Source organism: Haliotis rufescens, unplaced genomic scaffold, assembly GCF_023055435.1.
Source record: "Haliotis rufescens isolate VD_foot unplaced genomic scaffold, xgHalRufe1.0.p SCAF_9, whole genome shotgun sequence".
Classification (NCBI taxonomy): domain Eukaryota; kingdom Metazoa; phylum Mollusca; class Gastropoda; order Lepetellida; family Haliotidae; genus Haliotis; species Haliotis rufescens.
In genome coordinates this window covers 18,495,771-18,617,666 of record NW_025964383.1, presented here as the reverse complement: position 1 = coordinate 18,617,666, position 121,896 = coordinate 18,495,771, and the positions used below count along the sequence as shown (strand labels likewise).

Sequence of the window (121,896 nt, the reverse complement as noted above, 5' to 3'; positions counted from 1 at the left end):
TATATTTTTATGTAAAACATAAATAATAATTCAAATTCACAAATTCATTCCAGTATGTTTTAATAGCTGGTCATGTCCACCCCACCTTAGATAGTACAGCAAGGGCGGTCGGGTAGCCTAGTGGTTAAAGCGTTCGCTCGTCACGCCGAAGACCTGGGTTCGATTCCCGACATGGGTACAAAGTGTGAAGCCCATTTCTGGTGTCCCCCGCCGTGATATTGCTGGAATATTGATTAAAGCGGCGTAAAACCATACTCACTCACTCACTAGTACAGCAGTCTGAAAGGGAAGTAACTCTTTTCTCAAACCGCCTCCGTAGCCGAGTTGATAGAGCATCTGCCCGCAGAACTTAAGGTCGGGGGTTCGATCCCCTGTCCCCGCCATGCCAAAATACGTTAAAAGATGGACGTTGTTATTCTGACTTGAGCTCGACATAAAGGAGAGTAAACAAGGGGTTTTGCCGGTTCGGACTGAGTGGTATATTCATGTTAAACTGTGTTTGGTATCTCAGTCGGCTAGCATCATAAAACCGGCATTCGTGCGGGCAAGTACAATCAGCCGTCATCCTACAAGTCACCTTCCGATGCGGAGCAACAGCCTCCGTGGTCTAGTGGTAGAGCGTCCCCTCGGAGAGCGGAAGGTCCGGGGTTCGAGTCCCGGCCGCGTCATACTAAAGTCCAATTCTACCCCTGTTCTTCGCGGGTCAGCTTGATTGCGGCTAACTCTACCTCGACGGCGTGAAAAGTTTCTCAAAAAGTTTACTTGATTAGTTACAGGCCGCATCCTATAGCTGGAGTATTGCTGAGGACGGCATGAAACAAGAATTTAAAGAGCCTGTAAAATCAGAACATAACATTACAATATGTCAACCGACATGTTCCTAATGATAACTAGAATTATATTTTCTACTAAAACACAGTGTTAGTTTGGGTCTGTATTAGGTATGACCTTTACACGTGGTTAACAAAGACTCGACTACATGAAAGATCGACCCGTGAAGATCCGGGGTAGAATAGGTCTTCAGAAACCCATGCTTGCCGTAAAAGGCGACTATGCTTGTCGTAAGAGGCGACTAACGGGATCGGATGGTCAGGCTTGCTGACTTGGTTGATGCATGTCATCGATCCCAATTGCGTGGATCGATGCTCATGATGTCAATCACTGGACTGTCTGGTCCAGACTCGATTATTTACTAACCGCGGTCATATAGCTGGAATATTGCTGAGTGTGGCGTTAAACAACAAACAAACAAACAAACAAACAAACAAACAAAACATGAAAGATCAATCCCGGCAGTATGGCGTTGTGTCTTATGATTAGCGACGTGTGTGTAGGTCAGCACTTGGTCCGGGTCACAGACAATTCGCCACACGATGTCTACAGATCCTTACCACATACTTAAAACAAACGTATTAATAAAAGATACAATCTCGCATTTTGTCGAAACACTTACCTAAATGCGGATTTCGTTTATCCCGTGTAATTACTGGTCATTGTAATATCGCGGGGCTTTGTTCAACAGCTTCCATTCATTAACAACCCCAGTCAACCCCAGTAGGTGTCACGGCAATCTGTATTTGTAGTTATATATAAACTATTGGCACATAGCCAGATTAATATGGCATTAAGGTATACGCTCTGACAACCTCTCTCCCCTCTAACCCCCCGTCTCATTGTACACAACCCGCTATTCACGTCACAGGTTCTGAGAGGCTTTGTCTACCGCTTACAGTATTCAGTTTACCTGTGTGGCACTGTATGGAGCTCAGCGGTGAGGAGATAATGTATGAGAGAATTCAAGCAGTGTCTGGAGCTTAGGAGATCCGTTCACTGTTGGGAGCGTCTTGGTTGTTAATCCAGCATTGAGCGAGTCCTATTGGCCAGGCAGTGCGGAGCGAGATCACCTTGCTCAGATTATGTCGGTTAAGTGACGGACGGCCGTCGCGATATGGAAGGGCTGCGATAACTTGACTGACTCGCATTGATAGACGACGCCATTTTATTTCATATGGATTTAAAAGTATACACGCTAATGTTGTGAAGTTTGGATTGGAGAGGTTCACCTGTGTGACAGTCTGTGACAGGAGTAAGTGACCGTTATTGAAAGTGTGACACACTTAAAACGTCGGAATGTAGATGGTGACAGTGATTTTGTTCTGGTGATCTCAACATAGACTTGTTAACGCACTAACAACCCCTCGGATATTCTGTCGTACCCGTGAAGTCGTGAGTCAAGCATGGAGACGTACCTGCAACGAACGTACGGACACAAGAAACAGGCAACGGACCAACGGAACTTTCCTTTCTGGGACTACAGGTACTGTGTTTGCTTCATTGTCTCACTCGCGACGCTTGGTAGAAAGTTTGCATATTTTACGAAATCTACACTGGATAGGTACTTGAATTCAGTGGAACTAATAGAAATATATCACTTCCAGAAACTTGTAACGCACTTGTATTGATTTTAAGGATATTGCACGTATTGCTATTTATTTAGTCTACTAAAATACTGTCATTTCAATAATGAATCAGAGAGAGAGAGAGAGGGGGGGGGGGGGGAGAGATTGAGAGAGACATATACAATTAGAGAGAAAAACTGATCAATGTGTATGAAATAAGAGAGATGCAGATATGATTAGAGAGACAGGGAAAGACAGGCCGAAACCTAATTAGAGAGAGAGAGAGAGAGACAGAGAGGCAGGCAGACAAACAGACAGACAAAAACATATATTAATAAGTTAGAGAGAGAGACATATATACTAGTATTATTAGAGAGAGAGAGAGAGACAGAGAGAGAGAGAGAGATAGGTTGGTTTGATCCCTTTAGTCGCCTCTTACAACAAGCATAGTCGCCTTCTACGGCTGGCATGGGTATCTGAAGACCTATTCTACCCCGAATCTTCATGGGTAGCAGATATGTAATTAGAGAGATAGGGGAAATGAGAAATGCAATATGATATAACATGCCATCAAAACTCATCATAACTCATGTAATTTATAATATTGCCCTGTCATACACGAAACTTCCCCTCAAATATGATTTGCGGGGGCTACCATGTGAAGTTCAATATTGGCACGTTCAATAACTCGTCGTGCATACGTCGTACGCGAAATATTAATTTCAGCTGTCCCTAACAACAGAAATATACAAAGGTACAAAAACCATGATACCCATACGATGACACCGTTCACTATGTTTGTCGTTTCAGGACATGTATATATGAACTGGTATCTATCAACACCTGAAACAGACCGTGATGATCCGGGGTAGAATAGGTCTTCAGCAACCCATGCTTGCCGTAAAAGGCGACTATGCTTGTCGTAAAACACGACTCGGATGGTAGCGGGTTTTCAGGCTCGCTGACATTGTTGATGCATGTCATCGATCCCAATTGCGTGGATCAATGCTCATGATGTCAATCACTGGATTGTCTGGTCCAGACTCGATTATTTACAGACCGTCGTCATATAGCTGGAATATTGCTGAGTACGGCGTTACACAACAAACAACAAACAACAACAACTTTAACATGTTAATGTAATTGCATTTATACTAGTCAGGTCTTGAAAGAGATATCCTTTCTCCCACATGATAAACCAAGCGTGTTACGAGTAAAACTGAACTTCTCTACATATCCCTATCACAATTTGACCAGTATACGTAGCCAATATCAAAATCTAATATACATGCCCACGAGCAAACATAAAACGTGTTTATTACCTGGCTCTGATTACCTAGTTACGTAAGTGTTATTAATCTACAGTCCAACCCCGTTATCTCGGACCTAGCATGGCCATGTATACATGTGTTACAAGCTATACGTGATCGCGTAATAAGTTACATTACTTCTTCCTGGTTTTATGATCAAAATACTAAATCGGTACGATTTTTTAAAAATATAAAATAAATCGCTTGATGCACAACTGTTGATGGGTATCTTAGACACCTATTTTTTAAAAAGGTGCATTTGGGGTTTTTTCGTCACAAATTTACAACATTTCAAAAACGCTAGAGGTCATGTGGTTGCAAATTCATTTCTGACCTTATTCTTCACGGAATCAATATATTTGTACAAAACATGACCCAGTCTCAGATTATTTTTTACAAACTGTTGCAGGAATGAGTGATGCTTAAATAGACATAATCAAATTTTGTTTTCAAGTACAGTTACATCAAAAATAAACTCGGTATGCTTTCTTTTGTAATACATGTTATATTTGGGATAACACTTTCTCAGTAAAGTTGAGTCCCATCCAGGATTTGAACCCACATGGCAGAGTGAGCACCTAATCGCCAGCGCAAAAAAGGCATTGATCTAGCCCATACTTTCTTTTGACCTCAGTTCACAGGACCAACTACACAAGACGCGGATACGGAATATATAATTAATTGCCCAGCATATAGTACCTTTAAGTGGCATTTTAGTGGTTGTAGTATAACTGTAGACAGGGTGGATATGGGTGTCAACTATATATTCCCTAAAGGCGACGTTTGTTTGTAGTTTAACGCCGTACTCAGCAATATTCAAGCTGTATGACGGCGGTCTGTAAATAATCAAGTCTGGACCAGACAATCCAGTGATTGACATCATGAGCATCGATCCACGCAATTGGGATACGATGACATGCATCAACCAAGTCAGCGAGCCTGACCACCCGATCCCGTTAGTCGCCTCTTACGACAAGCATAGTCGCCTTTTACGGCAAGCATGGGTTGCTGAAGACCTATTCTACCCTTCACATGTCTCAATTCGACGTTTCGGTACAGTGGTAAGAAACTATTTCAAACAAGTGTCCATCAGATATATACTCTGCATATGTAATTAATCATACTAATTCGTATGTGTATTTAATTACACCAGAGGGTGCATGTAATCAGTCTCTTGTCTGACTGATGGACAGGTCGAATGTTGCGCTCGATGTACCTGTCACTCATGATTAAGAGCACGACGTGTAATGAACGGGAATCAAGGTCACAGATATACCAACGAAAATAACTAAAATATGTGCAAAGGGATGGAAATGGGTATGATGTCATTTGTCGAAAATGAACCAAAAACGTTAGGGATCATGAATATTTTTTGGGGATGCTGCTTGGAACATTATGATCCATAATATTATTGTTCAGTGGACATCGGGTTCGCACACAAAGCTACCCTCCCATTTTGAGGCCATCAAACGGTAAAAACGACGCATATTGTCGTGTCCGATTGCTTGGTTCGAACGTTTTGTGCGAACATTTTTGCGGTATTTGGTCTTTTGTGTGCAGCAAGTCAGTCACTGGATTGTCTGGTCCAAACTCGATTATTTACAGACCGCCGTCATATAGCTTGAATATTGCTGAGTGCGGCGTTAAACAAGAAACACGCATTGGACGCATCTTAGTTGGGGGTTTTTATTGGGCGTGTGCATATATATCATGTACATACATATGTATCGTGTCTATATCATACACATCAGTCATGTATGTTTGTTGTCCATCTGTGATGATTCTGAGACAAACACGTGTTTGGTACACCACGTGTTCCCGGGTCGATGTACATGTACTCTCGGATGTGTTAATTACCGTTGATGAGCATCTCGCCCCTCGGTAGATGTGGGTTTGTAAACAAAGTTTGTTTATCTGAACTCTCTCGGGACGCGGTACGTATCTGTAGACGTACTCGCTATACTGTGCCAAGTTTAGGTTCAATGCAGCATACAGGGACACTCTATGGTGTCTCTGTAATCGGGACACTCTAAATACAGGACAGTTATTGCTGCGATTGTTTGTATGCATGTCTGCTTCTTTGATGCTGTTTAAAGCCGCACTCCTTATATCCTGTTTCGTCTGGGGTTATATAGGGTGTAAAAAGTGCTGTCTGTTTGTTGTTTAACGTTGCACTCAGCAATATTCAAGTTATATGACGGCGGTCTGTAAATAATCGGGACCAGGCAATCCAGTGATTGATAGCAGGAGCATCGATCAACGCAATTGGGATCGATGACATGCATCAACCAAGTCAGCGAGCCTGACCACCCGATCCCGTAAGTCGCCTCTTTCGACGGGCACAGGTGAAGACCAATACCCAATAATAGTTCATAGATAATGGGAACGTCTAATGTAGAATGTACAAACAGTGAACTAAATGTTTATCTTAGTATCTGATGAAGCTGATGTATTCCGTTATCATCTTATAGTATTTTTTTGTTTAACGCCGCTCTGAGCAATATTCCATGTTCAATTTAAATGGAGTTGTTTGTTTCTATCAAAATTATAAGTTTTCAGAGATTTAGCGTTAGTCTATTGCAAAGATGTCACTACAGTGCACTAGAATTAAAGGCGTATTCGTGCACAGCGATAATCATTGAAAGTGGGGAGTTTCGGTTCGTAAATTGGCATATCATATAACTGGAATATTGCTGAGTGCGGCTTTAAATAACAAACAAACAAACCACAGCCGTGATAATATAATGTGTTATGTTATTGTGTTATTGTGTCGTGGTAATTTGACTTTTGATGTAAAACTTTGAGGAGATTTCCACATTTTAGATGCCATTCAACCTCTAGAGTCAAAATGACCTTTGACCACATCATATAAACAATTTAAAGGAATACGGAATTATGATATTTCTGTTTTCACATTTGACTGTATCCTTACAAATTTAACCTGAGACATTAAAAAATGAAAAAAAAATATGTCTGTGTGTCATCGTGTAACCAAAAGTATCCTGGTAAGAATTTGAAGGTCAGGTGGAAATTTAAAATTTTAGCATGGATATTTCGCGTCAAGCATCTAATATTCTCAGATTCCCTTATGTAAAGAGCTGTACTTCAACGCAGGATGTCGGCACTTCCCCGTCTCGCGACCCCCCCAACATTGCGTATTCGTCAACCGACCCCGGAATACCGATCGCTCGGCCAGGATGCATGTCGACAATTTGTTTACTTTCCCTGAAATACCTGTGATTTTATCCGTCAAGGCGAACTCGGTTTATTGAAGATTGAGCTCTATTCCTGGGTCAGGCCAATCGCTTAAATAATTGGGCAATACTCGACAACTGCCAATCGACCGTCAGATGTCGAGCCAAACAACGGCCCGATACCAATTTTATAGCGAGGATAAGCCTCCCGGGCAGTTGATTTTGAAGCCAAGCCACGACTGACGTAAATGTAACCAAGGCAAAAAGTTTGCCATGACCATGCGTTTAGGGAACACCAGCGTCTCAAGGTTATCGAGGATTATGACAAGTCTGTAGTTGGCAAACACACTGGTCAATAATGATTAACGACTAAACATAAATCGACTATCAAACCCCAACCCCCCAACCCCCTCCCAACCCCCGCTTTTCTTTATCTTTCCCTATATTTTAACCCTACCCAATTGTATTATCAACTTAAAAAAATACTTAGATTAATACAGGAAATACGTTAAAGGATAACAAAACAAAAATATGTAAAATGAATTAATTTTGTGATTTAAGATGATATTTTCAAAAGATGCATCTCGACTCCCCGCTAAATTCATATTGAGTGGTCATGTCAGCTTGTGTTATTTTCCGTATATTAACGATTAAAAGGTAAAACTCTTTTTTCACCTAATAACTTCTGTAATAATGTTGTTTGCGTACTACATCTGTTCAAAATCGTGAAAATGCAACGTTTTCACTTTTTGAAACACGACCCAACCCAACACGGGTTCAACGCCACACCATATCAATTTCAACTCACAATAGCAAAAACCAATAATGACAACCCGTCAATCATTATGTCGTTTACCTCACGCCCCAGCACGTGCGGTGATGACCCGGCACAGGCCACCTGCTCGTGTTCCACGTGGACCAGCTGACATCTACCCGTAACGTTACAAGCCGTGGACAAACGATTGGTTCAACATAATACATTATAGATGACGTATAATAGCGAGCTGTTCACCTCTTTAACCACGAAGACTATGATCTTTGAAGTTGTACATTTTCCTAAGCATGGGTTGCCTATTCACAAATATGTTCAACGCTTGGCGTCTGTGTGCAACATGTTTATAAGCGGCAATTCAAATGAATTGAAACGTTACTTAAAAAATGAAGTGCTTTTATCTTATCTTTGTAAACATTATCAAACATGTGTATTATATTCTCAGTACTTTGTTCAACATTTTATCAGACAGCTTGATGCTTGAGTTCTCTGCGGTTGTTCCCTCCACCAGTAGTGTAATCGGTGTTTATCAACCATTTGTAGTTCAAAATCGTCAGATATGTATGGACAGCGATTGAAGAACGTTGCGAGTGGCGGATAGCCTATCACAAAACTTTAATCCAACCTAGTTTAGTATCTAAACAACTTAAGATAATGTCAAAAGTGTAACAAGACAATATGGTGACTTCTCAGACAGCGGGTGAAGGTTATCTTACACATACCAGCCGTATCATTTCACTGTACGAGATACAAACACACTCCACACGCGGGATACGATGACGCTTTCGAACTGCTCGACACAAACTAGCACTTAAGTGTTTTTGATAGCACGCCTCTATCGTGAAGTGATATGAAGGAAGGTCCTTGACATCTCTCGCGCAACAGTAGCACAACAAAATACCCGTGAAGATCATGGGTAGAATAGGTCTTCAGCAACCCATGCTTGCCCTAAAATGCGAATATGCTGGTCGTAAGAGGCGACTAACGGGATCGGGTGGTTAGGCTCGCTGACTTGGTTGATGCATGTCATCGTATCACAATTGCGTAGATCGATGCTCATGATATCAAGCACTTGATTGTCTGGTCCAGACTCGATTATTTAAGACCGCCTTCATATAGTTAAAAATATTACTGAGTGCGGCGTTAATCAACAAACAACCAAAGGACAACAAAGACGTGATGAAACTAGAGCGACGTCTTCCTTGTGTCCTTCACACTAAAGCACAATTATTTATTCTCTTTGATGTCAAGCCCGGATCTTGGCATATTGGCAACTGGAATATCTCTCATTCAATGTAATCTTGTTAAATACAACTTAAGGATCGAGAGAAAACTTGACAGACGGAAAGAAAAATGTTCATGTATGACATAGGATGCAGTCAATTGCGAAGATTCACCAGAACATCTCGAATCATTTGATAGCGAGCCCTGGTGTTTGTGATCGGCTATGCAGAGGCATATGATTCAAGCAGTGTTGAGAACCTTGGTGCCGGGAGGGTAAGCCATGGGGTGCTGTTGTGACCTTGAATCATGTATGCACGCTTTGCATCCTGTACACACTTGATCGCATTTCCTGTTTCATCCTCAAGGTGTCATAGTCCTTGCTAAACGATGAAGTCACCACTTGATTGCACAAGGTTCCATCCTTACCCCGTTTGTGTTCAAATGTTCTGCCTCTCTGTGTTAGCGCATTTGAGACTGGTGCCTCCGTCTTCCTTTGCTGGTCGTAGGGGCGAACAAATGGATCGGGTGGCAAGGCTCGGTGATGTGGTTGATAGCGTGTCACCGTACCCCGACGGCGTGGATCGTTGTTAACGATATGAATAACTGGATTGTCTGGTCCAGATTCGATTACTTACAGACCGCCGTCATCAAGCTGAAATATTGCTGAGAGCGGCGTTAACAACAAACTTTTGTACCACTTCTACATAGATCCATCAGTCTTATCCAGTCAGGTTGCACTCTCTCTATTACCCCCTCGGAATGAATTATCAATATTTATCATCATCATCATCATCATCATCACCAGATGCGTTGTTCGTGAAGCAATCAGGACACCATCATGGTTTTGCTTCACATGCTTTATGCAATGCATCATCTATGTCATCATCATCATCATCATCATCATCATCATCATCAGATGCGTTGTTCGTGAAGCAACCAGGACAGTATCATGGTTTTGCGTCACATGCTTTATGCAATGCATCATCTATGTCACCATCATCACATACTTTAAGATGTTTGTTGATGAACTAATAATCAATCACTGGATTGTGTGGTCCAGACTCGATTACTTACAGACCGTCGCCATCTAGCTGGAATTTGGCTGCGAGCGGCGTTAAAACAAAGAACAAACTTTTGTCTGTACATTTTGCATCACTTCTACTTGTCTGTCGGGCGTTAAGCAACAAACGAACAATCTAATAATAACATTATGTTCTTGGGGAAGGCTGGTCGTTCAAGTATTCGCTCTTCACGCCGAAGGACCTTGTTGGATTCACCTCCTGACCCGGTACAATGTGTAGAGCTCATTGCTGTTGTCCACCGTCGTGATATTTTGGAATAATTCTAAAAGCTGGGTAAAACCGTTCTCACTTAGTTCCGTTCTGTATACGACCGCCTCCGTGGTCTAGTGGTAGAGCGTCCGCCCAGAGAGCGGAAGGTCCGGGGTTCGATCCTCGGCCGCGTCATACCAAAAGACGATAAAAGATGGTACTTGTTGTTACCCTGTCTGGCGCTCGGCATTTAGGGGCTAAAACAAGGACTGGTCGGCTCGGAGTCAGTATACTGTGACTGAGTGGGGTATTCATGTTAAACTGCGGAATGGTATCTCAGTGAGCTAGCACTATAAATCGGCATCAGTCCGGACTAGTACAAGCAGCCACACAATCACATACACGTACATGCACGTCGCTATATAAGTGCCATAATCTTGGACGCGACGTTAAACCCCATTTCACCTCACCTCAAATCCAACAGTGCGACACAAGCACATGCCTTGTTGGTTTGTTGTTTTACGCCGCACTCAGCAATATTCCAGCTATATGACGGCGGTCTGTAAATAATCGAGTCTGGACCAGACGATCCAGTGATTGACATCATGAGCATCGATCCACGCAATTGGGATACGATGACATGCATCAACCATCTAACCACCCGATACCGTTAGTCGCCTCTCACGACAAGCATATTCGCCTGTTACGGCAAGCATGGGTTGCTGAAGACCTATTCTACCCCTGGTCTTCACGGGTCACATGCCTTGTTAGTCACATGTGGAATTTGTGTTCATTTTCATTTCCTTACAGAACCTCGCTCGACCACACAGTAGGCCAAAGGTCATAAAAGAAGCTATGTTCCTTGTCTAACAAACACTCATAAACATTTAACCATCACTACATCAGAACAAATATTCGGAATGTTTGTGACCGTCATGACGCCGATTGTCTCTCCTTTCTCACATACACCCCCACCCCACACCTCCTCTCCCCCGCGCTGACCACCCACCTTCATGTTGACACACGGCTTTCTACCCAGCCACCACCCTCCAGTTCCTTTGTCCAACACTCACGGTGTCACCATAGTGACCTCGGGTCAGCGGTAGTCTGCTTTAACAATATTTACACAAACTTTATAAACATTCTTGCTCCATTTACAAAGTCCATTCGATAATCCATCGAGAAGGAATTCAGTTCCGGTGTGTAATGTGTTTATGATCAATGTCCACCTCGGTCCGACCACTATGGTCAATCTTGCCAGCTGGTCAGCCAAAGGCGGCCGTGTCACCATCGGGACGATGAGACAAAGCCGTTGTTTACCCATAACTCGAATGTTATGTCTATGTTAGCCTTGCTCCATGGCTGTGCTGTATAGCGAACCCACGGGTGTATTGTAATTCTATCCTTATAATAGGCAAGTCTAGATAAGTGGACAGTCTAAAGACGACAGTCTCTAATAGGGACGACTTGTTCTTCTTATTTATATAAACAAGAAATTATGTTTTAAACAAAAAATTATTGCCTTAGAGACTTGCGCAAGTCTATGTATATGTGTGCTTGGTGGCCTATGTGTTTGTCCCTATTGACTTCTCAGTCAGTACTTTGTGGTGTGGTGTTTGCTTGGCTGGAGCCAGAACACGGGCAATACCATATGTGAGATTATGCTATACGGACTGTTTGAGATATGGCTTGAAAGGTGTACGGATGTATGCTTAAAATATCCCTTAACGCTGTAGGTGTGACAATATCTTACCCCCATGCATGTATGGTATTTATATGACAAGAATACCAGCCACCGGTAGTCCGAATATCCTGTTTCTTCTGGGCTTATATATGCTGTAGAAAGTGTTGTTTGTTTGTTGTTTAACGCCGCACTCGGAAATATTCAATCTAAATAACAGCGGTCTGTAAACAATCGAGTCTGGCCCACATAGTCCAGTGATTGACATCGTGAGCACTGATCCACGCAATTGGGATACGATGACATGTATCAACCAAGTCAGCTAGCCTGGCCACCCGATCCCGTTAGTCGCATCTTACGACAAGCATAGTCGCCTTTTACAGCAAGCATGGGTTGCTGAAGACCTACTTAACCCTGTTCAGACCAATTCTAACCCGGATCTTCCCGGGTTGTAGAAAGTGTAGATGAACACATGTGGAATGTGTGAATAAACTCGGCTACGACCGGGGACACGTACCATTCTAATGTTACTTGTCATACACTACATGTAATTATCTTAGGCTATATTTATCACAGATTATAATCACATGTCACACTTTTAAAACTGCCACGAAGGTGCAGTTCCTCATTCATTGAAGCTGGATCTGGACCACGGCTTTATATAACTGAGGTCGTAGACTTAGATAATATGTTAACACCTTTTTATCTGTGTTGCCCGGTGAGAAGCGTAGTGTCATGTTCTCAATATTCTGTTGTTGCTTAATGTATACGAGCATTCAGTCTCATTATTCCTGACTGTATGCCACAAACGGCCCAGTTAATATTTATGTGCTGCAGAGTTGCGTCCCTTATCCGTACCAGGATCCGATAATCCTTGGTTCCTGGGTGTTCGGTTCCAGTCTATCGGTGCCATTTGTACAGACAGCATAGCTCTCCTCCATTGAAAACAGTATGATTATCAATCAAGTCATGCGCAGTAACTTGGTTGGTTGGTTGGTTGGTTGTTTAACGCCGCATATATTCCAGCTATATGACGGCGGTCTGTAAATAATCGAGTCTGGACCAGACAATCCAGTGATTAATATCATGAGCATCGATCCACGCAATTGGGATCGATGACATGCATCAACCAAGTCAGCGAGCCAGACCACCCGATCCCGTTAGTCGCCTTTTACGGCAAGCATGGGTTGCTGAAGACCTTTTCTACCCCGGAATCTTCACGGGTCCGCAGTAACTATACCAGCCTTTTTCTAAACAAATCGGCCTTTCTCACGAGAGTTCGACAAACATTAAGCTCCCTGCGCTTTCCAGCATAATTATATCATACCGAAACATGATTGCAAATGCGACATTGGTGCCATAAATTTGACAGTGCAACTTTACAAAAATGTTTTCATAATCACATTTTTATGTTGGTTTAAATCACGTCATTTATGTTTGAACATATAATCAGTATATTCAAACTAGATATCCACCGTGCCCATTTAGTTTTATTGGGACATTTTATATCTAAGACACAGCTCTGTTCAATAAGGCATGAGCCACTGGCACAGTCCAAGCCAGACACCATTATCACCTTAAATGGGATTAATCTTATCAGCCCTTTCTCACGTGTCGTCTTTAAATTGGGCAATTAAATTCAATAACCCTCCATGCCTGACTGACCCAAGTCGCGGGTCAAGTGTTCTAATGGTGTCATCACAACGAGGCGTCATGTTGAACACGATGTTCCCGCAGGGAGCGTCAGGTCTCGGTGCTCAGCGTGACGCTGCAAGGAGGAAGAACGTGTGTTGAAATGCCTATTAAGTCAATGATATGGTATAAACGTGTGGACATTATAAGCTCCGAACATGGTTGGGGCTGAGATACGGTCATGCACATGGCGTCTGTAATTATGATCGTATCGTAATCTCACGCCCCTGTGGGACCCGCTGAAGGGGATGGGTTGGAAATACAGGTATGCAAACTGGACTGTTATCTACGAAAGGAGAATTTGGTAATCGATGTTTGACACGTGACCTACTTTAAACAGGCCATTGTTGATTGGTGATTCGATTAAACGTAAACGTGGAAGTCATTATATGACGTCAACGTTCTCGCAACGTTGTTATAATTGTGTATATTGAAGTAAATGTTGTTTCATGTTTTAAGGTAGCTTGTTGATTATGTGTGGCTATTCCGTAAACAATTAGAGCCACGACACTCATTTCGTTAATTCAATCTGAATTAATTTAGAATGAATTCAAAATATACATTTTTATAACTGATTAACCACCAGAACGTAGACTAACATTCAGTCTCTGAAATCTTATATTACACAATATCCTTCTTGACTCTAAAAATCAAAAAGATTTCCCTATGCTGATTTCATAGAGGAAATTGTGGAATAGAGCTAGCTTGAGCTGGCTAGACTTGCTTTTGTATGCATTTCTAGCTATAGATTATTATATTTTTTTTAAAAATAAATATATGCCACGGTCATGGTGCAGGACTAACCAGAACGCTACATCCAGGAATCTGACGCCACCTCTGTCCTTTAGTCCGTTTCTTTCCTCTGCTAATCTGCTTTAATCCATAACTTAATTTATTCGTTGTCAAAGTTCAATAGGAGAATATACACGTCTGTAACTCAGCTACTCTGGTTTGAGAACACATCTGCTAGTCAGAGAGACACAGCTCGTCGATATCTACATAACAACCACCTGGTCGGTGTTCTATTCATTGTACGAAGCAGGGCTAACTCCTATAGGCGGGATATCCCGTTATCAGTGACGCCCGCCGGACAGTTATTACCTACCCGCATTATTACTTACCGTATATACTCTAACAAAGGCCTACTGGTATGAGGCGACTAACAGGATCGGTGGTCAGGCTCACTGACTTGGTTGATGCATGTCATCGTATCCTAATTGCGTAGATCAATGCTCATGATGACAGTCACTGAATTGTCCGGTCCCGACTTCAACATTTACAGACCGCCGTCATTTAGCTTGAATATTGCGGCGTTAAAAACAAACAAACGAACAAAATGAATTACAGGAACAAAGACAGGAAATTCAGTCCCCAAAACGGAAATGATTGATTTCAGATTACAATACCACATTCAATGTATGTTACACTTTCACATTTGGAATTTAATTTAAATCCATGTGCAATACCATTCGTCATCTTTCGCCCTTTTCCGTAACCCTCAAGACTTGCCCGAAGCTCACACGACTGCTTACGAATATTGCAATGCCGAAAAAATGTACATGCGCAGTAAGAGTGGTAATTCTGCAGTGTTTACATGTTTTCTACAACCCTTTTCATACCAATGTGACAATTGTCACACCAATGTGTCAAGTTCTGAATCAAGTAGTCATTACAGCTGGGTGAGGGAACAGTCAACAGTTAAAAATGTACAAACACAACCCACAAATCATTCTTTAAGTGTTGAGACATACCCCGACATGTTGACAGAGACTTCCAAGCGAATCCTACTTCAAGGTGATGAGCAATGTGGTGGTGAGTCAGAGCTTAGGAGTTAACTTTTAGGTGAGGTGGAGTGAAATAGGGTGCAAGCTTATTGCACTGATTTTACGTGTGTGTGTGTGTGTGTGCGTGCGTGCGTGCGTGCGTGCGTGCGTGCGTGCGTGCGTGCGTGTGTGTGACACCGGTTGATATAGTCGGGATTAATGCCGGTTTTATAGTGCTAACCCACGGAGATACCATGCCGCAGTTTGACATGGATACCCACTCAGACCTGTTCATTATAACATTAACTATACGATAATTAGATTTTATCTATTTATTTCAACTATAAATCCTCTGGCTGTTCGTTTGTTTAACGCCGCACTCAGCAATAGTCCAGCTATATGAAGGCAGTCTGGACCCGACAATCCAGTGATTGACATGATCATCGATCCACACAATTGGAATACAATGACATGCATCAAACAAGTCAGTAAGCCTGACCCCCCGATCCCGTTAGTCGCCTCTAGGGCTCTTACGACAAGGATAGTCGCCTCTTACGACAAGCGTTGCTGAAGACCTTTTCTACCCGGATCTTCACGAGTGAAATTGAAATTTTGTTGACCTGTTTCGCTGTACATTGCCAACCCCACACGTTGTAACTGTCCAACGAAAAAAATCTAAAACAACATGATGAAACAAAATATATATAGTTAATTTCAATCCCTTATAACTTGATAACCACCACGGGCGGCGCATGAGGTATATATACGTCCCGTGAAGATTCCGGACTGGAATAGGTCTTCACTGACTGACTGACTGAGTATGGTTTTACGCCGCTTTTAGCAATATTCCAGCAATATCACGGCGGGGGACACCAGAAATGGGCTTCACACATTGTACCCATGTCGGGAATCGAACCCGGGTCTTTGGCGTGACGAGCCAACGCTTTAACCACTAGGCTACCCGACCGCCCCGGAATAGGTCTTCAATAACTCATGCTTGTTTTAAGGGGCGACTAACGGGATCGGGTGGTCAGGCTCGCTACCTTGGTTGATGCAAGTCACAGCCTCTTTAGATATAAAGCCTCAGTGTTACTTGAGAACCTGATGCCCTTCGATTATCGCTTCTATTTAATTTCTCACAAGGATGCGTTGAGTACAGCTTTCTGCAGCCTTTAAAACTCATCTCACCAATACTTAATTGCTTTTTGTGACTATAAAGGTCACATAGCAGGATAATATTCGCCTATTTATCTTAATGTGAAGTTAATAAACAAAACAACTGTGTTTGAAATAACGTCTACTGAAACGATGAAGAACTCCCTTTCATCCAAAACAGACAAACGCCCCTTATTCGTGTCTTGTCATTTGCAAAACGATTATATATGAGAGGAGGAGACGATTATGCACAATTTAACATTACACCCATGTTATTAAAGCTAGATCATGCGAACGTGAATTGAAACCCTGTAAATTGATGAGGAAAAACACGGTTCACTTTCAACAACCACTTTCGTTTATCAAAGATAAATTACAACTATCGTCACGCCCGACGAATAGGTAAACTTTATGGCCCATTTCAAGATAATAATTATTGAATAGCAGTGTTTTATGATTCACTGTAAATTATAACCGTGTTTGTTTGGATGTTTGGCGAGTTCACAACGCTAGTGTTCACACGAGAAAAGCAAACAAATACTAGGCACTACCTGACTCACTACAAGTAGATAGTAGACATAAGCGTCATTACGGGGCATATACCTACGTAAACACCTGCCTCAGTCACGCCCACACAATAGCCCGTGCCGTCAGGCCTCAAACAACAAAACGGGATATCTACATGCGTTACCTGACCCGTGAAGATCCGTGATAGAATAGGTCTTCAGCAACCAATACTTGCTGTAAAAGGCGACAATGGTTGTAAAAGGCGAGTAACAGGATCGGATGGTCAAAAGCCAAAGATATCTATTGCATGTAAGGCCTCCGGCCCATATACAAGAGAGTTACAAATAAGAAGTTTACATATTTGGATACATACTCATGTTTAAAAAATTGTTTCTGAGGGGAATTGCATTTTTAACATATATAGCCAGTTTTAATATGACAGCATCATCGTTTGAAGAAACAAGAGAAATGAAAGCAGGTATTATAGCGTCCAGGATTTCATCCTGTGATATGGGTGATTCTAAAATAAGTTCGTCAACATCATTATAACATGAATATAACATGAAGAGGAAACATCATTAATATCGTCTAACACATTGCTGTCAGTGTTGAAAACAGTGTCATTTGAAAAAACTTTCATAAAATGTATAAGCCACTCAGCCTTTGAGATACTAACTTTTCTATTTGCCTGCTTTTTTAATGAACGTATTTGTTTCCAAAACTTAGATGGAGAATAGATAGTATCACTCAGTTTTTTAAGCCTAAACACAAGTCAGATTTATTTTTCCTACGACAGGTTTTATAGTGATTTCTCTTTTTGCAGTATATGTTTCTATTAGAGACAGTACGTCTACGTCTAGATGTTCTCAATGCATTCCGAGCATCCCGTCTAGCAATTTACATTCGTCACTTAATGGGGGCCTGCTCTGGCTCGCTGACTTGGTTGATGCATGTCATCGTATCCCAGTTGCGTGGATCGATGCTCATGTTGTCAATCACTGGAATGTCTGGCCCAGACTCGATTATTTACAGGCCGCCGTCATATAGCTGGAATATTGCTGCGTAAAACAACACACAAACAATCAAACACAAAACATGCGTTACTGCATGACGCGATCCTTATAGCGGCATAAAACATCATGCACTCACTGAAGCTGCATGTATACGCATTCCTATTAGTGTCTCCGACGCTTTCCTTCCCCGCCTTCAACTGTGTCAGCATAACCGTCGGAGACGTGATGAGATTCATTAAGTACGACAGCATATTGACCTTTTAAGTGCACGCTGTACTTGCGTGTCTGCCGCATCAGTGTCTGCAGGCACAGCTCATTACATCTTTCAAAACTCGAACCCTGTTCGTTAGATTATGTCTTTTATGTTTCAATGTATCAGTTAAGTTAATAATGTAGAAATAACACGTGAACAAAAATGTTATTTATCTATTTAAATTTCGAAAACCTGTTCGCCGAGTGCGGATTCACATCAATACAAAAACGTCTTAAATCTTTTGTCGTTATATAATTGTGCAGTTTATTGATAACTTTCTTAAGGAAATAATTTTGAGAAGATTACTTTCGGTGGTCAGTATTTACATCATAATAATCCAGCGCTACTGAAGCATTATGTGGCGACTGACCCAGGACTAGTTTAATCAATACGTCAATAGAATCAACGGACGCTCCACCGCTAATGGAGAAAGTTGACAGGGCGCCTATTGTATATTTGGGGGGGGGGGGGGGGGGGTAGTTCTCCTAATCCAAAAATACAGCGAAGGAAATGATTTTTGATTTGTTTCATCTCGACTGACTTCAGGTCTTTAGAAAAAGCTGACTTGGTGTCTCAGAATGCCTCAACTCGGAGCCTGAATGAATGACGCGAGTGAAGCGAGATATCGGGAAATAATTGATGACTGTCGACATTTTCTGAAAGAATGTCCCCGAGCAAAGCAGTAGTTTGTCAGATCGTTCGGTACATTTCTTACAAAGGTCGGAATCTTTGAGTTAAAGGCTCACACTCCGCTTTTAGCAATATTTCAGCAATATCACGGCGGGGGACACCAGAAATGGGCTTCACACATTGTACCCATGTGGGGAATCGAACCCGGGTTTCGGCGTGACGAGAGAACGCTTTCACCACTAGGCTACTCGACCGCTTCCTCAATCATAAGACCTCCTATAGCTGATGTATGAAATGTTTCCAGCACTCAGCACGATTTGTGCAGCTATACTGGACATGTCGCTATAGCTGGCCACTTTGACTTCAAGTTCTATGGGTCACGAGGGGCCCAGTAGGCTAAGGCGCCGCAATTCGTTGTGCAGAGTTGCGTCCCCTGCGTATACCCAGCTCACTCACTCACTACAGTTCTGGCAATGAAGATCCGGGGCAACCTATGCTTGCCGTAAAAGGTGACTATGCTTGTCGTAAGAGGCGACTAACGGGATCGGGTGGTCAGGCTCGCTGACTTGGTTGATACATGTCATCGTATTCCAATTGCGCGGATCGATGCTCATGATGTCAATCACTCGATTGTCTGGTCCAGACACGATTATTTATAGACCGCCGTCATATAGCTGGAATATTGCTGAGTGCGGCGTTAAACAACACACAAACAAATAAAAAAAACCACTACAGCTCTGTACTCAGCAAACAGAACCTTATTGGCTTCTGATTCCCTATACCTGTTTCACCCTAAACCCACTTGGTAGATTTACAATAATCCATGGATTAGGACTGGTTTTAAGGAAGTTTTACTGAAATACTAATCCGGACGCTAATCTAAATCCTACCAGCACCTAAAAGCCAGGTAATATGGTTGTCACCCACAACAACCGTAGGCAATAACATAACTTCTAAAAAATCATCGGTAGCTGTGATTCACAGGCCCTTCACATCGCTATCGGTCGCAACGTCGACCCATGCCAGCAAGACGTCAACGTTACTCGGTTTCATCATCGAACCATACCAGAAAAGACGTCCACATCGGAGGCTAGCTGTTGACAAACTACTGCTTTGCTCGGGGACATTCTTTCAGAAAATGTCGACAGTCATCAAGTATTTCCCGATATCTCGCTTCACTCGCGTCATTCATTCAGGCTCCGAGTTGAGGCATTCTGAGACACCAAGTCAGCTTTTTCTAAAGACCCGAAGTCAGTCGAGATGAAACAAATCAGAAATCATTTCCTTCGCTTTATTTTGGGAATAGGAGGTCAGATGTTGCTCTGGTTCACTGACCCTTGGCATTGAAGGCCTTATCAACTAGCCCTGTCTGTATGTAATGTACCAGCTTCATGTGTGAAGATGTTAGCTCCCCACAGTGTTCTAGACCCGTGAAGTTCATCTCACTCAGTCTGTCAATTTCAGAAAAATAGTTCCAGATCCTAAACTCCATTTTACGAGAATAAAAGAGCATTACAGTACATCTGAGCAGACATGGAAATGGATTCGTGAAGATCCGGGGTAGAATAGGTCTTTAGCAACCCATGCTTGCTGTAAAAGGTGACTATGCTTGTCGTAAGAGGCGACTAACGGGATCGGGTGGTCAGGCTCGCTGACTTGGTTGATACATGTCATCGATCCCAACTGCGTGGATCGATGCTCATAATGTCAATCACTGGATTGTCTGGTTCAGACTCAGTTATTTACAGACCGTCGTCATATAGCTGTAATATTGCTGAGTGTGGCGTTAGACATCAAACAATCAATCAAACAAAACAGTGTTCTAATATTCCAAGCTTACTGGAGAATGTGACGTAGAGGACGCTAGAGATTCCAGAGAAGTCCAAACAAGATGACAGCTCACTGTGCAAAGATGTCAGGTTAACCATCCCCCGCGTTATCTGTCTCAGCACGTGGTCCAGCGTCTGCTGGGAGGGACAGGAGTGTGTGGTCAGGGGAAATATTTGTTGAGATGACCACAAGAGTTACTGTGACAACACCACTGGTCACATGGCAGAGGGTCATGACCTCATCAAGGGTGAAGGTCGAAACACCTGTGCGTAATGTTTGTAAATACAGGCCCTTGGGCGTGTGAGATGTTACTGCGCTCTACACGGGTGACCCAAGGTATACGTTAGTGAGTGAGTGAGTATGGTTTTACGCCGCTTTTAGCAATATTCCAGCAATATCACGGCGGGTATACGTTAGTGGCAAACACGAGTTTAAAAAGTAAATACTTGCATCAGTACGGGTGTGTTTCTTTTTAAGTCAAGTTAACTCTGTCAGATTAAACCATGCTGAACTTGAGCTTAGCTCTTACAAAGTGCAGGCCTAGGCTCAACGTGGGCTAATCCGTGCTTAGCCTATGACGAACCCATGATCGGTATGGTGTAATTTCAGAATACTTAATTGGTGACGCCCAAGATCCACTTGGGGAATATGATCTTAGGTTAGTGAGGTGAGGTGGGTTTAAGATAACTGCACTGATATAGCGACGTGCATGCATGCGTGCGTGCGTGCGTGCGTGCGTGTGTGTGTGTGTGGCTGCTTGTACTAGTCCGGACTAATGCCGATTTTATAGTGCTAGCTCACTGAGATACCATGCCGCAGTTTAACATAAATACCCCACTCAGACACAGTATACTGACTCCGAGACGACCAGTCCTTGTTTAAGACCATTAATGCCGAGCACTAGACAGGGTAACAACAAGTACCAATTTTAAACGTCTTTTGGTATGACTTTTTAATGCACTAAGTCGTTGAGTGAGTCCTTGACCAAATATACCACCAATGTCACGAGAAAATAGACTTCAGACTTTTACCCTCGTGGGAATGGAACCCGTATCCTCAGTGTGAAGAGCGAACGCTTTAACCGCAAAGCTAAACGATTCCTTTCGAAGCGTCCTATAACGTAACGATGAATCCTTTCAATCTGTGGCGTTTTTGTTCAACATGAAGTCAAACAACTCTGTTTGTCTTACTGTCCAGTATTATTTCAGAACCAACCGACGAAATTTTAAAATCATCCTCTAGAATTTGATTTATCAGAATTCACGTCCTTTTATTCGTATTGCTCATGCATGGTATACATGGTATATCTCTTAAAAGAAATGCCAAGAAACACGTTATTGCCCGATCATAACATCGAGGTTCCGCGAGATTTCAGACCTGTTTACGGCACCACCCACGGTTTACGACATCGGTTCGCATTTATGACATTAATTTAACTTTACAATCATAATTAATTGCAGTCAATGTCAGTAAAGGCCGAACCCTTTTCCGGAAAGACGTAATCAAGATTTGTTTACCCTAGCAACGTCCCCAGCGACGCAGTTGAAAGGCGACAGCGGCACAAGAATGTAAATTGCTGGAGTAACTCCTTGTCGTCAAATAGTAATGTTGACTCAGACTTGACTCGTCCCGGGGTGTTGGGATCTCCTGAATGTGGAGTAGTGTTTGTGTTGTGTAATTACTTGCGTTGTAATATGCACTGAATACACGTGCCCCGTGGTTTGTTGACAGGACTGCGTGATTACCCCGATGCGACTTCCGAAATATTTGCTGAAAATAAAACAATTATGATGCTGTCTGTGATCAAAGTGAAGCCTAACATATTAATTTTACAAACGATAAATAAAGTCACAGTGCGAGTAACCATGTTCTCTGCTTGAAGTAAATAATTTTGTTTATTTGTAATTTTATTAAATGAAATATAGGAAGAAGATTCCGATTACTTAAAGGATTGTTAACATGTCCCAAAGTTGACTGTTACTGAATAGCTTGTCTGCACTTCCGGAACCACTTGTTGAGGCATTTTACCTCAAATTTCAATCGTAAACAACTTTCTGCATTTCCTTCTAACGGCAATCACGCAACTCGTATGTTTTCACTGGTAATGCAAAAGGACATCGATGCCTTAAAGTGATTTATTTACGAAGGTAGAATCAATGCCGTTAATTCAGGACAAGCGTAAGTGAGTGAGTGAGTTGGGTTTAGCGCCGCTTTTAACAGTATTCCAGTTATATCACGGCGTGTCAGCTTAATGTGGGAGGAAAGCCCGAAGTGATGCAGGTGTCGGGCGTTTACCACTTCGGTGAAACCCACGAGCACGGGTATGGTGCTGACAAACCTAGAAACATAATCGGGGCGAACCGGGATTCGAACCCACACTCATAGGTAACGGGGAAATAACAGTGCGTCTATGACGACGACACACACATGTATAATCAGCGTTATTCGTATACAGTGAAATCCCGTTTATCTGGACACCCCGTTAGTCTGAATACTCCGTTTGTCTGTATATCGCGTTAGTGTGGAAACCCCGTCAGTCTGGAAATCCCGTGAGTCTAGAAATCTCGTTCGTATCGAAAGCCCGTTTGTCTAGAAACTCCGTTTGTCTGGAAACCTCGTTCTCCGGGCCGTCACTGCCTCTATATAAATTCAAAGAGATCCATTTGATTTTAGTGAAAATATTACTTGGATACACGGAGTAAACCTGTATTCATGTCGTATGTTTCTAATGTAGTAATTGTACTGGAGTTGTAATTCTTATTGAGAATGCGAGTTGGCATTCGATATTGTGTGATAAGCCCGATGAAGAATCGTTTGAAGATTTTAAAGTAAGCCAAGTAATGTCTCGATGAATGATTTAAAAGAGTAACAAGCATAGAGGAACTAACCGTCTCTTGAAATTCTGGACGACCACTGCATCGAGTTTCCGTGCAGTGTGTTGAGAAGATCAGCAACCATGCAGAGTCCTTTGCTTGTATGAAGTCGACTGGCCTGAAAAGTAAAAAACAAGGCTTTTTGTTTGCTGCTCAGGACCAGTCGCTTCCCACTCGAAACCGTCAATGTGTGATTTTGAATCAAATGTAGATTATGCCATGAATTTTATGAGACTGTCCGACACATTGTCAGTGGATGCCCAGCTTTTGGCAAAAACACAGTATCTTAAAAGCGACATGGTGGATTGGCTCGATCCTTCTATTGCCCTCTTCGCAAAGCTTGCGGTTTTGACACAGAGGTCCATCCATGGTACGACCGAGAATATGTAGAGGGCGTCATGGAAAATGGAAAATACAAAATTCTTTGGAGTAGGCCCGTATACAGCCTCAGACCTATCCACGTTAACAAACCTGATCTTGTCCTTTTTCATAAATCCAATGAAATCATTGAGTTTTCTGCCCCCTTTGACACCAATGTGATTGACAAAGTCAGGAATAACATGGCAAATATGCGGACCTTGCTTTCGAAATGTCACGCTTGCATCCAAAGTACCAAGTTGTCCGACTCCCCATTGTTCTCGCTGGCTTAGGTTTGGTCCTCCCAATCTGCTGACTGACATTTGGAGAGTACCCGGGTTTGCTACCAGGCATACGTCCTTTCTGACAATCTAGGTAAGGCAGAAGACTGCAGTGTTTGGGAGTCACATTCTTCGAAAGGTTTTGGGTGGGTTTGACTAGGCAGCGCTTCCTGGGAGAAGTCGCTGTCTGGGCTGCATGTAAAGGAGGCAAGGGCCCTGAGCTGAAGATGAGCCTAACCAGCCTGACTGTACCAGGATCACCCAAACCCTCTTTTCTGCATTCATTTATTTTAATCTGTAAATAATAATCATTTTTATTTATACAATGCAACAATTCACAAAATAAATATGCCTTTGCAATCCTTATTTGAGCTGCACCATTCAAAAAGGCAATGAAGCTATTTCTACACATACCTCCTTATAAACTCCCCGTGACGCCATCCCATTTAATAGACAACATTTTGGTGACCCGTCAAAATGAAACCATATCCCAAACGTCAGTGCCAAATAGTTGTGTGATTATATTAAACGGATATCTATATATGATTTAGGGAAGACAAATATGTTTTTTGAATGTATAACAGGCTGCGCAATTTAACTGTTAATATCATGTACATAGAAGCTCACAGGGTATATGGATAAACCATAGTCGTTTGTGTGCACACGTTGTAGTCACAAAGAATGAAGATTATTTTTTCTGGAATTATTAATGTCAACACAACGTGCGAAATGCGCCCGTTCAGACATCAACCTTAGGCAAACGTGAGTTCACAAAGCCACAGAGTGTGTAATCAGGGTTGTCTGTGTATAGAGTTAACCATGAAAGGTGATGTTTCTCTGTGTTATCTATATTATGGGTATATATTGTCTCTGTCAAACTTCTACTAACCCCATCAACATTGAACTCGCCACCTCACGGGTCTTGTTCCTGTACTCAACTCCCAAAAGTATACACATAAATGCGCTTTAAACTACTCCCTGATTCCCAGCGGAGTAGACCCCAACAGAGTATACACGCCCTCCGCCCTCCGCCCTACGCCCTACACCCTACACCAAACACCCAGATTCCAACAAAATACACAACAACACCCTGTGCTCTACATCCTCCACCAATACCCCCAAAATATACACATCTAATCTCCGCCATTTGACCCTACACTCAAAGCCCGACAAAATACACATCGTCGCGTTTGGCACTACACCCTACTCCCCAACCCTAACAATGGAGTATACACATAGAGGCACTACGCTCTACACCCTACACCCTACACTCTACACTCTACACTCTACACCCTACACCCTACACCCTACACTCGACATCCTACACTCTACACCCTACACCCTACACTCTACACCCTACACTCTACACCCTACACCCTTCACCCTACACCCTACACCCTACACCCGAAGCCTAACACGATGCAAATCAATACTCTACGTTCTAGACCCGTGAAGATCCGGGGTAGAATAAATCTTCAGCAACCCATGCTTGTCGTAAGCGGCGAGTAACGGGATCGGGTGGTCAGGCTAGATGACTTGGTTGATGCATGTCATCGTATCCCAATTGCGTGGATCGATACTCATGAAGTCAATCACTGGATTGCCTGGTTCAGACTTGATTATTTGCAGACCGCCGTCATATAGCTGGAATAATGCTGAGAGCGGCGTTAAACAACAAACATCATCATCATCACCTCTACGTCCTAGCCTCACTTCCTCAATCCAACAAAACACACATCAACTCTCTACGTTATAAACCCAACATGCAAACCAAACAATATACATCTCCGCGATCTTATATTTGAACCCACCACCCAAACTCCAAACATAGTGTACACACCTCAGCACTCTCCCTTTAGGTCTTGGAAATGAATTTCTAATTTACACGGGGCGGCCGGGTAGCCTAGTGGTTAAAGCATTCGCTCGTCACGCTGAAGACCCGGGTTCGATTCCCGACATGGGTACAAAGTGTGAAGCCTATTTCAGGAATATATCATAAAGCGGCGTAAAACCATACTCACTCACTCTAATTAACACCTGAAATTATCAGGGTATTCGCTTTGTAATGTTGTCGGTTAACATATGCATTTCTCGAGCTGACTCAGGGGTGTTTGGGTAGCCTAGTGGTTAAAGCGTTCGCTCGTCATGCCGAAGACCTGGGTTCGATTCCAACATGGGTACAATGTGTGAAGCCCATTTCTGGTGTTCCTCGCCGTGATTTTGGTTGAATATTGCTAAAAGCGTCGTAAAGCCATACTCACTCACTCTATCTGACTCATAATCAATGTAACAATAATGGTAATGTTCTTTGAACTAACTATACTATACTCTTACGTTCGAATCTTTTAGCAGCTGTTTTAGATAGAGTCTTGTAGGAGATAAACAACACGATACAAAATGCCTTGCAAGACTGAACACCTCACCAGAAGTTGTGCCTAATATCAAGAGTCCTATTTTAAACACGTGTATTTCAGACTGAGATTGTGGAGTGAATATTTACAAATCAATCGAGCCATTTTTTTGCAGCTCTGTTTACAAACGTAAAATGTGTAGAGCTTCTAACTAATGCTCGGATGTGTGAAGGTTATATATATAACAACATAATCATATTGTAAATAATACCAGTTTAAGACCAAGTAGCTCTATGTCGTAGGAAGATGTTGCTTTGAAATAGTTACCCCTGACCCAGACTGTTACATACGTGTTTAACATGGGAAACATGCGTACTACACGTCATGATCCAAAATTCCCTTTCAAGTCAGGACTTCTAAATACTCCAGTCAACACAGGCAACGGCACACGTTTCTGCACTCGACTTTTCTGTTTGTCTATATTTATGTATGTCATTTTAAAACATAGTGCATATTTGTTGTACGATAGGGTTTATTAAGACGTCGATGTATTTTCAGAGTTAGCGTATAACACTAAGCTGCTTGCTTTAAGTCACAGGGCGTTGAAGTGCAGTTTGTATTTCTAGTTTGAACTAACAAAACCGTTTCTGTTTAACATATGTTCAACTAAGATGGGAAGATAATCCTTCATCATCTAAGGTATCTGCACGTTGCGATCTGTGTACAAGAACACGTCTTGGTTGTACGTGGTTTAGACAGGGCTCTGGCTACTTAAAGCCATTAGATTGGTTAGCGTTGCCACCTCTGTTGGACTTGTATGTCGCTGTGTGTGAACTGCCTAACGGTCTCCAAGTCCCCATGTGGACGGGAGATTTCACAAAGGGCAGCAAAGCCACAGATCTGGTTCTGCTAATTTTAAGAACAAACAGAGCTCCCTCACAAAAGTGTTTTTTTTGCCGTGTATGTAATCGTTGTTTGAGAAGTTTACACGTTCAACAATGGGTTTTACCAATGTGGTCGTCCCTGGGGTGGTGGTCTCTGGGGTGGTGGTGGGCGGGGTGATTATGGCAGTGGTGGTAAAGGGGGAACGGGGAATGTGGGCGGTGGTATGTGAGTTGGGGAAACTTTGAACAACAATAATAATATAATAAATAAATAATAATAATAATAATGCCAGGATCACCCAAACCCTCTTTGCTCCATTTTATATTTTAACCTGTAAATAATAATAATTATTATTATTATTATTATTATTATTTGTATTATTAGTATTTGTATTTGTATTATTATTATTATTATTATTATTATTAGTAGTAGTAGTAGTAGTAGTAGTAGTAGTAGTATACACAACACAATACATAACATGCTAAAATACACACACACACGCGCACACGCACACACACAAACACACATACGCACGCACTCACACACAAAAAGCATACACAGGCACATACCAAATGCACACACAGGTGTGCGTAATAAAATGCACGCGTGGTAACGTACATATCATTATACAAGCTCATGCACGCATTTACATACATGTACAAAACAACTTCCTGTGGGCATACCTTTTTACACACATATTGCCAAGGGTAGGAATGAGGTAGATTCAAGACTTAATTGGTATTTTTAGGATGAGCGTAATACGTGTATACGGCTACTATGATAAGTCTCGAAGACGTTTGGTTTGAAATATTCAATTCTATATTCAGTACATGAGGTTTCATCATTATGTACAGTAAATGAATTAAAGGCTATGTGACCAGTATTATAAGATGTTGATATATCATGTGTTGTGTTCGTGATCGATGTTTGTTTTATTTACTGCCGCACTCAGCAAAATTCCAGCTATATGACGTCAGTCTGTAAAAAATCAAGTCTGGACCAGACAATCCAGTGATTGACATCATGAGCATAGCTTGCGATACGATGACATGCATCAACCAAGTCAGCGAGCCTGACCACCCGATCCCGTTAGTCGCCTCTTTCGACAACCATAACGTGATCTATGAGATATATGTGTCATCCATGAGGTATATATGTGATCTGTGAGATATTTTGACATATGATATACTGATGGAAACGAATGAGGAAACAATGAAAGATATATATCGAAATAAGCTTCTCTGTCAGTATAACTGTAATAACGGACAAAATAAATTCAACACGTCAGAATCAAATGTTGAGATGTTTGTGTGCTTTGTTTTTCCAACGCGTATTTGGTAGACAGGGCTTGTAACCCACGAGAGCAAATTATTTTACTGCGTCTAAAACTAAGTGTTGCCTTATTCATATATATATATATATATATATATATATATATATATATATATATATATATATATATATACAGAGTGAGAGAGAGAGAGAGAGAGAGAGAGAGAGAGAGAGGGACATATAGATGGATAGATAGATAGATAGATAGATAGATAGATAGATAGATAGATATACGTGTGTGTGTAATGTGTCTGATATGTGTTATCTGTGAGGTCTATGTGTGCTTTTATTGATTCGTGTGGAATTAATTATACTAATTTCTCGGAGCTATCGGAAATATTCGAGTAATCCATTGTTCTAGACAACCGGTCAGTATACCTTTATGTCGAATAGGATTCTGCCGGAACCAGAAGGTTACATTTGAAACGTTTGAAACGATATACCAAGTGAATGAGATCGGCTTTATAAGTTTGGGCTATACTTTATATTGTATTATATTGTAAACGAACGGTTTCCCAAAATTGTGTCTGTCACTCATAAATTAGGTTTAACAAATACACCACAAAACAGCTGAAGTCAGCACAATTTCCACTGACCAATAGGACAGTATAGCATGGGTGGGAAGAGTCCGTCTACCCATACACAAAGCCCATGTGTGGCAAACAGTCGGTATGGCTTACATTGCTGTCAGAGTGATTGACAGGGTCATCAATAGCTGCCATGTACATGACAGGTGCTTGTATCTCCTCTGCCGTTCCTGCGTCAATGACAGGTCATGTTGTGGTTTATGGGGTATATATTTAGGTTCATGATTGGTGCTCTGACACTTGTAAAGGCAGCTTGGTGTATGTTTGAGAGCAGTACTTCAAACACAATTGAAACACATAGCGACCTGGGTATGATATAGGGACAGTTCCGAAATAAATGGAACTCTCTCAGAGAAAGTGTCAAAACCATGCTCTTTGTCTCAGATGGCAGGACAGAAAATATTAGGTTGTCGAGTATGACGAAAAATATGTCTTTGAAAACAACCTCTGATATGAGTGTGTATGAATTTACGCCGCTTTGAGCAATATTCCAGCAATATCACGGTGGGGGACACCAGAAAGTGGCTTCACACCGGGTGACACCGGTTTGTTAAATGTCTTCATGCTATTATCCGTGACATAATGATGACGTCATTGAACCAGTGAAGTGTTATTTGTATTTATTTCATGAGTGGAAACATACATCGTTATATCACTCCTTGATATCGTTCTTTGCTAAGTTCATGATAAGCCGGTCCAATCAGTTGTGCAATAACCGGCTTGTACTAGAATTGTCGACGCCATCCCCTTCAGGATCCGTCGAGTCCTGACAGGTATGCCTGATGACGATGTGTCTCAAGATCAAACGTTTTCCCACAATACTTGCAGATTGTTGAACAATTATCAGTAGTTCAATAAACAATTACCCTCGCTACCACATTTAATGTATTTTCAAATCATTTGAACGACCAAATTGGATTTCTACAAGTTTTTCTACAAGTAAACAAAAACGAAAAAAACCCTTTTCCATATTTGTACCAAACCTCTACTGAAAGCAGAATCCTTTGTACGATGCCGACTGTAATATCAGTATGTGTTTATGAATCACTATAAAATAATGATGTTACCAGGTTTTCGCGACAATGTGAGCGTATTCTGCTCTACCGGTGGCAACCGTTACATGCAGTGGGGACCTGTGAAGATCCGGGGTAGAATAGGTCTTCACAACCCATGTTTGCCATAAAGGCGACTATGTTTGTCGTAAAAGGCGACTAACGGGATCGGGTGGTCAGGCTCGCTGACTTGGTTGATACATGTCATCGATCCAATTGCGTGGATTGGTGTTCATGATGTCAATCACTGGATTGTCTGGTCCTTACTTGATTATTTACAGACTGCCGTCATATAGCTGGAATATTGCTGAGTGCGATGTTAAACAACAAACAAACAAACATGCAAAGACAGGCTAATTGTTCCCCTGAAAAAACGGGAACATATAGTACAAGTCCAAATAGGGAAGTGCATCAGACATCATTTTTGTCAAACGTGTGCACTGGCTATTGTAACCTCGATCAAACAACTATTGAGCACGAGTCGTATGACGCTCTTTGACATCCTCGTAGAAAGACCATGCTCCATTGTATCTCAAAAGTTGTGAAATGTAAACACGAAAGGCTGAAGCTGCTACAATAGAGTTCGACATGAGGGGAAAGTTGACAATTAGAAAGTCATCCCTCTTGGCATACAGTTTCTGGAGAGTTTTATGTCATTCTGAATCTTTATGCATAAGTCTAAATATAAAACAGACGAGGCGGCGTCACTGGCCTCCTTTATTTCTAGTTCAGGTGGGTAAATCAGTGGAATTGACTATTTGGCCGTTATTGAACGATATCAGATCATCGATTAGCAATTAGCAATTAGCAATTATTCGTCACAGCTACCGCCCAGAAGCGCATGAGATCATGAAATCTAAACAAGTTAATGTTTTCGGTTAATGAACCTACTAAGATTGATCCATGTATGTGATCATGATTGATTTCTTTCATTAGTGGGCCAAACATACATATTTCCTCCAATAGTCGCCCTGAAGCTAGATCAAGAATCCATGCGTCACTTAACCTTGCTGCTAAAATCGAGTTAACAAGGTGAAATGCGTCACATGTCATAAAACCACTCATGAGGATTACAATATTGAGCATTTAAAGATCAGTTGGAATTATGACAAAATCATTCACGTAAGATGCTCCCAAGTGAGCACAAGTCAAATCTCCTACATCAGATCCCCATGAGCAGGTCTAAGCGCACAGGGCACATCTGTCGGGTCGCGGATTAACGGATTAGCCGCTACGAATGCCCAGATTATTGCCTATTCATCCCTACGTTGTATGTTCGATTACTAATCTGTACCTGCCCCTGTGGAGATCTGGTGACAATGTGACGCAGTCACAGCTGACTTTAAACTGGATACATACCCATTATTACGGGGATCGTGCTGTGTTAGATCTCTCTGAGGCTAAATGTGTTTGCTGCTATTTGCGCCTGTGTTTGACGATATCGATGACTATGTATTACCGAGCTTAATGGCTCAATCTCCGTACTATTGTGTACCCGTACAAGCTGCAACCCGAGTTGTAGAACGATAAGTATTGACTGTCAGTTGATCGCTCGTGTATTGACGTTTAATAGTGAGTGAGTTTGGTTTTACGCCGCTTTTAGCAATAGTCCAGCAATATCACGGCGGGGGACACCAGAAATGGGCTTCACACATTGTACCCATGTCGGGATTCGAACCCGGGTCTTTGGCGTGACGAGCGAACGCTTTGACCACTAGGCTACCCGACCGCCCCTGACGTTTGATAAGTCATATAGGGAAAATATATCCTTTATCAAAACTCATCATATAGCCGCAATTACTTTGCATCTGTTAAACATAACTATATGGTTATACGCTTTGAATCAATACAGTCAATGAAAGGGTATATTTACTGTGCACCTTTTCAGATTGCTAAACGAAGCCGTTACTAACTGATTAACCATTACTAAAAGCCTCAAGGTTTTGAATGTATACTGATGGCGCAAAAAAGGGGAACGTATAGTACCGAGCAAAAGAAAGCATACACATGGAAAATGGATTTGACCAAACAATAATAAACGTTATCCAACGTAAGCCGAAAGAGTCGCCGAAACACAAACGTAAGGTCTAAAACACAACCATCACCCTTATCAAACACGTCACCATCGAATTATCATTTTTTATCCGTAGTCACCGTCAAACATGGTTGTATACTTTCTTTTGACCGGTAGTGTATGAAGCCTGGGTTTGTGTTTTGGACACCAAAGATGACCTGGTATTTTATGCCAATGTATTATTTTTCATTTAATTTATTAAAATTTGAGAACTGAAAAACAATAAATTAGATGAATACGGGACATAGCTCATGGAGGTATCATTCCTAGAAATGTTCTTGTATCATATTGCCAATATTTTTTTTCAAATTGTGTTTGCAATGTCATGTTTACTGCAACGACTGAGCTTTGTTTGTGTTTCTTAAGCCTAAAGCAAGTACAAATATACGGTCATATCGCTGTTGATGACACGATAGACATATTGACATCAATCATATGTCGCCAATTAACATTCACCTATGGCAAAAACACAAAATTTGCCCGGTTACCGCTTAGGGTTGACGACGCATGTTCTGGCGTTCTGATAGGATCTTTGACAAGACAAAGGACATTTGTCATCGGCTAATATAGATCTACTTCTGGCATGTCACTAAGGAAATTCTTGGCAATCCTAAAAGGGATATTATTGCACTTTTAACATGATCGCAGTGGTGAACAACGTTAAGCTAGTGTCTCGCAGACAAAGCGGCATTATTTCCTGTCGGTGAAATTATGTATATCAGGAATAACTGTTCAACCAGAAATCCTCCACGAGACATGCAAGGCTGTCATCGCACACTCATATCTCATAACTAATGTTCATGTCACACACAAAATCCCGTTCCGTTTGGTAAATACCCTTGTTTGCCTATCAGCGAACAGCATGCCACGTGAACAATCCCAAAACATTGTTTGAAGTCACAGCCTTTTGTTTGCTAACTACGGTGTAATATGTTAGACAAACAATCCTAAGTTGATGTTAGACGATATCCCTTGTTTTGTAATGCCCGTGTATAGATTCAGCGTCTTCGTGGTTAGAATTACCAGTGGGATGCGGCCTGTAACTAATCGAGTCGGACCAGACAATCCAGTGATTGACATTATGGGAAACCTTTCACGCCGTCGGGGTAGAGTGAGACACAATCAATCAAGTTGACCCGTGCAGATCCGGGGTAGAATTGGTCTTCAGCAACCCATACTTGTCATAAGAGGCGATAACGGTCTCGGGTAGACATCCTTCATAAAAGTATATGCATCAATACCCATAAAGATCCGGGGTAGAATAGGTCTTCAGCAATTCATTTTCCCCAAAAGGCGACTATGCTTGTCGTAAGAGGCGACTAACGGGATCGGGTGGTCAGGCTCGTAATTCACTCTTGGCTGGTGCATGTCATCGTATCCCAATTGCCTAGATCGATGCTCATGATGCATAGTCGCCTTTTACGGCAAGCATAGGTTGCTGAAGACCTTTAATTTTCTACCCCGGATCTTCACGGGCTGTTTGCAATGGTACAACCACACACGCACGCACGCACGCATGCACACACACACACACACACACACACAAAGGGACGTTACCCCGCGTTATCCATTCATCCAGACCCTTCATATCCAGATTAACGGGTATTCATGGTATATCAGGGAGGGATACCACTGTCAAATAGCGACAAAAATAATACCGGATTTACTGTAAAGAACTACCACAAATTGGTATGTGTGAACACTGAGATGAATGAACTAGTGATGGAGCGGGTTCATGTACTCTGAATGGATTACCGTAGTCGCGTGTTCAGTACAAACGGCGTTCCACAAACGACGTAAACTGGCCAATAAATACTGTGCGAAATTCCATTCAGTATTTCGAACAATTACCCAATATTGCCCAGACCCCACACTCACACTCTCTTGTGTAGAGCAACGGCTTATCGGTTTCAAGGAACGCGCAGCGAACAATGATCCTTTGTATTTCTATGTAGAGTTTCTTCCAAAATGGCGTGACTGAAATTCTTAACTGCCCTGCACGAGGCTGTAACACGAGACATGAGCGCTCCCTTGTGGTCGTAAAGCCTCCGTCACCAAACTGACTAGAAGCTATGCGGCAGAGGAAGGACATAGTTGTACTATGCCTGTTAAATCTGGTGCTAGGAAGTTGGATGAGTCTACAAATCAATCGCCTCTCAGGTATGTGCAGACAAGAATAGACCCAGGGGGACGTTCACACAGTTTTTCCTTTCAAATAAGAGGCGAGGTGGAATGGGGTTAACGTCGCGTTCAAGATCTTGCAGTTACATTGCGACGTGCATGCACATGAGAGAGAGAGAGAGAGAGAGAGAGAGAGAGAGAGAGAATTATAGAGAAAAACTGAGAAATGTGTATGAAATAAGAGAGAGGCAGAGAAAGACTGACCGATACATAATTAGAGAGAGAGAGAGAGAGAGACATATATATATAATTAGAGAGACAGAAACAGATTATCATATAATAAATAAGAGAGAGAGAGAGAGAGAGAGAGAGAGAGAGAGAGAGAGAGAGAGAGAGAAACATAAGGTAGTATTATTAGAGAGTGAGCCGGGGAGAGAGTGTCTGCTTGTAGTGGTTATAAATGATTACGCTTTGATCGATAAGTTTATATACTCGAAAACGTCATCTTAACAGATAGACGTTTGGTAGCTCTGTTGTCAACGTGTTTGCTTGTCATGGTGGTTCGTATGGTTTTAGTCCGCCTTTATGTCGCCCGACCAATGCAGACGTGACAGAACCAGTCAACCGAATTTATTTGTGGAAGAGGAATTTTCATGATGTTTCCACCTATCACAGTCATCGACTCTCAAATAAGTTCATTTGATACAAATAATATATTAGTTTTTCGTTCCGCACCTGATTGCGTATTTCAATGTGTACCATTAACTATTCCTTTGGTTGAGTGGCAAATGAAAGGTTTGATTTGAGCAGAAAATGCCACATCTTCCGAATTGAGATTAATCACAATATTCCACAATGCACTAAGATTATTCATCTGATACTGTCTCCGAAATTCCAAAATAACCAAAACCCGACTTTCACAAAAAACGAACCTAATTGTACATAGCTATAATACTGATTCGTGACAGTGATTTCGTTAATATTACACAAAGTCCCAGCGGCGACTTAACATCTATTCGCGCCGAGGTAATACAGGATTTGAAATGAATTGAACAATATACTTTTACAATCAGTAAAGCCAATGCCATTCCCACGGGTCTACGCTAAAGCCAGTGATTTCTCGACGTGGTGGCCAACTTCGGCGTCGCGTTTCCCCAACAACTTAATCAGACTTCCATAATATTTGTTTATAACAGCTTCCCGTATTGCTGCAGTAGTGTAGAGGTGCTATGACCTGCGACGATGACCACGGCAGTGTTTATGCCGGCGGTGCTGATCTTACCCCAGGGGCATGGTCAACACTTCGTTAATCCTTGGGTACACACGGCTTTAGATACGCCCTGCTTGGATTGTTTCCATGTGACACTCCCCTAACACTCCACCAGACCCAATAATAAATTAAAATCGAATCCAACTTAAGTCTACATTAGTTTTGGCAAGTCTAGTGTGAAAGTAAGCATTGTTCTGGGCTCCGTTTGAATTATTTTTTTCTTTTTAAGATATATATATTTTTTAAATAAAATTCTTTATTTAAAATAACTTTATTTCTGTGACTAATTGTTAGTGTAACACTCCTCTTTGAACAAAGAAATTACGTTTTCAATATAAAACGGTTTTTTATGTCATTGAAAAGTCTTAATATGTCTATTTAACCATCTCTAATCCCCATAACAGTTTGTAAAAAGTAATCTTTTTCTGGGTAAGAAATGAATTTGCAACCACATGACCCACTACCATGTTTGATATGTTGCACATGTGTGCAAAAATGTAAATTTATTGACTTTCAAAGATAAGATGACAAAGATACCCATCAGCTGTTGTGTATCATGCGGACTGTTTGTGTTTAATTCTTGGAGTACTGACTAAGAGCCAGTACAGTTCATTTTTTAAATATAACATCGCTAAGCTAGGATGTTTTCAATTGACAATCAAACAACATATGCAAAAAAGTCAACAGAGAGGTATAGTTTCTTTTGTCTTTTGTTTCTTTTATATACTGTTACGATTTGGTCAATAGCACATTCCGTTACATAACGCATTGCTCATAAACACATTGCGAAATACGCCTTTGTCATTTTACACGTAGTACAACTGACGTGTGCAGTTTAATTGCATTAACTTGGTTGGTTAGTTGTTTAACGCCGCACTCAGCAATATTCCAGCTATATGACGGCGGTCTGTAAATAATCGAGTCTGGACCAGAAAATCCAGCAATTAATATCATGAGACCTATTCTACCCCGGATTTTCACGGGTCTCTACATTTATGGAGTTGGACAGTTATAAAATAACAAATAGTACATAGCCTCGGATTACCGACACACATGTCACTTGTCACTGAAATTTATATTATATACTGAACAAAAGAAGTAAGGGATCATGATAATTTGGGGGGAATTTTTTCGTCGTGAAGACTGAGCCCAGAATTCAATAAAACTATTCTCAAAAATATTCATGTTTCCTAACTTTTTTAAACTTTTTTTTTCGAATATAAATATTGTACAATTTTGTTATCAATACAATGTAGATATGGATATCGAAACATAAAGAATATTAATATGCTATAAATAACGATGATAAAGAATGGTACAGCAATATCATCAACATCCTGTCTGTGTGGTGTTTGTCCTTTTGTACCACAGCTGTTATTCCCGGCAGAAATTCTGCCTTTTGTCGTTCTAACGTATCATGCAGACGCCAGGTCTTACACACAGCACTTTGTTATTTCATTGTTAAAATAAAAAAAGGTGTATTTATTATAAACTGGAATGATTATTGTATAAGTGACGTTTTTTCCATCAGAATTATGTTGTTGTGCAAACCTATCACAAGGCAATACACGTGGCACGGACTTCGAGTTCTAAACACAGGCAAGGGAACGAAATATAACCTAGTACACAACCACTATTTGGATAAAGAGAGTTTAATACTATACAAATAATTACTCTTGACTCGGTCAATATACGAAAACAAGGACCAGAGGGCCCGACCGTCGAAGGGGTTGGGTCCTAGGGTCTTTGTTTTCGTATACTGACCTCGTCAAGAGTAATCATTCGTTTTGTTATACCGAAATTCGCTTTAAGTTTATGAAGACTTTAAACCATCCCCTGTTTCATTAAAATAACTTAGCCGTGGAATGTTCGTACCAGACGCCATCTTGTTTTCTAGCAGACGAGTCTATATTTATCGCGTGACAGGTCAATGCTGATCATGTGACGAGTCAATATCCGTGGTCAGTGTCAGTGACATGATGTGGGGATCTGCATCGAAATGTAATGTTTTATACCGTGGTAGGGATTAACCAATGGAATTGCAAGATTCTTAATAGAGGTATAACAAAATTGTATCACAGCTCCAACTTAACAAAGACGGTCACGGTGTAATCGCTGTCATTGTTGTAATATTGTTGTAATATTGTTGTAATATTGTGCAAGCGAGGCAAGTTTATGCTGGGAATGTCAGGAACTTTAAGTAGGAAGTATGATCAAAACGTATGGCGTCTTCAGTAAAAGTTCTGATTCGTGAAAAGAAAACCTCGAACCGTCCCATCACCATCCCTGCACCATCCCCGTAACCCTACCTGCACCATCCCTGCTGCATCCCGGACACTTCTGCGCATCGACCCAGCACCGTCCCAGCAGCACCCCCACAACATCGCCGCAAATGCCCCACACCGTATCGGCATCACCCCCGCACCATACCCATAGCATCCCCGCACCGTACCCGCCCCAACCCCGCACCGTACCCGCCTCAACCCCGCACCATCCCCGCACCGTACCCGCCCCAACCCCGCACCGTACCCGCCTCAACCCCGCACCGTACCCGCCTCAACCCCGCACCGTACCCGCCTCAACCCCGCACCATCCCCGCACCGTACCCGCCCCAACCCCGCACCGTACCCGCCTCAACCCCGCACCGTACCCGCCTCAACCCCGCACCGTACCCGCCTCAACCCCGCACCGTACCCGCCTCAACCCCGCACCATCCCCGCACCGTACCCGCCCCAACCCCGCACCGTACCCGCCTCAACCCCGCACCGTACCCGCCTCAACCCCGCACCATCCCCGCACCGTACCCGCCCCAACCCCGCACCGTACCCGCCTCAACCCCGCACCGTACCCGCCTCAACCCCGCACCATCCCCACACCGTAGCTGCACCACCCCCAACCACCCGCAACATCCCCGCAACATCACTGTACCACTTTTGCTTCTCTAAAGTGTGATATCTCCTTTGTTTCAGGTCACGGAGGGGGAGTTTCTCCACGTCGACGTCATCCAGTGACGGTAAGTAACTTCATCATGACGTCAGGGCGATAGGATAGCCTAGTGATTAAAAAGTTCGCTTGTCACGCCAATGTTCCGAGTTTGATATGTGTGTGAGCGCAATGTTTGAAGCCGATTTCTCAAAAGTCCCGTTATGATATTGCTGGATCCTTTCAGACTGTGACATTATGCCATACTCACTCAGTCACCGTGACGTCATCAGCTTGTCTATCACACTTATCTACTTATATCAACCACGTGGTTAATGCGTTCCCTCGTCACGCGATAGGCCGGGTTCGATTCCCCACATGGGTACATTGTGTGAAGCCAATTTCTGGTGTCCCCCGCCGTGATACTGCTGGAATATTTCTAAAAGATGCGTAAAACCATACTCACTCACTCACTTGTAATCAGGATGAGATTAGATCCTCCCCAAGAACTTACTAAACTCAGGATCAGGTGAAAATAATTTACGACCTGATTGATGGCCTGTTATCGTACTCTGACGACGTGGATCATTGCTCATGCTTTCAACCATTGGTTTACCTGGTCCAGACTCGACTAAATGCAGGTTTCCATGTCAGATACGCTAAGGTGGCCTTGTGACATGTGCGTTTGCTCGTTAGAGTCCTGATGGGAACCTTGCCTTCTTGTCTTCTGTTGAGGGAACAATGAAGTATGGCTTTAACTCAACTCTCGGTTATAATATATTGGCCGTGAACTAAAAACAGCGTTGAAACCATTTTAGGCGAAATTTAATGTATTTTTTTAAGAATTGTCAAAACCAAGGGAATGTCTCATTTCAGGTTTTCTGTTGAAACATTTATAGACGCTCTACATGTATAACGTATTTGATATCACTAAGGAAAGAAACTATATACTATCCAAAACACGTTTTCACAGGTGATATCGCTTTGTTGAGATCAAGGGATATCTCTCAGGCGATATCTTCATCGGTTACCATGACATTGCAGCCGATTGTGATGTCATCGGTTACCACGACGTCACAAGGAAATGTCACTAATTTTATCTCTCTCAACTGAAGCTGATTAGTGGGGTCTGTGTCACCAAGCTGTCGCAGCGCTACGAGTGTCGAATGTCTGCGTTAAAGTATAGGAGTTGTGGTCGTCTTAGCGCTAAGATCGCTTTGTGGAACAGAGCCCTTTACTCTCAAGACACTAGTCACAAACTAAAGAAAGGTGGCAGAATAATTTTGATGATGAATAGAATATTACCCTCGTATCTTTTGATGCGTGCCGAAGATGAGACTCGCTATGTATCGGTAATTTTGTCATGTTGAATAAGGAAGTAAGCTGTCTTATGACAATTTGACTCCAGCAATCCATGCTTATCGTAAGACGATTGGGGGCGGTCGGGTAGCCTCGTGGTTAAAGCGTTCGCTCGTCACGCCGAGACCCGAGCTCGATTCCCAACATGGGTAAAATGTGTGAAGCCCATTTCTGGTGTCCCCCGCCGTGATATTGCTGGAATTTGCTAAAAGCGGCGTAAAACCATACTTACTCACCCACTCACTAAGACGATTGGGTGATCAGTGACTTGGTTGACTGCTTGTCATCGTAACCCGGCAACGTGGAGCGTCGCTCATATTATCAACCACTGGATTGTCTGTTCAGAGTCGATAATGCACAAACCTTTATCATATAGCTGGGATATTGCTGGCGGCGCTTTAAACAACAAACAAAACGACACAACACCTTAAAATAGCGCCTTCACACCACCCATTAGGTGATATTGATTCTCAGTGAGATGTTTCTATGTTTATCTTTCTTTTACGTTCAGGCCAGTAACATAAGTAAAGGCTTCTGTCATGATGGTCACTATTTGAATTGTGCAGGCGCCATCTCTAACAACTGTTGTTCCAATCTCTCGCCTCACAAGCCGTTAACCCGTCACCCCTCCCTGTGTGTGTCCCGTGTGTATTAGAGGCAAGGGCTGTCCCCGCCCACACGTGTTCATCCCTCTGTACTCCTCGTGGGGGACACACGTTGACTCGACGCCAACTCTTACCACAATAGACGAGCCACGTCGGTGTCATCACCAGCATCCTTGTGTACTCGTGTACTTATCTTCCTCTATCATCCTCCCCAGTGCGGGCGGTTGGTAGCCTTGTGGTTAAAGCGTTTGCTCGTTGCGCCGTTCAGGTTCGATTCCCACTTGAGTACAGTTTGTGAAGGCTATTTCTGATGTCGCCCGACGTGATATTGCTGGAATATTGCTAAAGCCGGCGTAAAACCTATTCACTCCATCCCTGATCCATATCATCAAGGGGGCACGGGTGGCCCAGTCGTCTAAGGCGCCGCGATTCGCTGTGCAGAGTTGCGTCCCGTGGGCACTCCAGAAACCTATGATTGTGGGTTCGAATCCCGGTTCGCCCCGATTATGTTTCTAGGTTTGTCAGCACCATACCCGTGCTCGTGGGTTTCACCGAAGTGGTAAACGTCTGAGACCTGCATCACTTCGGGCTTTCCTCCCATATTAAGCTGACACGCCGTGATATAACTGGAATACTGTTAAAAGCGGCGTTAAACCCAACTCACTCACTCATATCATCGATATCAGTACCTCCGGTTCATGTGTCTGTCAGGATCCGTGTGTCGTGAGTTCGAATCCTACACCCGCTCCGTGGTTCTTCAGCTCTACATCAAGGCTCTCGGGTTTGGTCAACGTGGTGAACGTCAGTGGCCTACGTCATTTTGTGCTTTCCCCTCATTTAAATGTTGGACCGTGAAATAAGTTGGGTACTGCTCAACGCATCGTCAAAATCACTCACTAACTTACTCTCTCACTCTCACTCACTCTATCACTCACTCAATCACTCATTCACGTCAAGCCAAAACACGTCAAAATATTGTATTTGTTGTTACCCCTCCTGGAGCTCGGCATTAACTGGATAAAACAAGATCTGCTGGGTATTCTGGCCAGTATACTGTGTCTGCGTGGATTATCCATTTTAAACTGTCGCATGGTATCTCAGTGGGCAAGCGCAATAAAACCGACATTAGTCCGGACTAGTACAAACAGGAACAAACACACGTGCATGCACGTCGCAATATAAGTGCGGTAATCTTGAACGCGACGTTTAACCCCATTTCACCTTACTTTAATACAACCGATATTCTGGATTGTCGCGAATCATTGCCTCGTCCTCATTTAGTGTAGGGCTATGTTCTGTCATACTTTGGCTATAAGCCTCCTTTGTTCCACAAATCTCAAACGAGGAGGCCTATTACTGTCTTCTCGCCGTTCCCGCCCTTCACTCCTCTGCTGTTGGCGAGTTTTAACGCCCTTAAACATTAACAGTAAACTGCTAATTTGGAAATTCCCTTTAAGCTGCTAAGTCAACTAACGAGCTCTCTGTAAATTGATTATTTTCAAAAGGCAAACACATCGTCTCGACACACGAAATTGAAGTTTGTTGAGATTAAGCCGCCTAGAGATTAAATATGCTGATAATCCCAACATGAAGCATCTCACACCCTGGACACACAGTGACGGAGAGGCCAGTGTCCGAGTGGACAGACTCACAGGCCGGACTTCGCTCAAGAGACCGCAGCATCACATATATAGTCAGGGCCACGGTTGTAGATTTATCCTGACTTTGTCCCCGCTATCCGTTGCTCAGTTCTTTGTTCCACGTTTCACATGTCCTGTTTTTCATGTCCTGTTTCAGGTTCTCGGTACCCTCTGACCCTGGTCCCCGTCGTTCGTTCCCTTTCTCATGTCCTGTTATCTTGTTCTTATCCTCTTACCCCCGTTCACCGTACCCTGTTCTGTTTCCCCTATGTCAAGAGCCTTGGACCCTGTTTTTCTTGTCCTGTGTTCCGTGTCCTGGTTCCTGTCCAATGTTCCCCGTTCCCCGTTCTATGGGGTTTTGTTACCTCCCCGGATCACCGGCATCTGGTTTGCTTATCCAGCTCCCCTGTATCATGTTCCCCATTCCCACGTCCTGTTCCCCCGTTCCACCGTTCCCCGTGCCTGTCATCAATTCCCCTATCCCCTGTGTTGTGTTCCCGCTCCTCGTGTTCCGTTCCCGATTTCCTCTTCTCCGTGTCCTGTTTGTGGTTTACTCGTGTCCTCGTGTCCTATTTTGCGTTCTCTCTTCCCGTGTCCTGTTCCCGTTCCTCGTGTCCTGTTCCCGGTTCCTCGTGTCCTGTTCCCAGTTCCCTGTTCCTGGTTCCTCGTGTCCTGTTCCCAGTTCCCTGTTCCTGGTTCCTCGTGTCCTGTTCCCAGTTCCCTGTTCCTGGTTCCTCGTGTCCTGTTCCCAGTTCCCTGTTCCTGGTTCCTCGTGTCCTGTTCCCAGTTCCCTGTTCCTGGTTCCTCGTGTCCTGTTCCCGTTCCTCGTGTCATGGTCCCGGTTCCTCGTGTCCTGGTCCTGGATCCCAGTTCCCTGTTCCTGGTCCCTCGTGTCCTGTTCCCGGTTCCTCGTGTCCTGTTCCCAGTTCCCTGTTCCTGGTTCCTCGTGTCCTGTTCCCGGTTCCTCGTGTCCTGTTCCCAGTTCCCTGTTCCTGGTTCCTCGTGCCCTGTTCCCGTTCCTCGTGTCCTGGTCCCGGTTCCTCGTGTCCTGGTCCTGGATCCCAGTGTCCTGTTCATGGTCCCTTGTGTCCTGTTCCCGGTTCCCCGATCCCTGGTCCTGGGTCCCAGTGTCCTGTTCCCGGTTCCCCGTGTCCTGGTCCCTGTTCCCTAATCCCCATGTTATCTTGCCTGTTCCCTGGCTTCATCAACTAGATTCCGTAGACCTTCATAGTTCGCCAGACAAATGCTGGGTGCTCGCTGTTCAATTGCCTTGAAAGATGAACTGTGTTCCCTTTTACCTCAGTATCCGATGAAGTAGGAATGAATCGTTACCGCTTATGACAGATTAAACTCGTTTGAGCAAATTGCTCTGAAAGCACCCAAACTTTCGATTTTGTCATGGATTGTGGCGTGTCGGATCGTCAGTACATGCTCGTTTCATAGAGATTCTGTAACATGTTTGAAGTAATACAGATAAACACTTTCACCCGCTGGTTCCCACCGATGATTTTGTTTGTTTGTTGTTTAACGCCGCACACAGCAATATTCCAGCTATTTGAAGGCGGTCAGTAAATAATTGAGCCTGGACCAGACACTCCAATGATTGATATCATGATCATCGATCAACGCAATTGGGATCGATGACATGCATCAACCAAGTCAGCGAGCCTGACCACCCGATCCCGTTAGTCGCCTCTTACAAGCATAGTCGCCTTTTACAGCAAGCATGGGCTGCTGAAGACTTATTCTACCCCGGATCTTCACGTGTTTCCCACCAATGATAACACCCCAATTCCAGGTGTTCGAATCCGGGTCTATTAGTCATTTTCTCTCAAAATGTTATTTGGTACCTGTGGTACAAATGGGACTCAACATACAATTTCGTTTTTTTTTCTTGATTTGGGCATGCTCTTAAATTATCCAAAAGTGAGTATGGTTAACGTCGCTTTTAGCAATATTCCAGCAAGATCACGGCGGGGGACACCAGAAATGGGCTCCACACATTGTACCAATATCAGGAATCGAACCCGGGTTTTACGGTTTTGACGACCGAACGCTTTAACCACTAAGCTACCCGACGGCCCAAATTCTCTCAAAAGATATATTTGGCTATGTAAACCTCTTTTACCCTAAAATGGCTGAACCTTGATACATATGTTTCTGCTTACGATGACATCACTGTTGGTTCAACTCTTTATGTGTTAGTGTCAGCTGCTTGTCTTCAATGGTTATGCCGAACACATTTGACAAACACTGCTGACAACAACCTGATGTAAGTATATGTTGATACTCAACATATCCAGGAGAATTACAGTGCCGTGGCACTATTTACGAACACGCTTATGCCGAACTGACAGATATAACGAACTACTTTTGGGTCCCGTCCATTTGCTGTATATAGGCTGTATATGTGTCTACAACGAACTACGGTTATAACGAACTAAAATTAATGGTCCCTTTTAGTTCGTTACAACCGTAGTTTACTGTAAGTGGTATTGTTAGCAAACCAACGGACAAAACTGTGCGAATTTTTGACCCGAGGTTGAAGCGGAATGAAAATATTGCTGTTTCTCGTTTCTTTGACGGAAGCTAAAACCTAAAGACCTATCGGACAGCTATGGTGTATGTTACCGTCTGAATTATTCAAATAAATAAAAACCAGTTCCATTTGCACAAGAAATATCTGCTAAACGCAGAGCCGATTGTACGATGCCGGCTATGTGTTCATGAATCAATAACAAATAGTGATGATACCAGGTGTTCGCGAAAAGGTCGGTGTATCCTCCCCCCACTTGCATGTGACACCCGTCACGAACACATGCAAAGGCAAGACAGGGTTCATTTGAAAATCCCACGGGAACAAAACTGCGTTTTGAAATTTCGTATTATTACATCTTAATCGTCATTCTCTCATATCATTTAGGGGAAATTATTATAATGAGTGAGTGAGTTGGGTTAAACGCCGCTTTTGACATTATTCCAGTTATATCGCTTAATGTGGGAGGAAAGCCCGAAGTGACGCAGCTCTCAGACGTTTACCACTTCGGTGAAACCCACGAGCACGAGTATGGTGCTAACAAACCTAGAAACATAATTCGGGCGAACCGGGATTCAAACCCACAATCATAGGTTCCTGGCGTGCCCAAGGGACGCAACTCTGCACAGCGAATCGCGGCGCCTTAGACGACTGGGCCACCCGTGCCCCCGAAATTATTATAATGCTTTTGAAGACCCTCTTTTATATTTTGATGCCAACAGTGTTCATAGACAATAAAAAACAACACAAAATTGAAACTGTTTCACTTCACGTTAGACGAACTAACCTGACTCGATAAAAAAACAAAGAAGCAAATATAAATTACTAAATATCAATGCTGCAACGATTCAGGGATCGTTGCTGACGGTATCACTGAGTGCGTAAGCCAGCTGATGATTACCCAGGCTGGTGCAAGATGCTAATGCCCTTGTGTACACTGGGAAAGGGATTTCTCATTTTGTTGTTGAGATAAACGACAGATAAGAGACAAACAGTCAGCGAACAAAGCAGCTTGTAGAACTAGGGAAGTCCCCTGCCTGATTGCACCAAGGAGAATTGTGATGTATCGCCGTCAACAAGTCATACAAGTCACCTTCCGATGCGGAGCTTGTGCCTCCGTGGTTTAGTGGTAGAGCGTCCGCCCGGAGAGCGAATGTCCGGGGTTCGATCCCCGGCCGCGTTATACCAAAAGATGTTAAAAGATTGTTATGGGTTACCCTGTCTGGCATTAAAGGGATAAAAGGGACTGGTTGGCTTGGAGTCAGTATTCTGTGTCTGAGTGGGGTATTCATGTTAAACTGCAGCATGGTATCTCAGTGAGCTAGCACTATAAATCGGCATCAGTCCGGACTAGCACAAACAGCCACACGCAGCAACACACACATACACACACACACACACACACACACACACACACACACACACACACACACACACACACACAGACACACACACACACACACACACGTGCATGCACGTCGCTATGTATATGCGATAATCTTGGACGCGACGTTAAACCCCATTTCACCTCACCTCACCGAAGCACCAGATTTGATGTGGTCGCCTCTTAAGCCATGCATGGGTTCGCGAAACCTATTTTCCACCCGGATCTTCACGTGAAGAATCTACCCAACGAATCCCCAGGGGTAACCGCGCTAGCTGTAAGACCTGATTAAAGGGGGGTCGGGTAGTGTTACTATAAAGTTGCTGAACGTCTACAATTACTCGACGGCATGCATCAACCATAGTTTTCTGGTACTGATTCCACTATATACATCCCTGATACAGTTGTATGAGTGCTGGGTGCGATGTAAAACAACATTTACACACCCTCGCGTCCTTGTCGGCTCTCATCCATCGAACATTTCGTTCTGTCTCCCCGTTTCTCTTTGTTCCAAGCTTTACATATAATAATTTATCTTCATGTAATCGCCATATAAATATATGTGTCTCAATCTTTCCACACCAATCTTCATTGTATCGTCAAATTTCTATGTCCTAATCTCTCTCTGCTTAAGCATTTCATCACATTTGTATGTCCAAATCTCTCCATGCTTAACCATCTCGTCAAATTTGTATGTTCAAATCTCTATCTGCTAAACCATTTCATCGCAGTTATATGTCCAAATCTTTCTATGCTTAACCATTTCATCCCAATAGTTTGTCCAATACTCTGGGGTCCTGTCATCTGAGTATAATGTTCTCACACCCACACCTTCCTCCCATCTTCCTTGTTCCGCCGTCATCAACATCCGACTTCCTCACCGCATGGTTGACACGTACAACAAACGCCGTCAGTTTGTGCAAATTGGCTCTGGCCACATTAGCGCTGTACATGGGAGCACATTGATTGTACGAGGGGATCTTGAAAGGGAAGTCACGACCTAAGAGGACTAACACTTTAGTGCTGTGTCGGAATCAATGAGGCAATCAACATTCTTTAACGTGTTTGTATTTTGTGCCATTGATTACCCAGACCAATTGACGCCCTGAAGGCACATTCCACTGCCCAGGTTATCCATCGATATCCCAGAACCTGTAAATAACCTGAATGTCTTTTAAAATGGTAAACCTCGTCTTAAAATGACGTATGTAATAATGCTTTATTCGTTTTTCCTTAATTATTCGTTTAAGATGCGTTTCTTTTAATATGCGTAATCCAAAAGCTCACTTCCTAAAATCTCGGGTTAGAATCACCGTCTTGCAATGAATGCCGCATTAATTTATGATATACGCATTATTTTGACATGAATTTCTGTTTTTAAGTGAATATGCATGATCAAATAAGATCATTTCCTGATCTCCTTTGCAATTGGACCCGTGAAGATTCCGGGGTAGAATAGGTCTTCAGCAACCCATGCTTGCCGTAAAAGGTGACTATGCTTGTCGTAAAAGGCGACTAACGGGATCGGGTGGTCAGGCTCGCTGACTTGGTTGATGCATGTCATCGATCCCAATTGCGTAGATCAATGCTCATGATATTAATCACTGGATTGTCTGGTCCAGACTCGATTATTTACAGACCGCCGTCATATAGCTGGAATATTGCTGAGTACGGCGTTAAACAACAAACCAACCAACCAACCAACAACCTTTGCAATTGACGTATTAGAATACCTGCGTCATTGGTTTAGCATTAATGCTGTTTTAGTTTGCACTTCTTGTAAAAGTAATTGTGGGGTAAATGCGTGTGTGGTGGGAGACAGCTCCCTCACATCCTGTATTGAAGTTGTCGTGTGTTTGTTTGTTGCGTAACGCCGCATTCCAGCTATATGAGGGGGGTCTGTAGCGGACAAACCAGTGACACGGGGTACAATGACCCCCGTTCAACCAAGTCACCGAGCCGGACCACCCAATTTATTAAGTCGCCTCGTACAACAAGCATAGCTTGCAGGAGACCAATTCTAACCCGGAAACAATACTAGACAAACTTGACGTATTACAATAATTGCGGCATGGAATTATCCTATGATTACTATTTTAGGATTCGTTTATTTTAAAAAGTTATTTTGGGAGTGCAAAGGCGTGATCAAACGAGATCTCTTCCTGCTTGCCAGATAAACACCTCCCCGACACGTTCATCTGTTGTAACGGTAAACCCATGCATGACTTCAATGTTGCCCATGCTGAAAATCACGTTTGTCTTTAATTGACTTGATATATCCCGATAGTGACCGTATTTTGGGAGGCAAACTATTTTTGTAACGTCAGCCAAATAAAATTTTGTGTTAATTCAAAAGTTCCTATTGCCCGCTCTTGTGAAATCCCGTGTAAACCCACTATGGGTCGATATATCGAATTTCTTTTTAGGGTCAACATTTTTTGTTAAAAGTACAATTCAAATTTTAAGAATAAAATTTCATGTAAATTCACAAGTTCCTATTGACCGCTCTTGTCAAAACCCGTCTTAACCCACTATGGGTCGATATATCGAATTTCTTTTTAGGGTCAACATTTTATTGTTAAAAGTTCAAATTTAAAGAATAAAATTTCCTGTTATATTAAATCTGTTCCATATTCAACTTTAGGAGAGTAATACTGTTTAATAATTCATAATTAATTATGAAAAAGAGCGGGTCTTCAAGCGCGTACTTGAACTTAGGTATAAGCGACACTTGACCTAACCATTCATAGTATTTATTAAGTTAATGTTTATCCCCTAAGTAGATACGCATGTACAGTGATGGACGTATATTTAACGTAAACATAGTATGCAATCGAATACTTGTTAACACAGTACTCCTTTTAAAGATAGAGCAAGTTTATTTTATAACCTTTCTTTATAAGGTGAAATACTTCCTATTTTGAAGACATTGTAAGAATGGCTGATGTCAGTCAACAGATGGGTAAGTGAATATGGTTTTACGCCCATATTCAAGTTATATCATGGCGTGGAAACATCAGAAGTCTATTTTAGTGACTCCGCCGATCTAATGCTGGAATATTGCTAAAAGCGGCGTAAAACTATACCAAGTCACTTCAGGTGATGTGGGGTTTAACGTCGCGTCCAATGTTATTGCACTTATATAGCGACGTGCATGTACGTGTGTGTGTTTGTGTGACTGCTTGTACTAGTCCGGACTGATGCCGATTTATAGTGCTAGCTCACTGAGATACCATGCCGAAGTTTAACATAAATACCCAACTCAGACACAGTATACTGACTCCGAGCCGAACCAGTCCTTGTTTTATCCCCTTAAACCGTGTCGTTATTACGAGGACCTCGATATCAACCACTAGTGTGTCCAGATCTGATAATAGTCATAAAACTTGAATATAACTGACTGCTGTCTCTCACTAGCTGTTGCACCTTGTGTCACGTTTTCAACGATGTATTTCTGTTTGCAGGTAGCAGCGTGTCCTCAATGAGCTCAAGCAGGTCAGACGCTGAGAGTGAAAGTGTCAGCCTATCTGGTTCCGATTCGGACTCTCTGCTCCAGAACGACCCCACCAAGCTGACGGTCCAGTTCTATGCGGACACCCATGAGGTCATTCCCCTGCTTGACCTCTACCAGCCGGTCCTAGGATGGATAGACTCGGACCTTCAGCTCTTCAAAATCAGAGAAAGAAGTTCCAATACTGATCGTGAGGAAACACTTTCGGAGCATGTGTCCAGCCTCGCTATCATTGTGTTCCTGCACGAAGAAGGTATGCTTGGCTGCGAACGGATACAATCAGCCAGACGACATTTTGAAAAACCGCCATGGAAATTTCATCATTCCGAGCAACTCGTGAAGGGAAAGATAAACCCGTATCCCTACAATTCACAAGAATTTTACTACACTTCGTCCGATCTGCCATTGTGGGCGGTGAGGCAAGTGCATTATGGGAAAGAGCACATCCGGTTGGTTGTGTACGCGAGTGATGAAAACTGGGATGATATGCTTGATTTCTATAAACTCATTCTCGGAGCTGACCCTGAGCTGTCAAGATCAGACTTCTGTCTCTTCACGATCCATGCCCAGATACACTACAATGTTCAGTTCGCCCTGAAGCGTCTACCGGCCACCACGTCTCCAAAGATCCTTCAGTCCGTCACCCTGCAGTTCAAAGTGGCGGAAGTCGGACATATCGTTCCCCTCTTTCCCAACATCTGTCGGCCCTTGTGTGACAACCGTTGGGAGACGACGGACCACGATGGCAACTCCATCGTGCTGGAGGTGACAGGTTCATCACCCAATACGTCATTGGACAAGTCCTTCTCAAGGTTGACCCCCCTGGACTCTTCTTTAGACAGGTCACATGGTCAGATGAGCCTCAGTTCCTCATCCAGGAGCAGTGTCTGCAGCAACAAAGAGATGCAACAGGAAAGGACACTCAGCTGTTCCTCTTTCAAAGAACAGGTCCAGGGGAACAGTTTCAAAGAAGCGGAACTGAGGAATTGTTCTTCGTTCAAGGAACGGGATCCACGGAACTCGTTCAAGGACGGGGAACAGATAAGCTCCTTCAAAGAAAGGGAACCGAGGAATTGTTCTTCATTCAAGGAACGGGATCCACGGAACTCGTTCAAGGACGGGGAACCAAGGAACTGTTCTTTCAAGGAACGAGATCAACGGGCCTGTTCCTCCTTCAAGGAGCAGGAACATAGACACAATGATTTGAATAACTCAAAGCAAAGCAAGACACGTAGGTGTCCATCTCTTGCTGAAAATAAAAACTCTCAAAGCGACAAACAACACCCTGTGATCCAGAAGGACCATCCACATTCCCGTGGTGTGTATACAGACAATTCCCAACCATACAACTCACCTGCTTATTATATAGACGCCCAGGCAGGTCACCTACAGACTGAGTCACAGGGTTTCTACGTATGACCGCTGGATGGTCTTATCAACCAACCCCTCTTGACAATTCTCTCGAATTATGTTGAAGAGTACCAGAGAGATTCTGGCCACAACCCTTCGAGTGGCTAAAACAGAACCAGGAAGGCTGATTGAAGTCTTTTTATAACGTTGGACACGTCAATAACAAATCTCCAGGAAGAACAAAAACGGTCTGAATTATATAGGGTCGTTTTGGGACTTGGGAGATTTCAAAAGCTAAATGTCCAGAAAAGATACAACTGCTACAGAAGAGAACCTTGATCTTCTTATCACAGAAGAGTGTGTTTGTTGTAATGACACCCTTGGACGCTCACATATTTGACATTGTGGTAACTGTTATAGAGACGCACATTCCATGCCTTATACAAACTACAGAACATGGACGATGGGGAAAATCGAGGAAAAGGACATGTATTTCTGTGACACGTTGGAGGCATCGTGTGAAAACGAGTAATAAAAGACGACAATGATCCTAAACACGTCTATCTTGCCAGACAATGAAACGACATTTGGTCGCTTGAAACATGGACACGAAACTGGAGCGTTCAAACAGGGGAACAGGACCTAGACAATAAAGTGCTTCATCATTCACAGCGGAGGCATCCTGCGTCTTGGTCGCACCCTCGATGTGACCTTTTGCTTCCGGGTCACATTCTCGATATGGACATTCTCCATCCGGGTCACAGATTCGTGGAGTCTGTTATGCGCACAACCAGGAAGGGATATAACTTGGGGTTAGATACCGTTACCTCATCCCATGTTGATATGTAAATAAACAACTGCGTTTTTCATATGTAACGTTGTGTATAGCCATCATCGTCACACATATATTTATATTACACGTTCCTGTGACGAAACCAATATTCAGTCTGTGTTCTTACTTGTAGATCCTATTTGGGGAAACTCTTTCGTCACATAGTGACCTACGATCTGTGCATTTGCGATGATCTGAAACGCAGTGTCATATTTGGTATTGATACTTTCACGAAATAATATTTCGGATTAAGTCTAATTTATACACATTTGTTAATGTCACTGAAACCCAGACTACTATGAGTTCATATAAATTATGCCTACAGATGTATTTGTTTCTCAGTTTACAAATCATAAAACTATTATGAATGCATTTTAAAACACTGTTCTTTACGGTTAGACACGCATGCGTACTTCAGCATGAAGACAGTAAGTGTTATTTATGTCGATTGTGACAGAGGAATCTACGTTATATTGATGCTTTTTTGTTTTTGTATTGTTATAAATTGTGTATTTAACGTCATATTTGTGTGAAATACTCTAAGATATTCAACAGAGGGTGTGTAGAGACTGACCTAGATTGAAACAGTGACATTAATGCGTCATTTTATATTCATCAGTGGGAAATTAAATTAGGTAGACCGGACACTGTGCAGAGGCTTGTCCCTTTGCTACTAGGTTCAGTAACTTCCGGGTTCTTGCGTGGATCGATGCTCATGATGTCAATCACTGGATTGTCTGGTCCAGACTCGATTATTTACAGACCGCCGTCATATAGCTGGAATATTGCTGAGTGCGGCGTTAAAAGACAAACAAACAAACAACTTCCGGGTTCGATCCAATTCGGATCTTGGTCCCAAGTATAGGCGTTACAGCCGTAACAGAATATACACAATGTATTTTATTAGGGACGTAAACAAGACTTGAACTTTGTGTCTGTCTATGGTGTACACTGAAACCTGTTTATCCAGAAGGCGTCATTCCCAGTAAACACAAATGTCCGGATTATGGAGTCAATAAGACATACACGTTAACAGTGATAGTCCGGATTAACCGGGTTTCCAGATTACCGGGGTTTCATTGTGAAGTTGTCACTGTAGCGATGTACCATTCACGTCAGTACTTACTAAACCAACTATATCACAAATACAACCATTTCCTATAGGTTTGTTCACGGGAATAGGAACTTCCGATTTACGTAATGAAATTTTACGGGGTATTCTCCCAGTGACCACTCCCTGTTAAAAAAAGAGAATGGCAAAGAATGAAATCAGACAAGAGTGAGCACCCCGATCGTATATATATATATTCAATTTGTCATATTTCAGTGAAAATACCAATGCAGTCGGGAATAACCCATGATACGCACAACAGGTTTGTGACGTCATGAATACCTGAACGATAAATGTCGTACTGTAGGATATATGGGAGGTTCAAGGTGGGGTTATAGTAGCGATTTCGAAAGGGAAAGCATATTGAATCAGTATCACAATACAATTCCTGATTGCATTGATGTGATCTACGATTGCATTTTATTCCTGTTATTTTTGTATAAACTGATGGTGACTAAATTGAAACAAGTAAAAAACGGTTGTTCGATGGTAATGTATTTGATACGGGTGGCATAGTTGTGTTTTGGAAGTTTGCAGTATTTCGGCGACTGTTATCAGCCTAGCATTGTTTTGATAACTTTTGTAATAGTTTGGTCAAATCCAATTTTCAAGCGTATACTTAATTTCGCCAGGCAGTTTATATAAAGTAGATGGTTGGTTGATCCCAAATATACAAAGTTTAAACATTTATTTCTGAAGTTCAGATTCCCGTGGTTATTGTTAAGTTCCAGATACAGTATTCGTGACAACTGTCTCAGACAGGCTTAGAGGTAGACCCTAGATGACCACATATTCAGTTGGATATCAGAATGTACATGGCTTTTATTCAGTAAAACTCATGCAACAAGCTCTAAGTATGAGATGTTTCTAGGTACGTAGCATGTTGGATTATTTGAATTATTGTATTGATGTGTTCAACCTTACGCCAGAAATCAAACTCTTAGTCAGGTGTCCAGGACTATTTAACCTAACCCCTAGTCCCATTTTCATGTTATTCCAACTACCAAACGCCCAAAGTCAAATCAATTCATAGAAAATCTACACGTGTAAGAAAATCGGCATCCCTTAGCTTTTTATCTTTAACTTATATTTCTTTTTAAATTTTACACACAACGACTTAGTTCTGAATCTTTCCTGTAAGATAAAAATTAGAAAGGGATAATGCATTATATTTTTCTTCTTTGCGTCATTCCAATAAATTTGGATACATAATCTCGGATGAACGTTATACTGTATTTCAAGCGTGTAGGGTTAATATTATATCAGGTTATATGAATATTCCCTTTTTTGGCAGAAGTATAAATGTCGCCCTTCTTTGTAGCGCATTCTCGTTTCTTTACATCAAAAAATAAGTGTTGAGTTTAGAAATGCAATTATCCCCTGAGGTGGCGTCAAAGGAACTTTCACTATATTGACGTATAACGTCGGAGTTGAATTAGGTGAAGGTCACCTCTCGGTCCACTGACCGTAAGCTCGGACAACCATTGAAACGTGATGCTAAATACGGTATTTGTTAGCATATACCCCAGCGGACAAACGAAACGGTGATCATTTTTTATCATATCATAAGGTTTGGGGTGAAAAACGCAAAACTTGATTTTATGTTTTTTTAAAGGTATTATCTGCACTAAAGGTAAATTGGGTTGAAGATGGGCTCGTCTTTTTATTTCTTTTTGTTTAATATTCGAGTTTTCAAATTATCGCCACGTTTACACTTTTCTTTGTTGTTTAAAAACTCTCTTTTTTTAAATTACTGCTTATTTTCAATGTCAACCTTAGATGTACAACAGTTCAAGAAAACATGAACTTGACTTCCTTTTTGCCCAAATACACACATAAACATAGGGTGAGTATCACAACAAATGTTTATTTGTTTACTCATTTGTCAGATACACCAATCTCTGAAGCTATTATATTTCTATCATCAACGTTATTATTTTGACATTCATAACTGTATTTGATCACAGTGACTTTGTTCGCTGGAATACACTGCTATCTGAGCATAAGCTCAAAATGAAGTTGTTGACAATATTGTTGTATTTTACACACAAAAAACTGTTCCTCACGACAAATGCCTTCTAGAATTAACATGTTACATACAATGACGCGGATGACGGGGGTACCCAACAAAAGAATGTTGACAACGCGTCAGTGTAAACCTCGACTTGAAACATTTTGTGTCTGTCAGCTTAACATGTACATTCGAACTGGAAGCGTCAACACTATTGACGTGTTTCCCATGTGTCTGTGAGTCACTGTGGCCCTGTCTTTGTCTGCCGTTCCCTGTGTTGTGGTCAGTAATAAATTCATTTGCATACATATTTGGTGTTTATTGCGTATTTCATTTAAAACGCTGGTGACAGGGTAACCTCCCAAAACCCCTACATCCCATTTCCCCTAGCTACAGCTTAAGAAAACAAAGTTCACGGTCCATGGCACTGCTAATCCCTAGTCTGTTACCTATTTCATACAATGGAACAACCCAAGAAACACGAATAGATTGAGATAAATATGGATCCAATCCATGACTCGCCTCGATAATGATACTTGTTTTTTTCAACACTGCATCCGCCCTGGCTTTCATCAGTGTGATAAAATAATGTCCACGGTCTGCGGTATTGGATTGTCCCTCGACATTATTGTGACGTGCTGTTATATTTCTGAAATGTTTTTTGTTCAAAGCGGCGGAACAACACATCCAGTTGCTCACTTGAAGAGTTTTTAACTTGAACGGGCGCTGGGCTAACCGTGTGGTTAATCCATTCGCTCGTCACGCCGAAGACCCGGGTTTCATTCCCGACATGGGTACAATGTGTGAAGCCTATTTCTTGTGTCCCCCGCTGTGATACTGCTGGAATATTGCTAAAAGCGGTTAAAAACATTTTCACACACACTTATAACTTAACACAACACATTTCTCGTAACACATCAATGAGACAAAACGTTACATCGTTCCAACAAATACAAAAGTTATTTTGAATAATATATAATAATGCATAGCAATGCGTGATATTATTTGGCTTTGACACAGGATCTTGTGAGTAATCCAGTCCAGTACAGGCATTTAAACCAGAGGTCGATAGCATGCACAACGATGACTGGATAAAAACACATTGTAATGTTTTTTGAGACACGGGAGGCGCCGCAATTCGCTGTGCAGAGTTGCGTCCCTTGGACACGCTAGAAACCTATGATTTTGGCATTCGTCACCACTCGCCCCTTTCCGTAACCAGCTAATCGGCTTGTCCCGGAATAACACGACTTGGTCACGAATGATGATTTTGGGTTCGAATTCCGGTTCTCCTCGATAATGTCTCTAAGTTTGTCATACCCGTGCACGTGGATTTTACCAGTGGTAAACGTCTGAGGCCTGCATCACTTCGGGCATATTAAGCTGACACGCCGCGATATAGCTGGAATACTGTTACAAGCGACGTTAAACTCAACTCACTCACTGTAATACTAGTATTTCATTTGCGATGTTGATAAAATGTACATGCTTTAAAAATAGTTACCCATTTTTTTAAGATAATGTCTTCCAAAATAGAATTCGACCTCGGAAACGTCGGCCAAATCCACGTTACGGACCAAATATATCAAGTTGCGAGCGCATATTCGAATTTCCAGAAATCACGTCATGATAGAATAATGTTTTATCGTGAAATAAACAACGCTTTGTTTTTTATTGTTCTTTGCGATTTATCGCGTAGCTTTCTGGTATTCGAAATATAAGACAGTGATAAGTGTTGTCCAAGAATGTATTAAATGTTTATAAACATCCAGTGATGTCATCCTATTGTTCCCCAATCGGTCCGGATTAAATATCATAAACGGGGATTTTATAATATCCCGATTATAAAATATTAAAATATTTACAACTTTCGATGATATTGTAACATGTAAAAGTCCCTCGCTAGAGACTTATTTTGAAGACAATGCAGACAACGAAATGATGTACAATCAAATGACAAATGTTTCCTGTGTATTTCAAAGTATTGAAGTTGCATATCTGTAGGCAAGTGAGTAGGCCACTAGACATCAGGGGGCGGTTAAACCAACATGCTTTTGAGAATGTTTTTTAAAAGTCCCCGCACGCCAGGAGAGACATTTTACGCCCGTTTCTTGTGGTTCGTGGAAAGTATGTTTGAAACAGGCTTTGGTTGTGTTTCAGTTGCGTTATCGTGCTGAGCGTTCATGACATTATGAGAACTTGCACATGTTTAAGGCACTCGTGGGTGCAGCAAATTGTGTCTGGTTTCATTATCTTGCGACCGCCTCCGTGGTCTTGTGGTAGAGCGTCCGCCCGGAGAGCGAAGGGTCCGGGGTTCGATCCCCGGCCCCGTCACACCAAAAGACGTTAAAAGATGGTACTTGTTGTTACCCTGTCTGGCGCTCGGCATTAAGGGGCTAAAACAAGGACTGGTCGGCTCGGAGTCAGTATAGTGTGTCTGAGTGGGGTATTCATGTTAAACTGCGGCATGGTATCTCAGTGGGCTATCGCTATAAATCGGCATCAGTCCAGACTAGTACATGACACACACGTACATGCACCTCGCTATATAAGTGCAATAATCTTGGACGCGACGTTAAACCCAATTTCACCTTCACCTCATTATCTTGCATATATATATATATATATATATATATATATATCATACAACCATACTGAACCAAGCAACACAAAAATAAAAATTGATTTAGGAGTGTATTCACAAGTACAAAAGTATTTTGAACCAATTAAAATTGTTCAGGATGACAAATAGCCATGTAACGTCCAACCCACACAGCAGTACAGTTGCAAGCAGTAACGTCAAAGTGAACCACCCACTGGTATCAAGACGTATAAAGTATAGTATGGCAACCTCCTAGTCCTAGGTTTGCTTCATGGTGGCATTCCAAACATAAATGTGATTAATAATACATCTAGCCATGCAGATCCCTATATCCATATGTTGTGGTGAGTTGTTTTAATTGTTGTTTCAATAAATTGTTTGTGTGGTATATTTAAATGATATATCATGGGGATAGTCCTTTTTGGAATTTTGGTTCAAATCTTTATTACATAACAGGAGCCATTTTGAACCAAACATATAGAATACACATTACCAGTGTAAATGATCACCTTTCGTAAATATTCACAAAATGTTATGTACAAAGCATTCAAGCTGCCATGGATTTACCCAGGCCCGTTTAAAAGTTACAGTAAACTACGGTTATAACGAACTCAAAGGGACTACTATTTTTAGTTCGTTATAACCGTAGTTCGTTATAAGCATATATACAGCATAACTATGGCAAATAGTCGGGACTAAAAAGTTAGTTCGTTATATCCGTCAGTTCATTATAAGAGTGTTCGTTATAACCGTAGTTTACTGTACTTCATTTAGGTATCACAGTTGAGAATGTTAAATGGCTGATATCTCAAAATGATGCCATCGTGTTTGGTTCTATATGGCGTCATGGTATCCAGTTATTACCTACATTCAGCACAGGAACTCGTTAGGCAATTTGTGTAATCTGCGACCGCGGGACAGAGGAAATATAGAGACGTCTCGAAGACTGTACCGAGACATAAATTGCTGTAACTACCGAGTTCATGTGCACTCGACATGCGTTATCTCCTTGTGCGTTCATGAGTGTCAGTGAGAAGATGACGTCCAAGGATAAATGGGAAAATCTGCATGCCTCATCCCTGCTTCCTTTTGGATAAGCTGTATCCGCCACTGCAGCGTGAAAGCGGCGTGTGTTTGCGAACAGGTAGTGGCGAAGAAGCGATGACGCGGAAGTCCCCTAAAGATTTATTTGTTGAAGTTTTATAAATATCTGCGCACACACACAACCCACCCCACACCATCCCCTCCCCCCACCATCAACACACACACCCCACCACCATCCCCCTCCCTCACCCCACAATTTCCCCCTCCCCCACCCCACCCTCAAAACTTTGACTTTCAGAAGAGGGCTTAGGGCTGTATCATACTTTACAACAATTTTACTTACTATAAATATGTTCATGCCCCCCCCCCCCCCCCCCCCCCGCCCTCCTCCCCAACCCCTGTACATGTATCCTTATTTCATGCATCCTACCCACCCTCCATAATAAAGGACCAGAACCTACATAATGTTCAAGATGAGACAATTCTTAGAATCTTTGTGAATACCGCACCTGGGTCCGGCTCCTCAAAGCGATCGCAGCCCTAAGACAGTCTTAGCTATTACTTCTATGGTAAAATGTGCTAGTAAAGATCACCTTAGTTCTACGTTCGCTTTGTTGATCGGGCCCCTGAATTCTCACGGTAGGCCAATTTAATTCAGCTTGTTATTAGAAGGAACTTGAAATATTACCATTGAGGGGAGAATAATCTTCACGAGTAAATTAAAGGTACTGAGGAGAATTGTAACTAAACGAAATCGGTAAATAGGATCATGTTAATGTTCAAGCAAAGGTTATAACATAAAAAAATACATTGTAAAATATGGCTTATTAATTTGTAAGCATCGCGTTTTGAGAGATTGAATATGTCTATGTTTGCGTTGACTGCATGAATTGTCCTGTGATTGTTCTCAAATGTGGCTCAAATGTGGCTCAAATGGCCACATGTAATTATAAACACCGGTTTGCTTTTACTGTCTCCTTTACTGAGATGAATGTGAAGTCTTCACGTGTGTGACCAACGGTTCGACATAAACATAAGACGATATCAAACAGGCTTCAGCGACAGAATTATTAAAAGATTTTACGAAACTTCACTCAACTTTAGCCAACAAGTATGACTTCAATTAATGTTTTTGGCGCTCGTTTTGTTTGTTCGTTGTTAAACACCTGACTTAGCGATATTTCAGCAGTATGACGGCGGTCTGCTAAATATAAATTGATGAAAAAAAAGATGAGGGTCGTCCGATCGGTGTGAATTTGCGATTACTACAGAATTCAAAGGATGTGTGGCAATACATTTTGTGCAGAAATCTTGTGCAGTATTAGGCTTGTTGTATATTCATGACGGCTACGAGATAATTCACAACATATAATACGGAGACACCAGAACTTCGCGTGGAATTGGAAGGAAGTATTCTTCATGTACAAAATGAACTCAGGTTTATTCCCAAGCATAACATAACTAATATTCTATAGGTTAACCCCCCCCCCCCCCCCCCCACCCCCCCCACCCCCCCACCCCCCCACCCCCCACCCCCCACCCCATTAGAGCTACAATCGTATTCATAATTAAGATATATTCCGATTTCAGTTAGTAATCCCTAAATCACGTAATTATCTTTATTTATTCCATGATTTTCTTCAGTCAAATACTCTACTGGACGTCCACAGTGACTACCTGAGGAAGAGGGCGGTCGTCGACGTGAAGACGCGAAAGGTGAAGAGATGGGAGGAGTGTGCCAACAGATTCATCTCCACCAACTGCGAGCAGCTCTACATCCGGGCACCCTGGACTACGCCGTCATCCACCTTGTCCCACTCCATCATCATCCAGGAGGAGACGATCGACATGGCCAAGGTGGCCAAGTTCTACGATGCCGTGGAGAACTGTGATGAATGACCTTGTGACCTCGGAGATGTCACATGATGTCTAAATGGCAGTCACGACAGGAGACAAACAATAAACCGTTTGTCAGTAAGTACACGATGTCATAAAACAGACTTTGGTCAAATGTCAAATGGTCAAATCTTCGTTTTAACGTTTATTCACGTACTTGTTACCTAGGTGAATGATTTGTTGGGGTTTTTTTGTGTAACGCCGCACTCAGCAATAGTCCAGCCATATGACGGCAGTCTTTAAATAATCTTTTGAGTCTAGACCAGACAATCCAGTGATTGGCATCATGGGCACCGATCTACAGGATACGATGACATGTATCAACCAAGTCAGCGAGCCTGACCACCCGATCCTGTGTGTCGCCTCTTACGACAAGCATAGTCGCCTTTTACGGCAAACATGAATTGCAGGGGCCCCGTTCCACAAAGCGATCGTAGCGTTAAGGCGATCGTAACTCCCATACTTTAACATAGACTTACGATAGTCGTACGGCTACGATCGCTTTGTGGAATGGGGCTCAGTGGTGACCTATTCTACCGCGAATCTTCACGGGTACCTGGGTGAATGAATACATGTCTACTGGTGAAGCTAACTTCCCGCGCTGTTCTCTGTCCATCTTAAGCATGTAGATTATAGAGTCTTCTTGCACTGTGTGACAGTTAAACAAACGTCATGTTTTATATTTTCAGATACAGAAACGGCGAAGAAACGCAGCTTTGAAACCAAGAAAACAACATGAACAGAAGCCAAGAAGTCACAGGTCATTTCTCAAACAGGTTCCTGGAATTGTCTGTCACGTGACTAGCTTCCTGAGTGACTGTTACTACTGGTTGGAGTAGATGCGTTGTCATGTATACAGAACAGTATATAAAGCCTATTTTCTTAGAAGTGTTTGTATATACACTTATAAAAATTATTGTAAATAGTTGCATAGTATCATCTTGTAAATATCACAAAAATTCGTTCAAATATATTGTCATTGGAAAACAAAATTAAAAATCGTATTGTGTATGTACTGTTCAGCTGGTGGTGTAAATAGATGCAGCATTTCATGTGTACATATAGACGTCTGAGACCTGCATCACTTCAGGCTTTCCTCCCACATTAAGCTGACACGCCGTGATATAACTGGAATACTGTTAAAAGCGGCGTTAAACTCACTCACTCACTGTGTACATATAGCCGTCACACAGAATAAAACCCAGTCTCAAAACATACATAAAGTCAGTGTTGTGGTGTTTCCTTAACCATTATGATGTGCGATGTGGAAGTTACGAGATGGACGTAACAACAGTCACTCCTCCGAGATGCGCTGAAAACGGAGATGCTAGACCACGGCCTCCCATGTTGTGTCCTGTCCCGGATGGTGTCCAGCATATATATTGAGTAGCCTGTTGGGGGACATGGGAAAACTGAAATATTATATTTACAGCACTAGGAATTACGGTGCATAGCACAGAGACAATTTTACCATTTTGCCTAAGTGATCAGCAGATCAGGGAGTCTACATCATTTTATAATCTCCCTGAGCAGATTGAAGGCATCTTTTTATGTACTGGTGGCACAACAAAAGAAATCATAAATCAATATATAATCCACGAAAAGGCCCCATGCCATTTTTTTTACACATCTGCTGTCTGTGATCGATCTGCGATCCAGAGGAGGATCTTAAATCAGCTGGACAGAATGTCAGATTGATGCTACAACATCAAAGTAGTCTGCTACTCCATCGTCAGTAACAGCAACAAGTGCGTTGCGATGACCTAATCGACGTGGTGTCGTACTATATAGCGTCGACCCGTGAAGATCCAGATAGAATAGGTCTTCAGCAACCCATGCTTGCTGTAAAAGGCGACTATGCTTGTCGTAAGAGGAGACTAATGGGATCGGGTGGTCAGCCTCGCTGACTTGGTTGATGCATGTCATCGATCCCAATCGCGTGGATCGATGCTCATGATGTCAGTCACTGGTTTGTCTGATCCAGTCTCGATTATTTACAGACCCCCGTTATGTAGCTGGAATATTACCGAGTGCGGCGTTAAACAACAAACAAACAAACAAACTATATACCGTCAGCCCACGTGCACGTGCACGGGGTGTGGAGACGGGGAGAGATGTGCATGATTGATGTCTGTGTAACACTTCCTCTGTCATGTTCCCAGACGGTCCGCCCTTACAAGGTTGCAGGATTAATCATTCTTAAAAGATAGATGTATGTAGTTGAAGGTGTTTTAATTTAATGGGTGATTTTAATGGTGAAAAGTGTGTTAAAGGCTTATTTGATGTTCGGAGTTGAAGTTGTTTTACACGGAAGCGAGTTTAGTTTACCATATCACCTCGGTTTGTTTTTTCGTTTTGATTGGATAACGAGATTTTTGTCACACCGGATCTACATTTTTCATTCAAAAAAAAAATCACCAGATGCATTTGGTTTTACAACTACAAGGCAGACCTGAAGGAATCTCGTGAAAGCGAGAGACATTTAAACTTTATTAAACCAAACAAGCTCGTCACACGCATCATCAAATTCGCTTTGCATTTTATATTAGTTATGCATAGAGCTATAGCCATGTGCAAAGTACGACTACCGATAGGTCGAGGGTCCCTATAAGAAGGACGCAGCCGACCACTTTCGCGACTTTCAATTTGATTTAACGTAGAAGGTTAAGCGTGGTGAAATGAAGTCGGTTTAAACTATTTGGACTGATATCTGGAAGTAATATGTATGCTCCGGTTGTGACATTGCTTCCGAATAAACGAAAATACACGACTGCACGACCAGGGCCTACTTGAACAAAGCGATCTTAGCGCTAAGATGATTGTAACTCCCATACGTTAACATAGGCTTACGATAGTCTTAGCGCTAAGATCGCTTTGTGCAAGTGGGCCCTTATCACTCAAAGTGAACAGTACCGATACACCACATTCGAAAACTCCGTGGAAGTGTGCCTGAGTTGTGTTTTTGTGGCCCAAACATCCCAAATATGAATATAGCATTCCTAATTGATCTCTAACGTAAAACGCTGTGAGTAGATCTTATTCCGATGGTGACCTTGGCCTTCGTTCGAAGCTGTCACTGACAAGACTTGAGTTTGTTGATTTTCACGTCTTCAGTACAGGGTCTTACAGTAAACATAAACGTCTTTGGCGAGCACTCTGATTTCCCTCTTCCAAAATGGTACAGAGAGGATATAAATTCCGCTGATAGATCAAGGAAACCGAACCATTTTGATTACACGGCCGGGATCCCGTGAAGGAACGAGTGTCCGAGATTCAAAGCGCAACGCTAATTGACTTTTTAAGTTTCCTGACAGTTTTCATGCGTACTAACGACAATACATTCTTAAAAAAAGATCTTGAGCGTTGATGCTGTCATGTTTGCACACACAACGGCAAGAACACGTTGTTAATACGTATGCATAGAAATGTCAGCAATGCCCATATTTGGGCATATATCAATATTCATGCACAACCAGATTTGCAACCGGTTTCAGTTTGGTCTGTTCACGAACTAAAGCTGTTATGTATTTACACTTAAATATGTACTTCACGTGGGTAATAAATAAAATACCACACTCATTCTCGTTAGATACCATTTTTACGAAACTTGTAAACTTTCTATGGCGTCTGACCTCGCTTTCGCTCGGTCAGATACCACAAAAAATCCACTCGTTTCGTAAAAATGGTATCTAACTAAAATGAGTGTAGTATTCTCTATGTATATGTATAATACATCACTCGAACATATGACAGCCGTTAAAAGCATATAAGAACGGCATCTCGGGCACCCCTAAAGGAAACTTAGCATGTTTTGCAAAGCTTTCGTTCTACTACGCACATCACCATTATGACGTCATAGCGCTCATTGTGACGCAAAAGATATGACATCACAGATGTATTTCGCAAAGCGCCAAGTGCCAAGTTCTCTGTTGTCCTAATAGCCCCCATGGTGCCTGGACGTCAGTCAGCCTGCAGACCTCTCAGTGCCGCACTGTGATGACGTCGCGGTTTCAAAAACATATCCATTGTATCAAAAGTGTTTCTTCAAACAGTGTAACCAAATTGTATAGTATGCAACTCGCGATCGAGTTGATTGTCTTTCCAACAGTATCTAAAGTCAACAAATCCAAAAGATCTATGCACTGCCTCGCCATCGATAAAAGTGCTGGTAGTATAAGTTTAAAATCTTACAACACAGGAGGGTTCAAGGGGGGTACACCTTAATTTTCAAATATAATTGAAGTTAATTGCAAGTTCATTCTATTTCTTGAAAAATATATTCTGTAAGACAACACAGCGGGTTTCAATGGGGTACCCCCTAACCCCCTTTTAATTGTAAATGTAAAATATGGGGATAAATCGCATTCATGAACGCACATTCCTACATTCATAATTGTACACCTTTTAACTCCGACATGAGAAGTATCGTACTCTTTGTTTGTCTGTTAATGCAAAAATCAGTAATATTCAAAATAAGTTTAATTTAGTTTAATATATATACCCTCCCACATGCACATTGTGCAAATCATCCCATATCTTGCAAAGTCATGATTGTACACTCCTATGTATTTAAATCCTGACTATCAGAATTTTTCTCTGTTATTCATAAACATGCGTACGACATATAATCTTACTTTTATTAACTCTCGCAAAAAGCATAACACACACATCCTGAGATTTTATATACACTATACGAATCTGTACGAATTAATACAATATATCCCCTTCCAGAAGTGACATAACATTTTTAAGAAATATTAATTAGAGAATAATTTGGTTACCTTTTTCTCTTGCTTTTTTTAAAGAGTGAGTGAGTGAGTATGGTTTTACGCCGCTTTTAGCTTTATTCCAGCTATATCACGGCGGGGGACACCAGTAATGGGCTTCACACATTGTTGCCATGTCAGGAATCGAACCCGGGTCTGATTTCAACATGGTCGTAATCACAGCCATGTTGAATTTGTGATTTGCATCCACAATCACTCACCAAACATACCCTGATATATATACACCCTTACGTAAACATAATCACCATGCACACATGTTGCGTGTGTGTGAATCCTTTGCAAATACCTCTTGTAAAGACTTTCACTCCGGCAACAAACATATAAATGACGTCCTAAGTATTCATACATATACATATCTGTCCACAAAAACACCCAATCATTTTTGCATGTGGCATTGCTACCCCATAACCGTCATACACCTGAAGCGCTTTCGTCCCCTTTCACCCTACCACTCTCAACGCCCCGGGGCTCTCCGGGTTAGAATAGGTCCCCAGTTACCTATGGTGGTCGTACAGTCGACTTAGTGGATCGGGTGGTCAGACTCGAATACTTGGTTCATTGCGTGTCATCGTACTCCTACGGCGTGATCACAACATCGATCACTGGGTTGTCTGGTCCAGACTCGATTATGTACAGGCCGCCGCCATATAGCTTGAATATTGCTGAGTGTTACGTTAAACGACAAACAATCAGTCAGCAATCAATAAAGTCTGAACGGAAGGCCAACATCAACTAACAATCTATCTGTAAACGTCTTTTAGCCTTTACGCATCAATAATAGATAAAAGCGACAAAAACCTTTCCATATTCATAAAAAATCGAAAAGGGGAAACAAGCTGGAGTTACGGAAAAGGAGATAGGTTTAATAATCAGTTTTATAACAATATATACAAACATACTGCCACATGCACAAAGCTCTGTAGCTCAGCTGTGTTTTCTGGAATATTTTCAAAATAATAAAACTATTTATAAACAATAATAAAAATGCCAAAAATATTGCGCCCTGTACGCATAACAATTATAAACGGACGCAAACAATATCCATTGGACACACAGGAATATGGATGTCGGAATGATTAAATTGAAACTATAAGTTTGATTTGTATGACATATCTGTTCTGTTAAGAAATACTATCAATGTTCGGACATTCCATGTCAGTGTCTATACTCAGTCAATAAATGTCGTTTCAAACAAGAAAATCCCTTTCTGAAGGAAGCAAAAGCCCTCACACATAATTTGTATGTTTTTTGCTGTTGGTACAGCGGTCATTAAGCTGGTACCCGAATATATTCCCGAGACCCCCAAAATTCATGGACTAACTGACATCATTTTGTATGTCAGTTAAGTGAGGGACTTGGTTTTAAAGCCGCTTGAACAGTATTACAGTTACATCACGGCGTGTCAGCTCAGTGGGGGATGAAAACCCAAAGTGATGCAGGTCTCACACATTTACCACACTGGTGAAACCCACGAGCAGGGTGCTGAGAAACATCGAAACATAATCGGTGTGGACCGGGATTCAAACCCACGAGCATAGGGACTAATTGCGGCGCCTTTGATGACTGGGCCATCCGAATGTGATAAAGTTTGTTTGTTGTTTAACGCCGCATATTCCAGCTATATGACGGCGGTCTGTAAATAACCGAGTCTGGACCAGACAATCCAGTGATTGACATCACGGACATCGATCTACGCAATTAGGATAGATGGACAGATATTCTTTATTTCCTCCAATTGAATGACGAGTACAACATGCAGAGATAATTATGTTACATGATTAACATGGATTGGGGGTATATTTAAGTATGTTCATAAACATACAAGTTTTGAGCAGGTATTCCCATTTCCTTATAAAGTGGTTGACATTAATGATTACTTCGGACCACACATCTCTTTCTAATTACGTAATATATTCTTTTGGAAAATCCACCAAGTAAAAACGCAAGAATAACATCATCTTTCTCCCAAAAAAACATTAACATCCAAGAATACCACATATGGTGTTGAAGAGTAATGCATATTGATCGGACAAGACATAAACACGTGCTTTACATTATTACTGCCAACATGTTTACAATAACATTCTCCAGAAACAATTTCAGCTGAACGATAGAATACAAATCTTGCAATATTACTTAACAGGACATAATTCTCCACTGCTGGCTTCCAAAGATAGTGTTCATTAATTGATGTCTTGAATTAAGATGAAGAGAAAATACATCATCTCGATGAGATTTAATAGCATCATTTACGGCCTTGGACCAGCATTTCTTAATAATGAATTGACAATTTCTGACATAGTTAACAAGTATAGGTTATACTTCTGTACAAGTTGAAGCATATCATATATCGGATATCTTCTACTGCATACATACTACATAGCATGTTAAACTATCTGTACACATAAATTGACCCAGGCGAGCTAGAAACATTGCTTTAAACAAACAGTTATACTTTGCCTTACATAACTTTCTTAAGAAGTAGAGTGCTCTTCAATCTATCATAGATAATGTAATACAATAAACTACGTTTATAACGAACATGCTTCTAACGAACTTCCGGATATAACGAACAGTTTCTTGGTGCGCCTGTGGTCACTGATCGTTCTATTTTACAAAATTAACGTTGGACAGCTTCAAGCATCTCATATTCTTTAAGGGGAAGTTTACCCATACGCTGCATCCATAGAGGCCACATGACAAGATTACCCTCTCCCAGATACGTGCTGCAGATATAGGATACAGACCACCAAAATTTAGCCCATTGTTATGATAAGCGTTGACGAGTGCACGAAACTTTTCACATGCTAATTTTGTACGTTCAAGTGATGATTTATCAGTACTAAGATATAACCTGCATATTTAATGGATTTCCTTTGTGGAACATACATATCGCCAATTGATACATTTATTATTTGAACCTTATTGTCTGAGCATAGAACTGCACACTTGCTTACATTATGCCACTTATAAACATAGTAAGTGAGTATGGTTTACGCCGCTTTTAGCATTATTCCAGCAATATTACGGCGGGGGACACCGGAAAATGGGCTTCACACATTGTACCCATGTGGGGAATCGAACCAGGGTCTTCGGCGTGACGAGCCAACGCTTTAACCACTACGCTACCCCACCGCCCACTTATGAGCATAGTTTTGAACGACATCAAGTAGATTTTGCAGGACTTTATTAGAGATATTCGGCAAAGAAGTGTCGTCAGCAAGACGTGGAACCAGAATTTGAGTTTCCAAGTTCATATAGGAAGTCATTAATAAATAACGTGAAAAGCCAGGCGGACATTACTCTGCCTTGACCTACTTCTTGATTCATGACATCGATCTAAGCAGTTGGGATACGACGACATGCATCAGCCAAGTCAGCGAGCCTGACCACCCGATCCCGTTAGTCGCCTCTTACGACAAACATAGTCGCCATTAACGGCAAGCATGGGTTGCTGAAGACCTATTCTACCCCGGATCTATACGGGTTGTACCCATGTTGGGAATCGAACTCGGGCGTTCGGCGTAAAGCTTTAACCACCACAAGTCTACAACACCACCAGCACCCACCCCTCCCTTACCCCCATATCCTCTGAACCATTGGATTCTTGAAACTGGAATGTAGTGATGAACCCAGCAATTTGGACTCTTTAAAATTGAGCGGGCGGTTGTTGTTTGGAGGGTAGATATTTCTTCATTCTTCAGCTACTGATGCAAAACCAGATATTTTTCTTAAATAATACTAAGAGCCTAAATAGTTAAGCTTTATAATGTTATAAAGCGTTATTTTGGCAGACAATATCGTTTTACCTAAAAGTTTGAAGCTTGCTCATTCTTTTCAATCATTTTCTGGGTAAATTTATAATTTCTTTGATAAAATCCAAGTTTGAGCATTTTGATCAAACCCATATATGCTAAAAACTAATGCAACAATCAAACAACGATATCGAGTCGACTCATAAACGACAATTTCCACACTGGGTCGTCCAGTTACACGATTTCAAAGTGTGAGCGCTTGTTGTGTCACGTAGTTGCTACACGCTGTGCTGCATTCCACATATATACTGAGGACCAAAGGAAACGATACATCTCAGTTGATTTTATCATAAATAATCTTTGATTTTCAATTACAAATATCTTAAGCTAGCGATATCATACCCAACAAAATTATACTGGCACTTTGCCAGCACTAAAAAAATACCCTCAACATAGTTTCATTTTTTAAGATATGATTTGATTTAGAACTCTTAAAAATTAAAAACAGTTATTCGCATAATACACAACTACTGATGGGTACCTTAAATATCTTATCTTGAAAATAAAAAAAATTGCTCTTTTCGGTATAAATTAATAACATTTCAAACATGTTAGGGGTCATGTGGCTGCAAGTTCTTTTCCTACCCAATATATTTTTTCCCAAAATCACCTAGTCACAGATCACTTTTCACAAACTGTTTCAGGAATGAGTGATGGTTAAATAGACATATTTTACAAAAAATGTTTAACTTTTCATTACATAAAAAACAATCTCGGCATACTTTCTTTTGACCCTTAGTTAATATCTTTTTTGCTCGTGTGGTACTTTATACATATTGTTCATAATTCTTTAATATTTTTTTAATCATAATCATCATGATGATTAAAATGCATCAAAATGTTAAGGCGCTTGGCAACTCACATTCGACTTTCCACTGTCTTATATCACCATTCTATTGTGGTGAATACCGCTCAAACATTACCATTTATTAGTAAAATTCATGTGCGAAATTTGGAACGAGCAAAATCCAAGCCATATTACAAAGAGGGGCGTCAAAATCAGCTCTTTTTGGTGTACCCGTGTGGTGAATTGGTGTAACGAGTCAACGCTTTAACCTCGCTAGAAAAACTCTACCGCCAATGTCTTTGTCGGTTAAGATTATTTATATAAACAAATGTCAACTCAGGTTAGAAGTGTTGTATATTTCACGCAGGTGTTCACCAGAATAGTCACGTGATGTCGTGGTTACGAGTTTAGCCAATAGGGAAACACTTCCGGTGCACGAGATTTTCCTGCGCGTCATCAAGACTCTATGAATCGAAGCAGACGACACTTACTTTATCATATGCTCCGGTGCATGTTAATTTAATTTCAACAAGCCGTTTAGTATTCATTTAAAATCGCGATTACAATGGGCTTCGACCCCTATTTCTCATGTTTATATTATTCGCGCGCTACTTTGAACGTTTTTTTTTTTAAACTTTGGTCTGTCATGTGCATTATGAAGACTTTTCAAGAAGAAACATTTTTCAGCGTTATTTCCTGCCCTGTCGTATGTTTTCACTCTGGAGAGGACGTTGAACAAAACGACAAGGTAAGTGCAGCAATATGTAATTAAACAATCTGTTGGTTAACATATAATTATGTAAACGAATAATCGTTGTGGCTGTAACGATTCGCAAATGTGATGTTATATTCGATACAAAACAGCACCAGGGCACAAGGCCGGTAAGAACGTTTCTCAGTCACTGTGTATGTGCTTGCGTGTGTGTGTGTGTGGAGGGGTTGGGGGTGATTTCCCCATGTCTTCAATGAGTGAAGCATATTATTTAATGTAATATTACAGCATGTACATAAAACATATTGATTCTTATTTCTGTTTCGCAGCAAATACTCTGTATGTATGCATAAGTTGTTGGACAATGTGCGGAGGCGTTGGACAAAATTCTCCTTGTGAAATTTTATTGAAAAGAATAATTCGGTGTGTGTATAGTGTGCACGCGCGGGTTCGGATCCCGATATGGGTACAATGTGTGAAGCCCAATTTTGCTGTCCCCCGCCGTGATATTGCTGGAATATTGCTAAAAGCGGCATTCGCTTTCTAAAAAAGACGGATAAATGATATACCACTTGTTCGTTATAACGGCAAGGAAACTGTTTTCTATTGTTTGCATTACTGGTGTTGTCTGGAGAAACCACGTTCGCTTCTGTGACGAACATCCGGCTCTGTGCCCAAATTGGGTAAAATGTGTGAAACCCATCCTTGGTCTTCCAGTCGTAATGCGGTTGAAATATAATTATTATTGTGTAATTGGTTAAGTTGAAAACACCAACGACATACGTGTAAGAACATAAATGACCGTTTTAACCATTCACCGCAGCTCTATCTTGTCCAGCTCCGCTATAAAAGGTGCAGTAACATCAATACATGCTGTTTTCGTTATGAAACCTAAAAACTGTTGGTTTAATATCAATAAAACTTGGTATTAATTGCAATAAAAACGAGTTTTAGCTCCGTCGATTAAGCAGTCCTACTCCGACGAGGGTAGTTGTTTGGTCCGCTGTAAGCAACCGCAAACCTAGTACCAGAGTCTAAATAGGCAGGGTGAGGTTAGGTGTCACTTTTTCCTTCGGAATTTTTATCAACAAATTTTCACAACTTGGTTGAAGCATGTCATCGATCCCAATTGCGTACCATATTTGTCCCGACAAATAAAATAGTTAAAAATATATTTGCCTGATTTGATTTTGGTTGGGTTTGGTATGGTGTGACAGAATATGTACATGATTCATTTAAACATAAAATGTTTTTGTTATAACAAAATGTCTAGTGTTTCAATATTTCTACTGGTCTATATGCACTAACTTGCCATCGATAAAAGTGCCGGTATTGTAAGGTTCCAACTACATTAATCGTAATATAGAAGCACCCGAATGTGGCAAGTAAAGCCAAGTAAGCGCCCTTTTTTGGAATCTTATTGTCCAATAATTCGTATTAATGGAAGTACATATCCTGACGTATATAGACATATGACATTTATGTCGCAGTACACATTAATTGAGAAATTTCCGTGATAAATACTTACTGGTCACCGACCAGTTATATTTTTCATGTTATTTCTGACATATTCCGTGTACAAAGTTGACTGTACCCATAACTTTTATTTTTGTTAAACTCTGAGCAAATGCGCTCATTTCTGTCCGTGGAATTAGATTTCTGTTATAACAGCTGCGATAGGGAATCAAAACAGTTGAAATAGAACTTTTCCGTCGACTCATTGTCTTAAAAGAACGTGTCACGTGATCACACGCACTGCTTTTGTTATACAAATTGCATTTTTTAGTATCTCGGGTATCGCAATCAATTTTTAGTCCATCAAAATGAATGCGAAATGCTATTATAAATGTGTCGTCTGTAAACTGACAAAAACCAATATTCCCCAATTCGATCTACTTTATCAGTAGCATCAAACAAACATGGCGGATTGGTGTCCCGTATAATGCATGTTTACCCAAATAGGCTTCAGAATTGTATTTTGGGGAAGAAACGACAGAACTGAAAATGCATCATCGTGTTGTTTGGTTTATATTTTCGCGTGAAATACTCACGTGACACATCCCGCGAGTCTTTTCTAAAGTTGTATTTCAGCAAGGGGATTATGGTGTTTCTTTTCTAATCATTTCCTCACAAGCGTCCACTTTATAAATTATTTTCGGATAAATATTTCTCTTTTCTAATGAAAACGAGCAAAAGAAAATGAGATGCGATCACGTGCGCGCTATAACGGGGAGCTAGCGATAATTGGTCCTCGGTGATAACTGGTCATGAAATTGTCAGTGTTTCTTACATCAAAACAAAATTGACGGAAGTTGTCGTGATTAGTTCGTACGCAGACTGTCAAAGAGAGAATGTTACAAGAGAATGTTACAATACGAATGACAGTTTGGAATGTTTATTTGGAAGAAATCCCGGTTACGTCCATGTAGGTTTCAGTGTCCGTGCTCTTTCATTAGTGATAAAAACTTCGGGGTAATTGACATCGAACATTTTCAAAGGACAAAATGTGAAAGATCGCTAAACAGCCCTAACAATACTCAAATTGGCATCGCTCAATATCTGACATCATTTTTATTTCTTAATAATTAACAAGATTATAACGCACTTCCACCCAAGAGTAAGTACATGTGGATTCAATCAAAATCGTTGAAACGTATTCATGGGAAGCTAATCTATTCAACAAGCCTATTTTCGATCACTCGTAACTGTTTGTCATATTGCTTCGTTGTGCAATCACACAGACCGCTCAATTATACTTCGGGTGTTATGATGTGTTGTTGATGGTTTAATCTATTTTATAAAAAAAGCTTGAAACGAGATGTAATTGGACAATTTTAATACTTGAATTTGAAAGCTCAAGAAGCATAGAGTAGACTAAATTGAATACAGGCAACGATAACTTGCACAGGTGAAAGAAGGCAATGTTATTGTTTTTGCTGTACAATTATAAGTAATATCCACATGACGTAAAAGAGGAAATTACGAAAATATGAATTACTTCGATTGAAGTACAGTTCATGTGCTCAAAACTCTGAACAAATTTGTTTCACAATAACCACTAGAAAACATACATCTCTCGTTTCAGCATGTATTTCGCACTTGGCTGCCTCGCGTAGACCTTTGCTCAAAATATTACTTGTATGGTCAGTCCTTGAAAGACCACTTTTTCTTTCATATTGTTTTATAAATACGACTTTAGAAGTGTATATTACACCTAGGTATGTAGATGCACATTCAAACACAGTCGTGATAGTTTATTTCCAGTACAGTTTTCCATTTCATCCCATTCTACAAAAGGAAAAGTTTGAAATAGATAATGATCGGTGGTGAATGAAAGTAATAGAATTATTTGTCATATATTTTTGGTATTGAACTTAGAAAATATAACTAACACAGTCCTTAATATAAATGGTTTTCAGTTATTATGTCTTTCCTTTTTTTCTTTTCGCTTAGCTAAACCCCAACTTGGAGGGAACATGCAGAATTTAAAATTGTTAAAAAAGAACCACAAGACAAGATTTTTATTTACAAATTCTATTTCTTACTAAGGTCGGGTGGTCAGGCTCGCTGACTTGGTTGATGCATGTTATCGATCCCAAATGCATGGATCGATTCTAATGATGTCAATCACTGGATTGTCTGGTCGTACAGACCGCCGTCATATAGATGGAATATTGCTCAGTGCGGCGTTAAACAACAAACAAACAAAATCTTACTAAGGATGCAAAGCAAGGTAATTATTTCAAAATATGTATGACACTTATCGAAGTATTTGATAATTTATAGAATGCACAGTGAAAAAAACAAATGAAAATTATTTAAAACATCAAAACGAAATCACAGTTAGTATACACTGAAATCATTTTGTCCTTCAGAAATCGATTATGAATTTATCAATATATTCCGTGTAAATTTAATTATATTTACTGGTTATAAATTGAACAACGCAAGATTCTAGAGATTATTAGAGGCTAAAATATTAAAAGGTTGTTTTATATTGGATTTTGACAGCCTTCTCACTGTAAAACATTCCTTTCCTTAACTCAACTATATGCACATTATTTTTTTTGGACTTTAAGGCCTTCAAAAACAGATATGAAAGGCACATATGTCAACATAATATAATTAGAAAACGGCCCCAAATATTCTAACAGTGTTAGTCTGGTGATAAACGGTCTCATTCACTCGTGCTTCGCCGTGGTAATCTTCACATTCGTGGTGTATTAGTCTACTTTCTTCGTTCTGTCAAAGAGAATAATATTATTATTAGGAAACTGAAACCACGTGTATCCACTATACGACCACAACATTAGATCAGCTGTTTAACGTGACGTCACCCACGTCACAACACGCGAGGTCAAATCACGACAGACGCAGACGACAAAATCACAGCAGCAGGAAAACACCGACCGTCTATTTAGCCTACACAAATAAAATTTCAGATTGTAACGTCATTGAAAGCGTCTACTCACTGATGACTTTTCTCATACGTTAATCGAGAGTACAGAATGTTGGAATTACGAGCTGTCGTCCTATGATAATATATTGCATTTTCTGAGGAGATTTATAATGTGTATGTGATGATGTATATACGTACATAATTGATTATCAATTATATTGTACAATCACAACATGTACCACGACTCACGGAAAATACTATTTCAGCAAACCAATCATAGCGCCATTATCACAGTTTCAATGAAAGGAAAAACAAATCGAAATCGAACTTTACAGCACATCGTATCCATAAGCGGTTAACCCAAATGCAAATAGAGTTATTGCTGTCATCATTTTAGAAGTTATGTCGATGTATTCAATAGTTGTTTTATGTTTGTATTGCGACAGAAACGGGGGCCGATCGCGAGCTACCACATGTGGGGACTTCTGTCTGCGTTTCATGCTACGAGGTAAGCAGGTAAATCTTGTCAGGCCTTCACCAACAAAGCTACCAACGACAATAACCTTGAAAGCTTCGTATGTTGGAATTTCAACCGGTCTACACTCTAAATCTATTAATTCTAATATTGAACACTGGACGCGTCCACACGTACTGCCGCAGAATACTAATGTTTTATTCCCGACAGCACGTGTTCTATTGCTGAACGCCTGTGATCTGTTGTAGAACGCTCGTGTTCTCTTCTGGGAGAAGTCCATGCACATTAGCAGAGATAATGTGCTGAATATTGTTAGACAGATTTAAATTCGACCATAATTGTGTTTTCGGAATATTATTTTAGAGAAGAAGAGTGGCTGATAGATGGGTAAGTCAAACAGAAATGTTTATAAGAAAGGGGATAGTTTGAGTTTGATGAAAAATATATAGTTAATAAACACGGCATACTTTGTGTTAATAATAACTCATATGTAGTCAAACTAAATATAACAAGAAACGTCATTGAAATACAGCTCATTGGTAATACATGGAAATAACTTGCCAGCATTACGGAACATTTACGTGTATCAGAACACTGGTATTCTGTTAGCTAAATTTACCTGGAGCATTTACCGTATTCGACGTAATAAGCGCCCAGGGCGCTCACAAAATTAGAAATAGGGGGCTCTTATTAGATTATTATTTTGGTGAAAAAGATAAAAAGTTAAAAGATAAATTTCGTGGTTGATGCTGACAGCCTGAAGTGTTTATATACGACAGATATATTTTTCCAGAATTTAATTGCCCAGAATTGAGGGTGCATATTACACACAAGTGCGTATTATACACGAATAAATAGGTCTTGTGTACATTGATCAATCGGAAGGGGTGCTAACTGGGATTGTTCACTAGCCAATATATTAGCAAATATCGCCGTGGGCGCTTATTAGAGCGGCGCGCTTATTACGTCGAATACGGTATGTGTACGGTCTATATATGCTGAACACATGCGTTCTCTCAACCGTGTTCCATTAACAGAACATTGGGGTTCTCTTTTTCTAATTAGCATTCAAAGCTGCCCATGCCCTGTGAACCACATCCGTTATGTGAGAAAACTGACGTGACGTCGCATTTATTTGGCGCTACAGTTTCCTATCATCTGGGGGGTATCTGTGGTAAGTATCCATCTAGTAATACTTTTGTTTCATATTTAATCCTTACCTAAAATTGTGCAATATTTCGGCGATAAAATCATGTGCTGATCACATACGAAGTAAAACCTGCCCCATATTCCTTGCCATTTAAACCATCATTTCTGTCATGGTTCCACAGGCATTTTCGCAAATTGTGAATTGAAATCCTTAACCCAAATGCAAATAGAGTTATTGCTGTCATCATTTTAGAAGTTATGTCGATGTATTCAATAGTTGTTTTATGTTTGTATTGCGACAGAAACGGGGGCCGATCGCGAGCTACCACATGTGGGGACTTCTGTCTGCGTTTCATGCTACGAGGTAAGCAGGTAAATCTTGTCAGGCCACAGGCATTTTTCGCAAATTGTGAATTGAAATCCTTATCAAATTTGCACATGTGACATGAAGTTTTTCGAAATGATGTTCAAGTAACATGAATATCTCTATTTCAGGTTCTATATGAATCCAGACTAAGTTCATCAGAACGTGCGATGCGGGCTACATGCAACAAATCTCTGAAAATCTAAATTTGTGATCCGAGGTCATGATCAGCATGCATCGAAAATGCATCGAAATCAGCAGAGTAGTGTAAGTATGTAATGAACAAAAAGAACTAAACCTACACAGGACATGCTTTTGGGTATTTTATGTGACAAGTTTAGAGAAACAGTCTCATGTTGTTGTTTTTTGTGTCTAACACAGGGTGCTTTGCAGATAATCAGTACAATGGAAATTATTGAACACAACACACATCTACGCAAAGGAGGAAAAGAAACAAGGGTTTTGCAGATCAATTAAGAAGGTACTTGTGTATATTTTGCTCTAGTCTTTATCCAAGTAAGTTACTTTGTCAGTCAAATTACATTTTCGGCAAAACATTTTGCAACCTGTAAATAATGAAACAAATGTGATTGTCACGGTATTCTTGCGTTTACTCACGAACATTTGTTAGAATAATGTTTAATGTAATATGTAAGAATTTGATAAATATATGACTATGACAAAATAAATGTTTGGGGTTGTAGGATGTTGCGGAATCATATTTGACATGAAGTTTCCTGAAGCATGCAATGGTCATGTCGGTGTTTCGAAGTAGAACACTTAGGTTTAAAATGCCCAGGACATGGTGCCGTTCCTTTCGTCCAAGACAGTCAGCAGGGAGCCAAGTAAACAATGCAACAATTCCTTTCTCATTTTAAAACAAGTATTTGTTTGCGAAACCAAACTTACGTAGACGGCTCATGTTTTGTCCTAAAAGTGGAAAAAATATCTCAAAAGTATGAACATCTCAGAAATGAGAGCTTTTAATAGTATTATTCTATCAAACTAGTCAGATGGTTTGACGTTGGCCTATCAAAGAAAAATCCTTATGAAATGTAAGAAAAATGATTTATGACACTGAAGATTTCAAGCACTAAACCTAAGGTTTTTCAAGGAAAGACAAATGTATGTTTTTAATTGCAAATATGGTAATTGGGAATTCTTGTTTCATGAAGGCAAGGGCACTTTTATACACACCAACTGAGGAACTTGTGACACACCAGCTGATGAAGTTTGATACTGTTTGATACAATGGAAAAACAGGTTCGCAGCAGTACACATAAGGTGACATAAAGGGGGGGGGGGGGGGGGTAATCATGTATTTCTGTTCACTCCACCAAGACGGCTGGGAAACATAGAACATGATAAGGACCTATACTGACAGGATATTCAGAAACCAATCACATGATCAAGGATGTCAGAGGATGTCAGATCCAAAGCTGGTGGTGATCTGCATTTATTTTCAATTTTTGTACTCCACAGACTGACAGACGAAACCCTGTTGGTCACATTTCACGATGGTTCATGTTCCTTTAGGGGACATGCATGAGCGTCACAGTCACACACCTGAGCATACTGCAACAAACCTGGAAAGTCCAGCCACACTAATTACACATTATTTTATTGGTGAGAACCCTGAGAAAATACACAAGGTAGGATATATTTCCATGTGCTTTTCTCCAACAGAACAGAACTGCAAGAATTGTCAATGTACCTATATGTGCCCTATTCCCTTTTTAAAATAAAATATTCTCTTATAAGTATAAGTATGTGGCTAACGCACCAGCTGGGCCACCCTGATTCTTGTGATCATACAAAAAAAAATCTCATGTACTGTTACAAGAAACTAATGTATCGTTTTCATATTACAATTATATTTAAGAATATATTTTTTTGGGGAAAAAAACACTTCATACAGAAGATTAATGTCCACATGAGATGTGTATGTATATGTTCATAAGGGTCGTATCTATTTCTTTATTTTTTGAGGAATACGAAACTTAAATAATGACATCAAATTCACATAATTGATGTTCAGGTGAAAGATAATAATTGTTGAATATAATTTGTTTTAACTAAAGATAATAATTGAAGTTAAATCAGTTACACTGTGCTGATGCATTGACCATGCATATTTAGTGTCCATACACATAATAATTATGGAACAAAAGAGCTGCTAAATATAAAACTATAACTTAATATTTTAGAAGCTGTGAACAGCTTTTAAAAATTAAATATTAATAAATCTATCATCAATACGCAATCATGGCGGTCTCTATATTGATGGAATAAATTTTAAAATCCTCCGTGAAATTGTTCTAAAATCATGTTACAGTCGATGAATGTATTATAAAAGGAAAAATTCTTTAACTATCCCACATTTAATGAGAAACTAACACTGAAAGTATGCATGTAGTATGTTATTGATATATACATCACGCACTTGCGTATATCCTATCATGAATGCTATTTAGAATCGCGTTTTGTCACGTCTATTTTCGCGCGCCTGTTGTGGAGGGTGATCATTGCCGATTGACGATATCTATAGACGTATTGACTTGGACACAATTATTACAGTGAAAACGAAATCGTCAGCGTGAACATAGCAGATACATGAATCATATCCCTTTATATTCAACGTAACATCGAATGGTGATCCTTATATATCAACACGGGGTAGAATAGGTCTTCAGCAACCCATGCTTGCCGTAAAAGGCGACTGTGCTTGTCGTAAGAGGCGACAAACGGGATCGGGTGGTCAGGCTCGCTGACTTGGTTGATGCATGTCATCGGTCCCAATTGCGTGGATCTATGCACATGATGTCAATCACTGGATTGTCTGGTCCAGACTCGATTATTTACAGACCGCCGTCATATAGCTGGAATATTGCTGAGTGCGGCGTAAAACAACAAACAAACAAACAAACTATATATCAACAAAAGTTCAAATAAAAGATACGGAGGAACTTGCATGTGGCGTGTTGATTCATCTTCTACCGTTTCCGGGTCACGGGAGCATGCAAGGTAAAACGAATTGAAAAATACGCCAATTATATCGTGAAAATCACTTTGTTATTTCACATTAGTGGTGATTACTGATAATATGTAGCGATTTGTGATTAGCAGCAGACTACCCCTGTCTGTGACATCACATCCGGTGACCTTTTGCACTTATTGCTGTCAGATTTCATGATCTTTATTTTCGTTTTTCTCTCGTCATATTCAACGGAAAATGACAAATCGTCAACTTTCGCCAAGGCATATATATCAAGGCAATGTAAACTTTGTTGATACTAAAATAGCAATAAGTTATGCTCCTGCTTCCTGGTATGAAGAGTTGTGACGCACCACGTCATATAAGGAGTTCGTCTCTAATGTTTCAGCTCCAGTTGTGACACGCCACTTCGTAAATGAGTTCGTCTCTAATGTTTCAGCTTCAGTTGTGACGCGGCAAGTAACTTTTTAGATCTAGTTCAGACGTGCATAATCCTTTTTTAATGAGTTGGTCTTTCAATGTTTCAGAACATTTGAGAAGCGCCACTTCCTGGTATAATGAGATGGTTTCTTATTTTTCAGCTCCAGTTGTGACGTGCCACTTCATATAATGAGGTTATCTAAAATGATTAAGCTCCAGTTGTGACGCACCCCTTCATATAATGAGGTTATGTCAAATGTTCTGCTCCAGTTGTGATTCACCACTTCATAAAATGAGTTGGTCTCTAATGTTTCAGCTGCAGTTGTGGCGCACCACTTCATATAATGAGTTGGTCTTTAGTGTTTCAGCTCCAGTAGTCATGTGCCACTTCATATAATGAGTTGGTCTCTAATGTTTCAGCTCCAGATGTGACGAGTAACTTCATATAATGAGGTGATCTCTAATGTTTCAGCTCCAACTGTGACACGGCACTTCATAAAATGAGTTGATCTCTCATGTTTCAGCTGCAGTTATGACGCACCACTTCATATAATGAGTTGGTCTCGAATGTTTCAGCTTCAGTTGTGACACGGCACTTCATATAATGAAATTATCTGTAATGTTTCAGCTCCAATTGTGACGCACCACTTCATATAATGAGTTGGTCTCTAATGTTTCAGCTCCAGTTGTGACACGCCACTTCATATCATGAGTTGGTCTCTATTGTTTTAGCTCCAGTTGTGACGCGCCACTTCATATAATGAGTTGATCTTTAATGTTTCAGCTCTAGTTGTGATACGCCACTCCCTATACTGAGTTGGTCTCTTATGTTTCAGCTCCAATTGTGACGAGTAACTTCATACAATGAGTTGGTCTCTATTGTTTTAGCTCCAGTTGTGACGCGCCACTTCATATAATGAGTTGATCTTTAATGTTTCAGCTCTAGTTGTGATACGCCACTCCCTATACTGAGTTGGTCTCTTATGTTTCAGCTCCAATTGTGACGAGTAACTTCATACAATGAGTTGGTTTCTAACGTTTCAGCTACAGTTGTGACGCACCACTTCATATAATGAGGTGATATCTAATGTTTCAGCTCCAGTTGTGACGTCCTACTTCATATAATCAGTTGGTCTCTAATGTTTCAGCTGCAGCTGTTACGTGTCACTTCCAACTATTATGAGCTGCTTTTTTATGATTCATATCCAGTTGAGTCGCATCACTTAGACAAAGCAGATGTTTTTTCCAGACAGAATCATTGTTTCAGTAGTATGGTTTAAACTCGGCGCTACTTCAAGTCCATATGGTGTCTGTAGCCACGATGACTTTGACTGAATGTAAACTTGTCCTACAATTGTAGGTTATACCTAGACGACCAAGGTGCCTGGACATGGGTTATACATTGCAACTGTCCGTGGTCACGTGGGCTCCATTCTGAGAAAGCCATGTTTTGCTGGACTTTCTCTGTGAAGAATGCGGTCAGTAGATATAGGGGTGTATTTTGCTTGTCCGAATGTTCCGAGTAGTGGAGAAAGTATAACCTTCCGCATTCATGGTGAAGTGTAAGAATGAGTTGCGGGTGCTGTCCACGCCCAATGATACCCCAGTTACCGTAGAAAGGCAGTTGTAGTGTCAGCTGAGGTCGTCTGGAAGTCTGATCTCTATAGCACATATACTGATAGATATTAAAAAGCTCTCAGCTTCGGGTTCAAATAAAGACATACATTGACTCCGTTTGGCCATTATTTAACACAATAGTCAGTGCAAAGATTTCGTGTTATGGACACCTGTTCTGCATACCAATTCAAATAATGATGTGATCTCTAATGTTTCAGCTCCAGTTGTGACACGCCACTTCATACAATAAGTTGGTCTCTAAAGTTTCAGCTCCAGTTGTGATGTACCACTCCATATAATGAGCTGGTCTCTAATGTTTCAGCTCCAGTTGTGACACGCCATTCCATATAATGAGTTGTTCTCTAATGTTTCAGCTCCAATTGTGACGAGTAACTTCATATCATGAGGTGATCTCTAATGTTTCAGCTCCAATTGTGACATGGCACTTCATATAATGACTTGGTCTCTCATGTTTCAGCTCCATTTGTGAAGCGCCACTTCATATAATGATGTGATCTCTAATGTTTCAGCTCCAGTTGTGACACGGCACTTCATATAACCACTTGGTCTCTAATATTTAAGCTCCAATTTTGACGAGTAACTTCATATAATGAGTTGGTCTCTAATGTTTCAGCTCCAGTTGTGACACGCCACTTCATACAATAAGTTGGTCTCTAAAGTTTCAGCTCCAGTTGTGACGTACCACTCCATATAATGAGCTGGTCTCTAATGTTTCAGCTCCAGTTGTGACACGCCATTCCATATAATGAGTTGTTCTCTAATGTTTCAGCACCAACTGTGACGAGTAACTTCATATAATGAGGTGATCTCTAATGTTTCAGCTCCAATTGTGACACGGCACTTCATATAATGACTTGGTCTCTCATGTTTCAGCTCCATTTGTGAAACGCCACTTCATATAATGATGTGATCTCTAATGTTTCAGCTCCAGTTGTGACACGGCACTTCATATAACCACTTGGTCTCTAATGTTTCAGCTCCAATTTTGACCCGTCACTTCATATAATGAGTTGGTCTCTAATGTTTCAGCTCCAGTTGTGACACGCCACTTCATACAATAAGTTGGTCTCTAAAGTTTCAGCTCCAGTTGTGACGTACCACTCCATATAATGAGATGATCTCTAAAGTTTCAGCTCCAGTTGTGACGTACCACTCCATATAATGAGGTGATCTCTAATGTTTCAGCTCCAGTTGTGATGTGCTGCTCCATATAATTAGTTGGTCTCTAATGTTTCAGCTCCAGCTGTTACGTGTCACTTCCAACTATTATGAGCTGATTTTTTTTATGATTCATATCCAGTTGAGACGCATCACTTAGACGAAGCAGATTATTTTTCCAGGACAGAATCATTGTTTCAGTAGTATGATTTAAACTAGGCGCTACTTCAAGTCCATATAGTGTCTGTAGCCACGATGACTTTGACTGAATGTAAACTTGTCCTACAATTGTAGGTTATACCTAGACGACCAAGGTGCCTGGACATGGGTTATACATTGCAACTGTCCGTGGTCACGTGGGCTCCATTCTGAGAAAGCCATGTTTTGCTGGACTTTCTCTGTGAAGAATGCGGTCAGTAGATATAGGGGTGTATTTTGCTTGTCCGAATGTTCCGAGTAGTGGAGAAAGTATAACCTTCCGCATTCATGGTGAAGTGTAAGAATGATTTGCGGGTGCTGTCCACGCCCAATGATACCCCAGTTACCGTAGAAAGGCAGTTGTAGTGTCAGCTGAGGTCGTCTGGAAGTCTGATCTCTAAAGCACATATACTGATAGATATTAAAAAGCTCTCAGCTTCGGGTTCAAATAAAGACATACATTGACTCCGTTTGGCCATTATTTAACACAATAGTCAGTGCGAAGATTTCGTGTTATGGTCACATGTTCTGCATACCCATTCAAATAATGAGGTGATCTCTAATGTTTCAGCTCCAGTTGTGATGTGCCACTTCATGTAATGAGTTGGTCTCTAATGTTTCAGCTCCACTTGTGACACGCCATTCCATTTAATGACTTGTTCTCTAATGTTTCAGCTCCAATTTTGACGAGTAACTTCATATAATGAGTTGTTCTCCAATATTTCAGCTCCAATTGTGACACGGCACTTCATATAATGACTTGGTCTCTCATGTTTCAGCTCCAGTTGTGAAGCACAACTTCATATAATGATGTGATCTCTAATGTTTCAGCTCCAGTTGTGACACGGCACTTCATATAACCACTTGGTCTGTAATGTTTCAGGTCCAATTCTGACGAGTAACTTCATATAATGAGTTGGTCTGTAATGTTTCAGCTCCACTTGTGAAGCGCCACTTCATATATTGATGTGATCTCAAATGTTTCAGCTCCAATTGTGACGAGTAACTTCATATAATGATGTGATCTGTAATGTTTCAGCTCCAATTGTGACACGGCACTTCATATAATGACTTGGTCTCTCATGTTTCAGCTCCACTTGTGATGAGCAACTTCATATAATGAGGTTGTCCCTTATGTTTCAGCTGCAGCCGTGACGCGTCACTTCCAACTATTATGAGCTGATTTTTTTATGATTCATATCCAGTTGAGACGCATCACTTAGACGAAGCAGATTATTTTTCCAGACAGAATCATTGTTTCAATATTATGGTTTAAACTCGGCGCTACTTCAAGTCCATATGGTGTCTGTAGCCACGATGACTTTGACTGAATGTAAACTTGTCCTACAATTGTAGGTTATACCTAGACGACCAAGGTGCCTGGACATGGGTTATACATTGCAACTGTCCGTGGTCACGTGGGCTCCATTCTGAGAAAGCCATGTTTTGCTGGACTTTCTCTGTGAAGAATGCGGTCAGTAGATATAGGGGTGTATTTTGCTTGTCCGAATGTTCCGAGTAGTGGAGAAAGTATAACCTTCCGCATTCATGGTGAAGTGTAAGAATGAGTTGCGGGTGCTGTCCACGCCCAATGATACCCCAGTTACCGTAGAAAGGCAGTTGTAGTGTCAGCTGAGGTCGTCTGGAAGTCTGATCTCTATAGCACATATACTGATAGATATTAAAAAGCTCTCAGCTTCGGGTTCAAATGAAGTGATACATTGACTCCGTTTGGCCATTATTTAACACAATAGTCAGTACAAAGATTTCGTGTAATGGACACCTGTTCTGCATACCCATTCAAATAATGAGGTGATCTCTAATATTTCAGCTCCAATTTTGACGAGTAACTTCATATAATGAGTTGGTCTCTAATGTTTCAGCTCCAGTTGTGACACGCCACTTCATACAATAAGTTGGTCTCTAACGTTTCAGCTCCAGTTGTGACGTACCACTCCATATAATGAGCTGGTCTCTAATGTTTCAGCTCCAGTTGTGACGTGCCACTCCATAAAATGAGTTGTTCTCTAATGTTTCAGTTCCAACTGTGACGATTAACTTCATATAATGAGGTGATCTCTAATGTTTCAGCTCCAATTGTGACACGGCACTTCATATAATGACTTGGTCTCTCATGTTTCAGCTCCATTTGTGAAGCGCCACTTCATATAATGATGTGATCTCTAATGTTTCAGCGCCAGTTGTGACACGGCACTTCATATAACCACTTGGTCTCTAATGTTTCAGCTCCAATTTTGACCCGTCACTTCATATAATGAGTTGGTCTCTAATGTTTCAGCTCCAGTTGTGACACGCCACTTCATACAATAAGTTGGTCTCTAAAGTTTCTGCTCCAGTTGTGACGCACCACTCCATATAATGAGATGATCTCTAATGTTTCAGATGCAGTTGTGACGTACCACTTTATATAATGAGGTGATCTCTAATGTTTCTGCTCCAATTTTGACTAGTAACTTCATATAATGACTTCGTCTCTAATGTTTCAGATGTAGTTGTGACGTACCACTTCATATAATGATGTGATCTCTAATGTTTCAGCTCCAGTTGTGATGTACTACTCCATATAATTAGTTGGTCTCTAATGTTTCAGCTCCAGCTGTTACGTGTCACTTCCAACTATTATGAGCTGATTTTTTTTATGATTCATATCCAGTTGAGACGCATCACTTAGACGAAGCAGATTATTTTTCCAGGACAGAATCATTGTTTCAGTAGTATGATTTAAACTAGGCGCTACTTCAAGTCCATATAGTGTCTGTAGCCACGATGACTTTGACTGAATGTAAACTTGTCCTACAATTGTAGGTTATACCTAGACGACCAAGGTGCCTGGACATGGGTTATACATTGCAACTGTCCGTGGTCACGTGGGCTCCATTCTGAGAAAGCCATGTTTTGCTGGACTTTCTCTGTGAAGAATGCGGTCAGTAGATATAGGGGTGTATTTTGCTTGTCCGAATGTTCCGAGTAGTGGAGAAAGTATAACCTTCCGCATTCATGGTGAAGTGTAAGGATGAGTTGCGGGTGCTGTCCACGCCCAATGATACCCCAGTTACCATAGAAAGGCAGTTGTAGTGTCAGCTGAGGTCGTCTGGAAGTCTGATCTCTATAGCACATATACTGATAGATATTAAAAAGCTCTCAGCTTCGGGTTCAAATAAAGACATACATTGACTCCGTTTGGCCATTATTTAACACAACAGTCAGTGCAAAGATTTCGTGGTTTGGACACCTGTCCTGCATACCAATTCAAATAATGAGGTGATCTCTAATGTTTCAGCTCCAGTTGTGATGTGCCACTTCATACAATAAGTTGGTCTCTAAAGTTTCAGCTCCAGTTGTGATGTACCACTCCATATAATGAGCTGGTCTCTAATGTTTCAGCTCCAGTTGTGACACGCCATTCCATATAATGAGTTGTTCTCTAATATTTCAGCTCCAATTGTGACGAGTAACTTCATATAATGAGGTGATCTCTAATGTTTCAGCTCCAATTGTGACATGGCACTTCACATAATGACTTGGTCTCTCATGTTACAGCTCCATTTGTGAAGCGCCACTTCATATAATGATGTGATCTCTAATGTTTCAGCTCCAGTTGTGACACGGCACTTCATATAACCACTTGGTCTCTAATATTTCAGCTCCAATTTTGACGAGTAACTTCATATAATGAGTTGGTCTCTAATGTTTCAGCTCCAGTTGTGACACGCCACTTCATACAATAAGTTGGTCTCTAAAGTTTCAGCTCCAGTTGTGACGTACCACTCCATATAATGAGCTGGTCTCTAATGTTTCAGCTCCAGTTGTGACACGCCGTTCCATATAATGAGTTCTCTAATGTTTCAGCACCAACTGTGACGAGTAACTTCATATAATGAGGTGATCTCTAATGTTTCAGCTCCAATTGTGACACGGCACTTCATATAATGACTTGGTCTCTCATGTTTCAGCTCCATTTGTGAAACGCCACTTCATATAATGATGTGATCTCTAATGTTTCAGCTCCAGTTGTGACACGGCACTTCATACAATAAGTTGGTCTCTAAAGTTTCTGCTCCAGTTGTGACGCACCACTCCATATAATGAGATGATCTCTAATGTTTCAGATGCAGTTGTGACGTACCACTTCATATAATGAGGTGATCTCTAATGTTTCTGCTCCAATTTTGATGAGTAACTTCATATAATGACTTCGTCTCTAATGTTTCAGATGCAGTTGTGACGTACCACTTCATACAATGAGGTGATCTCTAATGTTTCAGCTCCAGTTGTGATGTGCTGCTCCATATAATTAGTTGGTCTCTAATGTTTCAGCTCCAGCTGTTACATGTCACTTCCAACTATTATGAGCTGATTTTTTTTATGATTCATATCCAGTTGAGACGCATCACTTAGACGAAGCAGATTATTTTTCCAGGACAGAATCATTGTTTCAGTAGTATGATTTAAACTCGGCGCTACTTCAAGTCCATATAGTGTCTGTAGCCACGATGACTTTGACTGAATGTAAACTTGTCCTACAATTGTAGGTTATACCTAGACGACCAAGGTGCCTGGACATGGGTTATACATTGCAACTGTCCGTGGTCACGTGGGCTCCATTCTGAGAAAGCCATGTTTTGCTGGACTTTCTCTGTGAAGAATGCGGTCAGTAGATATAGGGGTGTATTTTGCTTGTCCGAATGTTCCGAGTAGTGGAGAAAGTATAACCTTCCGCATTCATGGTGAAGTGTAAGAATGAGTTGCGGGTGCTGTCCACGCCCAATGATACCCCAGTTACCGTAGAAAGGCAGTTGTAGTGTCAGCTGAGGTCGTCTGGAAGTCTGATCTCTATAGCACATATACTGATAGATATTAAAAAGCTCTCAGCTTCGGGTTCAAATAAAGACATACATTGACTCCGTTTGGCCATTATTTAACACAATAGTCAGTGCGAAGATTTCGTGTTATGGTCACATGTTCTGCATACCCATTCAAATAATGAGGTGATCTCTAATGTTTCAGCTCCAGTTGTGATGTGCCACTTCATGTAATGAGTTGGTCTCTAATGTTTCAGCTCCACTTGTGACACGCCATTCCATATAATGACTTGTTCTCTAATGTTTCAGCTCCAATTTTGACGAGTAACTTCATATAATGAGTTGTTCTCCAATATTTCAGCTCCAATTGTGACATGGCACTTCATATAATGACTTGGTCTCTCATGTTTCAGCTCCAGTTGTGAAGCACAACTTCATATAATGATGTGATCTCTAATGTTTCAGCTCCAGTTGTGACACGGCACTTCATATAACCACTTGGTCTGTAATGTTTCAGCTCCAATTCTGACGAGTAACTTCATATAATGAGTTGGTCTGTAATGTTTCAGCTCCACTTGTGAAGCGCCACTTCATATATTGATGTGATCTCAAATGTTTCAGCTCCAATTGTGACGAGTAACTTCATATAATGATGTGATCTGTAATGTTTCAGCTCCAATTGTGACACGGCACTTCATATAATGACTTGATCTCTCATGTTTCAGCTCCACTTGTGACGAGCAACTTCATATAATGAGGTTGTCCCTTATGTTTCAGCTGCAGCCGTGACGCGTCACTTCCAACTATTATGAGCTGATTTTTTTATGATTCATATCCAGTTGAGACGCATCACTTAGACGAAGCAGATTATTTTTCCAGACAGAATCATTGTTTCAATATTATGGTTTAAACTCGGCGCTACTTCAAGTCCATATAGTGTCTGTAGCCACGATGACTTTGACTGAATGTAAACTTGTCCTACAATTGTAGGTTATACCTAGACGACCAAGGTGCCTGGACATGGGTTATACATTGCAACTGTCCGTGGTCACGTGGGCTCCATTCTGAGAAAGCCATGTTTTGCTGGACTTTCTCTGTGAAGAATGCGGTCAGTAGATATAGGGGTGTATTTTGCTTGTCCGAATGTTCCGAGTAGTGGAGAAAGTATAACCTTCCGCATTCATGGTGAAGTGTAAGAATGAGTTGCGGGTGCTGTCCACGCCCAATGATACCCCAGTTACCGTAGAAAGGCAGTTGTAGTGTCAGCTGAGGTCGTCTGGAAGTCTGATCTCTATAGCACATATACTGATGGATATTAAAAAGCTCTCAGCTTCGGGTTCAAATGAAGGGATACATTGACTCCGTTTGGCCATTATTTAACACAATAGTCAGTGCGAAGATTTCGTGTTATGGTCACATGTTCTGCATACCCATTCAAATAATGAGGTGATCTCTAATGTTTCAGCTCCAGTTGTGATGTGCCACTTCATGTAATGAGTTGGTCTCTAATGTTTCAGCTCCACTTGTGACGCCATTCCATATAATGACTTGTTCTCTAATGTTTCAGCTCCAATTTTGACGAGTAACTTCATATAATCAGGTGATCTCTAATATTTCAGCTCCAATTGTGACACGGCACTTCATATAATGACTTGGTCTCTCATGTTTCAGCTCCAGTTGTGAAGCACAACTTCATATAATGATGTTATCTCTAATGTTTCAGCTCCAGTTGTGACACGGCACTTCATATAACCACTTGGTCTGTAATGTTTCAGCTCCAATTCTGACGAGTTACTTCATATAATGAGTTGGTCTGTAATGTTTCAGCTCCACTTGTGAAGCGCCACTTTATATATTGATGTGATCTCAAATGTTTCCGCTCCAATTGTGACGAGTAACTTCATATAATGATGTGATCTGTAATGTTTCAGCTCCAATTGTGACACGGCACTTCATATAATGACTTGGTCTCTCATGTTTCAGCTCCACTTGTGACGAGCAACTTCATATAATGAGGTTGTCCCTTATGTTTCAGCTGCAGCCGTGACGCGTCACTTCCAACTATTATGAGCTGATTTTTTTTATGATTCATATCCAGTTGAGACGCATCACTTAGACGAAGCAGATTATTTTTCCAGACAGAATCATTGTTTCAATATTATGGTTTAAACTCGGCGCTACTTCAAGTCCATATGGTGTCTGTAGCCACGATGACTGACTGAATGTAAACTTGTCCTACAATTGTAGGTTATACCTAGACGACCAAGGTGCCTGGACATGGGTTATACATTGCAACTGTCCGTGGTCACGTGGGCTCCATTCTGAGAAAGCCATGTTTTGCTGGACTTTCTCTGTGAAGAATGCGGTCAGTAGATATAGGGGTGTATTTTGCTTGTCCGAATGTTCCGAGTAGTGGAGAAAGTATAACCTTCCGCATTCATGGTGAAGTGTAAGAATGAGTTGCGGGTGCTGTCCACGCCCAATGATACCCCAGTTACCGTAGAAAGGCAGTTGTAGTGTCAGCTGAGGTCGTCTGGAAGTCTGATCTCTATAGCACATATACTGATGGATATTAAAAAGCTCTCAGCTTCGGGTTCAAATGAAGGGATACATTGACTCCGTTTGGCCATTATTTAACACAATAGTCAGTGCGAAGATTTCGTGTTATGGTCACATGTTCTGCATACCCATTCAAATAATGAGGTGATCTCTAATGTTTCAGCTCCAGTTGTGATGTGCCACTTCATGTAATGAGTTGGTCTCTAATGTTTCAGCTCCACTTGTGACGCCATTCCATATAATGACTTGTTCTCTAATGTTTCAGCTCCAATTTTGACGAGTAACTTCATATAATCAGGTGATCTCTAATATTTCAGCTCCAATTGTGACACGGCACTTCATATAATGACTTGGTCTCTCATGTTTCAGCTCCAGTTGTGAAGCACAACTTCATATAATGATGTTATCTCTAATGTTTCAGCTCCAGTTGTGACACGGCACTTCATATAACCACTTGGTCTGTAATGTTTCAGCTCCAATTCTGACGAGTTACTTCATATAATGAGTTGGTCTGTAATGTTTCAGCTCCACTTGTGAAGCGCCACTTTATATATTGATGTGATCTCAAATGTTTCCGCTCCAATTGTGACGAGTAACTTCATATAATGATGTGATCTGTAATGTTTCAGCTCCAATTGTGACACGGCACTTCATATAATGACTTGGTCTCTCATGTTTCAGCTCCACTTGTGACGAGCAACTTCATATAATGAGGTTGTCCCTTATGTTTCAGCTGCAGCCGTGACGCGTCACTTCCAACTATTATGAGCTGATTTTTTTTATGATTCATATCCAGTTGAGACGCATCACTTAGACGAAGCAGATTATTTTTCCAGACAGAATCATTGTTTCAATATTATGGTTTAAACTCGGCGCTACTTCAAGTCCATATGGTGTCTGTAGCCACGATGACTGACTGAATGTAAACTTGTCCTACAATTGTAGGTTATACCTAGACGACCAAGGTGCCTGGACATGGGTTATACATTGCAACTGTCCGTGGTCACGTGGGCTCCATTCTGAGAAAGCCATGTTTTGCTGGACTTTCTCTGTGAAGAATGCGGTCAGTAGATATAGGGGTGTATTTTGCTTGTCCGAATGTTCCGAGTAGTGGAGAAAGTATAACCTTCCGCATTCATGGTGAAGTGTAAGAATGAGTTGCGGGTGCTGTCCACGCCCAATGATACCCCAGTTACCGTAGAAAGGCAGTTGTAGTGTCAGCTGAGGTCGTCTGGAAGTCTGATCTCTATAGCACATATACTGATAGATATTAAAAAGCTCTTAGCTTCGGGTTTAAATAAAGACATACATTGACTCCGTTTGGCCATTATTTAACACAATAGTCAGTGCGAAGATTTCGTGTTATGGACACCTGTTCTGCATACCCATTCAAATAATGAGGTGATCTCTAATGTTTCAGCTCCAGTTGTGATGTGCCACTTCATGTAATGAGTTGGTCTCTAATGTTTCAGCTCCAGATGTGACACGCCACTTCATACAATAAGTTGGTCTCTAATGTTTCAGCTCCAATTGTGACGCACCACTTCATATATACTGAGTTATTCTCTAATGTTTCAGCTCCAGTTGTGACGCGCCACTTCATATAAGTAGATGATCTCTAATGTTTTAGCTCCATTTGTTACGCGCAACTTCATCTAATGAGATGGTCTCTAAAGCTCCGGTTGTTGCGCACCACTTCATATAGGTATGTAATGTCTCCGCCCCAGACTCCTGAAGATCCGGTGTAGAATAGGTCCTTAAGCAACCTATGCTTGCCATAAAAGAGGACTATGCTTGTCGCAAGAGGCGACTTACGGGATAGGTTGGTCAGGCTCGCTGACTTGGATGATGCATGTCATCGTATCCCAATTGCGTGGATCGATGCTCATTATGTCAATCACTGGATTGGCAGGTCCAGACTCGATTATTTACAGGCCGCCGTCATATAGCTGGAATATTGCTGAGTTCGGCGTTAAACAACAAACAAACAAAACTGTAACGCGCCACTTCATTTAATCAGTTGGTCTAGTGTTGTCTCTCCAGTTGGTCTCCAATGTTTCGCTCCTGTTGTGATGCGCAACTTCATATAGTTAGTTGCTCTCTAATAAGGATAGAATTGCTATACACCTATGGACTTATCATTCTGTACAGCCTTTATAATTAAGGGGAATATTCTCTACAACTTGGTACACAAGAAGTCCTAGTCAAACGGCGCTGACGGAGAGGTTTAGGGGAAGGTTCCTATGTGCTGTGTGCCGGGAGCCACTAGAAAGTGCCAGTCAGTGTGAACCCAGGGGAGAGCTGGGTTACATAGACTGGCGGCAAGTCTCATATAGCTAAAATAATGCTGAGTGCGGCGTTAAACAACAAACAAACAAATATGTATCAATAATCATCATTTGTCGCCATGCTCTTGGTGTCTTCTAGCGTAAGAGTGAGTGAGTGAGTACGGCTTCACACATTGTACCCATCTAGCGTAAGGGCCAGTGCAGAACCATTAACTGGGATGCTGAGAACACCACAACCCATGTATGACAATTTGGAAATTCCATTTGCCTCCAACGTTTGGGAGAATTACCCCGTCGTATCTGCATCACGCATTCATGCAAGAGGCTTTTGACCTTCAGTGTGTACAGTGTAGTACAGTGGAATATCTGCTTTGGACTTCATTGCGTCATTGTTTTTACATCCAGGCGAAATGAACGTCTTACTTGTTTTGGGCCGAAAGTGAGTCTGATTTAGACAGAGGCCTGTATTAGGAATATTATAACAGAGGACAGCAAATGTAAATAGAAGCACGATTCAAAGAAGTATTATTATGAATCATAGTATATTCGGCACAATTGATATCGCCTTGTATTACAAATGCTGGTTAGTCAAAGTCCTGTCTCGACAGATTGCACTGTGCATGGTAATATTTTATGTGTGAAGGAAACGTCCATAATAGCAGTAAGGTAGTCCAGTGTCACGTCACGCTGAAACGGCCGAGTTCGATTCCTTACATCTGGCTAATGTTTCGTATGAAGCCCATTCCTGCAGTCACCCGCCGCCGGGGTATAGCCGTAACATTGGTTGAAGCATATAACACCGTACCCGTGCATTTAGTGCACACACAGAACTCAAACTATGAGGTACATAATAACTAAGACATATATTTGATAACAAACACTTACAATATATCCATTGTAATTAAAAAGGTGTGTTGGGTACACCTGCTTCAAGTAGCCACGGCACCAGCAAATATTAACACACTCGGGGTACTGTGATGTGCAATCAACCAAGCCACCGAGGCAGACCACCCAATCCAAGTACGTCGCCTCTTACGACAAGCACAGGCTACTTGAGGCAACGCCTACTTCGGACTCCCCATAGGGTGACATCAACATTTAAGGCCATTAATACATTTTTGTTTGTTTTTCAACGCCGCATTCAGCAATATTCTTAATGACCACGGGTCTGAAAATAATCGAGTCTGCATCAGACAATCCTGTGATTGACATCATGAGCATCGATCAGGCAAATGGGATACGATGACATGCATCCCGTTAGTCGCCTTTTACTACAAGCATGGGTTGTTGAAGACCAGTACTTAAATTATGTGAAGGATCACTGGAAAACAACAGAGATAAACATGCCGGCCATTGTAAAAGTTCAAATAAACTACTACTCTGTTGTAGATGCCAAACAAGAACCTTTAGTATTTCCTGTCAGCTAACTTTGACATGGCAAAGAATGTATGCTGAATCACGCTGCATGCATATATGTTAGGTACATGTATATCAACATGTTAGAAATGAATTGTATCAATTTAACTTCTTTTTCATCTGCTTTGTCCAACTCTGGAAAGTAAAATGTCAATTTGGAAATGAAATATGACGCTTGTGCGTACTAACTGGCGTAAATAGTCAAAATGATATCAAACTTTTATATTTTATTACCCATATGGGCGACTTTTTCATCTGCTTTGTCCAACTCTGGAAAGTAAAATGTCACTTTGGAAATGAAATATGACGCTTGTGCGTACTAACTGGCGTAAATAGTCAAAATGATTTCAACCTATTATGTTTTATTACCCATATGGCCGACGATATGATGTGTAATATCTTTTTGATATTTTGCACAGTGTGCAATTAGTGATTATCGAAGCTGATTGGTCATTTAAACAAAGATCAATTTTCATTTGACAACGGGACTATTCTCTCATTCCATTCATTCACAAATCACGCCATTCATTCAAATGTTTTACAATCTCACTGATTCGAGATTTTTTTACAAGAAACATAGTTTCATATCAACAACATGATTTCTCTTCTCTTTTTTCATTTATTTCACGTGATTTTCATTTTACTGTAAAACCCAAAACTACGTCTGTGTTGTTTGTAAACAAACATGGATGACCATATGACACCTGTAAAAAGTAAATTACCTCGTTAAAGCGGACGGAGATCTGACTGACATGAAGAGTAATTAGTATAATTCAACCTCTGAACACATTCAATTTCTTTGTTGTAAAAACTGCATATGGCCAGATTGAAGTTCCAAGATTCAGATTGCGAGTGTTGCCACCAAGTCCGGGTTTGCGTCTGTGTGCGACTTGCTGTTTGACGAATTTTTCGACCACCAGAATCCAAAAACCGGACTAAGTACAGACAGGTTTGCTTTTGTGAACGACGATGACATCGTTAAGAATCTTAACTGCAAGTGAAAATGAAAACACAAAGAAAAAGACTAAACTTCGGAATGAAAACAAACTCATTTAGCATCAACTTTAAGACATTTCGAAAGGCTATATAAAGATCTAGATAATTTCGTAGAATTGTGTAATGTGTGAAGAAATAAGAACGTTGTGACACTTTTTTAAATACAATGTATACGTTTTTGTAACCGCGACGTCAGCACAGTGCGGCACTGAGCGGTGTGCAGGCTGAGGGTTAAATGACACAGGAAAGGTGGAACTAAACATTATTCTTTTCAAATTTATAATTTTGGCACGCAAATCAGACGCTTCAGAATTCGAACTGTCTACTATGAAGGGGATCAAGGGTATCACAGAGCGTCACCTTAGCTACATGATTACCAACATCTGCTCGCGAAATCGATGCACTTTGCTGAACTCGGAGAGGTTTTGAAATAAAAACAAAAATAATTAAAAATACAAGGAAAAGGAAACTTACCCCGACAAGCTGATCCTGTGTCCAATATTAAAATAAATAAACTTCGTGAATGTTGATAGCTTGGCACCAAGTCTACCGTGTTAGTCTATCAACAGCTATTTGACCATTATGAATCAAAATATCAACAAACTGCTGTCATCTACTAGGGCTGAAGGGGTCGTTGTCGGCACAGGTACTACTACAGAAATGTACCCGGGTACGTTTCTGTATACAGAAATGTAATAACAACACAGTGAAAAACCTACGAAGACAACCCGGTTATCTGGATATATTTCTTTGGCCCCAGAGACATGTTACATAGTAAATTTGACTTCTTAAGTACAATAGCAGTCACTATGGTTCTAAAGGCAATACTGACTAAGCCGTTACTACTCAAATGAGCAATTACCAGGCATGTGCGAATTGCCCTGTTAATCTCTAACTCAGAATAGGTACAATGTGTGAAGCCCATTTCTGGTGTCCCCCGCCGTGATAATGCTGGAATATTGCTAAAAGCGGCGTGAAGCCATACTCACTCACTCACTCACTCACTCACTCACTCACTCTAACTCATGACTTGACATTGAATTAATACATTTTGTAGGGGACAATGAGTCGGTCGGCCACATTAGGATTTTATGGGTGATTCAATTCGTATGGTTGGAAGAGTAACTTCCCTTTAGAAAGTCAACGTCGCAAAGCATAACTTGAACAATGTTTCTTTAATTCTCGAAATGATCACTAAGGAAATAGATTAAAGTACAAAGAGAAGAACTATAGAATGCAAATGTCGCACAACAGCCATTGTTATTGTTAACCATGAACCTTACTTCTCTAGGGCAGGTAAACCAGTCTAGTACAGAACATATCTCCCTCTTATGATCATTGTCGAATAACATAACCATGTTTATAGTAAGAATTTACAGTTAAATATTTATGTATTTCGTATGTACGCATATCATTATACATATGTGAGACAAAGATAAAGTTTCTTTAAAAGTTTGGTTGCATGTTTTCAAAGATTACTCATCCCAATGCCCCCATGTAATTTTCTCAAACACATAACAAATATGGCACGACGCCTGGTGCAATCAGTGGAAACATGCAGATATTGAGAAAATTTAAGTTTCATATAACCATGAACTATATTTCCCTGAAAGAGTTACCTCCCAAATGTTAAGCATGTTGTATGTTTAGTCCTGTAGTCTGACACGTCAATTATTCACGCTGTCCTACCTTATCTCCTTTCCATCATTGTCCCGGACAAACGTGAACGTTTTTACAGTTATTTTTGTTATAAAAAAATATTCTCACATATATATTTGTAATTCATATGCTCACATAGCCTTATACATGTGTGAGACAAAGATAAAGTTTCTTTTAAGAGTTTGTTTACATCTTTCCAACGTTTGGGGGCATGGGTGGTCCAGTCGTCTAGGGCGCCGCGATTCGCTGTGCAGAGTTGCGTCCCTTGGGCACGCCAGAAACCTATGATTGTGGGATCGAATCCCGGTTCGCCCCGATTATGTTTCTAGGTTTGTCAGTACAGTACCCGTGCTCGTAGGTGTCACCGAAGTGGTAAACGTCTGAGACCTGCATCAATTCGGGCTTTCCTCCCACATTAAGCTTACACGCCGTGATATAACTGGATTACAGTTAAACCCAACTCACTCACTCACTCACTCACTCACTTTCCAATGTTTACTCATCCCCCATATAATGTTCTCCCTCCGATCATATTCCGCAAAAAAACACAAACGTTTTAGTGTAATATTGTAAGTTAGGTTTGTTTTAAAGAATATTCTCATAATTATTTATCTATTCCGTATGTAAACATACCATTAAACATATGTGAGTCAAAGTTATAGTTTATTTTTCAAATTTAAATTTTGTTTACATCTTACATCTTACATCTAATCCCCATGTCCCCAGGCCTCCATGTAATTTTCTCAAAGCTGACGCCCTGCAATAATGTGTCACGAGGTCGGATTTGTCGGTTAGATGATTCAACAGAGGTGATGTCCAGTATCTTGGGACCTGCCTGCTCATGGCAAAATATTAACGTTGTTTGCCGTAATGAACACATGCACAGCTGAATGTGACCTTGTATTTCCCTGGGGGCGGTCGAGTAGCCAAGAGGTTAAAGTGTTCGCTTGTCACGCCGAACACCCGGGTTCGATTCCCGACATGGGTTGCTGAAGGCCTATTCTACCCCGGATCTTCACGGGTCGTAGGTCTGGGTAAGTTTGTAGGTTTGTTGATGATGGTTATAGCTTTATAAGACGTTTACGCTTGGTATGCCATAACCTGAACCGTGTTAATACCTTTGGTTTCTTTTGTTGTTAATAAAAAAAATGTACTTCACAGAGGATCTGTGGGTGGAAAAAGGGATGGAGTTTGGATGACTCCAAGTGCTAACAAAACTTATCCTTTGGATCGAGAAATTCCAAGAAGTACCCTGTATGAGTTGGTATATACAGTCGCACTCAAGTCGCATGTAGGTGCTCACACTACAGCCAACTGGTTTGTAGTGATCGAGTTCATGGAGTTCTCATATGATGTTTGTATTTTCATATTACCTCATTCCTCTGTTACACCCGGGCCTCCAATTAGGCTCTGTCCCAAAATTGACCGCCTCTGTGTTCTAGTGATAGAGCCGAAGGTCCAGGGTTCGATCCCCTGCCGCGTCATACCAAATGACGTTAAAAGATGGTACTTGTTGTCAACCTGTCTGGCGCTCGGCATTTTAATGGGCTAAAACCAGTGCTGGTCGGCTCGGACTCAGTATACTGTGCCTGAGTGGGGTATTCATGTTAATCTGCCGCATGGTATCTCAGTGGGCCAGCACTATAAATCGGCATCAGTCAGTATATAGAGTGAGTGAGGTTTTACGCCGCTTTTAGCAATATTCAAAAATATCACAGCAGGGGACACCAGAAATAGGCTTCACACATTGTACCCATGACATTGTGGTGATGTGATGTGAGATGGGATTTAACGTCGCGTCCAAGATTATTGCACTTGTATAGCGACGTGCCAACATGTGTGTGTGTGTGTGTGTGTGTGTGTGTGCGTGTGTGTGTGTGTGTGCGTGCGCGCGCGTGAGGCTGTTTGTACTAGTCAGGACTGATTTATAGTGCTAGCCGACTGAGATACCATGCCGCAGTTTAACATGGATACCCCACTCACTAGTCAGACACAGTGTACTGTCTCCGATCCGACCAGTCCTTGTTTTAGCCCCTTAATGCCGAGTGCCAGACAGGGTAACGACAAGTACCATCTTTTAACGTCTATTGGTATGACGCGGCCGGGGATCGAACCCCGGACCTTCCGCTCTCCGGGCGGAAGCTTTACCACTAGACTACGGGTGTAGTCTCGTACCCATGTGGGGAATCGAACCCGGGTCTTCGGGTCGACGAGCGAACGCTTTAACCACAGGGCTACCCGACCGCCCAGAGAATGTGAAGAAGAGACCAATAGAGTTTGTGGATTCATTGGGTTTTGTGTATGGAATTCGTGCATTTTGAGAATCAACATGGTCTTATACGGAAGTCAACACCGTGGCAGCTACATCACATCGGTCTGTAACCATGGTAACTAATCGAGCCTGAGCAGCCTGTGGTCGATAGAGGAAGCAATCCTTTGTCTATTAGCCTCAGTGGGGGCCTTGTCGATTCGTGCAGAGTTGCGTCCCTTGGGCACGCCAGAAGCCTATGCTTGTGGGTTCGAATCCCGGTTCCCTCCGATTATGTTTCTAGGTTTGTAAGCACCATACCCGTGCTCGTGAGTTCACCGAAGTGGTAAACGTCTGAGACCTGCATCACTTCGGGCTTTCCTCCCACGTTAAGCTGACACGCCGTGATATAACTGGAATACTGTTAAAAGCGGCGTTAAACCCAACTCACTCACTAACTATTAGCCTCAGCAGCCATTGTGACCAACAGTTACACATTTTAGCAATTGTGGATATGTGCGACAGGTAAATAAGTGCGATGTCGTCCGTCCTGCTACCGGCTTGATCGACAGGTGTGACGCCCTTTACCTCCAGCTATGCGCTAAGTAGGTCAAATACTTCCGGGTCTAAGGCCTGACGTTATGTGAGCGCACAGCGAGTTTACGGAACATGAAATCCATATATGCTCAATAGTACTCATGAAAAAAAGGTCTTGAATCGCATCGCTTTTAATGTTTCTATAATGATTAGTGAATGTTGTGACAAACTACATGCTGAAACCTTAAAATAATTGTTGAATTAAAGTTTATTTTTATGGGGCAGCGAATCTTGAGTTGTTACCGGATTACCTCCCTTTGATTATCACATGATCAACAAAAATGGCGACATTGAAGCTCTGGAGGACGTCCGTGATGACCCGGTTCAGTGTTTTAGTTTTCTGTGGTAAGTTGGTTTCAAGTTAGAATGTTTACATAACACTACGAAAATTGATACTCTGTGAATTTTTCATTTATATCCTACTATCGACGAAGATATCCCTGCTGAACAAACTGGACAATTTTACTCGATTGGCCAGCCGTCACAAAATCTGCACACATGATCACAAGGATATGACCATGTCACTGTTATTGACTTGGATCACACGGGCATGTAGTGACTAGTATGCCTAACTATGTCGAATAGTTTCATCAAACACGATGTGTAAATTTGTAAGTGCCCATTTCATTTAGAATACGGCACATTTATCTATCTTTTTAGCATTTTAGTGTTTTTGGATAATATCTGTTTCCTTGAGATATTTGTTTTTGTTAACATACAGATATAAGAATACAAGGTTTTTGAAATTCCTTCCAGAATGATCTTACATATGGTCATTTGATATAACTACATACCTTCTGTGATCTATCAGTATCCTGTTGTAAAATTGTATACTGATTATAATATTAATGTACATATTCATCTGTGCAAAGGATCCATGTACTGTTGGAAGATATAACATAGGAATCCTGTGAGAGTCAATAATTTGTGGTATATATAATAGTATGGGTTTTATACATACAAGAAGTTCTATGTACATGATGTACCAGGTCACCACATAGTGGTAGGTTATGCAGTGTTGAATCCCCGTAGCATCTTACCTAAACTGAACTAACTCTAGACATTCCTCTCTGTTCTCGAGTTCAATCTGAACCCTGATCATGCTGATCATGCTGATTAGGTCATAAATATTAACAGTATTTAATGAGCGAGTGAGTATGGTTTTATGCCGCTTTTAGCAATATTCCAGCAATATCACGGCTTGGGACACAGTAATGGGCTTCACACATTGTAACCATGTCGGGGATCGAACTAGGGTCTTCAGCGTGAAGAACGAACGCTTTAACCACTAGACTACCCGACTGCCCCAGTATGTAATGAGGAGTTCAATCAGGCCACAAAGTTAAAAAAAATTCAAAGGAGCTACTTGGCTCCTAAATCTTTTTTTCAAGGAGCCAAATAGAATTTCAAGGAGCCAAGGCAAAATGTAAGGAGCCAAAAGTAATGACTTGTAATTTAACTGAGCTTCTGCATAACAAAACACACAAAAATCCATTAGTTTGAATAATCAGTTTTATATCATGAACAACGACTGTTGTTGAAGCTTTTGAGTTTTTCAGACAAACAAGCTTTAGAACATTGTGTCAGTAACATCATCTGACAGTTTACCGGTGCCAGTTGCAGGTTTTGGTTCATCGAACGTGTCGACAGACGATGAAACTTCCGTGTCAGCTTCGCCATTCAAAGCATTCCGTATTTTCTTGAGTATACTGCACATTATCTTCAAAAAAAACCTACAGCTGTGTAGAAGGGGGTGCGCATTATACACGAAATAATGAGTTTTGATGTTTTTCCCCCATGGAAAGACATTACCGTGAGCACGTAACACCGGAAATACCATGTCAACAAATCCATACTGAAGTACGCAAATTAATCATGTAATTACACTGTCTGACTATAAAAAGTGTTCTTTGTATATCTGGACTTATGTTTGTAACTTATTTCATTAATTTTATTCAAAATTACTTTTAATATTGTTTTAATTAATTTCGGCGAGATCGTGTGTGAAGCGATTGGAAGATCGCACAACTCACCGTTATTGACAGAAACCACGGTCAGATTACCGCTATTGACGCCTTGGAAACGAACTTTAGTTGACAGAGAATGGATACATATGTCATAAATGCCATACTTTGACTCGTTAAAAGTCATATTTGTTTTTGTTGGACGATTCTATGTCAACACGTAATTCTCGCGATCATGCGATCACATGCGCGGGAGCCTTGACGGTGACTGGTCAGACTGGTTCCATGTAAAACCATGCTTCGCTTAGGGTTATTATTATTTCAAATATGTTTAGTAAAAGCTGCATCTAAATTAACAAGATATTGGAATATATTATTCCTGATAAAAAAATAGTTTCTGGTACAATTTTTTCTGATCCTTGCATTAAAACCCTGTAAAGTTATATCACTGGGTGTGTCTTGACTGAATCACCGTTAAATTCCAAGAAAATGTGTGTACAGCTGATTGCTGTGTCCGGCTTAGTTTACGAGAAGATACACATGGTATATCCTGGATATAAATCAATGCCTAGCAGAACAAAAAATACAATTTAAACGGTAAATCAACATGTCTGGTGATTTTTTCTCTCAAATCTCGAATTTGTACTGACCAAGTTTCTCATCACCCGTTCGTTTGCCAGACTTCGCTAAAGGGGTAGATATATCTACAGTGTAATTTTTTTTCTGCGCTTGGAAGATCTTTTCAAATTTTTTCCCCAAAAAAATTCTGAATCCGCTAGAGAGGGGTGCGCACTATACTTAAGAAAATACGGTATACATCATTTGCCGATTGACAACGATTTGTTGTTGTTTTGACTTGCGCAAATATGGAAAAATACTTCGTGTTTTTGAACGGCGAAACGACCGCCACAGCTGTCACCTGGGCGGATGTCGTACAGCGCATGCGTGGGTACTAAACTCTTAACATCGTTAGTTCATTACTTAAGAACGGAAAGTGCTTCCTTCATTCCAGGTATGGAGCTTCATATCGAAAGCGAAAACAGTACACATGGCAGTGATCTAGTCGATGTTATTATGCTCTGATATCGATTTTTTTCACTGAAGCTACCGCTCTTATATTAAAAACGATCTTTTTTAATATCTAATGACAAGAGATATTTAGTCGCCAAACTTAATTAAAGACAAGGAGCCAGTTGGCGACTGACAAGAAAATACCAGTCGCAAAATACAAAACTAGATCGCCATGGCGACCAATTTAGTCGCAACTTTGTGGCCTGTCAATGAGCATGATCAGGGTGGCTGGCAATCCGTGTACGATGGGGAATCCATCCGATCCATAAACAGTTGGGAGTAACATCTTCCAATTAATGGAAGTTCAGTGATTATCATTTCAGACACATGTATTTCATGACTACATGGTAATTATCATTTGGAATTGGCATCGGTCTCTATATCACCGTGTTGATATACGTCACCAAAATGTTCATCTCAGTGTTAGAAATTAATGGGTGTACTGCATGTCTTACAGGTATACCAGAGCAGTGGTAGAAATTGGCACTAGTCCTGTAGTCCTAGCCAAGCTGCCCAATAGTTAAGGTATCCTAAGGACTTGTAGAAATTTGCAATTTAGGGGGGGTTTGCTATATTTTATTATTATAAGGACTAGTGCACCAAAACTGTCAGTTTCTATCGCTGCAGAGAAAAAAACCTAACATGTTTAAAAAATAAAGAAATGTGTATGTTATGTGTCTATTTTTCTCTCTAAAATATCGACTAGCGGAATTATGAGTAGATTTTGCACACTAAATCTATTTGGTCGAAAATAAGTCAACTCAGCATGCTCAGAAAACGATGCTGTGCAATCCACTAATCCATTAGCACTAATCATGCTGATCCATTGCTACCAATTATGCTGATGTTCCTGTGTTTCAGCTGTGTTGAGTGTGAGTCTGGCTGCCCAGGAGCTGGTGATCACACATGCCCCGAGTTATGTGACATTCCAACACCAAGCAGACCAGCTCCACACCAGTCAGGTGCCTAAAGTCCTTGCTCACACACTTGGGCTGAAGACAGAATCTGTAAGTATAGGAACAGTTGACATGTGGCGTGTAACACACAGGAACAACATGCTTTAACTATGTTAACATGGATGCAAATTCACTATTTACGAGTCATTATGTCTGTGTTAAAGGTATCCCAAGGGCTAGTAGAATTGTATGTGCAGGGATTTATTTCTGACAGGTGTAAACGACAGCTCAATGCTCACTCATGCTCCATTTTCAAGCTCGACCATATGGCTTTTAAACATGTTTATTTTAACATGACTTTGAAAATTTATGTCCAGTTGTGTCATGTTGACAAAGAAACGCTGATAGCCCAAGTTGGTTAATATGTGAAAATTACTCGTATCCAAGAGATGTCAGATAAGTGTTATGTTGTGTGAACCGTCGCTCATGAACGCATCACATGTGACGTCACTGATCTATGGCTCGAGATGCACTATTTGTCTCTTGCAGGATTAGTGTGTAAAGTTTGGAAATCATGTGTAGCATATCGTGATAAGAATAAAGAACCTCTGTGGTAACCATGGTAACACTTGACTGATTTTTAGTTTTGTCATTAAGCGGAAATATCTCTTCTTTAGCATGTTTAGGTACATACTTCTCTATGTGTTTCTATGGTTCACATTTCTTTTGATGGTGAGTATATATAAAGAGACCACCTTTGTGGTGTAGTTGACATAGCCTTTGCCTGGGGAGTTGAAAGTCGGTGGTTTGATTCACGGTCCTGTCATACCAAAAGATGTTAAAAGATGGTACTTGTTGTTACCCTGTCTGACGCTCGGCATTTAGGGGCTAAAACAAGAACTGGTCCACTCGGAGCCAGTATACAGTGTCTGAGTGGGGTATTCGTGTTAAACTGGGGCATGGTATGTCAGTGGCCTAGCACTATAAACGTGATAAAAGTGACATTGGTCTGGACTAGTGCAAGCAGCCACAAAAAACACGTGCACACAGACGCACATTCATGCGTGCACGTCATTATAAGCGAAATAATGTTGAACGCGACATTAAACCCTGTTTCACCTCACCAATAATATACAGGTTACGAGCAAAGTTATATACAGGTTACGGGGCGGTCGGGTAGCCTAGTGGTTAAAGCGTTTGCTCGTCACATTGAAGACCCGGGTTCGAATCCCGACATGGGTAGAATGTGTGAAGCCCATTTCTGGTGTCCCCCGCCGTGATATTGCTGGAATATTGCTTAAAGCGGCGTAAAACCAAACTCACTCACTATATACAGGTTACAAGGAAAGTTCCTGCAATGCCTATGGTGCAGGCTCTTGGTAACAATATCTGATACATGACTTATTATTTCTGTTTCAGGACCTCGGATGGAAGGGGCTGGTACAGGGCTCAATGTTTAAGAGGCCCAAGGCCAATGTTCTCATGACAATTGTAACCCATCCCGATCAGCCACTGCCTCTCAAGAAACTGGCCAAGTTCCCAGTCGATGATGTAAGTGAAGAATTCATAATTCATAAGTCATAATTGTTTGTACAGCCCATTCAAACCTACATATAGCTAGAAAGCATGTGTTTAGTCTGTAGTCTCAGTCGCAGCAGTTTACCATGCTAAGTTGCCTCCCTTATTTAGGCCAGGATTCACAGATTGAATTTCCCAATTCTCCCTGTCACATTATGATGCCTATATTCATGAGTAATATTGAGTATTCAACCTGGATCACTTAAGAATTTTCTTCCCGTTATCCAACAGGTGACACTAATGATACAGGTGTTATGCCTCAACTTTGTTATTCACAAGATTGTTTCACCCTTGAACATATTCACAACTGGAAGTGTTATAGCCAATTCCAACTGCAATATTCTGGGTTAGAATAAGTCCCCAGTAACCATTGCAACCTACGCTGTCACAGGGACGGAAATTGGCACCAGCCCGCCAACCCTGACTGATTTTGTTAATGTTAAGGTATCCTAAGGGCTAGTAGAATTTTAAACATGTTGGAGGTGTGCTATTGCTATGTGTTATCACCATTCGGACCTGTAGATGTTCTTATGAGGAGAAGAATGGTTCGGTAGGCCAGACTCGATGACTTGCTTGATTGCATGGCATCGTACTCTGTTGCTCATAAAATCAAACGGGGCGGTCGGGTAGCCTTGTGGTTAAAGCGTTCGCTCGCCACGCCGAAGACCCGAGTTCGATTCCCGACATGGGTACAATGTGTGAAGCCAATTCCTGGTGTCCATGGTGTCCCCCGCCGTGATATTGCTGGAATATTGCTAAAAGCGGCGTAAAACCATACTCACTCATAAAATCAAACAATGTCTGGTCCAGACTCGATTATTTACCATGTTTACAGACTGTCATCATGTCACTGGAGCACAGTATTAAAGAACAAACAGCTTTTTGTATCCAACTTTGTTTACCTGTAAAAAAAAACCTGGTGAACAGATTCCATGCGTTGTACATGTTGTGTAACTGAAAGGTTTTATTGTGTCGTCCCTGAGTGGCCTGTATATTCACCTCGCTACCTCTGTTGCAGGATGTTGCCTTCCCGGACGTGGAGGGTGTGATGAACTCCTTGCAGGGAATGTTCCTGGACCAGAGCCCTCTCATGCTGGATCTACACGCAGACAACAATGTAAGACCTGTGTTCCATTTTATGGGTTTGTTTGGGTTGGCCCATTGTACAGTCAAGTCTCATTATCCGACACTTTTTCATCCGACAATTGGCTTTATCCGACACAAATGATGGGAACCGATTAAATCAGTGCTATTTGGACCTGTTAATTTGCCCGTTTTGCACTCCAACTCCGACACACCTAATTTGCAAGGAATTGATGAAATCAGTCTTGTTAATCTGACACAGTGATCAGCGTACTCTGTGGTCATCTGCCCGCAAGTACACAGTCCCGTGTTTTGATGCGAGACGAGTCGGCGAATGGCTGCATATTTAAACGACTGCAGAGATAAACTTGCTTAACAATAAACAATAACTGCTTTAGATAAACAAAACATGATTAATCACATGCCTTGATTACCTCAATCTCATTAAAATCGGATACAAGTTCTCGCTAATTTTAAGCGCTGTATGGTCCTGTACAATCTTTGTTTGGACTGTCACGTTTTTTCACATAAGTGGCCCACAACTCTTATATGGAGGATGTACGCTAATAATAGATACTGCGGATTACTCCAGCTTGGAGTGAATGAGGGGGTCTTGTTTTACAATGCTTTTAGCAATATTCCTGAAATATCACAACAGGGGACACAAGAAATGGGCTTCACTCATTGTACCCATGTGGGGAATCGAACCTGGGTCTTTGCGGTGACAAGCAAACACTTTAACCAAGGAGGCGTAAATCAAAGCCTCCGAGATTGGCTGCTCATGACACGTCTCTTTAGAATGGTCACATACAGGAATTGTCGTTATTTGAAATACCAGCTGAAGAGTATTCAACTTCCTCTCAGTTCCGCAACTTATGGTATCAACCTGCACATATCTGCAGATTGATATCATCTGAAAGTAATACCTGAGCCATAGATGCCACAGTTTACCTCACAGTTTGACTTAGAGATTTAGCTTAACCAGAAGCAAGACATGGCAGCTTATATCCATAAACTTTAGGATTGGAGTCCGATTGGATGCAAAAGAGTTTGGACGTTGAATAACTAAAACTTGATAAATCGAAACATGGAAGTAAGATTTATCTGTTAAGAAATGCAACCAGTGTCAGAGTTTCCTTACTCCATCAAGTGGGGGCACAGGGCACAAGTGAATCCTGGTTTGCCCCAATTATGTTTCTAGGTTTGTCAGCACCATACCCGTGCCCGTGGTTTTCACCGAAGTGGTAAACCTCTGAGACCTGCATCACTTCGGGCTTTCCTCCCACATTAAGCTGACCTGCCATGATATACCTGGAATACTGTTAAAAGCAGCGTTGAACCCAACTCACTCACTACTCTATCAATTTTTGAAGGAAGGAAATCTATAATAAGCATAAATCATTACAGTCCCATGCATGAGTCTAGTAAGCTCAGCTAATAAAAGTCCATATGATAACACTAAAATGTACTGATAGCGATGTTCGTCATGTTCGTGCTAGGAGACTCAACAGTGTTGAACAGTCAGATACTTTTTACATTTTTATGTCTTTGACCAAGTAGGCACAAATGTTGAGATTTTACACAGAAAAAGATTATACTGAGTCCTTTGGGACGAACAATAATATCCATTGTACCTACAGTGCATTTAGAGCAGTTACGGGTGTCTGTTATATCATCCATCAATCATTACCCTGTCCACATGGTCATGGCTTTTAAGTAATTATCAAAATGTACAGCACACTACAGCATTCATTACTTTACAGGAATGCATATGGCTTGCAAGGTAAAACCCTGTAGAAATCCATGGAATACTGTTCTGTAGCCACATCTTTCCCTGATGCATGCATTGATTGTATCGTGTTCCTTTCCAAAATAGATGTTTGACTTGAAGACCGAAGAGCAGCTGTTCAGGAAGTTGCCAAATTCCATCCGCAAACTCAGTGACCGTCTCCTAGACGCAGACTCCATCATCCATAAACTGCCGTCTGGCTCATTGAACATGACCTTGAAATCTGACCTGTCCTTGATGAGTGAGATGCAGATGATTGCTGATGTTATGAAGACTGTGAGTGTTGCCTCATCCTTTCTCACATATTGCTATCTTTGGTGTATTATGTTGGGTGGTTTTGGTTGGGAATGGAGCATGAATTTGCTGTGCAGGTGCATCCTTTGTCTGAATTCATCAGATCCTTGAAGATCCAGGGTAGAATAGGTCTTCAGGAACCCATTCTGGCCGTAAAAGGCGACTATGCATGTCATAAGAGGCAACAAACGGGTTCAGGTGGTCAGGCTTGCTGACATGGTTGATGCATGTTATTGTATTCCAATTGTGTGGATTGATGCTCATGATGTCATTGACTGGAATTTCTGGTCCAGACTCAATTATGTACAGACCGCTGTCAATACAGCTGGAATATTGCTGAGTGCGGCGTTAAACAACAAACAAACTATCATATCACTGTTTGTGGGTTTTACACACCGCACTGCACAACACCGCACTGCACAACACCGCACTGCACAACACCGCACAACCAGACCTACAGATCAGCTGCGTATTTGCGTAAAATACCCCCCAAAAATATTCAAAACCCAATTACTTTCAACATGTTCAATTAACTTGCCTACAGAAAGGCATGCATGAAATGAAAAACTCAAATGGATAAAAACGTCCCGCGTAAATTCCCAATGAAGCTTTTTTAGGATGTGTACAAAGGAGCTAATTTCCGAAACACAATTACAAGTTTATTTACTTTCCGGGTCAAGCCTGTTTTTAGAATAGTTATATACATCTAAAACATTATCTCATATTTTTTTAAATTTTAAGATGTTCACTAATTTTGGGAAATACCCTATAGAGTGATGAGTAGATGAGTAGATGAGTGAAAAAATATTGGTGAACCAATGAAAAATGTAATAACCCAATTAAATAGAAACTTGAGTAAATACTCAATTGCTCAAAAAGTTATCTGGAGCTCCCACAACACCACACACCACCAGAACAGAACAGGCCCTGTGGCTTTTAGTGGAGTTACTTGTGTCAGTGAGGTTTCACAGTAGTTAAGTCTAGTCCTGACCTGACTCTCTTTGACTCGGCAGATGACTGAGAATCCCAGCATGGTGAAGAACAAGACCCCAGACCTGTTCTCCTTCACAATCTACGGCCTCCGCAATGTGGCAGATAAACACGGACCCAAGTCAGAACAGACCAAGGATGCCACCAAGATGGTCTCAGACTTCGTAGATCACGTACGTATACTCATGTTAACACTAGTCTGTCTATTTAAGAAATAAACGACGAGTGGGTGTTGTTTATCGTACAATAAAACACTGCAGGGTGAATAAACCATGGGGGGCATTTTAATAACATATACTGTCTTCGACGTAATAAGAGCTCCTCTCTAATAAGCGCCCACCGCGAAATTTGCTAATATATTGGCTAGTGAACAATCCCAATTAGCACCCCTTCCAATCAATGTACACAAGACTTATTTATTCGTGTGTTATATGCAGTATTATGCATCCTTAATCATTAAATTCTGGAAAATATATCTGTCGTGTTAAATACGCACAGACTTTTCTTTTGTATCCTTTCAGGCTGTCAGCATAAACCAAGAAATTTACAATCTTTCAACTCAGTTTTTTTTTTCACCAAAATTATATTATAATAAGAGAACCCTATTTCTAATTTGAGAGCGCCCTGGGCGCTTATTATGTTGAATACGGTTATGGTGATATGGTGTAGAAAACAAAATAGTATGACTGGTCTCTTTATCGATGGCATTAAGCACATGTTCTATCAGGCTAATGTTCATCAGAGAGATTTAAGATGGATGTGCCTGAACTGTGAAATATTTACCACCATTTGCTGTGTGAGTTCTAGTTTCCATGACAACAGTTGCCTGCTTGTGTTCCAGGTGACCGACCACTTCAAGTCGCTGTACAAGGACAATGTTGTGGTGGAGGTGTTGAGTGCGGCGCCACAGAAGGGGCACGTCCGGAAGGTCCGCAGCCTCATGGCTACAACCCCCGCCCCTAGTGTAAGTCATCAGCACAGCACCCCTTAAATGTTGTTCAGTGCTTGTCAAGATCAGGGGTAGAATAGATCTTCAGCAACCCACGCTTGCCGTAAAAGGTGACTATGCTTGTCGTAAGAGGGACCAACGGGATTGGGTGGTCAGGCTCGCTGACTTGGTTGATGCATGTCATCATATCCCTATTGCAGAGATGGATGCTCATGGTGTGAATCACTGGATTGTCTGGTCCAGACTTGATTTTTTACAGGCTGTCGTCATGTACAACAAACTGGACAACAAACACTGACACAATAAAAGACATTTCTGACTTCCTAAAAAATATGTACAAAATTATGATAACCTTATATGGGGTCTGCAGCCTTGTCCATCTGAAAATTTATGTCAAAGCATGGGGATTCCAGGACAAAATAAGCCCTCAGTACCCAGGGCCATGTTTTCTGCTCACAGGCCAATATCCAGCTACAAATCTGCAGCACATGTCACTAAACCTGCCCAGAATGGAATAAGAATTTTTTAAGTTAATGGTAATATTTATGACAAATATGATGGCTTGGTCAAGGTCACTTGTATTTCACTGAGTGAGTGAGTGAGTGAGTATGGTTTTACGCCGCTTTTAGCAATATTCCAGCAATATCACGGCGGGGGACACCAGAAATGGGCTTCACACATTGTACCCATGTCGGGAATGGAACCCGGGTCTTCGGCGTGACGAGCGAACGCTTGAACCACTAGGCTATCCGACCGCCCCTGTATTTCACTGATGACTGAACCAGTAAAGAGGAGGGGCGGTGGGGTAGCCTAGTGGTTAAAGCGTTCACTCACCACATCGAAGACCCGGGTTCGATTCCCCACATGGGTACAATGTATGAAGCCCTTTTCTTGTGTCCCCTGCTGTGATATTGCTGGAATATTACTATAAGTGGTGTAAAACCATACTCACTCACTCACTCACTCACTCACTCACTCACTCACTCACTCACTCACTCACTCAGTTAAGAGGAAGTGGATTGTTGCACACGTGTGTGTGGCACCACACAAAAAAAATCCCTAGGACAGTCCTCATGCTGTCAACCTCTGGTTTTTGAGGTCAGAGCTAAACAATTTCACATGCTGTCCTGATCAGCCAGTGATATGGCTCACTTTCAGTAACTACACACACCTTTACACAAGTATGCCTTGTGTCATGAATAGCAGATAAAAATATTTCACAAACTTACCGCAGAATGTTTGTGACTTTGTTTTGATTTATCTCTAAGAGTTGTCAGGAGTCGATGGTTCTGTCAATCGGAACAGGGACAGCCCATTCGTCTGAGGTTCCACAATTCGCTGTGCAGATTTGCATCCCTTAGGCATTCCAGAAACCTATGGTTGTGGTTTTTATTTTTGGTTCGTCCCGATTATTTTTCTAGGTTTGTCAGCACCATACCCATGCTTGTGGCTTTTGTTGGCGTGATAAGGCGACGCGATTCGCTGTGCAGAGTTGCGTCCCTTGGGCACGCCAGAAACCTATGATTGTGGGTTCGAATCTGGGTTCGCCCCGATTATGTTTCTAGGTTTGTCAGCACCATACCCGTGCTCGTGGGTTTCACCAAGGTGGTAAACGTCTGAGACCTGCATCACTTCGGGCTTTCCTCCCATATCAAGCTGACAGGCCGTGATATAACTGGAATACTGTTAAAAGCGGCACTGAACTTTTCTCACTCACTCACTCACTCACGCACTCACTCACTCACTTACTCACTCAAACGGAGCATGGGCAACACGTCTAAGATGTGACAGCCTGCTTTGCGGAGTTGTCTCCCTTGGCTGCAGGTTCAAAATGTCGTGAGTTAGGTCACAGACTTTGACCCGAGCCCTTTCAGAGTCCTAGTCTGGCTTATGGACTTGCACAGTTTTAATATTCCTCTATGGTACTACCTGGTCATGCTGGGCTTCTCACAGAAAGCTGCTCCACCTGAAAATTACAGCAACTTTCTAACAGATAATACGTTACATGAAATAGGGTTTAACATCACATTCGAGATGATTGTATTTATGCAGAGACTGGAAATCATGTACGTGTGTCTGTGTGCTTGTACTAATCTGGACTAATGCCAGTTATATAGTGCTAGACCACTGAGGTACCATGCCACTGGACCTGTGAATACCCGGGAGAGAATAGGTCTTCAGCAACCCATGCTTGCCGTAAAAGGCGACTATGCTTGTCGTAAAAGGGAGACTAACAGGATCGCTGACTTGGTTGATGCATGTCATCCATCCCAATTGCGTGGATTTCTGGTTTCAGTAGAGTAGAGTGATTTATGTGGCATTGTGTATTCATAGCTTTCGGCCATGAGAGCCTTGCCAATTTACACTTGTCAGAGGGGTACACTAAGTATGTTACCTAGACTACCAGTTGTCAGACTTTCATATTTGTGGAAACCTGAGTGGGTTAGATCGCTGACGATTAGATGCCTCACTCTGGGCGTGTGGATTCGAATACCGGATGAGACTCAAACTAAAAAGGTACTAGAATCTGCACTCTTCTGAGAAAGTGTTATCCCAAATATAACAATTTGTTATATGTGGACTATGTTTAGCTGAATTTACTCGACCAAACAAAATTTCTCTAGACTCAGGCTCTGGACTGCTGGCTTAAGTCACAGACTGTGTAAATCCATACTCACTTGCACATTTTGCAGCCATCTTCCCGAGGCAAGGGAGTAAACTGACTTAAAAGTCCAGTTTCCAGTTTCCACCCTTGCCGAACTAGGCTGGAATTCCTGGGCTTGATCGTAGCGCCACCAGTGGTTATTCCGAGTTATAACCCTTCTAAACCTTTCCTATGGAGGGGGCACGGGTGGCCCAGTCGTTTAAGGCACCGCGATTTGCTGTGTAGAGTTGCGTCCCTTGGGCACGCCAGAAACCTATGATCGTGGGTTCGAATCCCAGTTCGCCCCAATTATGTTTCTAGGTTTGTCAGCACCATATCCGTGCTCGTGGGTTTCACCGAAGTGGTAAACGTCTTGAGACCTGCATCACTTCGGGCTTTCCTCCCACATTAAGCTCACACGCCGCGATATAACTGGAATACTGGTAAAATCGGCGTTAAACCCAACTCACTCACTCACTCACTCACTTTCCTATGGACCAATCAGATTCCACCTTTCGTATCAAGACTTATCTGATCGATAATCAAGTTCTATATTGTGATAAAACGAGTCTTACATCGTGAAGTGCATCAAATCACGTGAGCTCCTTGATTAAAATCATGAAAAGATTTGGAAAATATCTGTTGACAACGAGTTTGTGGTGCACATGCTTTGCAAATCCTGCAGTCAACCGAAATCAGCACGACAGTTTACGAACCTGATTTCGATTTCGTTGCGCGATTTTGATTGGACTATGCATAGACTCGTTAGCCCAGCCAAAATGTAACTCCATAATACCATCCTAGTTCGGCAAGGGTGGAAATTGGACTTTTATAGTCAGTTAACTCACTTGCCTCGGGAAGATGTTTGTCAGCAGAATGATGCACAAACTCTCTCACAATATTAACCCAATCTGAAACAGTGGAATCTCTACACTAGAAAAACTGTTGGGTCCTTGCCAGGATGCTTGACATTTATTTAGCATTTGATTACCAGATACATTTACTGGTAATCCGTTGTCATTCTAGATAGACAATTTAACAGGTTAACATAAACAAGCCGAGGGTGTGTCACTGCTGACTGGCAGCAGATGGGCAGCAAAACACACACGTTGAGAATTAGGATTTTACCCAAATCTGCATTTAGGGAGTTGTTTGTCATGTTCTTTTAAACATGTCTTTACAAAACTGTATGCGATTGATTAACGTCAGTATATGTATGCGATAAGATGACATGTTGTTTGTGTTAAAAATGATGGAATCCCATGAAATAGATAATCACTTTTGGCTCAGTTCCTTGAATTGTGATTAACATGATTATTGAGGCAGGGAGTTATCCAGGATTCGAAACTAAGAGCCAGGCAGATTGGGACGTTGTTATTTAGTTCAAAACTGTTATACTTTCATAGTTCTTGTTTTCTTAATTCAAGGGGTATCTTAATCTTGTGTTCAATGCAATAATGTAAAATAAGACCATTTCCTCCTAATTGGCCCTGTTTTCATTCAAATACAAGTGACCTTGACCAAGCCGTCACATTATCACATTCCAGGGTAGAATAAGTCTTCAGCAACCCATGCTTGCCGTAAAAGGCGACTATGCATGTCATAAAAGGCAACTAACGGGATCGGGTGGTCAGACTCGCTGACTTGGTTGATGCATGTCATTGGTCCCAATTGCGTGGATCGATGCACATCATGATGTCAATCACTGGATTGTCTTGTCCAGACTCGACTCTTTACAGACCGCTGTCATATAGCTGGAATATTGATGAGTGCAGCGTAAAACAACAAACAGACAAACAAACAAAACATTATCACATTAGTTATAAATATGAACGTTAATTAAGAATGTTTATATTCCCATTTCATTGGGATGTTATAGTGACAGTTGCTGCACACTTGGGGGCAAAGATTGGCCTCTGAGCTGGACTAAATAAATCATGTGAGGGTCAACCATATACAGTAAACTATGAACTTAAATAGACCACTAATTTTATTTCGTTATGACGTCAGTTTGTTATAAGCATATATACAGCAAATATGCAGCAAATGTGCAGCAAATATGCAGCAAATGGACGGGACCAATAACAGTTATATCCGTCAGTTCCTTATAAGGGTGTTCGTTATAAACATAGTTTATTGTACCTGTGTAGGCCCATGAAGATCCGGGTTAGAATAGGTCTTCCGCAACCCATGCTTGCCGTTACAGGCGACTGTGCTTGTCGTAAGAGGCGACTAACGGGATCGGGTGGTCAGGCTTGCTGACTGGGTTGATGCATGTCATTGTATCCCAATTGCGTTGATCAATGCTCATGCTATCAATCACTGGATTGTCTGGTCTAGACTTGATAATTTACAGACCGTCGTCATATAGCTGGAATATTGCTAAGTGCTGGTATAACAAAAAACAAACCAACACTACCCGTGTATTAATGTCTGGTATTAAACTTTCAGAAGCCAAAGTCAAACAGCTTGAACCTGGCCGAAGACTACAGTCGGGAGTATCCCGCCATCTTCAACATCATCCTGTGGATGATGGTGGTACTGGCCATCGCTGTGTACGCCATCGTGTACGGCATGTGGTACATGGACCCAGGCGTGGACAGCATCATTTACAGGATGACCAGTCAACGACTCAAGAAAGATTAATTTTCAAGATGATCCACCATGTTCCCTCTGTGTCCCTCAACTTATCAATCTGGTCATAAATATATCTAATTGCTTCCCAAACGTTTTTCTAATGTCAAACTAGTTGAAATATTCTCGATAACAAGGAATTGCAGTTTCAGCATGTCCAAGGGAGGTAACTCTTACCACCTTGCTTGGCTTGATTGGTATACCTGATCTCTCAGAATATGGAGTAGTACTAGGTTTCTGTGTTTTAACTTTATGACCATTTCTAGTTGTTGGGACACGGAAGAAACAATATCAAAAACTGTCCAATCTGTGGAACAGACATTCATATGTTACGTTAAGAACCATTTCCTATAGAATTGTGGAATTGTTAGAATTGATGGCCTCCAAGATGTACGAATGCATATCAATTTTGTGAACAGATCTGTACCCATGAAGCTGTGCCACATTAAGCACACATGGGGATATTGACATGGAGGCCCTTGGACCATCATTTGGAATATCATGGATGATAAGGGTATACCTATTAAAGTGGAGTAGTGTATTCACACAGGTGGTTCATCCCATCGACATATTAGGCAAATTAGTGGATACATAGATTTCGTCCTAATTGGTACCAGCTTATGAAACCAGTTTCTGGTGCCTTCTCGTTTCCACTTCATCTTAAAACAGTTAAAATACCTGATAGGCGTACCCTGCATTCCAGCAGGGATTGATCTGTAATTATTGGTGTGAGTTTGTTGCTGTCTGTTCCACGGCTGTGGGTGGTTTCACACTAGTCAGTACCACTGACTGGGACTGTGGCCAGGGGTGTCGTCAACATGGACACATAGCATTCATCGTAATAGGAGCCCTGGGTACATGGATATTTGATGAATGGGTCGTTTTTTGTACAATAAGCAGCAAGTCAAGTTTGTTGTCAGGCGTCGAGCAATAGCTGTCTGCGATTTTACCACCAAAGTCAGAGTCTGGTAATAATCAGTTCGATCTGGAATGATTAGCTAATAATAGTCTATAGTAACAGGGGCAGTCGGGAAGCCTAGTGGTTAAAGCGTTCGCTCGTCACGCAGAAGACCCGGGTTCGATTCCCGACATATGTACAATGGGAAGACCCGGGTCGATTCCCGACCTGGGTACAATGTGTGAAGCCCATTTCTGGGGTCCGCCGCCGTAATATTGCTGGAATATTGCTAAAAGCGGCGTAAAACCATACTCACTCACTCACTAACTATAGTAACAGTGTATGTAGTCTAAATGATGTTAAGAGCCATGTAGTCTGGTAGACTCAAAATGTTTTTGGCACAGAAAGTGGTAGTGAATAACCAAAGCTTTCAGGTCATATCATGAATAAATAGGAACAATAATAGTCCCAGAAAAGAAATCCTGAAACTTTTGTAATGAAGTTATTTTCTTTCCAAATTCATCAATGCCCTGTGACAAAATCAAGATAAGGCTTGTGTCACTACTTGCTCTGAATATTTTAATGTCATAGAGGACGCCAAACGAGTACGATTAGGTTGGCATGTCATCGATCCCAATGACGTAGTTGGGTGCTCGTGTTATCAATCACTGGTTTATCTCGTAAATTATTGGGTTCGGACCAGACAGTCCAGTGATTGATAACATGAGCATTGATGTTATCAATCACTGGATTATCTGGTCCGAACCCGATTATTTACAGACCATCGTCATGTAGCTGGAATATTGCTGAGTGTGACGTTAAACAACAAACAAACAAACAAACCATTACCTGTTGTACACCCAGGGTCATGTGGGTTAAACATGTAAGTTTAAGTTAACATTCCTGAATGTGTTTCCAGTACCTTGGATCTTTGCTCATGCTGTCGACCACTGCTATGTCTAGTCCACATTCCATTCTGTACAGTCTTAGTAATACTGCTGATCGCGCTTAACAAGATCCACTCACTCACTCTGTGTGTGGATGAGGAGATCCATGTTGGACCATGTTGGTGTTTCTGTTGCTGCATCGTTACCGCTGGCGACACCCCTGTGAACAGTGAACTCCCTCAAGACAAGGCTGTGCTATTTCATACTTTGTATTTCCAGCCAGGTATGGCTATTATGTATATTGTTTAGTGTGACTTTCTTGGAGAAGGAATAATAATCATGGAGTAGATGGAGAGTGTGGTTGATCTTTACTGCATACCTGTGATGGTGTAATATTAAATTTGGGGTACCGTATTTGCCATACCGTAAGTGCCAATTTTGCTGATAAAATTAAATTGGGAAGAGGGGGGTGGGGGGGGGGGGGGGTATTTAAACTACACACAAGTTAAATTTGTTTCCAGAGATTGATGGAAGCGAACGCGCTTAGTTCAAACATCACTGAACATTAAACATTTTTCATAATCATGATAATATTTACTAGGCAGTTATATACCCCATTAGTCTGTCTTACAGACCCTGATACAAATATATCAAATACAGCCCATGCAAGTCTATAATGTTTGGAAAGTCTACATTACTGCAGTAACAGTCTGAAAATGAAGAGTCTCTGGGCTCCTTTTTATTATATTTTTTATTAAGATAATTTAACATTTTTTTTTTTCTGTAAGATATGTTCATTTCAGAGACTAGATTTTACTTTACTACCCCATTTGTTTTTCTGTTTTTTTTGTAAACAAATCTGTAATATGGCGTGTCCTTTTTTGGTTATAGTAGGGGGCTTATGTAGATTACTTCAGATTGGTCTTGAAGTTGTTTAGGGGTCTCTGTTGGACCAGGACACTTAACATGGCGAATACGGTAGTTCACCTGAATAGAAAGTGGGTAATATAGCTGTTATACAATATAGTGAAAGTAGTGAATGTATATACTATGGAGCTATTGCACGATAAATATTAATAACATTCCTGCAACCATTGTATATTACCATAGCTAATCAAGTTATGATTAAGCTCATTGTGATACTGATTTCATTCTGTCAACCTGTCCTTGTGCACATAGGGGTGTCATTGATTAGAAACTTAAGTATCAATATATTGACTCCGAAGTACAAGAATATATTGATATGTATCAATTAATAACACAGTTAGCTATTCTGTATTCGCATAGATAAAACTTTTTCTATCTAGACCATTTCCTCCCACATCAAGCTGACACGCCGTGGTATAACTGGAATACTGTTCAAAGCAGCGTTAAACGAAACCGACTCCCTCACACACCTATCTGTGGCGGTCCGGTAGTCTAGTTGTTAATGTGTCCGCTTGTCACGCCGAAGATCCGGGGTTGATTCCCGACATGGGTTTAATGTGTGAAGCCCATTTCTGGTGTCCCCTGCCATGATATTGCTGGAATATTGCTAAAAGCAGCATAAAACCATACCCACTCACTCACACCTATCTTGACCTGCAATTAATCAAGCGCATGTAAAATATAAACTAGCCTGATTAATTAAATGTTTGATTAAAGTTTCTGCCCTCTCATTGTCCATCGTAACCATGGTGATGTTAACAAATGTATACATGTCTCTGGCAGTGAATTATGAATCTGGAATCAGTATTCATAAATTGTTTATAAAAATTATCAATATCCCATTGCACGATGACATCCCTATGTGTGTACCATAATTCTGTACATAGCTGGCAGTATTATCACAAGCTTGCGCATATGTTTTTATTTTTGTCTTATTAACAAATTTAATTGATTTTCACTTATTTTCATCATTTTTGCTTCTTCCTCCTCGTTCAATGTCCCATTGAATGTTTCCATGTATTCAGCACGAAAAAACCTTCAGTGTAGATGTCATTTGTTTATTTGTTTATTTGTTTATCTGTTTCCATGCTGACTGTACAGGCCAGACCACTCTTACTATTTGTTACACAAATGGCCTTTTTTTAAGCTTTTGAAAAACAAACAATAATTTATTTAATATCCTTATTTTTAATTTTTAATGTTGTTTTGTTTTAATTAAGGATTTTTTCAATATGAAACATTTAAACAGCATTTTTTACATAATTTTTCAGTTCTCACTTTTGAACTTTTTGGAATGTTTTGGCATCAGTGTAGAAAATTATGAAAACAATATCTAAAGTTGGTCTGGCCTATTTTGTCATGTTGAAGCTGTTTCTGTAAGTATGGGCATAATATAGTAATATATTTGTGATCGGAGTGTAAACATTGGTGTTATGTATTGATATACCTCTGCAGGGAATATGTGGGCCCTATATCATGTGTAAGTTCAAGATGTAAATGTTTAATGTTCTTCTCGTCATAGAGCAGGACAAATTGAGGGATCGATGCCAGGCAGTTGAGTTAGATTAACGAAAAACATCTTGGAAGTGTACCAGCAACACGAACTTATCTCATCTGGTTGAGAAACACCTGACTTGTGCATGCAATGGTATAGACCTTGAGGTATCAAGTGGGCGTGGCAGTTTATGATGTATGAATTTTGTCCCTTCCAGCTGAGGTTATCTGGCTGTGGTTTTAGGACGAATGCTCCTGGTGTTTGTGGTGAATGCCTCTGTGATGAGGGTCGGGGGAACTAGAGCATGCCCCAGTCAGTTTTATGACAGCAATGATACACCCCACATTCATCATTCCTGGAAGGGCAGCTCCTTGAGAAGGGACTTATCTCTGTGGCCAAGTTAGCATGTTTTTTATGGCATACATATTGTGGAATCCTTGCAAAATGATCATACTTTGTTCAAAGATTGTTTTCTGACAAGAGATGTATCTTTATCAATAGGTGATATTAAGGATTCAGGAGGGAATTATATACAGTGCTTGTTATTTACATTATTATACAATTCCTACATAGCGGGAGAGGTTCATTCATTGTCCTAGCTTTATGGTGATGCCCTGCCTCAATGGCATTGTTCTAACTCTTTGTGATAGTGTCAGCTCAAAGGCATTGTCCCAGCTCAAAGACATTGTCCTAGCGCTAAGGCATTGCCCCAGCTCTAAGGCATTGTCCTAGCTCTATGACATTGTCCCAGCTCTGACATTGTCCCTGCACTAAGGCATTGTCCCAGCTCTATGGCACTGTCCTAGATCTAAGGCATTGTCCCAGCTCTGGCATTGTCCCTGCACTATGGCATTGTACCCAAGCTCTATGGCACTGTCCCAGCTCTGAGGCATTGTCCCAGCTCTATGACATTGTACCCAAGCTCTATGGCACTGTCCCAGCTCTGAGGCATTGTCCCAGCTCTATGACATTGTACCCAAGCTCTATGGCACTGTCCCAGCTCTGAGGCATTGTCCCAGCTCTATGACATTGTACCCAAGCTCTATGGCACTGTCCCAGCTCTGGCATTGTCCCTGCACTATGGCATTGTACCCAACTCTATGGCACTGTCCCAGCTCTGAGGCATTGTCCCAGCTCTATGACATTGTACCCAAGCTCTATGGCACTGTCCCAGCTCCATGACATTGTACCCAAGCTCTATGGCACTGTCCCAGCTCTGAGGCATTGTCCCAGCTCTATGACATTGTACCCAAGCTCTATGGCATTGTCCCAGCTCTGAGGCATTGTCCTAGATCTAAGGCATTGTCCCAGCTCTGGCATTGTCCCTGCACTATGGCATAGTTGAATCTCTTTGTGATTGTCCCAGCTCTACACTCTACACTGATTTAGCTCTATGGCATTGCCTCTATGACACTGTACTTGCTGTAAATGACACTATCTTGCCTGGAGTAGCCATCACTTCATGTTGTAATGTTATCCAGATGTCCTATGAACAAAGTTTATGTTTGTATATTATGAGAACGTTAGTTGTACTTGATGTCATCTGCGTATGAATGTTGATTATGTGGCAATAAAGGCTGGCTAGATCATTCACTGTGTTGTGTTGTCTTTACTGGATGCCTCACCAGTCACCA

At 41.3% G+C, this 121,896-nt stretch overlaps 2 protein-coding genes across 3 annotated transcripts; both read left to right on the top strand.

Moving 5' to 3' along the window:
• The first annotated feature begins 1,879 nt into the window (after window positions 1-1,879).
• LOC124145960 (protein FAM124A-like) lies at window positions 1,880-55,446 on the top strand. Of its 2 annotated transcripts, none has more exons than XM_046515952.2 (3): window positions 1,880-2,317; window positions 38,847-38,890; window positions 49,788-55,446. In XM_046515952.2, exons 1-3 carry the CDS (start codon window positions 2,238-2,240, stop codon window positions 51,251-51,253), a joined length of 1,590 nt encoding a protein of 529 aa, XP_046371908.2. In that variant the 5' UTR covers window positions 1,880-2,237; the 3' UTR covers window positions 51,254-55,446. The 2 variants fall into 2 exon arrangements, with proteins under 2 accessions (XP_046371908.2, XP_048247018.1); XM_048391061.1 differs by lacking the exon at window positions 1,880-2,317 and adding an exon at window positions 34,560-34,646.
• Window positions 55,447-100,399: 44,953 nt separating this feature from the next.
• LOC124145959 (renin receptor-like) lies at window positions 100,400-121,851 on the top strand. The gene is made up of 8 exons (XM_048390539.1): window positions 100,400-100,508; window positions 104,060-104,205; window positions 105,514-105,645; window positions 106,691-106,789; window positions 108,632-108,820; window positions 109,852-110,001; window positions 110,670-110,792; window positions 115,873-121,851. Exons 1-8 carry the CDS (start codon window positions 100,445-100,447, stop codon window positions 116,065-116,067), a joined length of 1,098 nt encoding a protein of 365 aa, XP_048246496.1. The 5' UTR covers window positions 100,400-100,444; the 3' UTR covers window positions 116,068-121,851.
• Window positions 121,852-121,896: the final 45 nt, after the last annotated feature.

Coding starts and splice junctions, on each gene's coding strand:
- LOC124145959 (XM_048390539.1), top strand. CDS start 100,445: ATGGCGACATTGAAGCTCTGGAGGACGTCCGTGATGACCCGGTTCAGT. Junction 106,790..108,631: donor ATCTACACGCAGACAACAAT/GTAAGACCTGTG, acceptor TTTCCAAAATAG/ATGTTTGACTTGAAGACCGA. Junction 108,821..109,851: donor TTGCTGATGTTATGAAGACT/GTGAGTGTTGCC, acceptor TTGACTCGGCAG/ATGACTGAGAATCCCAGCAT.
- LOC124145960 (XM_046515952.2), top strand. CDS start 2,238: ATGGAGACGTACCTGCAACGAACGTACGGACACAAGAAACAGGCAACG. Junction 2,318..38,846: donor TTTCCTTTCTGGGACTACAG/GTACTGTGTTTG, acceptor CCTTTGTTTCAG/GTCACGGAGGGGGAGTTTCT. Junction 38,891..49,787: donor GTCGACGTCATCCAGTGACG/GTAAGTAACTTC, acceptor TTCTGTTTGCAG/GTAGCAGCGTGTCCTCAATG.